Source organism: Phaseolus vulgaris, chromosome 5 (genome assembly GCF_051622355.1).
Source record: "Phaseolus vulgaris cultivar YP4 chromosome 5, ASM5162235v1, whole genome shotgun sequence".
In the NCBI taxonomy this organism is placed as follows: Eukaryota; Viridiplantae; Streptophyta; class Magnoliopsida; order Fabales; family Fabaceae; genus Phaseolus; species Phaseolus vulgaris.
The window spans coordinates 16,451,812-16,595,990 of record NC_143502.1 but is presented as its reverse complement, the minus strand read 5'-3'; the positions used below and the strand labels follow the sequence as shown (position 1 = coordinate 16,595,990).

At 37.1% G+C, this 144,179-nt stretch overlaps 3 protein-coding genes and 1 long non-coding RNA gene across 13 annotated transcripts; 2 read left to right on the top strand and 2 right to left on the bottom strand.

Moving 5' to 3' along the window:
• Positions 1–39,301: 39,301 nt before the first annotated feature.
• On the top strand, positions 39,302–41,235 carry LOC137835241 (protein trichome birefringence-like 42). The gene is made up of 5 exons (XM_068643644.2): positions 39,302–39,582; positions 39,855–40,029; positions 40,133–40,311; positions 40,390–40,548; positions 40,871–41,235. Exons 1-5 carry the CDS (start codon positions 39,338–39,340, stop codon positions 41,136–41,138), a joined length of 1,026 nt encoding a protein of 341 aa, XP_068499745.1. The 5' UTR covers positions 39,302–39,337; the 3' UTR covers positions 41,139–41,235.
• An 8,721-nt stretch (positions 41,236–49,956) lies between these two features.
• LOC137834075 (uncharacterized) lies at positions 49,957–51,453 on the top strand. Its single transcript, XM_068642141.1, has one exon. It carries the CDS (start codon positions 49,957–49,959, stop codon positions 51,451–51,453), a length of 1,497 nt encoding a protein of 498 aa, XP_068498242.1.
• Positions 51,454–73,722: 22,269 nt separating this feature from the next.
• On the bottom strand, positions 73,723–92,553 carry LOC137835240 (cuscuta receptor 1). The gene is made up of 8 exons (XM_068643643.2): positions 92,151–92,553; positions 85,035–85,184; positions 84,869–84,949; positions 84,261–84,416; positions 84,086–84,160; positions 76,639–76,800; positions 76,429–76,503; positions 73,723–75,733 (listed from the first exon to the last, which is right to left on the bottom strand). Exons 1-8 carry the CDS (start codon positions 92,551–92,553, stop codon positions 73,758–73,760), a joined length of 3,078 nt encoding a protein of 1,025 aa, XP_068499744.2. The 3' UTR covers positions 73,723–73,757.
• A 16,564-nt stretch (positions 92,554–109,117) lies between these two features.
• On the bottom strand, positions 109,118–115,419 carry LOC137835238 (uncharacterized). 10 transcript variants are annotated; one of them, XR_011085052.2, is made up of 6 exons: positions 114,929–115,393; positions 114,399–114,667; positions 114,048–114,298; positions 113,497–113,626; positions 112,638–112,736; positions 112,063–112,494 (listed from the first exon to the last, which is right to left on the bottom strand). It is a non-coding gene; the product is annotated as an uncharacterized LOC137835238 (long non-coding RNA). The 10 variants fall into 10 exon arrangements; XR_011085049.2 differs by having other exon boundaries at positions 112,063–112,473; XR_016520996.1 differs by lacking the exons at positions 112,063–112,494; positions 114,399–114,667 and adding an exon at positions 109,118–110,014 and having other exon boundaries at positions 114,929–115,419.
• Positions 115,420–144,179: the final 28,760 nt, after the last annotated feature.

Genomic DNA, 144,179 nt, shown 5'->3' with positions numbered 1-144,179 from the left:
GATGAAATCCATAGATATATCTCCCCAAGGCATTGAAGGGATAGGAAGAGGAGTATATAGACCATGGGGATGCATTTTAGACTTAGCTTTGCGGCAAGCTATGCATTTATCACACAAACTATGAACATGTTTATGCATATGAGGCCAAAAGAAATGTTCATGCAACACATCCAAAGTTTTAGCAACCCCAAAATGTCCCATTAAACCCCCCTCATGAGCTTCTCTAACAAGAGATAATCTAATAGAGCATTGAGGAACACAAAGACGTTTTCCTTTAAAAAGAAAGCCATCTTGTATAAAAAAGTCTGTGTGTCCTCCCTTAAGACACTCTTGATAGATGAGAGAAAAATCAAGGTCATCATGATAAAGTTCCTTAATGTGATCAAAACCAAGATATTGAGAGCTTAAAAGATTTAGCAAAGTGTATCTTCTAGAAAGAGCATCCGCCACAATATTTACTTTGCCTTGCTTGTGTTTGATCACATAAGGAAATTGCTCAATGAATTCCACCCACTTAGCATGCCTCTTGTTAAGTTTGTTTTGGCTTTTCAAATATTTAAGAGATTCATGATCACTATGCATCACAAACTCTTTGGGAAAAAGATAGTGTTGCCAAGTAAACAAAGCCCTAACAAGTGCATATAATTCCTTATCATAGGTGGAATAATTGAGATGACTTTCTTTCAATTTCTCACTAAAATAGGCCATGGGGTGGCCCTCTTGAAGGAGAACAACCCCAATACCTATGCTTGAAGCATCACACTCAATCTCAAATGTCTTAGTGAAATTAGGAAGGGCCAAGATGGGAGCATTAGTCAATTTTTCTTTCAAAGTGTCAAAAGCATTTTGTTGTGCTTCTCCCCATTGAAAGACCACATCCTTTTTCACTATGTCATTGAGTGGTGCGGCAATGGTACCAAATTTTGGGACAAATCTTCTATAGAAAGAAGCAAGTCCATGAAAACTTCGGACCTCATTCAAAGATTTCGGTGTAGGCCAATTTTGAATTGCCATCACCTTTGTTTTGTCCACATGGACCCCTTTGCAACTCACAACAAACCCTAGGAATTCTATATGATCAAGAGCAAACATACATTTAGCAAGATTAGCATACAAATGTTCCTTCCTAAGGGTTTCTAAAACTTGCCTAACATGCAACCTATGGTCATTCAAAGATAAGCTATAAATGAGAATGTCATCAAAGTAAACAACAACAAACTTACCAATGAAAGGTCTAAGAACATGATGCATGAGGCGCATGAAAGTACTTGGTGCATTAGTTAGACCAAAAGGCATAACTAACCACTCATATAAACCAAAGTTGGTCTTAAAAGCCGTCTTCCATTCATCACCCGGTTTGATACGGATTTGATTGTAGCCGCTTTTAAGATCAATCTTTGAAAAGATTTTTGAACCATGTAATTCATCCAACAAATCATCTAGTCTAGGTATGGGATGCCTATACTTAATTGTTATGTTATTGATGGCCCTACAATCCGAACACATTAGCCATGTGCCATCCTTTTTTGGCACTAAGATGATAGGCATAGCACAAGGACTCATGCTATCTTGTACCCAACCTTTCTCAATCAAAGCCTCAACTTGTTGGCGAATTTCCTTGGTTTCACTTGGATTGGTCCTATATGCTGGACGGTTTGGTAAAGAAGAGCCCGGTATCAAATCAATTTGGTGCTCAATCCCTCTCAAAGGTGGAAGTCCATTTGGAGGATCTTGAAACACATCTTGAAACTCTTCTACCAAATTTTCCAAGCAATGAGGACTATCTACAAGTGATTCTACTATGAGAGTTCTAGGGATGGCTAAGAAAAGAGGATGATGAGCCACTATTTCCCTTTCAATGTCACGCCTAGACACAAGGAGTGTAGGCTTAGAACTCTTATCTTTTTTATCTTTTTCACTCTCCCTCTTTTTCTTCATGATAACTTGGTCCTCATGGACTTCTCTTGGAGAGAGAGATTTTAAAGTAACCTTGTGACCATGGAATTCAAAAGATAGTTTGTTGGTGATGTGATTCCACTAGCCACATAGAGAAAGGTTCTTGACCTTCTTAGGAATCACCTTGAGTTGGACATTATAGAGGCACTTTTCTTAGAGTTGGATCATTGTTCTAAGACAAGAACTCACCAAAAACTAGTACCAAATCCCAAACTCATTTGGATGAACCAATTTTAGTCAAATTGAACCGAACAAAAGAGTAAGAAAAGCAAAGGAACAAGATGAATGGACTGAAATATAAAACTGCCGAACCAAAACTCATAAAAAAACAGCAAGAACACCAAACCAAAACTCAAGAACACAAGCTAACAAAAACAATAGAAAGAGAAGAAAGGAAGGAGAAGAGAAATGCTCATGAAGATGGAAGGAGGATGGATGATCTCGCCACTAGAAGTGTGGAATGCTCCTAGATGAGAGTGATGCCGCCACTTGAGGACTCCATCGATCCATCAAGATAAGACTAGAGAAGAAGGCTCAAAGCTCTCCAAAGTTCACTCAAAATTTGAGTAGAGTTTTCTTAGATTAATTCCAATCTGAATTTTACAAAGAGAGCACCTCTATTTATAGCCTAAGGTGCTGAAAATGCAAGCTAAAACAATTCAAATTTCCCCCCTAAATTCAAATGCAAGTGGCGCCTAAACCAAGACATGAGGAAGGTGTGATCCCTTCTCTCACTTTGGCACCTCCTTATTTACTCCTACACCTATCTACTAACACACCCCCCCTAAGACTCCTAACTAAAGACTAAAAGATGCTTTAACAATAGAGGTTTCTAATGTTTCCCTCTAAGCACCTTTCTAAACAATATTTATTTAAAACTTGGCCTTGCCCTTCATGGGATGGTCTTTGGGCTTTTGTGGGCTTTGGCCTTCTTGGGCTTGGGCTTGGGCTTTATCTTTTGCAAAGATTAACAAGAAAAAATTTAAATGTGAAGGCGAATGATCTTGTTCTTCATTATAAAAAGCCACCTTTAGTTGATTCTCATCATACTCCCCGAGTTGGAGAGAATTCGCCCACGAATTCTGAATCCCTACATATAACAAAGTCAGTTTACTTTTACAATCAAAAGTGTAAGAAAAAGGAATACATGACTTAGCAGATGGAACCAAAGGGATTGCAGAAAAGGAGGTCCTACAAATCGACCAAGTTGGAAAAATGTGTTTGGGAATGATGATATTTTTGGGAAAAAGACCTCTTAAATGGTTAAACCCATTAGGAGGTATGAAAAAATCATCCCTAACATATTTTAACCAAGGTGGTGTTGAAATAGGAACCTTGGGTAATGAAAAAGATAAAGAAGAAGAAGACCTTGGAGGGTCCATTTGAGGTATAGCACGAGTCAACATGATGGATTTAGAGGAGAAAATGGTGTGACTCGGTGTAGTACTTACTTCTTTTTCTTTCTCATTCTCTCTTTTAGTTTTCATTTTTATTTGGTCCTCATGAACCTCTTTGGGAGAGAGGGGTTTTAATATAACCTTGCGCCCTAGGAAGGAAAAAGACATTGTATTGGATAGGCCATCATGTAAAACATGTCTATCATATTGCCAAGGCCTTCCTAAAAGAAGATGAGAAGCTTCTATGGGCACAACATCACATAAAACCTCATCTTTATACTTTCCTACTGCAAAGTTAATGAGGACTTGTTTATTCACCATGATTTCACCTACTTCACTAAGCCATTGTAATTTGTAGGGCTTGGTATGAGAGATAGTGGGTAAGGCTAACTTCTCCACAACTCTTGTACTAGCCACATTAGTGCAACTTCCCCCATCAATAATCAAGGAACATAACTTGTTGTTGATAAGACATCGGGTGTGAAAAATATTTTCTCTTTGAGTATCATTCAAAGATTTTGGAATTGTGCCCAACATACGTCTTACCATCAATAAATCACCTTCACAAGGACTTTCACTCTCATTTTCACTTGATGGTCTAGAAGGTGAAGAATGCCTAGGTGAATTGGAATCATGCTCACTAACTACAATGCCTTCATGCATGTACATACTTCGTTTAGAAGGGCAATTAGCAGCAATGTGACCATATCCCAAACATTTAAAACACTTTTGACTAGACGATTTAATTGGGGATTTAGGCCTAGAAGTAGATGGCGTAGGATCCTTGGGTTTGATTTTGGAAGGAAATTTTGAAAAAGACTTTTTGTTCTTCCAAGAATTGTTGTAGTAATCATCTTTGGGAATATTTTTAAAAATATTTTTCTATGCAAGTTGGGCTTCCACCTTCATTGCAAGATGAACTACAGAGCCCAATGATGAATACTCTTGTAACTCAACAATGTCTTGAATATCCTTCCTAAGACCACTCACAAACCTAGCAATCATAGCTTCCTCACTTTCTTCTAATTCAATTTTAAGCACAAGCGTCTCTAGCTCCTTATAATATTCATCCACATTTAGCGTGCCTTGTTGAAACCGTTGGAGTCTCAACATGAGGTCTTTCCTAAAATGTGGGGGCACAAACCTAGCGCGCATATGATCCTTTAAAGAGTTCCAAGAGTCCACGGGAGGACCCTTGTGATAGATAATGTCCTTTACAATTCCATGCCACCATTTCATGGCATAATCACTAAACTCTAGGGAGGCTAGCTTGAGCTTATGCTCATCTTGGATCTCATGGATCTCAAAAATTTGTTCACACTTAGCCTCCCAATCTAAATACACATTTGGATCACTAGAACCATTAAAACAAGGTAGCTTGACCGAAGGAAGCTTGGACTTTGCATCATGGTAGAAGCCATTGCCGTAGTGAATTTTTTCCCCTTGGTGATGATGTCTTTGTCCATGGACTTGGGGTGGAGGTCTCCTTCTCCTATGCTCATCTCCACAGCCAACATCATTTGAAGAAACTCTTGAAGATGGTCTATGAGAATGATGTCCATCATGGATAGAAGGAGATGGTCTAGCTTGTTGGACCTCCATCTTTAGCATTTTCTCCTCCAACTGTCTAATTGTTCTTTGAGCTTCATGTAATTCACCAAGGATTGAAGCTTTGGAAGGAGAATTCTTCTTGTAGGATGCATCACTTGAAAATCCAGCCATTTGTAATTAAAAACAGCAAACACACAAAACAACAAACAAGTTAAAAAATTAGCAAAAACAGTGAGCTTTTGGCAATGAAACTGCCGAAGTGAACTAAGGCTGAAAAGATATCACTCTCAAAGAAATAATGTTCTTGCACAAATCTGATCTTGAGGCCTTGGAATCCTCAAATGAAATATGTCAAAGCAAGCACACCAATCTTAAGAGCAAACCACCACAAAACCAAAGAAACAATAAAGACAAACAAGAAAAGGTATAAGCAAGGAAAGGTAATTGCAAAAGGAATACGATATGTAAGACAAACTCAAAGAGTAAGAATGAAAGACAATCAAGAAAATAAAGAACTCAATGAGAAAAGTAGGCACACAAAAGAATACCTAAGGAAAAGCACTAGAGTAGATGAAGAAAACAAAAAAATTTAGCTACTGGAATTTTTTTTTTTAAATCCAGAGGAATCCTAATAGGAATAAAAAACAGGATGATGAACTAGCAAAGACATAATAGAAAATGATGTATTGGAACTTGTATAGGTCTAGAATACAAGTATGAATTCAATTCTAAAAAGAAAATGCACAAAGGATCAACATCAATTCAGAAAATTATATGACACCAAAGCAAGAAACAATCAAAACAATAAAAGTACTACTAGAAGTAATGATATATATGGAATAACATGACTAAGACAAAACTTGACATGATTCAAAAATTAAAAGACACATCACAAATTGTAACAAGTGAAAGGAAGCTTAAGGTAAACTCTAGGAAGGATAATGCCATTCCAAAAGAGCAACCATACTCATAAGAAGAATGAGTGCCATAAACCTTTTCACAAACACTTGGTGTAAAAGAAAAACAGCAAGAATACTCAAGTAAAATTCTAAAACAGAAACTTAAATTGCAAGAAAAATTAAAAGAGCTCTTGAAATAAAGTGCACACAACTCAACAATTAAACAAGAATGAACCTAAGACTCATGATACCACATGATGTGATTCCAATAGCCACATAGAACAAGATTCTTGACATTCTTAGGAATCACCTTGAGTTGGACATTATAGAGACACTTTTCTTAGAGTTGGATCATTGTTCTAAGACAAGAACTCACCAAAAACTAGTACCAAATCCCAAACTCATTTGGATGAACCAATTTTAGTCAAATTGAACCGAACAAAAGAGTAAGAAAAGCAAAGGAACAAGATGAATGGACTGAAATATAAAACTGCCGAACCAAAACTCATAAAAAAACAGCAAGAACACCAAACCAAAACTCAAGAACACAAGCTAACAAAAACAATAGAAAGAGAAGAAAGGAAGGAGAAGAGAAATGCTCATGAAGATGGAAGGAGGATGGATGATCTCGCCACTAGAAGTGTGGAATGCTCCTAGATGAGAGTGATGCCGCCACTTGAGGACTCCATCGATCCATCAAGATAAGACTAGAGAAGAAGGCTCAAAGCTCTCCAAAGTTCACTCAAAATTTGAGTATAGTTTTCTTAGATTAATTCCAATCTGAATTTTACAAAGAGAGCACCTCTATTTATAGCCTAAGGTGCTGAAAATGCAAGCTAAAACAATTCAAATTTCCCCCCTAAATTCAAATGCAAGTGGCGCCTAAACCAAGACATGAGGAAGGTGTGATCCCTTCTCTCACTTTGGCACCTCCTTATTTACTCCTACACCTATCTACTAACACACCCCCCCTAAGACTCCTAACTAAAGACTAAAAGATGCTTTAACAATAGAGGTTTCTAATGTTTCCCTCTAAGCACCTTTCTAAACAATATTTATTTAAAACTTGGCCTTGCCCTTCATGGGATGGTCTTTGGGCTTTTGTGGGCTTTGGCCTTCTTGGGCTTGGGCTTGGGCTTTATCTTTTGCAAAGATTAACAAGAAAAAATTTAAATGTGAAGGCGAATGATCTTGTTCTTCATTATAAAAAGCCACCTTTAGTTGATTCTCATCAGTTGGTAAAGCCATCATGTAAAACTTTTCTATCAAATTGCCAAGGCCTTCCCAAAAGAACATGAGTGGCTTCCATGGGCACAACATCACATAATACCTCATCTTTGTATTTTCCAATGGAGAAATGGATGAGGACTTGTTTATTGATAATTATTTCTCCTACCTCACTAAGCCATTGTAATTTGTAGGGCTTTGTATGAGAGATAGTAGGCAATCCAAGCTTATCTACTACTCTTGTACTAGCCACATTTGCACAACTACCCCCATCCACTATCAAAGAACAAATGTTATTTTGAATAAGACATCTTGTATGGAAAATATTTTCCCTTTGACTTTCATCAAAAGGTTGTGAAACTTGTCCAAGAAGTCTTCTCACAACTAACAAGTCCCCTTCAAGTGGACATTCACTCTCTTCCTCACTAGATGCATGAGAATGCAATGAATGCTTTGGAGAATCCGAATCATGCTAACTAACTACAATGCCCTCATGCATGTACATACTTTGTTTTGAAGGACAATTTACAGCTATATGACCATAACCCATACATTTAAAGCATTTAGTATTAGACGTTCTAGTGGGAGATTTAGGTCTAGAAGTAGATGGCTTAGTTTCCTTGGGTTTGAAAGAAGAATCTTTGGAAGGATGTTTAGAAAAAGAATTTTTGTTTCTCCAAGACTTGGAGTAGTATCCATCATTGGAAGCCTTTTTGAAAGAGTTTTTCTTAGCAAGTTGGGCTTCCACCTTCATTGCAAGATGAACTAAAGAGCCCAATGATTAATACTCTTGTAACTCAACAATGTCTTGAATATCCTTCCTAAGACCACTCACAAACCTAGCAATCATAGCTTCCTCACTTTCTTCTAATTCAATTATAAGCACAAGCGTCTCTAGCTCCTTATAATACTCATCCACATTTAGCGTGCCTTGTTGAAACCGTTGGAGTCTCAACATGAGGTCTTTCCTAAAATGTGGGGGCACAAACCTAGCGCGCATATGATCCTTTAAAGAGTTCCAAGAGTCCATGGGAGGACCCTTGTGATAGATAATGTCCTTTACAATTCCATGCCACCATTTCATGGCATAATCACTAAACTCTAGGGTGGCTAGCTTAAGCTTATGATCATCTTGGATCTCATGGATCTCAAATATTTGTTCACACTTAGCCTCCCAATCTAAATATACATTAGGATCACTAGAGCCATTAAAACAAGGAAGCTTGACCGAAGGAAGCCTAGACTTTGCATCTTGATAGAAGCCATTGCCGTAGTGTTGTCTTTCCCCTTGGTGATGATTTCTTTGTCCATGGACTTTGGGGTAGAGTTCTCCTTCTCCTATGCTCATCTTCACCGCCAAAATCATTGGAAGAAGCTCTTGTTGAAGGTCTATGATGCTCATCATGGATTGAAGGAGATGGTCTAGCTTGTTGCACCTCCATCTTTTGCAATTTCTCCTCCAAGCGTCTAATGGTTCTTTGAGCTTCATGTAATTCACCAAGGATTGAAGCTTTGGAAGGAGAATTCTGCTTGTATGATGCATCACTTGAAAATCCAGCCATTTGGAATTAAAAACAGCAAACACACAAAAACAGCAAACAAGTTAAGAAACAAAAAAATTAGCAAAAATAGTGAGTGTGTCCAGCAAAAATGCCGAAGTGAAATGAGGCAGAAAAAGAGGTCACTCTCAAAGAAATAATGTCCTTGCACCAATCTGATCTTGAGGTCTTGGAATCCTCAAATGAAAGATGTGAAAGCAAGCACACCAATCTCAAAAGCAACCACCACAAAACCAAAGAAACAATAAAGACAAACAAAAAAAGGTATAAGCAAAGAAAGGTAATTGCAAAAGGAAAACTATATGTAAGACAAACTCAAAGAGTAAGGAATGAAAGACAATCAAGAAAATAAAGAACTCAATGAGAAAGTAGGCACACAAAAGAATACTTAAGGAAAAGCACTAGAGTAGATGAAGAAAACAAAAAAATTTAGCTACTGGAAATGTTTTTTTTTTTATGCAAACTGTGCTTGATTTTTTTGATTTAACTGGAATGATGTAGAGCGAACTGGATTATGAAATTTAAACCACAGAAACTTCAAGATGTTAACTCAATAATGGCACCGGAATTAATTAAAAACAGTAAGCCAATTAATTGAGATAAATATTTCAAAATTGCTGCCAGATTACCGTATTCTTTTCGGCAGAATTGTACACTTTTTTTATTTTATTTATCATTTTTTGTGTACTTTGAATTTTTGAGTAATTCTTTTTTCTACCTTTTTCTAACACATTGAATATCACAAATCCAGAATTTCAGAATTTTCCAGTGAGTAAATCAATTGCAATAAGGAAAAACAGCAAGCACGTTTTCAGAAACAGAGGAATCCTAATAGGAATGAAAAACATAATTATGAACTAGCAAAGACATAATAGAAAAAGATGTATAGGAACTTGTATAGGTCTAGAATACAAGCATGAACTCAAACTAAAACATAAAATGCTCAAAGGATCAATATCACATTCAGAAAAATTATATGACACTAAAGCAAGAAACAATAAAATCAACAAAAGTACTACTAGAAGTGATGACAATTATGGAAAAACAAGACTAAGACAAAACTTGTAAAGATTCAAAAAGGAAAATACTCAAACATATGATAGGCAAAAGAATTAAAACAGCAAGCAAACTCAAAATAAGCCTAAAACAGAAACTTAAATTGCAAGAAATTAAAAGAGCTCTTGAAATAAAGTGCTACACAACTCAACAATTAAACAAGAACACACCTAAACTCTTGATACCACATGATGTGATTCCACTAGCACAATTAGAATGATTCTTGACATTCTTAGGAATCATCTTGAGTTTGTTATGAGATAGGCACTTTATCATAGAATTGGATCAAGGTTCTATGAACAAGAACTCACCAAAACTAGTGCCAAAACAAAAACTCATATGGAAGTTCCAATTATAGTCAAATTGAACCGAACAAAAAGGAACAAAAGCTAAGCAAACTGAAATAGAATGCTGGAAATTAAAATGTACCGAACCAAAAGCTGGAAAATGAAGAAGAAAGATGAAGAACATCAAGGAACACAAAGGAACCGAAGCAACACAATTAAAATCTGAAAAATGCCGAACCAAAAACAACAAGGAAACAAGCTAAGACAAGGAAATAACAAAAGAAGAAAGGAAGAAGAGAATGCTCATGAAGATGGATGTATGGTTGGATGATCACGCCACTAGAAGGATGGTTGCTCCTAGATGAGTGTGCTGCCGCCACTTGAGGACACCATGGATCCTTCAAGATAAGACTAGAGAAGAAGGCTCAAAAGCTCTCCAATTGCTCACTCAAAATTTGAGTATAGTTTCTTGACTCTAAATTCCAATCTGAATTTTACAAAGGGAGCACCTCTATTTATAGCCTAAGGTGCTGAAATGCAAGCTACAAAAATTCAAATTTCCCTCCTAAACATGTTCTAGAACAGGCGCCAATTACAAGGCATGAGGAAGGTGTGACCTCTTCCTTCACTTTGGCACCTCCTATTCTACTCCTACACCTATCTACTAACGCACCCCCCCTCCTAAAGCTCCTAATTAAATCCTACAAGATGCTATAACAAAAGAGGTTTCTAATGTTTCACTCTAAGCACCTTCAACCAAAGAAATTACAAAAAGAGAAAATAATTGTCCCCTAGCTCCTAAAGCTTTGAACATGCTTCTTGTAAGCATTTGAGGTGGGCTTTGACCTCCATGGGCGTCCTCTATTTGTGCCTCTACCTCTTCTTGATCTTGTTGATTGGCCTCCATGTCCACTTGAGCTTGATCTCCACCACTTCCAGTCCTTATAAGATTGCTGGAAGATCGAGAGGATGAACCTCCCAGCAATTCCACTGAGGCTTACCCACAGGCGATCCCCTGGGTTTTTGGCCTCGAACAGAAATAAGAACACATCTACGGAGGCTGGATGGCCTAGGTGGGCACAGACAATTTGGTATGCTCTGATGAACGCCCAGTCGTTGGGGTGCAGCTGGGCAGGGGCAATATCAAGCTCGGTTAGGAGCTCCCTCTCGAAACGAGTGAAAGGGAACCTGAGCCTAATCTTCTTGAATACAGTTGCATAGATGAAGCAGAAAGGGTGGCCGTCATTACCATCATTGTCGTCATGCTCCTTATGAAAGGTAAGATGGGTCTTATCTCTCAAACGGTGAATGGCGGCCTCAGTATTGATCGAGGAAGTCTCACTCAACAAGGCTGGAGGAGCCCATGGGTACAACAGTTTATAGTCAGGAATGGGGCGTACAGTGGCATTGGCTTGTGGGGAGGTTGATTGCAGTTGGTTAGGTTGAGAGGGCGCAGGCCTCTGAGCCCGGTTTGAAAGGACAGCGGGATCTCTAGGTAGGTTGCGAGATGTGGAGGGGTTTCCTGAAGTAGGTTGTTTACGTGACTTTGGAGGAGGGTTTCGAGAGAGGGCAGGGTTGTTTGGTGTGGCCCCCGCATGAGCCATCGAGAAACTGCAGGGAAGACGACAAGAAAATAGAGGGTTGATAAACAGAATGACTCGATTGAAGGACGAAAAAGGAAAACAGCATGAACAAAGGAGGTCGCAGAGAGGGAAAGGAAGACCTAAAACGCAGGAAAATGCAAGACAGGAAACGAACAACCCACAACGTATGCTCCAAGCAGTTAATAGATGATGCAAGCCGATTCAAATGCGGTAAGCACTAGCGAGAGTAATAAAAAGGTCACCTTTTGATGATCGAAGGAGCGCACGGAGAAACGATGATTGGGGAGTCAAAGCGTTCACCAGAGCGTATAGAAAGTCTGAAAGTGAAGAAGAAAGATAATGAAACAGTGTAGTGGCGCGAGAATTTTTAGAGTTTCGAATGTTACGGGAAGCGCAAACGACACAAGATAATGACCATCGATGAGTCCACGTGTCAGTTGATGGGGGGGGTTGGTGAAGTGTCAAATCAGTTACCAGTGTGGGCATTAGCGCGCGAAGCCACGTAGATCGCCGGGGTTTAACTTATCCCCCTCGCCAGAAGAATCGCAGCCCGCGTATCAGTCGAGTCATCAAGGGCGATGACATAATCGAGAACTGCGTATGATCGCCGGTCGTGTAGGGGGCGGTCTGCCATGTGTGCGATCGCCGCCAGATAAAAGACCAGGCGGTCTGATGGCGCTACAAGCAGCACATCACCAACTATCCCAATAAGCTCGGGATAAGCTCGAGGCGAAAACACCAAAGGTTCAAGTGAGAAAGCTCAGACGAGCAGGCGTCCCTCACAAAAACGAAGGCCGGGCAGGGCCATGAGTAAGATATTTAAGAAATAAGGAAACAAGTAAATGCTATCTAAGGATTTCACACCGAGCATAACGAAGGGACATCGGGAGTAACGCGCGCGGCATGGCAAGGAACGTAAACATGCAAGTATAAGTCGAACAACATTCAACGTAATGAAAAATGTAAAGTCAGCGTTAGGGTTACAGACGGAGATTATAACAGGTGCAAGATGAAAATATAGTCCTACACACATCCTAATGTCTGCACAGGAAGCAAGAACATATCACTCATCAGTGGCCCCCGGAGTTTGAGCAATACGACGAAGAAGCCTTGTCTCCGAACCTCAAAGCCTGAGTCAGCAACGCTCTCTGATGATCGTTTATCTTCGAACCTACGTAAAAAAAAAAAGAGAAAAGAAAAGGAGTAAAATGGACAGACGTGAAACAAGGTATTTCCGAGCAAAATCGTACAAAAATCCAGCAAGAACAGAAAAAAGGAGAGTCATAAGGAAAGCCTCACACACATATGTACTTCCCCAAGAGCTCGGCATTATACTCTAAACTTATCAAGGCAGCCGCGTCGAGACCTCCAGCACCCGCCAGGATCTTGCAAGCCTCCTGATCCCTTGGGGACAGCTTCTTGAGAGGCTTAACTTTCAAGGCTCGGGCGTCAATTGTCCAATACAAAGGAAAGCCATCTAGAGCAGAAGGCACAAGGCTGGAACAACACACCTTGAAGAATCTACCTTTCCATTCTCTGAAGGTTTGTTGGAAAGGGGTCAAAAGAATCCTGCCAGAAATGTTGCTAAGAGTTACCCATAGGTTGTTTCTCTGCCTCTTCACCTCGAAGAAGTGAAGGAAAATATCTACGGAGGGTGCACATCCAAGAAAGCCAAACAGGATGTCAAAGGCCTTCACGAAGGCCCAACTGTTAGGATACAGTTGGGCTGGGGCGGTGTTCATCTCCGTTAACAGCTCCCTCTCGAACCGGGAAAAGGGAAGGCGTACGCTGACGCACTTAAAGACTACTTGGTAAAAATAGAAAAAAGAGACCCCGTTATTGGATCGTTCATCACCGCACACCGGCTCCCCTATGGAACAAGGGAGCACGACGATGTCATCATCGTGCCTCTTTGCGAAGGCACGACGGTTATAGGAACACACTTCCCCCACGTGTTCTCTCAGGGCCCTAGTAGAAAGTAAGCAAGAATACTCGTCAAGGAGTTCACTCGAAGCCCAAGGGTAAAGATCTTTATGAGCCACTCTGAAAGAAGCAGGGTTGGCAGGCATTTTAGAACGTGCTATCGGTGAAGGAGCTAAAGACCAAAGAGGAAGGGCTCAGCAGTAGAGTAGGGGAAGAAGAAGGCAAAGAAAGAACACAGGGAAAGTTCTTGAGAAAAAGATGAATAGTGCAAGAAAGATACAAAAGAGGTAAAGACAGTGAGTTAAGGTACGGGGTTTCCAAGATCCGAGCGCTACAATTAAATCAAACGTCCTACGACTGGGCCACGTGTCACGAAGTTAAGGTGCGAACTGAAGTGTCACTTTTCTCGCTCAGAGAATATCACATCGTCAGAGTCCTTGAGGGTACGCTGCGCCAGCGACGCAGAGAATGTCACGTCAAACGGTCAGGAGGCGACACATCATCAGGACGCCGCGGGGGCAGCAGGGCGAGGCCTTAGTCTTTTTGCTGAAAACAAGTTATCAGCTTAAGACTGGGGGGCTTGTGTACCGACCAGGTCATCAGGTGTGATGACATGGACAAAAGAAAAGTAGGTGGTCCAGAAGTCAACATAGTCGCCGTATGTAGAAGCGGCGTTCTGCAGTATACATAACTGGTTACCGCCAAGATGAGTCATCGCCCAAGAGAAGGACATCGCCTAAGCAAGACGTCGCCCAAACGAGACGTCGCCCGAAGAGTCAACCCGCGTGACAGAAGCATTTCGCAGAGAAGAGGGCCCACACGATGGAATAACCCTAAGTTGGGTGGCGGCGCTGTGGGACCCTCTGCACAGATTAAACGATCAAGTCAAAGGGGGCACGTGACAATGCCCACGTGCTCGTTAAAGACCTCCAAGGAAGGCTGCATGCATGACACGTGCTTAATTAGGGCACTCAAACAGTATGATGGCGCGAGAAATACAGTACCTAAGTTAGAGCTCAAGGGGCCGCAAGGTTAATCATTGCACTCCAGATAAGGAAAGTCCATGGGCCAGATACGCCAAGATCCTAAGGATAGCGGCGCAAGGACCTTCTCCAAGGAACCCTAGATAATAGCAGCAACACAAAGGTAAACCCTAGTTTTCACCTATATAAAGGGCACGAAGAACCCTAGTAAGGTACGTTTTTTTACAGTTGACAAGCTTTAATCTAGTTCTCATAAAGTTACTCAGAACATTAGACCCTAGTTGTTCTTGACGGCGCACCCAGCTGTGAGCACAAGGCAATTAGGGCAACACAATTTAGCCACACAGTTCTAGTTATTGAGATAATCATACAATTTTCAGTCACTTTGGTGTTTCTCGCTAGCTGATTTGAGCGTCGGAGTGCAAACGGCCGCGAGGGCGCCCCTTTGTTCTTCTTTTTCAGGTACTCATATACAAGAGAGAACGAAGGTGCTCTAGCTCATGATTATAAGCCACTCGTAATGACGACCCAGGTCAACCGGCCGGAACAATTATAAATAAATTTTATTTATCCACATTTTCATATCTTAAAACAAAATTATATAAAAACAAACAATATTCACTTAATAATTTAATCAATTATTTCATTAATATGTGACAATAAATTTTATTTTAACTTAATAAATTTTAATAAATTGTTCTCGTCGGCTAACCTTGGTCGAACTTGGAAATGAGTTCCAGGTTGAACCCACTTTGCTGGGGTGTTGAACCGAGCTGAAGACGCTTTGTGGCGAAGGGGGGCTCCACCTATTGACCACACTCCGACGATCAAGTCACTGAGAGCATTCAAACTATAAATCCGTATCGGTCCAGGGTTCAGAAAAGCTTACCTTTACTCGAGGTCTTAAACCCCTTTTGTAGATATTCTTTCAACGATATTCATCAACCAGAATATTGTTTCAACAACAATAATATAATCTTAACAATAAGAATATAATCTCAACAATAGTAAGAACATTCTTGTATTTAAAAGATATATACACTTTTACTAATTCAACTACTCCTTTTGTTATTTGTACTTTAATTATCTTTTTCGTATAGACTACCCAACACTTGAGCCGACCTCGTATTCTGTCATTAGGCCCAAACCTTCCCCAAGCCGAGCTGGGTATTTCGCACATAACCTGTCCAACCGAGCTTACTACGCTTAAGTGTTTGGGTTGAGGACTCGAGCACGTCCGACCAGTACACAAACCCCCTAGGCTCGAACCGAGCTTGTCAAGGCGAAAAGGCTTTCTAGTGTTGGCGACTAACATGACATTTTCTCAGGGGGTAGCTGAGGCACGATTACCAAAGCGCCTCGTGACAAGATGTCTCACCTTACTAAATGTGGAGTGTACACATGAGATGTGAGTTGATTTTTAGATGCTTCCATTTTATGGTGACACTTTACTTAGAGTTGAGATTTTAGCAATTTATGGTGAAATCTAATGAAGATTCCCACTAGACACGAACTTAACGAAATTCTTATGTAAGTGTGAAGGTGCACTTCACAAAGGCAAAGATGAAAAATCAATATAAAGTGATAGATGGGATGCAATGTGGAATGGAAATGGCAATAAGGTAAGCATCAATGGTGGTCATGGCCGAACCAAATGAACCATAAGCATATAACAAAAGCAAAACTAAGAGCAAGAATTCAAGACAAAGACAAATATGAAATGGAAATGAATTGAAAAGAGTGGAAGAAGAGTAGCTTATGGAGTGGTTGTGAGAGTGGTTCAGGCCACTTGGGGTGTGGTAGCCACCAAGAGGAGTGAAGGGCTGCCACTTGAGAGTCTCACACTACTCATGATAAGACCTAGCCAAGAGGACTCAAACCTCACAAACTTCTCATACAATTTGTGCAGAGTAACTTTTCTATTCCAAAATTAACATGTAAATACATGGAGTAAGGCACCCTATTTATAGGAGATGGTGCCTTGGTGAACAAGAAGCAAGGGTATGATGGGAAACACTAAAAAAGAGGCAGTCTTAGGGTTTGACTAAGTCAAAACCGCACCCTAGGTTTGTCCTTCTAGAAATTAGGTCAAATTTGCTTCCTAAAGGGCTAAGAACAAGCTAAAATGATAACTACATCCCCTATTATGCTAAAGGCACCTTATTCTAGCCTATCTTGCTATTTGGACCCCTAAATTGAGTCCAAATTATTTACAACATGTTTTATTTTTAAGAAGACTAGAAGAAAGAACATTTGATGTTCTGATCTTTGCCCATTTCTTCTTCTGGTGAGGTCTGCTAGATCCTTGGTGGGATCTTCATTTGAAAGTTGAGATGACTTCTTATAGTGTGAATGGTCATATGAGTCCTTGGTCATCTCCTTGTTCGCTTGTATTGTATCAACGTGGCACCTGTATCAACAGTGGGAGAACACTGTCACTTCATCTTCCTCTTTGAATATACTTCCTCTCTTCTTTCATTTTCATCACATTGTTTCCAGACGTCTCTTCTTCCATCAAATTTTTTTCTTTCACCTTCGCGCAACCACACCTCACAGTCTCACCAGAAAACCAGGTATTCCTTTCCCACTTAACTCCACTAATGATCATCATTTAGTTTATTGATTGCATTACGAGAAATGTACCTTTAGTTTACGTCGATTCGATTCATTCCGCCTGTCCTGAATTGTATTCGTATTCTGCTTTTGTTTATGCTTTAGTTGCTTTCGATGATGGATTATAGTTCTTCATACCCTCGGGCTAAAAAGGAACTCCTAAAAGAGACCTCCTACTATACCACCTATTTACGAATTAGAGAGTAAACGGAAGTTGGGTGTTGCTGAGTAAAAAAATGAGGGTTTTGTAAAAGTAGTAGAGTGTAAGGAAGGGGAATCGATATGCTGTGATGAGTCCTCGGACTCTGATGGTCCCTTTTGTTTCTTTTATGCTACTTTCTTCAAGAAGGTCCTTCTTCGTTTACCCCTGTCTATTTTTGAAAAGGAACTGTTGACCGAGCTAAACCTAGTTCCTACCCAGCTACATCCAAATAGTTGGGCATTTATCTGAGATTTTGTTATTCTGTGTTCACAGCTCGACATTTCGCCAATTATGGAAGTCTTCTCATACTTTTTTTAGGCCAATCACTCAGGTCGCCAATTTTGGGTTTGATGCAAACCTACAAAGACCCCAAAACCAAGTCCACAAGAAGATGACCAAGGATGTCAACTATGAAGGGTCATCTCAACAATCAAAGGAAGACCTCATCAGTAGGAGGAATGGACAAGGTCCAGAGCACTTGAAGTTCTTCCTAATAGTCTTCTTAAATATTTAGAAAAATGTTGTAAATAAGTTGGACTCATTTGTAGGGGTCCAAATAGTAGAAATAAGCTAGAATAAAGTGCCTTTAGCATAGTAGAGAGTGTGGGTAGCATTCTAGCTTGTTCCTAGCCCATTTGAAGGCATTTTGACCTAGTTTCTAGAAGGATAAGCCTAGAATACGGGATTGACTTAGTCAAACCCTATGGCTGCCCACTTTTTCCCTTTTCCCATTCTACCCTATTTTATTCTACCTCATGTATTCATATGTTGAATGAAGAGTAAAGTTATTATACACAAATTGTGTTAGAGTTTTGTGAGCATTATCTCTCTAAACTTTGGTCTTATCTTGTGAGTGTTGTGAGATCTCAAGTGACGGCATCTACATTTATCTTGGATTCAATTCACCATCCAAGTGGCGTGCTCACTCACAATTCCACCACTCCTAAGTTTCCTTTCACTCATCTGTTTTCCATTCCATTTCCATTCCTAATTTCAATTCCAAAATATGTCTTCTTGTTTTTGTATTCTTGTTTCAATTCGGTCCATATGAGTTGCTCACCCTATGTTTGCTTAAATTCCACACCTAATTGTCATTCATTCTTCACCATTAAATGTGTTTTTCCTTTGGCCTTATGGAAATGAACCTTCACATCTACTTAACACTTGTTAAGTTAATGTACAGTGGGAATTTTCCTTAGGCTTCTCACCTATATTTGTTCTAAAATCTAAATCTAAGTAAAATGTCACTAATCAATTGAACAATCCTAAAATCAACTCACATCAGGGTTTCCCTAAATGGTGCCCCTGGGAGTGGTTTACTTACTCTCTTCCAGTCGCCCTACGAAAATTTTAAAGGCCAATTCCTCAAGATTCGAGCTTCAGCAGGAGATTCGTCTTTACTGGACGAATTTCCCTTGTATTGGACGCCCAACCCTAGATTCCAGAGTGCTCGATGCTTGGAAGATTTGTCTCCAAAGGACCAAGGGATTTGCGAATTTTTGACAAGTTTGATAGTCATCTTTGATACCTCAACGTTGTTGACTGAAGAATGTATTCCTAGTGCTTTCAAAGCTTATACTGGTACTCCTCTTTTCCTACCTTTGACGAAGAAATTATATCATAGCCACTAATCCTTTTTTCGTTTTTACAGATAACATGCTCTCCAACATCAACAAGGCTGAGCTGGCCGAGCTCACTAGGAAGATGAGGGCAGTTGCAAGCCTGCCCAAGGAGTCTTTGGCACAAAAAAGGAAACCTCCAGCTGTGGTCACCCAGTCTCTAAATGACCCAGACGAGCAGAATACTTCAGGGCTCGTCTTCAAAAGGAAAACCGCTCCCCCTACCGAGCATTCACATTCAGATGGTCGAGCTCCACATCAAGAGGTCATCATAATTCAGGAGTGCGAGGCTGAGAGCTCGTGGGGAAAAAGCCTATGGGACCTAATTTTGATGTCCCAACTCAAGGTTAATCCTTCTTCTTGCCCAGCAAGGATAGAGTTAGGCTAATGGTTCATGAAGCATATCACCTTCGTCATGATACCTTGAAGCTACTTGGATAGGCATTTGCCATGGCTTGCCTGGTCGACGTTTAGGCTAAAGATCGCAAAACAGTCGAGGACCAAAAGATCAAGGAGAACATGGAGCTCCACAAAGAGGTAGGGCGTATCCAGGCTGAGATTAATCGCTTGAGTGGTTTGCATCAGGAAGTCGAATGAATTCGAGCAGAGAAGACCCAAGAGGCCTCAAGCTTGGCTAAAGAGAAAGGCAAGCTTTTAACCGAAATTGAAGAGCTAAAAGAAGGAGGTGACCCGCAAAGGGGAAGACCTTATCAAAGCCATCAATTCCTTAAAGCAAGATGCTACTCAATCCTACCTCGTAGGATTTGAGGCCGCCCTGAAGTAAGAATCGAGCGTTCATCCCACCATGGATCTTTCAGAACTTCACCCGGGTAAAACCGTGGTTGATGGCTGACTAATGGAGGACTAATTCAAACTTTTTATGGACTGTAATATTTACATGACCTTCGAACTTGTTTAACACTTTAAACTCTTTGGTTATATTTATTCAGTACTTTTACATCACTACAAATGAACGCACAAACGCTTGGCCAATTAAACTAACTCACCCTTTCCAACCCAAATGACATGAGTTCAATTCAGCATAGAAACTTTTCAGAACATAAGAACAACAATATGTGTAAAGAATGAAGACAAATAAGAGCTGAAAACAACACCAAAAAAAATTAGAATTAGTGGAGGAACTTAAGGAAGCATCATTGGAGGACATAGCCTTCCAAAAGATGAACCAAACTCAAGGTTGATTGCCTTCCACATTGATCCGAACAACACAAGGAAATTAAACACAATTCACTGAACCAAATGGAACTACAATTGCAGAAATGAAAGGAGAACAAAAGAGGAACAAGAATAAATGGTGGAAATTGAAGAACAAAGCAAAGGAAACTAAACTACCGACTGAAAATTGCTAGAACATGGAAATGGAGATGAACGGAAAATGAACTTAATTGGATAAAGATCGGATGAGATGGATTTGGAGAGGAACACGCCACTTAGTGGTGAAAGCTCCAAGATGAGTCTGTGATTGCCGCCACTTGTAGCCCTCCAAAAGCACACAAGATAAGACTAGGAAGGAGATCAAATATCACAAAGCTCTCTATCAATTTGAGTAGAGTTTCTTTACTTAAAATTCAACTTTCAACTTATGTTTACAATGACCAAGCACCTCTATTTATAGCATTAGAGGTGCTGAAATGAAAGCTAAACAATTTCAGAATTCCCTCCAAATGTAATTCAAATTCGGCGCCTAGCTAGATATGAGGAAGCTGTGACCAATTTCCTATTTTCGGCACCTCCTAAAGTACTTCTACACCATCCCCCTAAGTCACATGGACAATGTGACTTTATTTTGTATATTCATACTCTTTATTTAATATCCACACCTCCTAAAACTATCCAAGAGTGATTACAAGAAGAGTCATCAAATGATGCTCTTCACCCAATGCTCTAGCCATGCTCCTAGTGAGTCTTTAGGCTTGGGCCCCCTCTTGGGCTTGGGCCTCAGATGCCTTCTCTACTTGGTTTCCATCACCTGAGCATAGAATAATTAACACAACAGGGTCTTGCTAACTTAGGTGAAACTAAGTGTAGAGAGTAATAAAATATTTCTCTTAATAGAAAGTCTAACCTTTGATGAACGACATCCTCATGGTTAGGACAACCTTTCACCTCAACTTGATTCCACGAGCAACCATGGCCTCCATGTTGTGTTGTCTTACAATGTGAATATTGCATCTATTCCATGATGTCTTACCTCGTAGGGCGCCTACTCAGATAGTTGCACCTACTCCGAGCTCGGTAGTCTTATCATGCGCTATCTCAAATGATTCACATGTTTAACTAATACTTATTGCAGGGCGCCTATACTTGAGTAGTCGCGCTTACATGAGCTAGGTCGTCTTACATGGGGCCACATCAAATAACTCATCAAATAAACTCATCTAACCAAGGCACCTATACTCGAGTAGTCGTACTTACACCGAACTAGGTCGTCTTACCATACGCCAATTCAAATAATCCATCAAATTAATTCACCTCACAGGGCGCCTATACTCGGATGACTCTATTCATTCCGAGTTAGGTCACCTTACCATGTACCAAATCAAATTAAGTCATCTCGTAGGGTGCCTATACTCAAGTATTCGTACTTACACCGAGGTAGGTCGTCTTACCATCCGCCAATTCAAATAATTCATCAAATTAATTCACCTCATAGGGCGCATATACTCGGATGACTCTATTCATTCCGAGTTAGGTCATCTTACCATGTACCAAATCAAATTAAGTCATCTCATAAGGCACCTATGTTGGGTTTAATAGTGCCAAAGTTCAAGAGGGGGGGGTGAATTGACCTTTTAAAACTTTCTCGCAGAAACAGTGTTTAACACAGTTTTACAGAAAATAAGTCGATTTATGTGAAAATGAACAGATTTATTTCAGCACTGTTTTTGTTTGAAAAGCTTTTAATTCAGCAAGGTTAATCACAAGATTATGCAGTGAGAATTTCCAGCAGCACACACACAAATATCAGATTTGAAAAACAGTGAAACACAAAACAGCAAGCTTCAATTTCAAGCAAGTGATTAAGGTTCAATTGATAGCATGCTAATTAATTGAGTGACCTTTGCAAACAAGCTGTTCCAGTGGCTTTTAACAGACTATGAGTGTTCTTCTTGATGTCAAGCAATTTTGCAGAAATTAAGAACAATGAATCACAGAACAGCAGGCTTCAACTTTAAGCAATTGTTTAAGGTTCAATTAATGGCTTTGACAGTTTCTTGAGCAACCTATCACAGTCAATCTGTTCCAATGGCTTTTAGCAGATTTTATATGTTCTTATCAGATTAAAACAACTTTTTCAGAAACCAAGAACAGTATGCACAGTGCCCAAAAAGAACAGATTTATTTTCAATTGAACAGATTTATTTCTTTGCTGTTTTATCAGTTATGCAGAAAACGAAATTGCAGAGAGAGAGAGAGAATGAACACAAGCAATTATACTGGTTCACTCAACCTGAGCTACATCCAGTCTTCACCAACAACAGGTGGAAATCACTAACACACAATACAACCAAGTACAATTCCCACTGTTCTTGAAACCTACAAGAACTTAGGTACTCTTGCTGAAAAAACCTATTTCAGCATACACACACACCCACTCTTCAAGAACACCTATCAAGAAGAGTGTTCAACCAAACTATTACAAGAAAGAGATGTGAAACGACTACACCTGATTGAGGATACACAGATCTGCCTTAAACCAGTAGGCAAGATTGCTAGAACAGTAGCTGCACCTCAAACCAAGCTTTTGGAACCAAACCAAGAACAAGCACTTTGTGATTTTTGAAATCTTTGAAGAACAAATGCTAATCCTTGAAAACACTTAACTCTCTGCTGTCAAAACTTGTTTTTTGCAAATGTATGAACTGTTTTTAATCGTTTTTTTAAACTCAGAAAACAAGTTTGCATTTTATAGAAAGTCAGCTTATAACAGAATTTTGAAAAACAGTTAAAGCTGTTATAAAATGAACAGATTGAAAACAAAATGAACTGATTTATTTTCAAAAGCAGTTAGAGAATTTGTTAAGTGAGGAGACTTAGTCAACCATTCTGGTGCTGAGATAAAACTGAAAAACGTTTAAGCTTGACATGGCACCAGAGGCAAAAAGAATCTATTCATTTACAGATGAACAGATTTATTTTTCAAAACGAAAACAGAGAAAGTTTAACAATTTAAAACTCAGTCGTTTTGAAAAGAGGAGGACTTAGTCAAAATACCTGATGCACAAAATCAAATTTTTACAAGACTTTAGCCAAGGCATCAGTGAAAAAAAGAATCTGTTTATTTAGAAAAGAACAGATTTATTTTTATGCAGTAAACGTGTTTTTGTGTAAAACATGTGAAAAACAGTTTAAGAAAACTTATGCTTGTTCTTATCACATGGCCAGTGGTTATGAGGTGAGTTACTCAGCAAAAAGCTCACTCTTAGACAACCTCTAAGCACTAACTAAGACATACTTAAAGCAAAGCAAAATTACATGAAAAGTACATATAAGACTTCATGAAACACTACATATAGGTCTTCATCAAACACAATCTTGAAGGGGCAGCAACCATCTTCAACAACCTAGACTCAAGTAATTGTACTTACATCGAGCTAGGTCGTCTTACCATGTACCAAATCAAATAACTTATCAAATTATTTCATCTCACAGGGCACCTATACTTGAGTAGTCGTACTTACACCGAGCTAGGTCCTCTTACCATGTGTCATCTATGCTATTCAATTTGAGTTGACTTATTTCATACATCATCTACAAATTTATTACTTGGTGACCTCGTTAAAAAATCCCCTTTGAGGGAAAAAGAGTGTCACCTTAAACAACATAATGTTCAAAGGAAAAGAATGAAAATCTAGGTTTCTTAACTGAAATAAAACTTGAGGTTTGCCACGTTCCACGTTCGTGGGATGGCTCCTCCCTCCAAGGTTTCCAGCTTATATGCGTCGTTTCCTAGTACAACGACTACGCGGAACGGGTCAGTCCACTTTGGAGACAACTTGTTCTCAATCTAGTAGGGGTGGGCCTTCCGCATCACCAGGTCGATAACCTTGAACTGTCGAGGTTTCGTCTTGGTCTTGTGCTTTAGTTTCACCCTTCTCTTCAAGGCTTCCGAGTTTATACGGGCGTGATCACGTACCTCATCCAACAGTCTAGATTCACTTCTCTTCCTTCGTTAGATTCTTCAACAACAAAACTTTGGAACCTAGGAGAATTCTCTTGCACCTCCACCGGTATCATGGCATTTGACCAATATACCAAACTGAATGGCGTCTCCTTTGTTTTTGATTTCGGGATGGTGTGATAAGACCACAAAATTCTTGGAATTTCTTATAACCAATTTCCCTTTTCCTTCTCCAGTCCTTTCATCATGACCATGTTGGCCGACTTGGCCTGCCCATTAATTTTTGGGTGTTCTACCGAGGTGAATATTTGCTTTACTCAAAGCTCTGTACATAGTTTCCCCAATTGTGGGCTAGCAAATTGGGTTCCATTTTCGGATACCAAGTGCCTCGAAATCCCAAATTGGAACACAATATTTTTCCATACGAAATGTTGGACTTTGTGAACAGTTATTTGTGTTGAAGATGGGAAGCTTTGATGTGCCAAATCCAATTGAAGCCTGAAGCTATGTGTTGTTTTAGATTTAGGTTTTGGTTTGGGGTTTAGAATCTTTGTAAGATCAGTTTTTAATCTCAGACAAAGCTCATTTCAATCAGTTTTAAAGATTAAAGTGTTTTTCCATGCAAAGGAAAAAACAACCGATTAAAATCTCGAGATAATCGGTTGTTTGTAACTTAGCTGGCAAAGAAGGTTTTAAATCTATTTCATAACTGACAAGAGCATTCAACTGGTTAATTTGTGGTTTTAACCGATTAAGTGTGTGTCCTTGTAACAACTTTTTGAAAATCTGTTTTAACTTATTTGATTGTTTAGATTTGCTTTAACATTAGCATTTAAAGGTTTATCAATATGTTTTTGATTCAAACTTTAAAAGATTGATGAAATAGAAACTTTTAATACTCTGAGCTGAGATTGATTTGAGTGATTACCAAAACTGTTTGTGAAAAGGTTTTTCATCAAGTTTTAGCAAGATTGCCTTGTGCTTTGCTGTCTTTCAAAGAACTGATCAATAGGGTGCTAGTGTATTGTGTTTTACCAGGTGTTTTCTATTCCTGTTCAGGTTCTTGTAATTGTTCATATAACATTCTTTATGACTGTGTAAAATCCTGTAAAGTTAGTGGGATTCTGGCTTGAGGTGGTTGTTGTGTGCAAGGAGGGTGAGTAGGCCTTGTGGGATTCAAAGTCACCTCTTTGTGTGTGTTGTTTGTGTAATTTGTGATTGATTGCATAGTGAAAACTCAGTGGTTTGACTGAGGATTGGATGTAGCTCTGTGATAGAGTGAACCAGTATAATCTCTCTGTGTGATTCTCTCTATCCCTTCTCTCTATATCTATTTGTATTTTCCGCAGTCATAAACAACCGGTTAAACCGCAATTTTAACCGATTAATTTTCTGCTTCTATTTCTGTTTGGTAATTTGCTTAGCTTTCTGAATTGCTTTTCTGAGTTGATTGAAAAAGTTTTATTCTAAGCCAAGTATTTGTGAAAACAGTTTGAAAACAATCCACCCCCTCTTGTTGTAGCCATCAAATCCAACAATTGACATCAAGAGCAGGTTCTTGAAAGTTATTCAAGTTTTTTTTATTTCTGGTTTTTGAAAATCTTGATGACTGATAAAAGTTTTTTTGGGGAAGGTGCCTCTTTGAACAAACCACCTTTGTTCTGTGGTCAAAACTATCCTATTTGGTGCATAAGAATGAAATTCTTTATCCAATCCTTAGATAAGAATATTTGGAATGCTATTTCAAATAATACCTATGTGCTTATGCCTGATATTAATGAATCTTCTAAAGAACATCTTGATTGTATGACACAACATATTATTGTGTCTGCTCTTGACTCTGATGTACTGCTCAAGGTTTCAGAATGCACTACAGCTAAAGGAATGTGGGACAGACTTGAGGAATTGCACAAGAATCCAAGGAATGACTTGGTAGATAAAGAAGAGTTATCTGCTGGCTCAATCTCTTCTAAAAAACAAAGTGGAAGTCTGCTTAATGACCAAGGGAGAATCATAATCAAGTCAAGTAAAACCTCTTCTAATAAGTGTTAAAGTTATTTTCAAATGCTTGATGCTTTCCAAGAAATACATGAAGAAACTAAGATATTGATTTTTTCAAATAACCGATTGAAGTGTGAAAACAACAGGTTGAAAATGAAAATCACAGTTTTGGAAAAGACTTGAATCAATCAAAAACTAATTTAGAAAATTATGGTTTGATGCATGAAAAATCCTCTTGCAAATGTGATTCAAATTTTTGCAAAAATGTGAGTCTCTTCAAGAGAAAGTCTTATGTCTTGTGAAAACAATTGATGTTATTTCGAAAGGAAAATCAAATTTTGAAAATGTGTTGGCATGCCAAACATGTGTTTTTGGAAAATCTGGCTTGGGTTTTAACCCCCAAAGCAAACAAAGTGGGTTCACAAAACCTTTTTCAAACTTCACTAAAAAATAATCGGTTAAAGCATCGAAGCAACCGGCTGTTTGTTGTTTCTATTGCATGAAAAAGGGACATTCTGTTTGGTTCTGCAGAATCAGAAAGTTTTTTGTACCTAAGGGTATTCTGAAATGGGTTCCTAAAGAGCCTAATGTTTCTTGGAAACACATTAACACTTATGGACCCAAATTCACAAGGGGACCAGATTTGGCAACTTGATTTTGTTTCTTTTGTAGGGTTGTGTGGAAAGAAAACAACACCTATGGTATCTAGATAGTGGCTGTTCAAAACATATGACAGGTGATGCATCCAGGTTCATCAACATTTCTCTCAAACCAGATGGCCATGTAACCTACGGTGACAATAACAAGGGAAGAATTCTCGGCAAAGGTACAATAGGTAACGAAAGTAGTTTGCTTATTCATGATGTACTCTATGTTGAAGGTTTGAAGCACAACTTGCTTAGCATCAGTCAGCTTTGTGATAGAGGTTATCAAGTGACCTTTAGGACCAACTCATGTGAAATTCGCTTACCTAATTCAAATGATGTTCTTCTCATTGGTAAGAGATCTAGCAACATTTATCTACTTGATATATCTAGTCATGCATCATTAGATTGTCTTCTGTCAAAGCATGAAGAATCTTGGTTGTGGCATAGAAGGTTTGCTCATATTCATATGAATCATCTAAACAAGCTTGTATCAAATGAACTGGTTTATGGCTTACCCAAACTCAAATTTGAAAAAGACCATGTGTGTGAAGCATGTCAAAGGGGGAAACAAACTAGAAAATCTTTTCCTTTGAAAAACTGTGTTTCAACTTCAAAACCCCTTGAACTTTTGCACATGGATCTTTTCGGTCCTTTTAGGACTATGAGTCTTGGAGGAAATCTATATGGTCTTGTTGTTGTAGATGACTATTTCAGGTACACTTGGACACTCTTTCTACATACAAAGAAGGATGCATATTCAGAGTTTAAGAAGCTTGCAAGGAAACTTCAGAATACATGCTGCAACAACATAGGAGCTATAAGAAGTGATCATGGAGGGGAGTTTCAAAACGAAAAGTTCATTAGCTTCTGCAACAAATTGGAGATTTCTCATAACTTCTCTGCACCAAGAACACCCCAACAGAATGGTGTGGTGAAGAGGAAGAACAGGTATGTAGAGGAGCTTGCAAGGACAATCTTAAATGAGTCTGGTCTACCAAAATGCTTTTGGGCTGCTCTGAGCATTGCATGCTACGTGATGAATCATGTGTTGATTCGATCTATATTGAAGAAAACACCTTATGAGTTGCTGAATGGGAGAAAGCCAAATGTGAGCCACCTAAAAGTCTTTGGTTGTAAGTGCTATGTGCTTAACAATGGCAAAGAAAGCTTAGGTAAGTTTGATGCTAAATCAGATAAAGGTATATTTCTGGGTTACTCTCTTAATAACCATGCTTATAGAGTCTTCAATAAAAAGCTTATGACTGTGGAAGAATCCATTCATGTTATTTTTTATGAGACTAACAATTGTGAACAAGCTGCAACTAAGATTAATACAGAGGAAGATGATCAAAACATCTTTTTAAAGAATCTTGACAGCAACACAGAAATTCAATCGATTGAATCCTCGATTCAGCTGATTGAAACTCTGCAGCGGGAAGATCTGCTAAAAGATTGGAAGGTTCCTAAGGATTTGTCCATTGACAACATCATAGGTCAAATTCATAGAGGAGTTTCAACCAGAAGGCATGTAGCAGAGTTCTGCAATCACTCTGCTTTTGTTTCAAAGATTGAACCTCAATCAGTGTGTGAAGCTTTGAAGGATGAATTCTGGACAGCAGATATGCAAGAAGAGTTAAATCAATTTGTAAGGAATGAAGTTTGGACTCTTGTTCCGAGAACCAATCAAATGAATGTGATAGGTACCAATTGGGTTTTCAGAAACAAATCTGATGACTCGGGCATCATTTCAAGAAACAAAGCGAGACTAGTGGCCAAAGGATACAATCAAGTTGAAGGCATCAATTATGATGAAACCTTCGCACCTGTTGCAAGGTTGGAAGCGGTAAGGTTGTTATTAGCTTTTGCTTGTATGAGTGGCTCTAAATTGTTTCAGATGGATGTGAAGAGTGCATTTCTCAATGGGTTCGTGAATGAGGAGATATATGTCTCACAACCACCTGGCTTTGAAGATCACAAACATCTAGAGTGTGTGTACAAGCTCAAGAAGGCATTGTATGGCCTCAAACAAGCTCCACGTCAATGGTATGAGAGACTAAGTCTTTTTCTTTTATCTCATGAGTATGAAAGAGGTAAAGTAGAAAAGACTTTGTTTATTAAAAAGGCTGGAACTGATATTATTTTGGTACAAATATACGTAGATGATATTGTATTTGTCTCATCTAATGTGAAACTTTTTTAGGAATTTGTCAAAGCTATGCAGGGGGAGTTCGAAATGTCAATGATGGGAGAACTCTCATTCTTTCTCGGCCTACAAGTTAAGCACTCCAAAGAAGGAATCTTCATATACCAACCAAAGTATTGCAAAGAAATCCTTAAGAAGTTCGAGATGGAAGCTTGCAAAGCAGCAACAACTCCAATGTCAACTAACTGCTACTTAGAAGCTGATGAAGTTGGACCAGAGGTTAATCAAACCATGTACAAGGGTTTAATAGGTTCACTTCTTTATCTAACTGCAAACAGGCCATACATCATGTTTGTTGTGTGTCTATGTGCTAGATTTCAGTCTTGCCCCAAGGAACCACATCTCAAGGCTGCAAAGAGGATCCTGAAATATCTGAAAGGCACAATATCCATGGGCTTATGGTATCCCTATCTTTCTCCTATACATTTAGTAGGTTATTCTGATTCGAATTTTGTAGGTTGCAAATTAGACAGGAAGAGTACAACTGGAACATGCCACTTGCTTGGTTCAAGTCTCATTTCATGGCATAGTAAGAAACAAGCGTGTGTAGCCTTATCCACTGCTAAACCTGAATACATAGCAGCTGGTAGCTGTTGTGCGCAGATTCTATGGATCAAACAACAACTTGAGGATTTTGGAGTAAAGATGAGGAAAGTTCTTCTTCTATGTGACAATACAAGTGTCATTAACCTGACAAAGAATCATATTCAACACTTGAGGACCAATCACATTGAAATAAGACACCATTTCATTCGTGATCATATAGCGAATGGAGACTGTGAGATCAAGTTTGTTTCCACAGAAAGACAACTGACTGATATCTTTACCAAGCCTTTATCCAAGGATAGGTTCTACTCTTTACGAAATGAATTGGGAATTCTTGATATGCATGCTTTATCCTTGTTATATTCTATTGAGTTTTGTCTATTTGATGAGACAAATAGGGGGAGAAGAGTTGAGAAGGGCTGCTGGAGCTGCTGTAATGTTCTTCTGCTATTGTTTTCTGGTTTTCAGCAGAATTTCAACCGGTTATCCCTGTATTATAACCGATTGTTCTTATGCAGTTTTTTCTTATTTTGAAATTTGACATATAGTGCATATATGTTTGGACTAGTCTATTCTGTGTTTGTTCAGTGTTTGCAGGTTTTAACAGATTCTAAACAAAGAATATTCCTAAAAGCTCTCAGGGATTTGTCTCCATAAATAGAGGGAGATTGTTGAAGATGGGAAACTTTGATGTGCCAAATCCAAGTGAAGCCTGAAGCTCTGTGTTGTTTTAGGTTTAGGTTTTGGTTTGGGGTTTAGAATCTTTGTAAGATCAATTTTGAATCTCAAACAAAGCTCATTTCAATCAGTTTTAAGGATTAAAGTGTTTTTCCATGCAAAGGAAAAAACAACCGATTAAAATGTTAAGATAATCGGTTGTTTGTAACTTAACTGACAAAGAAGGTTTTAAAACTATTTTATAACTGACAAGAGCATTCAACCGGTTAATTCGTGGTTTTAACCGATTAAATGTGTGTCCTTGTAACAACTTTTTGAAAATCTGTTTTAACTGATTTGATTGTTTAGATTTTCTTTAACGTTAGCATTTCAAGGTTTATAAATATGTTTTTGATTCAAACGTTAAAAGATTGATTGAAACATAAACTTTTAATACTCTGAGCTGAGATTGATTTGAGTGATTACCAAAACTATTTGTGAAAAGGTTTTTCATCAAGTTTTAGCAAGATTGTCTTGTGCTTTGCTATCTTTCAAAGAACTAATCAATAGGGTGCTGGTGTATTGTGTTTTACCAGGTGTTTTCTAATCCTGTTCAGCTTCTTGTAATTGTTCATATAACATTCTGTATAACTGTGTAAAATCCTGTAAAGTCAGTGAGATTCTGGCTTGAGGTGGTTGTTGTGTGCAAGGAGGGTGAGTAGGCTTTGTGGGATTCAAAGTCACCTCTTTGTGTGTGGTGTTTGTGTAATCTGTTATTGATTGCATAGTGAAAACTCAGTGGTTTGACTGAGGACTGGATGTAGCTCTGTGATAGAGTGAACCAGTATAATTTCTGTGTGTAATTCTCTCTATCCCTTCTCTCTATATCTGTTTGTATTTTCTGCTGTCATAAACAACCGGTTAAACCGCTATTTTAACCAATTAATTTTCTGCTTCTATTTTTGTTTGGTAATTTGATTAGCTTTCTGAATTGCTTTTGAGTTGATTGAAAAAGTTTTATTCTAAGCCAAGTATTTGTGAAAATAGTTTGAAAACAATCCACCCCCTTCTTGTTGTAGCCATCAAATCCAACAATTTGTGCAACCGACTCAAATTCAATTCATTTGGTAAAGTATTCAATGGCAACAATGAGGTACTCATCTAACGTATGGCCAGAGGGAAAGGGCCCAAAATATCTATTCCCTATATATGGAAAGGCTATGGGCTGTAGATCGATTTTAGTTCTTCGGTTGGTGTATGGTGCCAGTCGGCGTTCCTGTGACACTGCTCACATCGTTGGACATGCTTCCTGCAATCTTCCATCATCGTCGGCCAATAATACCTTGCTCGAATGACTTTCAACGAGAGAGATCGCCCACCAAATGTGACTACCACCAACACCCTCATGAAGCTCGACCATTATCCAGGTGCATTGGTGTTTGCTTACACAGGTGAGAAGTGGGTGAGTATAACCATGACGAAATAGGTTCCCGTCTATCAGGGTATACCGACCTGAGTTCCTTTTGAAAATCTTTGCCTCAGCGGGCTCGGTAGGAAGTAATCCATCGGTAAGATAATGCTTATAAGGTGTTACCAAAGTATCTATCGTGCTAATTTGCAAGACCTCAAAAGATTCATCTTCAGGTACCTTGATATGAGTTGATTTTAAGACTGTTCATTTAGGTGACACTTTAGATTTATGATTGAGATTTTAAAACAATTAAGGAGTGAAAACCTAAGGAAAATCCCCACTGGACATTAACTCAACCAAGTGGTTAAGTAGATGTGAAGGTTCATTTCACAAAGGCAAAAGAAAAACACAATTATGAGATGAATGATGACAAGATATGGAGCAAAATTTAAGCATAAAAAACAATAACAAAAGACAATGACCGAATGTAATCATGACAAAAAAATAAGAACATATTTATGAATTGAAATGGAATGACAATGGAATAGAAAAGATGAAGGAAAATGAAGCTTATGAGAAATGGAATTGAGAATGGTTGCACGCCACTTGGATGGTGAAATGACTCCAAGATAAGTGTAGGATGCCGCCACTTGAGAGCTCTCAAAACTCACAAGATAAAGACTAAAACTAAGAGGACAAGCCTCACCAATCATTCACACACAAAAATGTGCAGAGTAACTTTTCTCTATTTCATTCAACTTCTCAAATACACTAGGTAAGCCTCCTATTTATAGGTGAAGGAGCCTTGGAGAACAAGCTAAAGGGGTAGGATGGGAAAATGGGAAAAATGGGCAGCCTTAGGGTTTGACTAAGTCAATCCCGCATCCTAGGCTTGTCCTTCTAGAAACTAGGTTAAAATGCCTTCCAAAAGGGCTAAGAACAAGCTAAAATGCTACCCACACCTCCTATTATGCTAATGGCACCTTATTCTAGCCTATCTTTGCTATTTGGACACCTAAAGTGAGCCCCACTTATTTACAACATTTTTCTAATCATTAAGAAGACCAGCAAGAAGAACTTTAGATGCTCTGGTCTATGTCCAATTCTCCCTCTGGTGAGCTCTCCATTTTGAGATGACTTCTCATTGTGTAAATTAGCATCCTTGGGTATCTCCTTGTTGACTTGATTTGCCTCATACCTGATGAATGGTTATACTTGGGACTTTCATGGTTTCTTGAATCATCGATCGATGCTTTCTCCCTTTATCTAGGCTGATCTTTAAGACTTCCATATGGTCAACCTCAGACAACCCTTTTGCAGCTGTCCTGGGTGATTTCAAAGTCTCTTGGATTACCGACCTTTGCCGACCTCTTTTCCCCGAGCTAGCTAACTTAGACAATAGGTTTTGTTCTCTAGGAAAATGAACAAGACCAGACACAAAGAAAGCTGCTCTTAAGATCCTCACATACCTGAGGTATAAGGCTAGCTACGGGTCCTTGGCCTGATACTGGCCTGTGACTTGCTCGATTACGAGCAGTGAGTCACTTTTCACCAACAACCGTTGAGCTCTCAATTCCTTTGCCAACAACATTCTAGCTATCAAGCTCTCATACTCAACTTGATCGTTGCTCGTCTTGAATGCAAACTTGAGGGCTTGTTTGATTAAGAGCCCATTTCTTCCTTCTAGAATGACTCCAGCTCCGCTCCCTTGTTTGTTGGAGGACCAATCAACCGAAATGACACATTGAAAATTGTTAGGATCGAGCTGGGAGTCCTTGGATGAAAGCTCTACCATAATGTTTGTGTATACTTGGTCTTTAACTGACCCTCGTGGTTCATACTGTATGTCGAACTTGGACAACTCAACCGCCCAACGGACCATCCAACCTACAATATCGGGCGTTTGGAAGACCTTACAGATGGGCAAGTTGGTCATTGCAACCACAATGAAGCTTTAAAAATAATGCTGCAGTCGCCGAGCTGTGAACACCACAGCTAGAGCAACTTTCTCAAAAGCTTGATACCAAGTCTCTGGTCCCTGCATCACTTGCTTATGAAATAAATTGGCATACAGATCTTTTCCTGATCTAGAAACGAGACAGGGCGACCATGCGCCCAGTTAGCTGTTGCACTTCTTTCACATTACCTGGGCTTTTCATCTTTATAATTGTTGCGCATTTGTCGAGGTTCGCCTCTATACCTCTTTCGGTTAGCAGGAATCCAAGAAATTCCTCAGCTTCTACTCCAAACGTGCATTTATTAGGATTAAGCTTTAGATTGTACCTTGCTATAGCGACAAATAATTCTTCTCGGTCGACAACATGCTGGTCTTCCCTTTCTGACGTGACGACCATGTCATCCAGATATGCTTGAACGTTGCGTCCGAGCATAGGTGAAAAGATCTGGTCCATGAGCCTTTGATAGGTCGCTCCAGCATTTTTTAGGTCAAAGGGCATGACCTTGTAGCAGTAACTAGCGACCTCAACCATAAAATTTGTCTTACTCTCGTCCTTCGGGTGCATACGAATCTGATTGTACCCCGACAATGCATCTAAAAAACTTAACAGACGATCTTCTGAGACGCTGTTTGCCAAGGAGTCTATGCCCGGTAGAGGGTAAGAATCCTTAAGACAAGCCTTATTTAAATCGGTGAAGTCAACACACATCCTCCACTTCCCATTTTCCTTCTTCACCAATACGACATTCGCCAACCACTCAGGGTATTGGATCTCCCTTATGTGGCCAACAACGAAAAGTTTCTGAGTTTCTTCTCGGATGACGAGACATTTTTCTTCATTGAATTTCTTTTGTCTCTGGACCACGGGCTTGACCTTTTCATCCATGGTAAGCCGGTGGCATAAAAAATCTGGATCTATTCCAGGCATGTTTGCAGACGACCATGCGAAAGCGTTCATATTCTTCGAGATGACGTCGACTATTTTATCCTCTAACTCTTTGCCCAACGAGGTGCCGAGCTTGAATTTCTTCCCCTTTATCTCCCTCTCCTGAACCTCTCCAGCAGGCCCAGGTCGTCTGTCATAGCGGATGTCTGCCTCTACTATCCATCATGGCTATCCTTCTTGGATGGTGACTATGTAGGTTCCCCTACGATTTTTCAAACCGCTCTCGTAGCACTTTCATGCCATCTTTTGATCGGCCTTTATCGTAATCACCTTCCCTTCAACCAAAGGCAACTTCATCTTCATGTGGGTGGTTGAGGCCACTGCACCTAACCTATTAGGAAGGTCGGCCCAGGAGCAGGTTGTATGTAGAAAACACGTTGACGCGTATCCTCGCACCTCCACCTGGTCGCTTGGGAAACGAACTAGACAACCATCATATGGCCTTAATTGGTTAGGGGATATCTGTAAACTGGTAAAAAAATCCCTAGAACATTACATCTGCTAAGCTCCCTTGATCAGTTAGGACTTTGTGCTCCTTACGTCCTACAGTGATAATAGATATCACCACTGGATTGTCTTCATGGGGAAACATATCCTCCAAGTTGGCCCTTATGAAACAAAGGGAAAGCTCGGTGGATTATTCGAGCTCCCTTGTACCGAGAGACATTACCGCTCGAGCATAACGTTTACGCTTAAAGACTGAGCTACCCCCTCCAGAGAATCCTCCTGCGATGGTGCTTAACTCTCCAATGACTGGAGCTTTGTGCTTTTGCTCCAATGATGTGGTTTCCGCCTTTGACCCTTCTTAGCCGACCTCGAGATATTCTGTCAAGAAACCCTCTTTGACTAAGTTTGCCAACTGGTAACTTAGGGCGATGCATCGCTCAATTCCATGTCCACAAGATCGGTGAAAATCACACCAAATATCCCTTTGTGACCCTAAAAATCAGTTTTTCTTTTGGTGATGTGAGTTGATTTTAAGAGTTTTTATTTAGGTGACACTTTACTTTTAGAATTGATATTTTTAGGCAATTATGAGTGAAACTTAAGGAAAATCCCCACTGGATATTAACTTAACCAAGTGGTTAAGTAGATGTGAAGGTTCATTTCCAAAGGCAAAAGGAAAAAGACAATTATAAAGTGACAATGATGCCAAGATAAGGTGTGGAATTAAGCATGGAAAGCAATTACAAAGACAATAATCGAATGACAAAAGGAAACCAAAAGAAGAACATATTTATGAATTAAATGGAATGACAATGGAAGGAAAAGATGAAGGAATAAGGAAGCTTATGAGAATGGACTTGAGATGATGAGCACACCACTTGGAGGATGAATTTACTCCAAGATAAGTGTTGGAAGCCGCCACTTGAGAGGTCTCAAATTCTCACAAGATAAGACTAAAGACTAAGAGGAACAAGCCTCACTTGCATCACACACAAATTGTGCAGAGTAACTTTTCTTCTATTCAATTCAACTTGTAAATACAATGAGGGAGACCTCCTATTTATAAGAAGAGGAGCCTTGGAGAATAAGAAGGGAGAGGGCTAGGAATGTCCATGAAAGGGGGCGGCCTAGGGTTGGACTTTTGGTCAATGTCGCCCCTTCCTTAGCCTTTTAAAAGCTAGGGTTTCCTTCCTTCCCTAATGGACTTCTCATAGGCCCAATTTTATAACTTCACCTCATATTTATGCTATATGGACCTACTCTTGCTTATTCTACTATTTATACTCCTCAAGTGAGCCAAAATTATGTATAACATATTCTAATCATTAAGAAGACCAGCAGGAAGAACTTTAGATGCTCTGGTCTTTGTCCAATTCTCCCTCTGGTGAGGTCTCCACTTTGAGATGATTTCTCATTGTGTAAATTAGCATCCTTGGGTATCTCCTTGTTGGCTTGGTTTCCATCATTTGGCGAAACTTCAATTTGTCCGACACCTTGGGCATGCCTACGAGTTCATTGCAAGATACCCGAAATTTAGGTCTGATTGTTGTCTCTTCCTTGGCCTTTGCCTTAGGTTCATCCTTTTTGGCGACATACAGGACATACCTCTGGTTCGCTCTTTTCTCGATGGATACTTCAACACTCCTGATAGAACGATCTCGGCTATTCTCCTTGTACTTAGGTTGTTTCAAACATGAGTTGTCGTTTTTCCTGAGCACGACTTCCTCGGCCTCGATATGGGTTGTAGCTCGTTCACGCACCTCGACTAATGTCTCTGCAGGATTCCTGATTACTGAATCACTGAACGCGCTTGCTATCATCCCTTGCATGAAAGCAGCGACCACCATCTCTTCATCCTGAGTTTGAAGTCTTATTGAGACAATGCAGAATCTATTCAAGTATTCTTTAAGAAACTCCCCTTCCCTCTGTTTGACATTGAAAAGATCATACAATTGTGGAGGGTTAACCTTATTAGCCGAGAATTGTTCCTTTAACATTCTAGAGAACTGAGGGAAAGAGGTAATGTGACCATCCGGGATTCCACTAAACCATTGCAGAGCTGTTCCCGTGAAGGTACCCATGAGCATCTTACATCGGATTGTGTCCTACCCCCTAGAGATGATCTTTTGAGACCTAAACGCCTTTAGATGGTTCTCAGGGTCTTCCACCCTAGAGAAAAAAGCGATCTTGGGTATGATATAATGGGGCGGCACAGGCTCTTCCATGATTTGCTGAGAGAATGGCTTAGGGCCATCTCTTGATGACAAGTCTGGGGAACGTTCCCGGGTGGGACGTCGACCCTATTGGTGCAAGCTCCTCTGTAGCTCCTCGTTGGTCTTGCGCAATTCCTCAATGGCTTGCGCGTGCTCCTCCATAGTTATTCGAGATGCCTCACTGCCATAAGGTGAGCTTGACTCAACCGCGTTTCCTCTCGAAGGCGCTCTTGGTCAGCTCGAGCCTCTGCTTGTAGTCGTTCTTACTCGACCTTGGCTTTTCCCGAATTCACTCATGCTCACGTCGATATTCTTCGTTTGCCTCCTAGAGAGCCCTCATGGTCTCCATAATTTGCTGCAAGGCGGGGGTCGTGCTTCTTTAAGATCCCAACGGTCCTTGACTCGTGTTTCTCATTACGTGGAATGCTCAGTCGTGGGTTGGATCAGGTTTTATCGGGCCTCATGATGGGCGCCAAATGTTCTCATCGGCTGACCTCGGTTGAACATGGAAATGAGCTCCAGGCTGAAGCGGTTTTTCTTGGGTGTTGAACCGAGCTAAACACGCTTTATGACGAAGGGGGCTCCACCTGTTGATCACACTTCGACGATCAAGTCAGTGAGAGAATTCAAACTATAAATCCTTATCAGTCTAGGGTTCAGAAAAGCTTACCTTTACTCGGGATCTTAATCCCCTTTTATAAACATTCTTTCAACGATTTTCATCAACCAGAATATTGTTTCAATAACAAGAATATAATCTCAACACCAAGAATATAATTTCAACAGTAAGAACATTCTGTTAACGGGCACCTTTATTTTCGGGTGCAATGCCACATCATTCCTAGCAGCTTTTATTTGTATTTAAAATATATATACACTTTTACTAATTCAGCTACTCCTTCTGTTATTTTTACTCTAATTATCTTTTTCGTGTAGATTACCCCAAGCCGAACTGTGTATTTCGCACATAACATGTCCAACCGAGCTAGCTTACTACTTTGAAGTGCTTAGGTCGAGGACCCAAACACGTCCGATTAGTACACAAATAATTTATATTTTGCACTTTTTACATTATTTGAAATTTAATTATAAATAAACACGTATTAATATTATATTTTTTTAATTCAATGTAATACTATATAAGTACTTCTAAATATATTCAATTTTCTAAAAAGAAATACTTTTTCAACATTTTTATTCTTCCAATTATTTAATTCAATATAATACTATATAAGTACTTCTAAATATATTCAATTTTCTAAAAAGAAATACTTTTTCAACATTTTTATTCTTCCAATTATTTAATTCAATATAATACTATATAAGAACTTCTAAATATATTCAATTTTCTAAAAAGAAATACTTTTTCAACATTTTTATTCTTCCAATTAATTATTCTTAAAATAATTACTTTTATAAATTATTAATTTTTATATTAATTCTAAATTAATTTTTTTACTAAATTTCCTTTTATAAATTGTTGTTCTTTAATTTATTTTTCTCTCTAAAATATTCTATCATTACTTAATATCATTACCTTTCTCAATTTTAATTACCTTTCTCAATTAAATTTTTTTATACTCTACACTTTTATTTAAAATATTTATTTATCAAATTATTTAATTTTAAAACTATCATTGTTTCTTTTCCTTTATTAATTTTTCCTCTTCTTTTACTTTTAAATCTAAAAGGAAATAAAAATAAAAATTTGATTTTCAGAAAACCGAATTGTAATTGATTTTTCTACCAATTCTTCCTTCTTTTCACGTCCAAAATTGGAGTATCCGATGACCCAATTTTGAACTTTCATAATATTTGTGTATATAAAACACACGGTATGGTATTTAAACAAAAAAACGGCACTGTGCTATTTCTCTGAAAAAAAAATGAACTACTGTTATAAAGACAGAGAGTTAATAACGAAGAGGTGATTCGACAGATTATTAAATTTAGCAATTATGATTAACCCAGATTTGGGAAACCGAAACTTTCCACACAGATAATAATAATAATAATATAGAACTTTGACATTGATAAATAAACGAGTACTTTCAACAATAAGTAGCACCCTTTTCTTTAGAGAAATTAAACGTAAATCACATCACGTGATCAAATTAAAGGCCAACATTAACTTTTATTTGATGCAGCAACTATATACAGAAATAGTTTGTCTCTGCATTACTTTCATTAAAGCTACGCCTAGATATGCCCATAGGACCAACCCCACATGTTTTTATTTTATTTATATATTAACATTCACGCGCTCTCAACACATTGTGTGCAATTTGAAATGGTGTTCTCATTGTGGTTGTGTCCTCTGGTACTAGCCTCAGCTTTTGTATGGGCAGTACCATACCAAGGATGTGATTTTTCAGAGGGAAAATGGGTCATTGATGAACCCTCTTTCCACCCTCTCTATGATGCTTCAAGGGACTGTCCTTTCATTGGCCAAGGATTTGATTGCTTAAGAAATGGCAGAACAGATGAGGAGTATCTCAAGTATAGATGGAAGCCCTCTGGTTGTGACCTTCCAAGGTAATGTGATGCTTAACTCTACCTTTGTTTTATATCAATTTGTTTTAGTTTTGTTAGTAGTTTGGGGTTCTCATTCATCAAATTGTTTTAGTTTAATTTGTAGTTGTGAGTTCAAACTTTTTAATGTTGAGTTGCATTAAACATTTAATGTCCAAAGTTTACCATACATTTTGAATGGCAGCATTTTTTCTTTCTGACTTGCAAGCTGGCATCTTGAAGTTCAAAATTTGAATTTTTTTCTTCCCTCCCCAAATGGTGTCATTGGTGAACAGGTTTGATGGTAAGAAGTTCTTGGAGAAAAACACAGGAAAGAAGATAATGTTTGTGGGGGACTCCATAAGTAACAACATGTGGCAGTCACTCACTTGTTTGCTTCACATTGCAGTCCCAAACTCAACCTACACTTCAACAAGTCAAACACAGCAACTTTCTGTGTTTTCATTTCCGGTAGTGCTCTTTTTTCTGTATACATTTTCACTACAGGAAAGTGTTGAACCTTTGTAGTTGTTTGATTGGGTAATAATTTGGTTCAATTTTTGGGGCATTGTAGGAATATAAAGCCTCAATCATGTGGTTGAAAAATGGGTTCCTCGTGGATTTGGTTATTGATAAAGAAAAAGGCAGGATTTTGAAGTTGGACACCATTAGCTCTGGGGACCAGTGGAAAGGAGTTGATGTTTTGATTTTCAATTCTTACCATTGGTGGACTCACACAGGACACTCTCAAGCGTAATAAAACCTTTGATTTGAGCTACCTTTTTGGTGTTTTGTGAGAGGAGCTAATGACTTCACTTTAATGTTTTGTAGGTGGGATTACTTTCAAGTAGGGAGTGAACTAATCAAGGACATGGATCACATGGAAGCTTTCAAGATTGGGCTAACAACTTGGGCTAAATGGGTTGATTCTAACATTGACCCTTCAAAGACTAGAGTTTTGTTTCAGGGCATTGCTGCTTCCCATGTTGAGTAAGTTTCTTGAGTGGTGATTTCACTTGTATAACTTTGAATTTAAGCTTGGCTTAACTCAATCTCTGCCATTACTAGCTTATCAAGTGAAAATTGTCCAATCCTTTATCAATTTTACTTCGACTCTACCAATAGATCAATCCATAACTTGACCAAAAATCTAGTTAAGAAAATAAGTGCTAGCAAAATTTTCATGCATGCCATTCTTCTAACTATTGTGGACATCTTTTAAATGAGTATGAAATCTCTACCCCAAATGTAATTTTGATTAGTAGTAACTATAAATTTGTATTCATGCACTTACTCATTTGGATCATCACAGCAAAAAGGGTTGCCTGAGGCAAACTCAACCAGAGGAAGGATCAATGGCAGCATATCCTGGTGTGGACATTGTGAAGACAGTTATAAGTAACATGGAAAAGGCTGTAGAATTGCTAGACATCACTATGCTCACACAACTGCGAAGGGATGGTCACCCCTCTATCTACACAGGGCGTGGCACTTCTTTTGATGACTGCAGTCATTGGTGTTTGGCTGGTGTTCCTGATTCTTGGAATGAAATTTTGTATGCTCTTCTACTTGGAAATTAGTACCTTCTTCCTATTTCTCCTTGATTCATCTTACTCTTGATTATTTATTGCCATGGAAGAAATAGGGCTCCCTTAAATTTGAAAGAGTCTTGCATTATTATTGCCCTTGAGGAAGTAGGCCTCCCATAGCTTATTGAGAAACTGTAGATGTCATCAGTTTTGTTATAACTTGGGCTAATCCAAAACAGTAATTGAAGGAAACAAAACTTGAAAAATCAAGTGTCACTAGTTGATTTTTGTTGGATATCAAAGTACCAAGATAACATGTAAAATCTAAAATTATAAATAAGAAAATAAAATTTGATACACAATAGTTTTGCGTGGAAAATCCGAAAAGGGAAAAATTGCAAAAACAAATTCAAAAAAATATTTTCATTAAGTGAAATTGAAATTACAATATCTCTCTAAATATACAGAGAAAGTAATTGCACTTTATCTCTTATAATACGAGAATACACTCGCCTAGAATATATATATATATATATATATATATATATATATATATATTATTTTTTTTTTATTTCTCTCCGATGAAAAGTTACAATTTGAGATACATGAAGTTCATAAAATGAATGGTCTAACATGGTTATAGTGAAAGGACGACTAGTTATAGTCAAAGGAATGAACGTGGTTATTAAATGTAAGGTAGAAAATTTAGACCTTTTGAACCAATTCACTACACAGGAATAAGCATAGGTATATCCAATAAATAATAATTAAATTTAAAAATAAAAATAATTAGTTACTATATTAATTAAATTAAATATTATTTTAGAGATTAAAAAATTATTTATATATAAATTATTTATATTATTAATAAAAATTTATAAAATAATTTTTAAATTGGTATATTAGATACCAAAATTTTAGCTACTAATATTTTATATTTTAAATTGATCTCAATTAATCTTTTAATCTTAGTAGCTAATTGTTATATATTAATTTAAAAATCATTTTACAAATTGTTATTAATAATAAAAACTACTTTTTATATCAATAATTTTTTTAGTCTCAAATGATTTTTAATTTAGTCCAATAATAACTACCATTTTTTGTCTCTATAATTAGTTGTAATTTGATGATTTTCTTATAGTGATATATATTTTTTTTCAATTATTCACATCTTACTTTTATGACACAAAATTGGTTTTACTCAGTTTCATAATTTTATTATTATTATTTTTATTATTTTAAATCCAAATGTACAATAGAAATATATTATATTAATAAAACTATTAATTAAAGGATTGAAATTTAATATAAATATTTTGAATTGGTTCCTTTTTACGCCTAACATTTTCAATAGCCTTTGTAATAATAGACCTTAATGCATGAATCTATATGTTTTTCCTTAAATTTTGTTGACCAAAGCTAATTTTTTTTAATAAGAATGTACAATAATAGTTACAGGTTAAAATATTTATATTTATGACCTATCAAAGTGTTAACAATAAAACAAAGGATGAGCACATAAAAAGAAAAATAAATAAGATTTCCAATATTAACTTAAGTAGAGAGTCTAAAAATACAAGAGATAATAAAAATGTAAATGTATAAACATGACAAAGCATAAAGACTAAACTGCTTTAAAATAAAATATATATATATATATATATTTAACATTTTCCTCACACTCACTATGCATAACACAAAGCATGAGTTTGTCAATAATAAAATAAATCGCTTAATAGAGCAAGATTTTGTAATCACTAGTACAAAAATAAGAAAAGAACGCTCCTTATTTAATGCGGTTCAGCGAAACGCATTCGTAAAAAACGCGGTGGCATTTTTGAAATTATTTTGATTTACAAATGCGGTTATTTAAATAACCGCATTTGTAAATCAAGAGCTTCCATTTACAAATGCGGTTATTTGAATAACCGCATTTGTAAATCAAAAAGTTTGATTTACAAATGCGGTTTTTAAGTTTAGCCGCATTTGTAAATGGTTTTTACCCTAAAAATTTTAGGCCCTCAACAGTTTCGTTCATTCTTCGTTTGCGCTCATATCTGTTCTTCGTTTTCTCTGGTTGCGAAGTTCTTCATTTTCGAAGGTACGTAACTGCATTGCCCCTTATTTTCTTGTTTCCATTGCTCCTAACAACTGCATTGAACTCCAATGGCTTTCGCTTTCCATATTGCTTTCGTTTTTAATGGGTTTCGCTCTGCATTTTGAAGGTGTACTCTTCCATGGCTTCCGCCGCTGTCGCATTTCGCTCTCGCCGCTCCGCCGCCGCACTCGCCGCAGTTGCCGTGTTTCCTCTTCTCCCCTTCCACTCTTCACCAACAACGTGCCCCTAAAACCCCAGCTCATTCAGAAGAATATACAAATGCGAGCTCATTCAAAAGAATATACAAATGCGGTTATTTCAAATAACCGCATTCGTAAATCGCATTTACAAATGCGGCTCTATAGCCGCATTTGTATTTCTCTGATTTACAACTGCGTGCTGATCAAATGCGGCTCTATAACCGCATTTGTAAATGTAAAATAACCGCATTTGATTAGCATTTCTGCGCTAGTGAATAAATCAAATAATTTGCCTAACCAAAGATGAAATGTAATGTAATGCGTCCAAGTCCAAGTTGAAGATGACAACAAGTGAAATGACATGCAATTTCAATATGCTTCAAACACTCATCAAATTATGAGAAATTTGAATAGTATTCTTGTTGTTACAATACATTGGAGTTAGTCTAAAAAGAGAAACACCAATGTCACAAAGAAACCAACACAACCAAACTACCTCAACAATGATTAAAGAGTCATGACACAATATTCAACTTTAGTAGAGCAATGAAATAATATTTTATTTCTTGCTCTTCTAAGAGATAAGAGAGTCTCCTAGAAAAATGCAAAAAACATGTAGTAGAGTTATGAACAGTAAGGTCACTAGCCCAATTGACATCATAATAAGCTCACACCTCTAAGGAAGATCACGAGGGAAAGAGAAGACCCTGAAACTGAGTACCACGAAGGTAACGAAGAATGTGAAGAACAACTGCCTAATGCACTATAGTAGGCTTTGCTCAACGAAATTATGTTAAGAGAGCTTTAAAAGTATTTTTTTTTGCATAATTTTGCTCATCCATTTCCTAATTATCTCAACCATTTTCAATCTACTAAGCGCATGCCAACTTAGCTAAACCATTTTCAATCTACTCAGTGCATGCCAACTTAGCTGAACCATTTTTCAGTTTGGTTCAACCATTTTTTCAACAATGCACCAAATTTACCTTGCAAATTCCCTCAGCGCATAGAGGTTACACTCAGCGAAATTTTCCCGAATGAATACCTTTTTTCCAACCTTGATCTCAGAAGTGAATTCGCTCAGCGCACAGCGGCTGCTCCCAGTGGATTTAAGGCAGTGGTTGTAGGTACAGTTGGCTCTAGAAAAGAGGGGGTGTGAATCACTACAAGAAAAACGCAAATTATATACGGATTATTACATACAGATCAAAATCCATATGTAAAATCAACATTACATACGGATTCTATTCCGTATGTAATTTTGGCGTCATGAAGCGGGAATTAAATTTCGTATGTAAACAGGTATTACATACGAACTTTTTCCGCCCAGATTCCTTCAGTGACCAAGGAAAATTTAACCACTACAACAGAAAAATTCTTTAGTATTATTATGATTTTTATTATACTTATTATTATTAATAATACTAATAATATTAATAATACTAATAATATTAATAATACTAATAATATTAATAATAGTAATAATATTAATAATACTAATAATACTAATAATATTAATAATATGAATATAATATTAATAATATTAACAATATTATTAATATTATTAATAATATGAATAAATATTAATAATATGAATAATGTTAATAATATGAATATAATATTAATAATATGAATATAATTTATATTATTATTATTATTAACATAATTTATATTATTATTATTATTAATGTAATTTATATTATTATTATTATTAATATAATAATAATTATTATTATTAATATGTATAAATTATATTTATAATAATATTACAAATTATATTAATAATAATACGTATAAATTATATTATTAATAATAAGTATAAATTATATTAATAATAATATTATAAATTATATTAATAATAATAACTATAAATTATATTAATAACAATAAGTACAATAAAATTGGTAATATGACCAAAGAATAAGTCTCTAAAAGGACTTGGGTTCTAGTCCTGCCTGCTGCAGTTTGCTTCCAATATTAATTAGGGACCTGGTTCGAGTCCAATCCAGTGCAGTTTGCTTCCAACATTAATAATAATAAATAATAATCGAAAATAATTAAAAAGGGTAAAAATAATAATGAAAAAATTAAATTTTTTTCTGGATCCGTATGTAACGCTTACCTACGACAGTTTTACATATAGATTTTTGCCCGTATGTAATCCGTATGTAAACCTGTCTTACATATGGATTTTGGTTGTATGTAATTCCAATTTTTCTTGTATAGAGCCTTAGTTATGCAAGTTGATTCTTGCATGATTTGGTCCAACTTGTATCGTGAGAAGTTGTGTGGATTGGCAGCGAAAATGGAGTGAAGAAGTGTGTATCGGTTGGAATTGTGAAGGAATGAGGAAAATATGGTGAGGTGCTAAGGTTCAAGGAAGAGGTTAGTCCAATTCCTTTGAGAGCTCTTCACTAGGTTCTATAGAACTCCAGCAAAGAAGAGATTGGGAGAGAATGAGTTATTATTCAGAAAATTCATTCATTAATCATCCAAATCTGAATACAAATGAGTGTGACCACCTATTTATAGGCTAAGGTAGCGTGTGGAGTAAGCTACCAAACCTTAACTTGCATGACATATTTGGGTTAGGGTTTAGGAAACCCTAGTCACCTCTTGAATGTCTTCTAAGAACCCTTGCTTGAATTTTTAAGTGAGGGTTTCTAGAAGTCCTTTAGGTTATTTCTATTCTATTCTAAAAATGACACAAAAATACGAGGCGTAAGAGAAATCCTATTTTACATTTTTATACAGATTTTAAAGTTTAAAAGCTATGATGTCTTTTGTAAAGCCTGGAAGTTGCCTATGCTCTTAGCTGTATGCTTGGTGGTTGGAAGAGTGAGGATGGTCCTCCATCATTGATGTGAGTTGATTTTAGGATTGATCATTAGGTGACACTTTTATATTTATGATTGAGATTTTAGGACAAATAAATAGTGAAAACCTACGAAAAATCCCCACTAGACATTAACTTAACCAAGTGGTTAAGTAGACGTGAAAGTTCATTTCACAAAGGCAAAAGGAAAACACAATTATATGGTGAATATGATGACAATTATGGTGCGAAAATGAACAAGCAACAAAGGAACCAAAAGATAAGACCGAATTGATTCAAAGAAGCATAACTAAGAACATGTTTATGAAAGAATGGAATGGAAATGGATTAATGGAAGAGATGATGAAAGAAGAACTTATGGATGGTGAAACAAGGATGAATCACGCCACTTGATGGGGTGGAATCACCAAGATGAGTGAAAGGAGGCCGCCACTTGAGAGCTTCATATCTCACAAGATAAGACCAATTTAGGAGGAGACTCACTCACTCACAACTCACACAAAAATTGTGCATAATTTCTTTACTATAATTTCAACTTGTAAAATACACTAGGTAGGCCTCCTATTTATAGGTGAATGAGCCTTGGAGAACAAGATAAAGGGGTAGCATGGGAAAAGGGAAAAAAATGGGCAGCCTCAGGGTTTGACTAAGTCAATCCCGCATCCTAGGCTTGTCCTTCTAGAAACTAGGTCAAAATGCCTTCAAATGGGTTAGGAACAAGCTAAAATGCTACCCACACCCCCTATTATACTAAAGGTACCTTATTCTAGCCTATATTTGCTATTTGGACCCCCAAAGTGAGCCTAATTATTTACAACATATTTCTAAACATCTAAGAAGACTAGCAAGAAGAACTTTAGGTGCTCTGGTTTATAGCTTCTTCTTCTACTGATGTTTTCTCGAGGTTTATAGCTTCTTCTTCTGCTGATGTATACTGAGATGAATGACCCTTTTGAGAAGTTCTTGTTGTGTCCTTAGTCATTTGTCGGTTTGTATCAATCATGCCCCCTTCTTTAAAAGGATTTGAACTTAGATCCAGATTATGGTAAGGGATGCCACCTTATTTGTGAAAGGTGGTGATCACGTTCCTCCTAATCCATGAATCCACCTGTAAAAAACAACAAACATAAGAAATATGTATGGTGTATATAAGAGGGTGGTGGATGAGTAAAGGTAACATGTATGTGTGGAAATTTATTGTGTTTCTGGTTACCTAATGACGGTAACTGAGACACAAAAGAAGAATGAAGTGTGGAAGAAGTAGTATAACGAAAAAATGAAGTACATGTGTAAGATGACAAGGGCATATAAAGATATTTGGACGAGGTGTTCTCAGGCTTTTCTTCTATTCTATTTTGTTTTTCAATATTTAGGTTTTCATTATTATTTTTTTAATTAAATTTCATCCTCTCTTACTTGTTTGAGTGTAAGAGGGCATAAAATAAATTTATGGCCTTGAAAGAAGAAAGTAATTTGATTAGTGTGACCCTTATGAGATGTTCTATGATCATATTGCAAAGGTCTACTAAGGATAATGTGTTCTATTTTCATAGGAACAATGTCACACCTGATGTTTTCTCTATAGCTTAATATGGCAATGGGAACACTTAGTTGGTTTTGCACGAGAACACCACCATCATGACTAATCCAATCCAATTTAAAAGGTTGAGGATGGGGTAACTTTTTTAAGGCTGATTTGTCAACTAATATAGAACTATAACAGTTGCAACAAGAACCACTATCCACAATGATTGAACAATTTTTTTTAGAACTTTGACACACTTTCACACTAATGCACATATTACTATTACAAAGTTTATTGAGATTTCCTTTGGAGAATTTTTCCAAACGAATGGTAAACAATAAAAAAAGAAATAAAAGTAAACAAATTTACAGGATACCCAATGAATTTTGCATGTAAGGTGTTTGATGAAAGTCCTTTGATGTAGGCTTGTGTTTAGGCTTGCTTTGTGATCAAATGAATGAACTTCTAGTTTAAATTCTCTTTGTGCCTTCTCTCTTCTTTGGTAGAGCTCCATAAAAACAATGTTTAAGGCACCAAAAAGTAGAATTTTGGACCCTTTTCCACAAGAACCAAGTTAAATCCACAACACCAACAATTTGCACCAAAAGGAAGTCAAGAAAGTGAAAACAAGAAAAACTAAAATTTGAAAATGTTAAGCTCAAGAGGAATTAATGAGACAAAGAGAAAAGGAAAGCCAAGAATGACAATAAAAAATTAAAGATAAAATAAAAGGCTAGCACAACAAAATGAACCTAACAATAGCTCTAGAATAGACAAAGAAAACAAAAATCTAGAGTGACCCTGACACTAACTATTCCAAAATTTATAGTAATTTTCCAGAAGGAATTTGGTATTAAATTTTTATGGTAAGATAACAACTCAATATGCAATCAAAATCAATAAATTTGACATAAACCAGATGTGTATATTTTGAGAAACAAATCAGAGAATACAGGGAAAAACGCAAGCCGGATTAGTAGTGTGTAATACACAATTTCAACGCTAATAATGTTATTTGTAAAATTTATTACAAGTTTTGTATCGAGAATGAGTCTCAAATTTTAACCACAATGAGATAACAAAAAAGAAAACTCTAGAAAAAATTTCAGTACCAAATGGTCATGAAATAAAGCGCAACAAATTCCAAACTGAGAGCAATACAATACACTTAATCTCTTTTTTTACGAACACTGAACGACCAAGCTTTTACGATTTAATTCTTTTTCGGTATTTTGTTTTTTGACATGACTTTTTAACTGGATATTGAAAACGTATCAAAACTCACACACACAATTTTTCATGAATTTTTAACGTGAATAGAAGTCAGAATAAAATTGTGAATCTAGGTCACACAATTTGGAAACCTAAGAATCCAAGGAATTAAAGAACAATACAGCAAGACAACATAATATTTGAATTAGATTCTTAATATTGAACAAATAGCAAGTTAGAGACCTAAATATCATAAAGGGAAAAAGGTTCAAAGGCTTATACAAATGCAAAAAAATTCACAAACACTTGGTGTGCAATCTAAGAAGCAATTGATCAAACACTTTGTAAACTAAGCCGAAAACGAGAATAAATCAACAATTAGACAATGAACGTGACATTAGAAATTACATGCAAGATTCAAAACAAAAATTAACATCTATATGCACACTTTGACTGATTAAAATGAACAATTCAACAAAGAAACACAAATGTAGTTATCCATGGTTCGGCGGGTAGTGGGCTGTCAGACGGTGATAAGATGGAAGAAGCGGAGGAAGCACAGAGGTTTGAGGAGTCACCTATGAGGGTGAGCGGGAGGTCGTTCTCCCTTGAAGGGAAGGTGTTGGGATTGGTGGCGGATTTGGAGTATTGTGAGGAAGTTGGAGGTGAAGGAGGCTCTCCGAAGGGAAGGATGTCGATGTTAGTTGGAGAGAAAGTTAGAAAGCAGCTTACGGTGGTCCAAGTTTTTTTGGTTCATCAATCAGGCAGTGAGTCGAATTCCTTATTTGCTTCTGAAAGTGCAATTGAGAACTGCAATAGAATTTTCTGGGTGAAGACTGATAAGAAAGTGGCTTCCAGTGTTTGGGGAGTAGGGAAAGAAGCAGGGTTTTCGTTCCCAGGCCGAGAATAAATAGTTTTAAATAGTATTTGTTCGCTGTCTAATCAGGGTGGAGTAACTACGAGAAAGATGTGGAAGGAAAGGAGAAAGGTCGTCAATGAAGATAATTAGTCTGAATATTAGAGGGGTAGGAGGTGCCTTAAAAAGGAATTATATAAGGGATCTGATTAACAGGGAACAAGTGGATATGGTGTGTTTACAAGAGACAAAGTGTTCGGAGTTTAGTAGGGAGAAGGTGTGTTTACTTTGGGGAACCAATGAAGTAGAATGGGTGGAAAACAAAGCTTTAAATAACGCAGGGGGTGTGCTTACGATGTGGAGTAACAAGTCGTTCCAGTTATCCAAATTTGTAAATGGGAGAAACTATACTGTGGTAGAAGGGTTTTGGAAGAGAGAAAATGGAGCACATGTAACTATTGTGAATATCTATAGTTCTGGCTCTCTAAGGGAAAAGAAAGAGCTATGGAACGAGGTTGGTGGTTTCAGACAGGGTCAACTCTCAAAGGCGTGGTGTATCATTGGGGATTTTAATTCCATAAGAAGGCAGGAGGAAAGGAAGAGCGTGATGTCGAATTCTAACTATTCTAGAGAAATAAAGGGTTTCAATGACTTTATTGAAAGTTCAAAATTGGTGGACATCCCTTTGGTGGGCAGGAAGTATACATGGTTCAAACCCAACAGTTTGGTAAAAAGCAGAATAGACAGGGTATTAGTTTCAAAAGAATGGTTGGATATTTGGCCTAACAGCCAACAGTTTGTTTTAAGTAGATCGATCTCGGATCATTGTGCAGTTATCCTGAAGGAAGTCTCAGTGGATTGGGGTCCGAAACCTTTTAGGTGTTTGGATGTGTGGCAGAGAGATAACGGATTTAAAGAGTTCGTGAGATCGAGTTGGTCTTCTTACAAGGTGGTAGGAAGAGAAATCTTTGTGTTTAAAGAAAAGTTGAAAAAGTTAAAAGCAGATTTAAAGGTGTGGAACAAGGAAGTCTTCGGTGATGTGAATCAGACTAGTAAGGTAATTCAACAGAGGTTAGATGAATTAGACTTGTATGATGACGAAGACGGGTTAGATGAGTCAGAAAGGGAAGAAAGAAAGTCTCTCTTTGCTAAGCTTTCAGTTTCCAAGTCTAAACAAGAGGCGATTTTATTTCAGAAAGCAAGACAAAGTTGGATTAAGCAGGGGGATCTAAATACAAAATTCTTCCATTCTTCGGTAAAATGGAGGAGGGCAAGGAATCAATTGCACGGGATTTTTGTTAATAACAAATGGAGTGACAATAAGGAGGAGGTGAAGAATAAGGTATGTGAGCTTTTTGAAGAAAGGTTCGCTAGGAATGACGCCTACCAGGCCAGACTGGATAAGGTTGAATTTAATTCCATTTCAGAAGTCGACAATAAGATGCTAATTGGCGATTTTTCGGAAGAAGAGGTGAAAGCAGCGATTTGGGGGTGTGATAGTTCAAAGAGTCCCGACCTTGATGGTTTTAACTTTGGTTTTATAAAATCTTGTTGGGACATCTTAAAGAAGGACGTGGTGTCGGAAGTAAAGGATTTTGCAGGTTACGGCAGTTGGCCAAGAGGTTCGAATGCGTAATTTCTTTATTTGATACCAAAAGTAGAAAATCCTTAACAGCTAGGGGAGTTTAGACCTATTTCATTAGTAGGCTGCTTGTACAAGATCATCTCTAAAGCGCTTTCCTTGCGTTTGAAAAAGGTGATTGGAAAAATTATAAACGCTAGACAATCGACTTTTCTTGAAGGAAGAGGTTTATCGGACAGTGTGCTAGTTGCGAATGAGGTTCTGGAAGAGTACAAGAGAAAAAGGTCGATTATGAGAAGGCTTACGACTCGGTGAATTGGGATTTTCTATATTATATGCTAAGGAGGTTGGGATTCTGCGACCGATGGATTCGGTGGATAAAAGATTGTTTAGAGTTAGCTTCGGTTTCCGTCCTTGTAAATGGGAGCCCAACTAGGGAGTTCTTCCCTAGAAAAGGTCTTCGCCAGGGAGATCCGCTTGCTCTGTTTCTATTCCTCATTGTGGTAGAAAGGTTAGTTGGGGTGATAAGAGTAGCAGAAGAAAAGAAGTGGATTGACAGTTTGGAGGTTGGAAAGGATAAAGTAAAGGTAAATATGTTACAATACGCAGACGATACTTTGTTCTTCTGCGAAGCAAATGCCAAAAGTGTTTTTAACATTAAGGCGATTTTGCAATGTTTTGAGCTCCCCTCCGGGTTAAGGGTAAATTTCGGGAAGAGTAGGATTGGGGGGATGGGGATGGACCAGGTCGTGCTCCAGTGGTTCGCATCTATTCTTAACTGTGATACGATGGGTGTTCCTTTTATCTACTTGGGTATGCTTGTCGGCGGGAGTCATAAAAGAGGCAACTTTTGAAATGGGGTGATTGAGAAAGTACAGGCTAGATTAAGCAAATGGAAGGGAAAATGTTTGACGATGGCTGGGAGGATCTGTCTGATTAAGTCTGTGCTCTCTTCTATCCCTCTATTCTATATGTCATTATTCAAGCTGCCTTCGGGGGTGGCAGGAAAGCTGATTAGGATACAAAGAAATTTCCTCTGGGGGTGGGGTGCAGAAGGAAGGAAGATTGCTTGGGCTTCTTGGAGACTGGTCTGTAAGCCTCGTGAGTTAGGGGAGCTTGGGATTATTGATTTAAAATTGTTCAACTTGGCTTTATTGGGGAAGTGGATTTGGAGGTTGGGTTCGGTTGAGGGCGGCCTTTGGAAGGAGATTCTCCTTTCTAAATACGGAGGGTGGAGAAGTTTGGGAGAGGAAGGAAAAGGTAGGAGGTGCTCTCTTTGGTAGAAAGATTTGAAACAGGTGTGGTCTTCGGAGGGTTGGGGGAGAAATTTCGCAGATGGTTTCAAGTGGAAAACCAGTGACGGGAAGGATATATATTTCTGGAAGGATAGTTGGTTGAATGGCGAGTCGTTGAAGAATTCCTTCCCAAGATTGTTTTCTATTAGTTCTACCAAAGATGCAAAGCTTTCGGAGCATGGTTTTTAGTCGAACGGAGTTTGGGATTAGCAGTTATCTTGGAGAAGACCTTTTTTTGAGTGGGAGAAGCCGATGGCAGATCAGTTGAGCCAGCTTTTGCTTGAGGCTCGGGTTGTCCCAGGAGAGGTGGATGGTTGGATTTGGAAGGAAGGGGGTTTCCAAACTTTTACAGTTAATTCTGCCTACAATTGTGTTAGGAAGGATAAAGAGACGATTTCTTCGCTGATTTTTTGTAAACTGTGGAGGTGCAAAGCAGTACCCTCTGCAGTGCTTATGGCTTGGAGGTTGCTGGAAAACAAGCTCGCTACTAGGGTAAATCTGAGTAGAATAGGGGTACAGGTGGATAGCTCGATGTGTAGTTTGTGTGGGATGGAAGAAGAATCTTGTAGGCATTTGTTCTTCGACTGCAAATTTGCTAGGCGAGTTTGGAGTTTACGTCATAGATGGCTTGGGGTTCTGGTCGTGTTACACATTGAGCCAAAGAGTAACTTTGATCAATTTAGGATGAGCCTTGCTTCAGAGACGGTTAATATTGTGTGGAACACAATTTGGGTCGGGGTGGTTAGCGAATTTTGGAATCACAGGAATAACTTAATTTTCAAAAGAGGAGTGGCGGGTGCGTCTGAAGTTTTCTCTTTGGTACAAGTAAAGGTCTGGTTGTGGGTCTCTTTAAATTTTAGGTCAGCTTTGTTTTCCTTTTCTGACTGGTGTTTAGAACCTTTGGTATGCATGAGGTTATTCTCTTGAGTTTGTAAGATGTAGCAAAGGCAAGGTATGTTTTAGTTAGTTCTGGAGGTTTTAGGTAGGTACGTGTATAAGGGTTGAACCACCCCTGAAGTGGTTCCTATTTATTTAATTTTTATTGCCGATAAAAAAAACAAACAAAGAAACACAAAATTACTACGGAAAACAGTAAGAACAACACAAAAACATGCAATAACATAGAGAAAATAAGATACAAATATTTGGAACTGTTTTGACCAATTAAAATACTATTAAAACCAATCAAAATCTATGGAATGAAGATTAAACGATTTAAAAATGAAATAAAACTATTAAAACAAGGTGAAACTTTGATTTAAACGGTCCAATTGAGTAAAATAGTGATGAACAACACAAACGATAGAAATTGGTTTTAAATGGTAGAAATCAAGTTTAAACTATGGAAATTACAAACTTTGAAATTGAAGAACAATAGAAGAACAAATCAATACAACATGGATCAAGCAAGAAAAAAAATTACCGAATGAACTTAGCTGGAACAAGTTGTAGTAGTCGTGAATCACTTGTGCTCTTATTACCACATGATGCAAGTTGATTCTTGCATGATTTAGTTTAGCTTGCACCATGCGAACTTGTGTGGATTGGCAGTGGAAATGGAATGAAGAAGTGTGCACTGGTTGGAGTTGTGACGGAATGAGGAAAATATGGTGAGGTGCTAAGGTTTAAGGAAGAGGTTAGGTCAACTCCTTTGAGAGCTCCTCACTAGGTTCTATGGAACTCTAGGATAGAAGAGATAGGAAGAAAATGAGTTATTGTTTAGAAAATTCATTCATTAAGCATCCAAATTTGAATACAAATGAGTGTGGATACATATTTATAGGCTAAGGTAGCATGTGGAGTAACCTACCAAACCCTAACTTGCATGGCACGTTATGGTAACGGTTTAGGAAACTCTAATCACTTATTGAGTGTCTTCTAAGAACCCTTACTTTAATTTTCAAGTGGGGGTTTCTAGAATTTCTCTAGGTTATTTCTATTCTATTATAGAAATGGCCCAAAAATACAAGTCCTAACAGAAATCCTATTTTACATTTGTAGAATTTTACAGTCTAAGAGCTATGATATCTTCTGTAAAGCTTAGAAGTTTCCCCTTCTCTTAGCTGTATTCTTGGTGGCTAGAAGAGTGAGGATGGTCCTCCATCACTTAGACTCTTTTTGCAGTGGAAAATGTTAGATTGCCCAATAAACCATGTAATAAGAATAAATTAGTTTGTCTAGCATAATCGTCTAGTTAAACCAACTAATTGATCTTCTAACTAGAAGAATAGAATAAATAACAAAATATGAGTAATAACAAGAGTAAAGAGAGATTAACACAAAAGAGTTTATTCGGATTTACCCAAACCTGGGGTACATCCAACCCCTTAAGCATGTACTTAAGAGCTTCAACTAGCCAACTTTTTACATGAGTATTCTCACCTCTCCAAGTTACAACGAGTATCCTCCCCTTTCTAGGTTACAATGAGTATTCACACCTCTCTAGGTTACACCTTCTTAACCTCCCATTGAGATTAAGAACTCTCAATAGAAATAAAAAAACACTTTTAGATAGAGGACAAAGAAATCTTACATGGTTATAACTTTACAAAGTGAAGAATTACAATGGTTTCAGGCTCAATTCAGAAGACTAAATGCTGTAAAGACTAGACTTTCATTGCAACTCTCAATATTTTTAACAAGATCACAATATATATATATATATATATATATATATTGCCTTAGTTTTTCTTCCCTCCTTCAATCTCCTTATATATGCATTTGGGCACCTGAAATAGTTAAGTTTGGATATTTTAGCTTCTTCATATCTTCATCATTTTCGTGCTAGACGCTTAAAATAAAAAGCCTAGATTTACAATGTTTCAATTTGTTTTTGCTTCAAATTTATTTAAGAAACTAATTCAAAACTATTTTCAATAAAGGTTGGTACAAACAAATCAAAATATAATTAGAGAATAATTTCATTTAAAATAACACATGATAGATAAAGGGTACTTGAGATTTTATAATTAATTGTAGGATTTATAATTAATATTATTTTAGTTATCTATACCTATATATAAAGAAGATTTCTCTTTAAACTATTTGGTAATCGCAATTTTGATGTACACAATTTTTTTCCCATTTTATCCATTTAATATATCTCATTTAAAATTATCAAAATAATCATTTAGTCATTATTCTTCCCATGGAACAATTATTATTCTTGTTACTTGTAACTATTGTAACAGTTTTCAAATTGATTTAAGAAACAGTTTTTTTTATTCCTCTATTCCTCTTTACTTGCTTCTATTAGATCTAATCCTCTCCACTAGGCATAAACATCAATCCTCTTCACACCACTATCTCTAACACTAACATATAATGGATTAATAACTTCTTTTTTTTCTTAAAATTATCATTTTAAATAATGTACCCTACTTCCCACTTTCTTTTCACTTTTCTTTGCTCTTTCATGCAAAAACATATATTTTCTTTTTTCAGTCTAATTCATTCCGCAATTCAAATTTAATATTGTAGTTCTTATTATTTAAGAAAAAAATAAAAATATAAAAAAACTCATCAATTAAATTAAAACTGAAAATAATTAAAAAATAACAATATAAGCAAATTAAACAACTGAAAGCAAAAAATAAAAAAAATAAGCAAATTAAATAAAAAAAATAAACAACTGAAAAAATAACTAGAAAGATAAAAAATTTAAATAACTGAAAAGAAAAGAAAACTAGAAAGATAAAACCATGTTTTTGTTCTTTATGATCATTCTTTTCTTCCTAGGAATTCATCCAGCTCTGTATTAAAGTGCTCATCTACAAATGTAGATGGTCCTGCTTCATCTGTTGGATCTACCCCTGAGTAATAGAACTTTTTCCTAGGCCAAGGTACATAAGCTCTAAATTGATCTGGAAGCATATAGGGGTTAAGTTGCCCTGAATTTCGTACTTTTGGATCCTCACACTCACTCAAACTTGTTGTATATTATCCATAGAGCATCCCTATTAAAATTCCTAATTCGCCTAAGCGAGCTATATCACGTCTGGACGAGTTTCCCAGCATAAAAAATCTTGAATTTACGCAAAAATGTGGATTTATTAACAAAAATATCAAAACAGAAATTTAAAAACAAATCACAATAATAAAAATAAAAAATGAAAAATAAAAAAATATGTATAGTGGGTTGCCTCCCAGAAAACGCTTGTTTGATGTCATATGGTTGATGCTTGTTTCTTTCAAGGTGGATGACCCCTTTGTTGCAACAATTTCCCGATTACAACTTTAGTTCTTCTTGAGTATGGGCTTTCAAGTTCAATAGTTCCATCAGTCTTGATTTCTTTTACAAACCATAATCTTGACCCTTTCGTTTTCAACCATCTAGGTTGAAATTTTAACTTAGAACTGTTAGAATATATGGCCTTAAACGAAAGGGGGGTGAATTGTTTAAGGGAGGTTTTTGAAATCTTTTTAAAGTTTAACAAAATTCTTTGTATGAATCTAGAACATAAATCAGGTTAGCCAAAAACAAGAGCAATAAAACAGTAAAGCATCAGAAAAACAATCGATTGTTTATACAGTAAAACTAAAAACATAATTTAAATGAGTTTAAGGGTAAGAGAAAGATACACCAAGAGTTTATACTGGTTCACTCTTCAATTAAGAGCTACATCTAGTCCCCAGAAAACCACTGGGTAATCCACTAAGTAATCAAACCAGATTACAACACACAATCCACCAAAGCAGTGACCTTGAACCCTTCAAGAAACACACTCACTTTGGCAAATCACACACCAAGAGTATTGATCTTGACCACCTCAAGAGCACACAACACTCCTTGGTAACACAACACCAGAAATACAGAAGGTTGAGAAGAGATTACACTTATTTACAGAACAATCTGAAATCAATACAAATGCAATCACATTCCACTCTCTTAAAAAACCCAAAGCTTTGATGTGAATGTTCAAATCTTGAATCAACTCTTTCACAACTGAAAAAATCAAATTTGTTTCTCTTTCTTGTTTGAAAACATAAACAAACTATTTATATTTTCCAAAGAATGGTCAAAGCATTTAATGAAGGAGCGTATTCAGTTGGAAATCATTTAAAGCACATTCAACCACCAAAACAAAATTTTGTTAGGATTTTCAAAGAAACAATCGGTTGAAACCACGAAACAACTGATTGTTTGGTTTGGCAGTTAAGTCAACCAAACTTAAACAGTTTTCAACCTTTTCAAAAACTCCTAAGAGTAAAACAACTGGTTGATTTGACAAAACACCAGGTTGTTTTTCACTTAGTTGGAAAAACACTTTATTTCAAAAAGGATTTAAAACACATTAACTTTAGATTCAACAAAGGAGTGGATTACAAATAAAACTACCCAGATCCCTCCCAAAACACAGCAGCAACTTAGCCTTGCATCAAACACATAGGATTTGGATTCTTTAAAGCACAATTTGAATTCTTCAAAGCACTTGATCACTCTTGATCAACAATCTCCCCCTATTTGATGAAGACAAATCCCTGGTTGCTTGTGTTGGTCTTTGTTTGAATCTGAAGCAGCACCTGCAAAGCAAAACTTATGCAAACCAGAGCATCTTTAATAGCAGGTTAGAATAGCACATTAACTGGTTTTCTACATAAACCTTAGAGTAGAAAAGCCAGCCAAAAACCAAGTTATAAACAACAACAGTAGCAACCGAATTTAAAACAACATTCAAATAGATCAGAGTCTGGCAACACCAAACAAAATATTCTCCCCCTATTTGTCTTCACAAATAGACTTTAGGAAGAGATAAAACAAAATAGTTCAGAAAAAGGAAATACAAAGATAGTAAACAATAAAGCCTTGACAAACTAGCTTAACAATCGGTTGTTTCGAAAGATCAACCAATTGTTTTTCTTCAATCTTCCTTTCCATACTACAACTCAAAAATTTGATTCTGAACAGCTTCAATATGTTCATCAAGCGTTTGAAACCTTGTATCCATGCTTTGGAATCTATTATCAAAGTTCTGAAAGTTTGAAACAAAAAGATCATGAAGATTCCTTTGATTTTCCGCAAAGCCATCTAGCCTATTCACCATGTAGTTCTCAAAGGAAGTCATTGAAGGAGTCCCATCTCCTTGATGTCCAACACTTGTCCCACCACCAAAATCAGTTGCAGGTTGTTCTACATCTGGAATCTCCATATCAGCACCTTCAACATCCACTTGATCTTCTTCACCATGTTCAGCATGAAGACCACTTGAGGATCCACCTTGTCCATCATCCTTACTTACCCATTTTCCATTGATCTTGGTAAAACCCATCTTGCTTAATGATCCATTGTTTGTTGGGTTTAATAGTGCCAAAGTTCAAGAGGGGGGTGAATTGACCTTTTAAAACTTTCTCGCAGAAACAGTGTTTAACACAGTTTTACAGAAAATAAGTCGATTTATGTGAAAATGAACAGATTTATTTCAGCACTGTTTTTGTTTGAAAAGCTTTTAATTCAGCAAGGTTAATCACAAGATTATGCAGTGAGAATTTCCAGCAGCACACACACAAATATCAGATTTGAAAAACAGTGAAACACAAAACAGCAAGCTTCAATTTCAAGCAAGTGATTAAGGTTCAATTGATAGCATGCTAATTAATTGAGTGACCTTTGCAAACAAGCTGTTCCAGTGGCTTTTAACAGACTATGAGTGTTCTTCTTGATGTCAAGCAATTTTCCAGAAATTAAGAACAATGAATCACAGAACAGCAGGCTTCAACTTTAAGCAATTGTTTAAGGTTCAATTAATGGCTTTGACAGTTTCTTGAGCAACCTATCACAGTCAATCTGTTCCAATGGCTTTTAGCAGATTTTATATGTTCTTATCAGATTAAAACAACTTTTTCAGAAACCAAGAACAGTATGCACAGTGCCCAAAAAGAACAGATTTATTTTCAATTGAACAGATTTATTTCTTTGCTGTTTTATCAGTTATGCAGAAAACGAAATTGCAGAGAGAGAGAGAGAATGAACACAAGCAATTATACTGGTTCACTCAACCTGAGCTACATCCAGTCTTCACCAACAACAGGTGGAAATCACTAACACACAGTACAACCAAGTACAATTCCCACTGTTCTTGAAACCTACAAGAACTTAGGTACTCTTGCTGAAAAAACCTATTTCAGCATACACACACACCCACTCTTCAAGAACACCTATCAAGAAGAGTGTTCAACCAAACTATTACAAGAAAGAGATGTGAAACGACTACACCTGATTGAGGATACACAGATCTGCCTTAAACCAGTAGGCAAGATTGCTAGAACAGTAGCTGCACCTCACACCAAGCTTTTGGAACCAAACCAAGAACAAGCACTTTGTGATTTTTGAAATCTTTGAAGAACAAATGCTAATCCTTGAAAACACTTAACTCTCTGCTGTCAAAACTTGTTTTTTGCAAAGGTATGAACTGTTTTTAATCGTTTTTAAACTCAGAAAACAAGTTTGCATTTTATAGAAAGTCAGCTTATAACAGAATTTTGAAAAACAGTTAAAGCTGTTATAAAATGAACAGATTGAAAACAAAATGAACTGATTTATTTTCAAAAGCAGTTAGAGAATTTGTTAAGTGAGGAGACTTAGTCAACCATTCTGGTGCTGAGATAAAACTGAAAAACGTTTAAGCTTGACATGGCACCAGAGGCAAAAAGAATCTATTCATTTACAGATGAACAGATTTATTTTTCAAAACGAAAACAGAGAAAGTTTAACAATTTAAAACTCAGTCGTTTTGAAAAGAGGAGGACTTAGTCAAAATACCTGATGCACAAAATCAAATTTTTACAAGACTTTAGCCAAGGGATCAGTGAAAAAAAGAATCTGTTTATTTAGAAAAGAACAGATTTATTTTTATGCAGTAAACGTGTTTTTGTGTAAAACATGTGAAAAACAGTTTAAGAAAACTTATGCTTGTTCTTATCACATGGCCAGTGGTTGTGAGGTGAGTTACTCAGCAAAAAGCCCACTCTTAGACAACCTCTAAGCACTAACTAAGACATACTTAAAGCAAAGCAAAATTACATGAAAAGTACATATAAGACTTCATCAAACACTACATATAGGTCTTCATCAAACACAATCTTGAAGGGGCAGCAACCATCTTCAACATTGTTCACTTCAAATGTTGACTTCACCAACTCAGATGTTTCACCCTCAAGATTTACTTTAAAATAGTGTAAGAATTTAGAAATCAAGATAGCATAAGGGTAATGATAATCACTTAACCTCATAGACTTTTGCATATGCTCCTTGATGATATGAATCCAATTAATCTTGACTTTGTTCATAATGCAGTAGATGTAGACAAGATCTTCCTCATTTAGAAGAGAATGATTGCTTCCTCTTGGTGTTAGAATCCAAGTGACAAAGAGAGCCAACAACCTTTCATCTAATTTCAGCCCTCCAATCGAACAACTCCTTACTTGTGCATGTGGATTCTTCAAACAACTTTTGTAATATTGAATCTTGTTGAAGTCTTCCACCACACCAATGTTTCCTTTGTAGATTCTCAACCCCACATACTTTAGGCCAGCCACAACAGCCCACACCTCATGAGTGATCTCCATATCCACACCCTTGACATGAGAAACAAGATTGTTACCTTCAAATTTCAAGTTGGTGTAGAAACCTGAATAAGATCTGGATAGATGTTTCCTTTCATCTCCAAGAACCTCTTCAACAACTGTCTTTGAGAAGCCTCCTCACATTGTCCAGCCTTTTGCTTTTCAACCAATCAAAGGAGACAACTTTTGGGTTGTTTATCACTTTTCTACTTGTTTCAAAGCGATACTTCTCAATCAATTCATTATCTCCTGAAAACCAGCCCTCAAGATGTCCTCCTGATCTCACAACCCTGGTTTTAATCCTTTTTTATGTAGGAGGAGTGGAATCCATGAAAACAAAATGAGAAAAAGGCACACACACAAGGAGAGAAACAAATGTAGCAAGAGATGAGCCAATGGGTTGTTTTTGTGTAGGAAAAAAGTTGCAGAGGGTTTTATAGCAAAACAGAATCCCTCTTTGAACCTTTGGTTGAAGTGGGTTTCAGTCTTCAAGGAAGAAATTTGGTCCAGCTTTTGCACAGAAAAAGATGTCAGCTTAGAGCAGAAAAACACATGGTCAACACATGTGACTTTGACTAGACATAAAGGCACTTGAATTTCCAAGATATGGAATATATTCCTTTATGACAAGATGTAACTTCCTTCAGAACCAAATCAGCATTTCATGACTGCTTTATTGACTTAAAGAATCATCAAGATTTGAATCCGCAAAAGATAAAATGCATAAAGAAATTAAATCTATTTATGGAGTGCTGACATTGTTTCGAAGAAACAATCGGTTGTTTCGAAGAAACAATCGGTTGTTTTTTTGCAGCAATAACAGAGTTTGAATTTTTAAAAAAAAACTAAGAAGAGTTTAAAACAGATGCAATTTCTCTTATGTAGATGAAGAATTTGATATGAATTTATAATTGAAAAGCAAAGATAGGGAAGGTCTTATCCTTTTGTTATGAAGTTCCTTCATTGAGTCATTGCTTGTGATCAAGAATGCTTCTTTTGCCTTTCAAGATATCTTGGACTGGTACATACCCTTAATTCAGTTCCAGTCATACTTCTTTTCTTCTAAGGACTTGATCAGATAACTCAGGACTTCATGTTTCTCTAGTATCCCTGTATCATAATGATTTCAAGCAACAAGATTTGGTCCCCTTACCAATGTGGGTCCTTTTGATTTATCTTTATCATTTGAAACCTCACAACCTTTGGGAATCCATTGTAAAATACCTTTAGGAACAAAATATTTCCTAATTTTACAGAATCTAACTGAGTGCCGTCTTTTCATGCAATAAAAGCATGTAACAATCAGTTGTTTCGATCTTTCAATCGGTTGTTTTTCTGGCACTTTTGAAAAAGGCTTTGAAATCCCATTTTTCTTGTTTTGAGGATAAAACCCCAAACCAGATTTTACAAAAACACATTTTTGGGATGCTAAGACAGTTTCAAAGTTGGATTTACCCTTTGAAAGTTTATCCACAGTTTTTACAAGGTAGTGGACTTTACTCTCAAGAGTTTTACAATTTTCACAAACTTTAGAGTTACACAAATGACAAGAGCTTTTGCAATGCATTTCAAGATTTTCAAAATCATTTTTTGACTTTTCCAATTCTTCTTCAAGTGTCTTGACTCTATTTTCAAGCCAGTTATTCAACCCTTTCAATCAGTTGTTTGAGAGAGCCAATCGGTTAGCTTCTTCATGAGTTTCTTTAAAAGCTTGAAGTAGTTGGGTATAATTCTCAGCACTTACGGAAGCACAAAAACTTACACTGCTTGAGCTGCTTGAATATGTTAGAATACATGGCCTTAAACAAGAGGGGGGGGGGGTGAATTGTTTAAGAGGGGTTTTTGAAAAAAAATTCAGCTAGAACAAAATCCTTTGTATGAAACTCAATCAGAAATTCAGTTAGCCAAGATATAAAGCACAAAACAGCAAAGCACCAGAAAAACAATTAGTTGTTTCTTCGAAACAATCGGTTGTTTATACCAGCAAAGCAATAACAACTGAATTTAAATGAGTTTTAAGGGAAGAAAGAGATACACAAAAAGTTTATACTGGTTTACTCTTAAACCAAGAGCTACATCTAGTCCCCAGAAGCCACTGGCAATCCCCTAAGCAATCAAAACAGATTACACACAAACCACCAAAGAAGTGACCTTGAACCCTTCAAGAAACACACTCTCTTTGGCACAACACACACCAAGAATGTTGATCTTGACCACCTCAAGAACACACAACATCCTTGGCAACAGCACCAGAATTTATAGAAAAATCAGAACAAATTACACTTGTTTACAGAACAATCTGAAATCAATACAAATGTAATCCTATTCCACTCTCTCTTGAGAAAACCCAAAGCTTGATGTGAATGTTCAAAACTTGAAAGCAATCTTTCACAACTGAAAAACTCAAATCTGTTTTTCTTTTTTTTTTGTTATAAAACATAAACAAACTATTTATATCTTTCAAAGATTGGTCAAAGCATTTAATAAAGGAGTGTATTCAGTTGGAAATCATTTAAAGCACACTCAACTAACAAAACAAAATTCTGTTAGGATTTTCAAAGAAACAATCGATTGAAATCACAAAACATCGATTGTTTTGGTGTGACAGCAAGTCAACCAACCAAAACAGTTTTCAACCTTTTCAAAAACACCTAAGAGTAAAACAATCGGTTGTTTCGAAAAAACAACAGGTTGTTTTTCACTTAGTTTGAAAAATACTTTAAACTTAAAAAGGCTTTAAAACACATTAGCTTTAGATTCAACAAAGAGTGGATTACACAAATAAACTTCCCAGATCCTATCCTAAACACAGCAGCAACTCCAGCCTTGCATCAAACACTTGGATTTGGATTCTTCAAAGCCTTTGATCACTCTTGATCAACAGAATCATCATCTCCTTTCTGCCATTAAACAAAGATTGGATTTTTCATCTTCACTTGATGAGGAGACTTCGTTTTCATCCCAAGCAATATATGCTCTTTTTTATTTCCCTCTCTTTTCCTTATTGCTTGACTTCTATTCATTGTCTTCTTTATTTGGGCAATCAACTTTTATATGCCCTTGTTCACCACAACCAAAGCAAGTATAATTGTTAGAATTGAAATCACTAGTTTTCTTGTTTCCATACCTTTCTTTGTTGGATTCTTTCTTCCGATTTCTCTTTAAGAATTTGCTGAACTTTTTGGACAGCAAGCTTAGATTTTCTTCCTCACTTTCATCACTTGAATCTTGCTTCTTCTTGTGCTTGGCAGCTTTCAAGGAAATGTTCCTTACATGCTTGTCCTCACTTTCTTGAACATTGAGTCTATTCATCTCCAACTCATGTTCTCTAAGCTTACCAAACAAGGAAGCCGTAGTCAAGGATGTTAAGTCCTTTGATTCAGAGATTGTCGTTACCTTAGGTTGCCAAGATCTATCAAGACACTTGAGAATCTTGATGTTTAGCTCCTCTTTATCAAAGGTTTTTCCAAGGCTCATTAAATGGTTGATGATGTGAGTGAATCTCTTTTGTACTTCAGCAATTGATTCTCCCTTGAGCATTCTAAACATCTCATACTCTTGTATTAGAGTATGTTTCCTAGCTCTCTTCACATCATTTGTTCTTTCATGGATGACTTCTAGAGTATCCCACATTTCCTTAGTCGATGCACATTGTGAGATCCTGAAAATTTCATCCGAATTCAAAGTAGAGGTTATGATATTCTTGGCAATGCAATCAAACTTGGCCTTTTTATTTTCAGCATCATGATTGTAATAACAACTACAGGCCTCAGGACTAGACGGAGAGCTAGGGTGATGAACATTGGCCCTGGTGAATCCCTGTGGTGACTACGAGAGTGATGCGACTTATGGTCACGAGCAATAACAAGTTGATGAAGCAGAGTTTTAATTTCCTGTAATTGAGCATCATGATTCTGAAGAGTAGTCGTGTGATGTGAGTTGATTTTAGGATTGTTCATTTGTATGGTGACACTTTACTTAGATTTGGATTTTAAGACAATTATAGGTGAAAGCCTAAGGAAAATTCCCATTGGACATTAAGTTAACAAGTGTTAAGTAGATGTGAAGGTTCATTTCCATAAGGCCAAAGCAAAAACACAAATTAAAGATGAAGATGAATGCCAAATATGGTGCAGAATTTTAACAACACACAAGGTGAGCAAGAATATGCACCGAATGGAATTAAAAGGAGCAAAAACAAGAACAAGACATATTTTGGAATTGAAAATTAGAATGGAAATGGAATGGAAAAAGATGAGTGAAAGGAAACTTAGAAGATGAGCTTGAGAAGGTGAAACACGCCACTTGGATTGGTGATTTGCTTCAAGATAAGTGTGAATGCCGCCACTTGAGAGCTCTCAATTTCTCACAAGATAAGACAAAAGTTTATGGAGATAATGGTCACATACTCTAACACAAATTGTGTATAGTAACTTTACTCTTAATTCAACTTATCAATACATGAGGTAGGCCTCACTATGTATAGATTTAGGAGCTTTGGAGAGCAGGCTTAAAGGATAGAAAGGTAAAAGAAAATGTGGTGCGGTTTTAGGTCTTGACTTTGGTCAAAGCCGCACCATCACACACATTCTAGAAACTAGGTTTCTTTTCTACCGTAATGGACTTCTTATGGGCCCATCTTTATGTCTTCACCTCCTAATTATGCTATTTAAACCTACTTCATGCTTATTCTACTGTTTGGACCCCTCATGTGAGCCCAACTTATTTACAACATTTTTCTAAATATTTAAGAAGACTAGTAGGAAGAACTTCAAGTGCTCTGAACCTTGTTCATTCCTCCTACGGATGAAGTTTTCCCTTGTTTCTTGAGATGACCCTTCATAGTATCCTTGGTCATCTTCTTGTGGTCTTGGGTCGTATCACAGTGATATCAATGGAAGAAAGAGACTGTACATGGCCATGCACATTGGAACGATGAGATGGATCACTCATGTTGATACAAAAATAAAACTAAAAAGAAAAGGGTTAGAAAACATTTAAAGAAAATATCGTAATAGAAAAAGGGAAAGTAATCAACAAATTATAAAGAATAAGTGATCGCCCAAGAAAGTAAAAATAGGACTGAAACTTGCATAGGTAAAGCTTACCACACGAACAAGGCACAAAGATGTCCAAAATTCCAAAAGGCAAACCAAAACAAAAGAAAACTGATATATGTATGCAAATGCTCTTAGAACCCCCCAAAAAAAAGGGTGAGGCTAAATGCAAAAAGACAACACCTAATGTATCACAGAGACATAAAAGGTAAGAAAAGAAAACAAGAGTGAAAGAAGACAAATAGCAAAGAATGCCTTAGCATGCTATATGACAACTGACAGTAATAACTGCAAAGAATGCTTGGAATGATCGTATCACTTGCAACTAGCAAATTCGTAAAACTATAGAGAAAAGAAAAACAAAACCCAAAAGTTTGTGATAAAGAGAAAGGCACATGGATATGAAACAATAAAAAAAGTGTTTGGGATTTGAGGCTTGTGAAATGAAGGAAACTAAATTATCTCTTCTTATTTGGTTGTCTCCGCTTGAGATTAAGTCCAGATAGCCATGTAAACCCACTGGAAGGGGGCAACACGTCACTTCTTAAGGCACCCTTCAAACACCACCAAAATCCAACACAACAGAGGAAAACAAAGAATAAAGCAAGAAAAGCGCAATGTCAACAAAATTAGCTAAACCAAAGAGGAATAAAGATGACAAAACAAAATAGAAATCCAACAAAGACAATAAAAAAATTAAAGCAACCAAGAAAAGGAAGCACAAGCAAAAGGACCTAAGAAGAGCTCTAGAAAATATTTCAAAAACCAAAAATCTAGAGTAATTGGCATTGGTTGTTCCAGAATTTATACAAAACGATTTGCAAAACAGATAATTCTAAAATTTTTATGTTAAAAACTACACTCAAAGACGAAGAATATGGCACAAATATGATGCTAAAAGGCGCAGTAAGCATGGAGAAATAAAAGGTACAAAATGCGCTCAACGTCAGCCACAAGGATTAAAACTAGAAAACTAGGTTTAGCGCAGAGCACCAAACGTGTAAGAATTAAGGTATTTTGTAAACAACGAATTTTATGCTAAATTTTTTTATGGTATATGATAAAATCAATTATGTAAAAAATGCCATGGAATTGAGGGCAAAAAGAGTTGTATACATCGAGAAACAAATCAACCAAACTTGTAAACAACACAAATAGTTTAGTAGCATAGGAAAAACTGGTTTTAGAACTGGCAGATTGGATTGTACAAGTTATGGTAAATTTTCTATAGCGAATTTTAAGCTAAAAATTTAACCAGGTCAAGGTAACACATGACACAAGAGGTGATTTTCAGCCAAAAACACCAAGGGAAATAGGTGCAACAAAATTAAAATCGAGAGCAATCTGGCACTAAAACAATTTAGCACATTGAAAAATGTCCTGACTTTTGAAATTTATAACTTTTTTTGTAGTTAGAACTAGGACGTGCCTCTTTTACTGAGGTTTAGTAACATGTAAATGGTGTTACACAAAATTTTCAGAAACTTTAGATACAAATTTTGGTAAAAATAAATTTTGCAAAGCAGATAGCAAGTATGAAATTCTGGAAAACTGGCAGAAAACTCCTAAAGGAAGCAAAGGATGTCAAAACCACAATGAAACAGTATAAATGACGAAAGAAACGCACCAAAGAATGAAGAGTAAGTGATGATACTCAGGCTAGGATACACAAAGCAAATCACATCGAAACAGAAACAAAACAGCACCAAGATTTGAATCAAACAGGTTGTGTGCATGTATAGAGAAACTCACACAGTGATCATACAACAACATAGAAGGAATGATGACAAGATTAAGCGAAAATGTAATGTGACAATTGACATGCAAAGATTGGAAAACTTAAACAACACCTAGACGAAGACAAATACAAGATTAAACACATGAAACAACAAGGAACCCAAGCAGAATCAAGAAAGCAACAAGAAATTACAGCAACAGCGAAAACAGAGAGGCTTGGCAATGGAAAATGTTTAATGAATGTTCCAAGGCAAGTATTCCATTTAAATTGTATAGAAACGATATTAAATGGTGAAACATCCAAGAAAACACATAATTCACTGATTAAAATGAAGAAAACAACAAGCACAAGTGAAAAACAGAAAAGAAAAACAGAGGTTGTGCAACGAAGTACAAGAAAATTTGTTTGATGAATATGAGAACGAAAAAGAAACGGTGGAAACTGAATATAATCGGTGGAAAACAAGAATAAGCGGTGAAAAACAAGATTTAATCGGTGGAAATACAAGAAAAAGATATAATCAAGCAAGAACAAGTATGAACCGTGAAGAACACACTTGATAGAAGAAAAAAAATTAGAGAATTTACTTAGCTTGGCCAAAGGATCTTAGATGCTCTGATCTACCTGATGTGAATCATGGTTCATACTTGTGGAAGTGAGGAATAAGAGGCAGAGGAAGATATGATTGAAGTGTGAAGGAAACTGAAAAGATGAACAAGTGTTGGCAATTGTGTATGCGTGAAGAGGAAGTTGGTGAGGCCAACCTTCCAAGAGTTCACTAGGCCTTTTAGGCTTGCAAACAAGAGGAGATTTGAGAGAAAATGATTTATGTATTCAGAAAGCTTCATTCACAATTATGTCAAATCTAAGCAAAGTGTTTAAGCAAGGTATTTATAGGAAAGGAAGTAGATTGCTCCTCAAGCTAGTCTAACCCTAGGTAAGCTAGCTTAACCATGGTAGGGTTGGTGGCTTAAGAAGTGGCTAGTATCCTTTTAAGACGCTCTAGAGATCCTTGTTTGTGTGACAAGTGCAGATCTCCTAGAGTGTCTTTTAATATCTCTTACAACATGCCTTTTCAAAAGAATATCTACAAATACAACTTCTATTTCAATTATATTCTACTTTATTTATTCAAATAGTGCTTTAGTTCCTTATTTAGTGTGTATGATGGCTTTGAATGGTACTCCATCAGAGGGTTACCTCTCCAAATCCAGGTATGAAGCGTCACAAGAGGATGAAAGGGAGAGAAAAATAGAAAAGTCTTTTTCTGGAGTTGAGCCAAATATTGATAACATTTTCCCTTCAATTACAAAACCTTGTGAGGAGGTGCTTGAAGAAAAATTTATGTTTGTAGCTGAACCAGATATAGAAATAAACTCTTCCTCCACAAAAAAAAAACAAATGCAGGTTTGATTGAAAAGGAAGAAGAAGAGGAAACCAACAAAGAAGAAGACTATTTTAAGACACCCTTTGCAAACATAGCCAAGAAAGAATACTTAAAGGGGGATTTCAATACTTTCAACTATTCTTTTAAACTATATAATGTTAATTCTTCTTCACAAAAATCTAAAAAACAACACTTTGTGATGTTGTTGCCTAGTTTAGGCAAAGAACAAAACAAAGAGAACAAAAATATATTTGAAAAGGATTGTATTTTTCAAACCTTTTATAAAAATAAAGGACCTTGGCTAAGAAGATTGAAACCAGAAAAAGGAGCTCAAGAGACTATCATCTCAGGGAGAATTAATTGTTGTCTGTTTTGAAGATGGTTGCTGCCCCTTCAAGAAATGTGTTTGATGAAGCCATTTAAATTTCATTTGTATTTGCTTTTGCTTTAAGAATGTCTTAGGTATTGTTTAGAGGTTGTTTTGAGTAGGCTTTTTGCTAGGTAACTCACCTCTTAACCCCATACCATGTGATAAGAGCAAGCAAAGTTTTATGAAACTGTTTTTCACATATTTTGCAAAAATATCCTTACTGCATAAAAAAAATGAATCTGTTCTTTTCTAAATGAATAGATTATTTTTCTTAAGCTGATGCTTTGATTAAGTGTTTTTGAAAATCATGGTTTGTGCATCAAGTATTTTAACTAAATATTCAATCTATCAAAACAACTGTGTTTTACTTGTTAAGAAGTTTCTGTTATCGTTTTGAAATTAAATTTGTTCATCTGTAAATGAATGGATTCTTTTTAGTCTGGTGCCAAGTTTACCTTAAAAGGCTTTTTACATTTTATCCTTGCACCAGTGTGTTTGACTAAGTCTCCTTCACATAACAGATTCTCTAACTATTTTTGAAAATAAATATGTTCATTTTATTTTCAATCTGTTATTTTTATAACAGCTTTAACTGTTTTTTGAAAATCTGTTATAAGTTGCTTTTCTATAAAAGGAGAGCTCGTTTCTGTGTTTAAAGTTTAATCATACAATTGAGAAAACAAGTTTTACAACAAAGAACTAAGGATTTTTAGAGAATTAACATGTGTTTTTGAAAGATTTTCCAAATCAAAAAGTGTGCTTGTTCTTGGTTGGCTCTAAGGCTTGGTTAGAGGTGTTGCTACTGTGTGAGCAATCTGTTCTACTGGTCTAAGGCAGATTTCTGCATCCTCTATTAGGTGTATTCGTTTCATATTTCATTCCTTGTAAAAGTGTGGTTGTAAACTCTTCTTGATAGGGTTTCTTGAAGTGTTGTGTGTGCTGGAATAGTGTTTTTCAGCAAAGGTTTGTCATGTTCTTGTAGGGTTCAAGAACAGTGGTGTTTGTAATTGTTTGAATTGTGATTTAGTGAATTTCACCTTGGATTAGGTGAAGACTGAATGTAGCTCATTGGAGTGAACCAGTATAATTGCTTTGTGTTCATTCTCTCCTAATCTCTGCACTCAATAACTGCTGAATAAACTAAACTGTCAAGAAATAAATCTGTTCAATTATAATTGAATTTGTTCTTTCTGGGCACGTATATACTGTTCTTGATTTTCTAAAGAACTTCTGCATAAATCCATATGTGGTGAAACATCAGTGAATTTCATGCTCTGTGAAGGTTAATACAATCTGTCAAGTGTTTTGAAAAACCAAACATTAGCTTTGTATTCAAAGGTTGTGATTAACTGCTGAAGCTCACTGTTTTAATTCTGCAAAAATCAATTTGAACTTTGCATGCAGATCATCTAACTCAATCTTAAAATCAAAGATTATTCAACTGGGATAAATGCCTTTAAGTACATAAACAGTATAAAAATAAATTTGTTCATTGCTAAATAAATCGATTTATTTTTTGTGTACTGTGACAATATCTGATTCTGTGCGAATGTTTTAAAAGGTCAATTCACCCCCCCTCTTGAACTTTGACACTATTGAACCCAACAGTCTACTCCTCCATTTTTTCTCTAGTTTTATAAACATTGTATAAAGTTGTGTAGGTTTTATTTTGGGCTTGTATTTGGGTCATTTCATTGGGCTATGTTTTGGGCCAAATTTCATGGGACATGTATTGGCCAATTAGAGTAGGGTGTAAATAGATAAAGAAAGAGTCTAACTAGAGTTACAATTGGGCCTCCTTGGACCCAATGCAACTCTAGAACATCTAGGGTGCACAAATAAGTTACTAGAGTCCAAATAGAAAGCATAGAGTGACAAGGAAGGCATGAAGGTCCACATGTCATCCCCTTAATGTAGAGGATTCCTACCAATGCCAAAAGGAAATTTGTCTTCATGGGAATGGAGAGGATTCTCTCTAATTAGAGGATGACACTTGTCAACCTCTAATTTGAGAGGATTTGCACCAATTAGAGAGAGTCATTTGTCCTTCTATGAGTGAAGAGTTTTTAGGGTTAAATTGCGCCTTGGCTGGTCATGGCACTATAAATACAAGTGCTACCCCCTTGTAAATTAGCTTTGAATAGACTATTGAATTGTTGGTAAAGTTTTAACCTCAACTAGTCTCTTTATTTCTAAGTGTTTTAGCAAGGAACCTCTTGGGAGTTGGCCTAACCTCTCTTAGGCTTCATTATCATTCTCCATACACAATTTATTTTACTCATTTTAGCCGTCCAATCCCATCAAATTTCGCACCCTAAAATACAAAACAAAAGACTCATAGCAATGCAAGCTAGGATTGCATCAGTCATCCTTGTAGGTAGTATTTCAACATCTCCAATTTTCTTCAACATAGATAGAGGCATGAGATTAATACTTACTCCAAGAACTAATAATGCTTTTTCCACTGTAAAATTTCCTAGTTTGACTAGAAAAGTAAAACTCCCTGGATCTGTAGATTTCTCTGGCAAAGATTTATGAATCATTTCACTACAACCCGCTTCTAATTCCACAGTCTCTTGCTCCTTTAATCTTCTATTTTTTGTCAACAGATTCTTCATAAATTTGGCATAAGTGGGCATCTGTTCCAAAGCTTTAGTAAAAGGGATATTGATCTCTATTACTTAAGAATTTCACAAAATCTAATAAGGTGTCATACTATATTTTTTCTTGAGGGAGCATGTGGGTAAGATAAATCTAGAATTGAAGCACTCTTCTTTACATTCTCTATTTACTTTTTCTCTTTTTTCTTTTCTATATGTACACTCTCTTTTTCTTTTTTTCTCTTTTTCTTCCCCTTCACACTCAAATTTTATTTCTTCATCTTTTTTCTCCTCACAAACAATCAAATTGTCTCCAATCCCCTCTTCTATAACTATTTCACTTCTAGTAGTAATTGACTCACATTGCTCCTTGGGCTTTATGTGTGTGTTGGCTATAGATTGAGCATTCTGAGATTCCTTCAGCTATTGTGCAATCTGTCCCATTTGTGTCTCCAAACTTTGAATAACAACGTTGTTGGACAGTGATGCTTGCATAAATTTCTCCAAGGCATCATCCAATTTTCCTGTTCTCTCTTGGGATGAAGGATATAGTGGTTGTTGTTGTTGAAAGGGGCCTTCCTCACCTTGTCTTCCTTGATTTCCAATATAATGAGCCTTTTCTTCTGATGAATTATTTTGAAAAGAACAGTGACCATTGGGATGATCACCTCCACAAAAATCACACTTCATTGATTAAATTTGACTTGTAGTTGTTGTGGTAGACTAAATATCTGTTTCGTCAATGCTTCTATCTTGATGTGAGTTGATTTTAGGATTTGACATGTTATGGTGGCACTTTGTTTATGAGTTTTTGTTTTAAGCAGAAAATAGTAGAAGATTCCCACTGGACACACGCACACGCACACGCACACGCACACGTGCGCGCACGCGCACTTGTTTACAAAGCTTCGTTATCCTACAAAGATTAATAAATTCTTATAAATTTTACCAACTATAATGTGTCACATTTATTTGTAATATTAAGAATTTACATTTTCTAAGTATAAAACACCTGATCCTGTGATTGTACCATAACCCCTAAAAGATGTAAAGACGTATCCTTATTTGACAATGGCTTTCTTTTGTTTTAATAATATTGAAATGTGAGGAACTTAATGAAAAGTCCCAAACTTAATATAAGTGGGTTCTTCTAAAAAAAAGGTGCAAATTCTCACAAGAATATTATATTGTTGATGTATTGTATAAAAACAACCACATGAAAACTCATAATATACATTACCAGAATTTGAGAAACTTAATGAAATGTCACAAACAAACTACAATCTTCTCATACGGTATCATACAATCCACCATTTATTATTAAAAGTAACATATCTAACATGAGCCATTTATTTCTCTACTTTCTGTAAACCATGAAGAAATTGACCAAAACATTGATGAAGGCACACTTGGACAAAATAAAACCACACTCTCCGCCAATGAGGATTGATCCAAAGGACTGTCACCAACGCTACGAGTACCATGACATAACATGTAGCAAAACCCAAACAGAAGACATTGAAATCAATTTCAGAGTCGTCTTCTTCTTCATCATCATCACCCAATAGAGTTGGTAGTAGTGGTGGCTTTAAACTGTCACTTTTACAGCTAGGCCAAGTAAGATATGGATTTCCTTTGTAACTACTCCAATCAAAGGTACAAAACTGTCCCTTATCAAGTGCATTGCCTGATAAATTGTTGTAGGAAACATTGAAGACAGCCAAAAAGTGCAAGTCCTGTAATTGAAGAGGGATTTGTCCACTCAGGTTGTTATTTGAAATATCTAAACTCTCAATGGTTTCTAGCTTGTGGAAGCTCTCTGGGATCAGACCATTTAGATGGTTATGAGATAAGTTGAGAGAACGAAGGCCATGTAGATCTCCTATTTGGTGTGGAATCTCTCCTGTCAATTGATTGCATGACAAATCTAATTCTGACAAGAATTCAAATATATAAACTCCATAGGAAAGACACAAATTTTTTGTTGTGAGTTGCACTACTGTAAAATAAGGCCTAGGGCCAAATGGTTGAGCCCTATCAGTACTATAAAAGGGAGGGATAACATTTCCAAATGACATATTACTGAAGCAAGCAGGTATGGACCCACTGAAATTATTTTGAGAAAGGTCTAAGATATTGATTAGTTTTAATTGGCATATTTGACTGGAAATTTGGCCTTGCAAGTTATTACCTGCCAATAAAAGAAGTCTTAAAGACCTAAGCTTGTATACACTATCAGGAATTGTTCCAGTAAACTTGTTGTCACTAAAATCAATGACTGTTGCAGGAGAGTGGTTGCTCATGAATAATTCAGGTATCGAGCCACTAAAATTGTTTCCCCGCAGGAACAAGTATGCTGCCATTTTGAAGCAAGAGGGCAGGGAACCAGAGAATTTATTGTGAGATATGTCTAATGTAAGGAACTCATGTTGGCACCATTCATCTGTTATTTCTCCTTCAATGTTGTTCCCTGATGCAGTTAAGAAGGTAAGCCTAAGCATTCTGATCATACTCAATAGTGTTCCATTGAACTGGTTATTGTCCATCGTCAATGTTTGTAATGAGAAGCATCTGTTAAGAATGCGCTCAGGTACATTGCCAGAAAAGTTATTGTTCCCTAGAAACAATCCCATTAAGTTTGACATCTCACCAATTGAAGCTGGAATAGGACCATCAAGCGAATTGTTTGAGACATCCAAAGTCACTAAACGTGGGAAGAAGAATCCAACGCTGTTGGGGAGCTTCCCTTGCAATTTGTTGTTTGATATGGCTAACACTTTCATTTGATGCATGTGATGATTTTGATCAAAGGGTAGTTCAATAGGTCCAGTGAAAGAATTATCAAATAAGTAGACCTCTTCTAAATTTGGGTTGTTCATGAGCAACCAGCTAGGAAACTTACCAACTAAGTTATTTCCTGATAAATCAAGAACTCTCAAGCTACTTTGATTTGAAATGAAAGTTGGAATTTTTGTTGGTGACTTCAACTCACAATCGGCAATTGAAAGTTGTTCCAACTGAAATGATGGAACCCAAGGCGGATTTTCTGTTTCCACTGTCATATCGGCAATTAGCAATTCCTTAAGCTTCGAATGGTTGGCAAAAATGCTGAATGAGAATATACCATCAAATTTATTGAATGCAATGGAAAGATACTCGATAGATGTTATATGAGCAACGAAAGATGTCGCATTCCCACTTAAGTAGTTGAAGGAGAAATCAAGATAGCGAAGTGATGTCAAATTCTCAAAGCATTTATCCAAAGTTCCTCTCAGATTATTGAATGACAAATCTAGCTTCTGAAGTTTCTTCATTTTACATAAACCTACATTCAAAATAGTGACAAGTTATGGTATTGAAAATGAGAAAAACAAGTATGCATTGTAAATTTATTTATTTTTACCAAAACTTCCTTAAATTCATGAGTGATTTTTGATTGATAATGCAACAAATATAGTTACTAAACTTATTTAAAATAATAATGCCCTTAAAGAGTATATGCTACCTAATATGTACATATATTTAATATTCCATATTTCTTTTAATAGGATAAAAAATATATTAAATGTGAATACTCCAAATATTTTAACTATTTTATAACTTAAAAATTATATAAGAAGTATATAAGAAGTAATGATAGGTTGACAACTCTACATCAATTTACAATTAGAAAAAGAATTAACTTCTGATTGAAATTGTATGATGCCACGGTATAATTATAAATTGATATATTTTATTTTGCACTTGTCAAAACAATATTCTCTCTGAATAATGATACATTGACACTCTATATTTTTTATTTAATCACATTACAAATCTCAATATTATTAATTTAATATTTTTTTCATATCATTTAATTATAAATATTTATTTTTCGATGTATCACATGAAAAATTATATATAACTCTTTAAGAATTATCACATCATCATTTTCCTAAAAACTAATCCATTATACATCTACAATAATGACATAATCACATATCATAGAGAGATAATATAAAATATCTCGTACTTGCTCACCTTGGTTTGGAAAAGTTCCACTGATATCTGCGCTTCTTAGTTCAAGAACTTCCAGTATGCTTAGATCAGACAAAACTTCAGAAAAGAATAAAAGAGATTATTTAGCAACGTTATTAGCTTATATATACTCTTAATTCAGACTTCAAAAATTCAGAGCAATCAAAGTTAAGGAATGAAATATCATAGGACAACCAAGTAGACTGCACTTACCTTTATCAAGATCCCCTTTGATTGGATTATAACCTAGGTTCAAAGATTTAAGATTGGGGAAAGCAACTAATAAGGACTTGAGTATTCCCTTGTCAAAATTATTGCCAGCTAATTTCAGTGTCTTCAACTTCTTTAATACATAGGACTCAGTGCTATGCGCATCTGAAATATTGTGTTAGTTTATTATAATAAGAAAAAAAGTATACATTGGCGACTCATCATGAAATTTTGATATGACAATTTTAACAAAAAATAAATATATAATAAAAAAATTATAATTAAATTACAAGACTATTGCAGCTAGAAAAAAAATGCAGAAATTTGTGTGTCCATAAAGCAAAAGTTATTGATATTTCTCCATACTTTTCATATATTTTTCCACTCTTATGACAACTTTTTGGAAGTTCATATAAAATTCCTTTAATTTTTTTTCTATAATGTATATGAATTAGCAATATGTCTCTATAGGATTGCAAATTAATGGATCACCCTATAAAAGAAACGGTAAGCAGATAAAATTATAATTAAATTGTAGTTTGTAAATATATTTATAACTGACTTAGCGTTTCTATGGTACAAACCTTTAGTTTTGATTGCTAAATCTATGTAACTTTTCTGTACCTTTTTTTTTATCGTAGGAGTTAATTTTATTTTAGCATTATAAACAAACCTTCAAAGATGTCGATAATTCTTTAGGGATGTTTATTTGATTAGGTTACTCAATCATCTAACTCGATTTGATAAACTTAATTGGATTGAGTTGAGTTTCATTTATGATTGGATTAAACTTGACTCAATCTAAGCTAACTCACTCTAATACGGATTAGATGATGCACTACAAGAAAATCATTAAATAAAAATTAATTTTAGAAACAAAAAATAATTAGTTATTATTGACTAGATTAGGTACTATTGTAGAGACTAAAAATTATTGGTATTTAAAGTTGTTTCTATTATTAATAAATAGTTTCCAAATTGGTATCTAATTAGCTACCAAGGTTTTTGTGGAATCAAATAGTGGAATCATAGGAATGGAGTGGTGTTCAATAGGAAGGTGGATGCAAAAGAAATATTTAGTCTTGCACAATTACAAAGTTTGGTCGTGGATGAGGAGAAAAATAATAAACTATAATTTTTCTTACTCTTATTGGTGTTGTACCCCTTAAATTGTTTACATTAAGTTAATAAAGCTCAAATAAGTGTTGCTTAAGGTATTGTTGTGATGCAGATTTGAAGTAATGGAGAAGTATGAATGCATGTTGTGGTGGCAAGTAAAGAGAAGAGATTTTCTGGAACCCAATAAAAGGAAGGATGCAGGTATGGGTTTTTTTTTCGAAAGGTGCCCAAGCTGGAAAGTGTAAGGAAGATAAGACAAAAAAAGAAAGAGAGTGCAATGAAGGAAGCATGTATAGACTGGTGCAAGAAATTGCAGAATTCAGACAAAGCAGAGCGAAAGAAAAGAAGAATGGTTTGGTGTACTTAGGCAATGCACCTAGTGTAAAGATCGACCTGATAAATTTATGAATGAGGAATACTGCACAATAACTAAATCTGCACTTTTGTTTGCTGCAATTTGGGTTAATCTTTTGATTGTGTTTTGATTTTGTTTTGTCCTAAGGATTTAGGCTTCATACAGCTAATGTCTGTGATAATATTGAGCAGTTTAGATTTTTGTTTCTTGTGCTTATTTTGTTGAAAGGCTTAGCTGGAAAAGCCTAAATTTCAGTAGGTGAAATGTTTCTGATAAAGCAAGGACGTTGCCTAGTTTTGTATAAGGGTTGGAGCATCCCTAAAATGCTCAGTTTTATTTATTTAATTCTTTGCTGATAAAAATAATCTACCAAGGGTTTAGCTACCAACTTTAGAATCTAAATAAATCAAAGTCAAAGTTTTCTTTTAGAGTGTTTAATGGGAAAATGAAGGAGCTATAGTTCGAGATTTGCCTAGACTGTGAGAAAAGAAAAACTAAGCTTCAATGATTAAAGATATACAAATATAAGAAGATTCAGAAGTTCAAAAAATAATCAACATGTTTTGAAACCTTCAAATCAAATATGAGAAAGATGAAAGAGAAATACAAGATTTATGGGAAGTTTAAATGCAGAAGTTTCAAACTTCAACATTCAAATTATCTACAAGTAAAGAAACATTTCAAGGTCCAAATGTGGGTGATATTCATTGGTTAAGGCGCACAAGAGATCATCAAAGCAGAAGTTTCTTTCTAGAGCATCTAATGACACAAAGGAAAAGCAACAATGTGTATAATACTTGTCCCTGGAGAGGTGTAGAATACTTTTCCTAGAGAGGTATTCAAACTCCTTAGTGAAAAGCTTAAGTGGTCTACTTAAGGGGACTAGACGTAGGCCAAGTGGTAGGGTCAGTATAAATATGTGTCTCTTTTTTCTCTTCTATTTTTTGTTAGATGTTGTTTTCTTTTTGTCTTTATATTAGTGATTTGAGTTCAAACTCCATTCAACCCCCACCCTTTTGGAGTCAATTGTCCCTATAAGTGTCGACCTAGTTGATGCTAATCTTCTTTATTTTTTGTATTTATATTAAGTTAGTGCTGGCTAGGTCAACATTAATTTTATTTATTTAAGTTAATATCAATTAGGCAAATACTAATATAACATATTTTAATATTTTTTAGTGTCGGTTTTATCTACGATGATTTTATTTATATGTTAGGAATACATGTGTCCTTATGAGATAGAATATGAAGTGTAGATTATTCTTAATCCAAAAACTCATTTAATCAATCAAAACACATCATTTCTCTCACTTTTCTATATAAATCTTCTCACATTCATTCCCTTCATCCACACTCCTCTCCTCCCATTCATCCTTGTCACCCACACTCATCACCTCACAATCATCTCCTTCACTCACCATCATCTCCTTCATCCAACTTATATTTTCACCCAGACTCATCTTTTTGTCCTCCACACTCATCTCACATTCATCTTTTTCTTTCAATTCAATTCATTGCCTTTTTTTGTCTATTTTCTTTTTATAAGCTTTGTTTTTTGTTGAAGATGAGAATAAAGGCATTGTAGGAGAAATATTTTTTTAAATTGTTGTCATTACCATGGGCTACACCTGTACAAATTAAATTAACATTAAAAATGTGTTTCAATTAGCATCATCTTACCAATGCTAAATTAAATAAATTTTAATATAAGAATGCATTAGCATCAGCTTAGTTGACGATAACCTGCTTTAATTAATAATCAATTTAAAAATTAGTGATGAATTAACCTCGACTTAGTTGATATTATTTAGAGTTGACTTAATTAACACTACAGTTGACCTTCAAAAGCCAATACTAATGAATTAGAATCCATGGTTTTAGAATTAGTTGTATATGCAATGCAAATCTAACACTATTAAATAAATATTAAAATGCTAGACGATCCAGTAATTTCTAAATGGATTATCACCCATTAAACAATCTCGTGATACGATAGTCTATTAGTTTTGATGATAACAAACATTATAAGATGTGTTATGAATTTTAACGAAGCTCACTCATGTGCATAACATTGCAAAGACACGTCAGGCGATTATTGGGGGCGGATTTAAAATCCTTTTCCTGGCAAGCGGAGCAAGTCAATTGTAAACAACTGAGGGTTATCGTATCCACAGGGAATTGAAGTTTACCAAACATAGTAATAACTCTCAAAATGAAGTGAGACAAGGATAAAAGCTGGTTCATATATTTTTGTAAATAACAATAATAATCCTAATATAATATTAAGGATGAAACTTTGACAAACTAATGAAATAGAAGGATAACAATACAACACAGGTGTTGGTATTGAAATAATTTTGTGAATCTCTTTTTTTATTGTCACTTATAAATGCTATGTTTGTTCAAGTTCCTTATTCCTTAATTATGGTCAAAACCAAATGAATTCCTTGCACGAGGTTATTTAGAACCATAAACTAGCATAATCAATTTCTAGCATCATAATAATTTATTTTTGCATTAAGATGGAATAGTTCAAGTCATATACACAACTCCACTCTTGGTAGTTGACATATATGGTTGATTTGAAAGGGTTCAGATACATGAAATCTCCTTCAGGCCTCATTCATACTCCAAAGGCATCAATGGTTGTTCCTCACCATTAAACATTAAGTTTATTATCAAACCAATAGAACTTGAATCTCCAATAAAAAACATGCATTGATAAATAACGATAAGTTAAGAAATATCTCATGGTTTTTCAATCCCATAAATCTTACAATGAAGCACAAGAATGAGAAGCTAAGAACAACAAACATAACTCCCTGAATGTTGTTGGCCAACTTAGGATTTGATCATTTACTACAAAGTTTGTCTCTGTTCCAACCTTAGGGCTTTGGTCTTATGACATGATATGACATTGTAATTCAACCTCTATTAAGCCTTGATGCTTTGAACTTTTTATTCAAAACTTTGTTTACCTGAACCCTCGATGCTTAGAATGAGGCACAAATGCCTCTATTTATTGAGTTTAGTGAGGGTCTTCAACAAATTCAACTTCCTCTCAACACATACCAATCTGCTCAGCGAATAAGCTTTCTGTGTTAAACAAATCCTTTTGGCTTCAAACCCCTTCCTAGGATTCATCAGATTCAAATATTTAGAGATTTGGAAGGGATTCACTCTCAGTTAAGCCCAGTACAATCATTCCTTAACTGTGAAGTTTTCTTATGTTTGGGATTTTCTTCAAGCCAAACCTTAGCAAATATAAATCCTCATCTCTTTCATTCAGGTTGGCTCTAAGCCTTTGTTGCGCGAATCTAAGATTTCTTCACAGTGGATGACTCTTTTTCCTCAGCCCATTTGAAATTCACTCAGCCTTCTTGATTCATCTAGCCTCAATATGCTCAGCGCATGTCTTCAGCACGAAGTGATTAGGAAGTTCATTAATGATTGCTCTCTGGCAACAATCCTCTTAGCCTTTCTTCATGCGCTGGGCAAATTGGTCTTTCTGATATTTTTGTTTGTTTATGTTTTTCCTCTTTTTCTGCATGATTTTTGTAATTTCTTCTTCTTCTCTTCTCCTTTTGAGTCAAGTCTTGCTTTATGAGGTTTTGCATGTTTTTTAGGTTGTTTTTCTATACATTTTACACATTATGCATGTCTAGCTTACTATGATTTTTACAATAGTTTAACCCTTATCAACTATCTATAAAGGTGAAACTTGTTAGACGATCCTGTATTTTTAAAATTGATAGACTTTCTCTCAGTGTTAAGCTCAGTAGACAATCTCTATGTTTATGAAATAATAGCAAAAGTAGAAAATGTTGACCATTTAGATAGTGCAACTATGAATAGATGTGATAGAAGGTTTATAGTGCAAGGACATGCTAAACATTGTCTTCAAATGGTTTGTAACGCACAACAAGTCAGACGAATCCAAAGCAAGAGAAAAGCTTAACAATGCAGTGCTCATGGGCAAACTAGACAGACACTAAAGCTTGTTGATAAATTTCATACTTTAGTAATATTTCATACAAAAAGATAGACACTTATGGATTTTAATTGATAAAATAGTTATAATTGAAACTCTAATTTAGGAATTTTAACCTTTTAACATATTTTTAGATTATGAGATGAATAAGAATGATTTATTCCCAATTTTGTGTTATTTTCAGGAATTTAAGAAAAGATGAAACATATGCATATATTATGAATAAAGATATCACTTAGCACAAGTCCAATTAGGTTAAATAGAAGGCATAACTCTAGACATCATTAGAAGGAACCAAAGGAAGGAAACCCTAAATGTTTCTTTTCTTGTTGTCCATGTTTGTAATAGCCATCATGAGTTGCTAATTCTTTTTCTTTGGGATTGAGAGTAATATATTCAAAATCTTATGTATTGAGATGATATTTATCTATAATATTCAATTATTGATTGATGATTGGTATTATAATTTTATTTTCAAAGCTTGAAACTATTCATGATTTTGATCCTTAGATTTGACTGGAAAGTACTTCTAAGCATCTGACCTAAATGATAATGCTTAACATATTTGAATGCTAGGAATAGATTTGAAATTTAAATTAATTTCTTTATGACATTTTTTCGTAATAATAAGAAGTTTTAATAAATATGTGAGACATCGATATTTAGGGGCCTCTCTTAATAATTTTATATGCGATGAATCAATATGAATGATTTTTATATGTGCATGTCAATCAAGATGGAATGTTAGATGTTTAAAACTACATACGAGTGAGAAGATAAATCCCATCCCCATTTTTCTTAATTGAAATCTTTTACTCATTTACTTTGCTTTTATTTAATTTTCATGAAAACTATTGTCAATATTAAATCAAATCAAATTATTATACATATTCTTATACTCCGTGAATGCTACTATTAGGATTTTAAATAATTTTTCCTTGTGGATTCGATGTTCGTTCTTAGAGACAAATTATTACTTCTGACTCGGTACATTTGCCGTAAAACAGAGTCATCAAGTTTTTGGCATGGTTGATGATGAACAATTTTGTTTAAAATTTGAAAGTATAAATTGTTTTTTAAAGTTTTTTATTTATTTAGATGTGAATATTTTTAAAGTTTTTGTTTTATTTATGTGAATATTTTTTTAAATTCTTTTTGTAATTTTTTTGGTTAGTGTATTTATTTAGTAGAGGGCCTAGTAAGTTGGGTATCGAGTCAAACTTCATTCTGTGATGAATATCTTGTGAGCTTTTATTGTTCTCTTTATAAAGAGTGTTTTCTTATATCTTTGAGAGATTTTAATCTCAAAGGGAGATTAAGACGGTGTGTCTAGAGAGGTGTTGAATACTCGTTCCTGAAGAGGTGTTAAACTCGGTATAATTGAAAAGGTGTAAGAATACTTGTACTAAAGAGATGTTAAAACTCGTTTAGTGAAAGACTCTTAAGTTGTTTGCTTAAGGGAACTAAACGTGGTCCAAGTTGTCGGGTGAACTAATATATATCTTGTGACTACTTATCTCTAGCTTTTACTTATTAGATGTTATATTTGTTTTATTTTTCAATTACACAAACTGAGTTTAGACTCCATTCAAACTCATTAATGAAAATCAGTTGTTCCTATACTAAATAATGGTCGATGCTAATGTCCATTTTCTTATAATGCAAATAGACAATATAAAAAGATTTAAAAAATGAGAGAATATCAAAACATTCAATTTTTTTTTTTCAAAAAAATAGAGATAGTTTTCTTCGCTAGAAAGATCTATGAAATGAGCTCTGAATGTAAATGCTATATAACTTTCATTTATCATCATTCATTTGTTACACATTAGTGTAATACTATATAAATGGTCTTTGCTATCAGTTTTTTTTAAGAGAAAAGAAATATTAAGTTTAACTTGTAAAACTTGAAAATGGCTCATCAAACAATGATCAAAAGTCTGAACTACAAATAATACCCTTAGCAGCGACACGCACGTACATACCTTGGGTTGGAACGTGGCTAACAAAACGATTCCCACTCAAATCCAACATTTCCAAGTTTGGTAAAAGTGTCAATTCTTGGAAGAAGAAAAAATAAAACAAATCAGAATGTTCAGAAGGTCTCCAAAATGTTAAACATGCAATAATTAATAATTGCTTACGTCTTGTGTTTCATACCTTTCATAGGAAAGGGTCCACCAATTTGATTATTAGTCATAGTCAAATTCTTGATGGATGGAAGAGCACCAACCAGTTCCATTATGCTCTCATTCAGTGAATTGAAACTCAGATCTAATGTCCCCAACTTTTTCAATCTTGATTTGCTTTGATAATCTGAAAGATTTTAAAATTCACTTCAATGATTGATAAGTAATAAAAAAAAAATACTAATATATTATATCCTTTTAAATTAGTTTCAATTTCATCCTCATCTCCGCAACCTCTTCTAAGAACATATATAAATATAAACACAATCTTCTTAATTAAATTATTGCGTATAGACTTAGATAATAGTTTAATCTTTTCATATTTATAATTAAGCACTTCTTTTAAGTTTTTTTATTTTGAAAATAAAACAAGAAACATCATTCATATCAATAGAAAAGTTTAGTAAAGCAGTTTAAATCCAAGATTTGAACACTTCTCTAACCTAGTTTCTTAATCACCTCAAATAATAATTTCTGTTTTTGGTAGAAGTCTTACTTCTCATGTGTTCATCACTTCGTTAACCACTGGTTTCACACAATGAAATGATACCAAAAGCAATGCAACACACACACATGTACCTTGAGATGCAAGAAAGCTTCCATGGCCAATAAAATTCATGCTCAAGTTCAGCACTTCCAAGTTTGGTAAATGTGATAATTCTTTGAAGAAAAAAATAAAGCAAATTAGAACGTTCATGATTTCCAAGTGTGAAACATATAAGTACTTACATAGTCGCATTCATACCTTTCATAAAGGGTCCACGAATAAAATTAGCAGAAAGATTTAAATTCTTGATAGATGGAAGAGCACCCACAAATTCCAGTATGCTCTCATTGAGATTATTGAAACTCAGATCTAATGTCTCTAACTTCTTTAACATTGACTTGCTATCATCTGAAAGATATATCACTTCGTCATCATTCACTATAACCATTCACTGTATTACTTCATCTTTGTGTTAAATAGGCTTAACTAATTAAGGGTAAGTTTTATTATGTGTTTGTTATAAACTTACTTTTTAGTTTTTGTTTTAACCCTTTTAAAGTTCAAAACATTGACATATATCTTAGGTGGGTCACTGACTTACTATGTTAATGCTGGGACTTAATTAAGAAAAATAAAAGGAGGTGATTTTCTTTATGGAATAACAACCCATTATGCAATTAAAAGAATGTATTTTTTTATCAAGATTTTTGTAGGAATATAAAATGATAGAGATTTTGAGTGTTATAAGAAAAGAAAAGAAGTCATACTAGTCTAGAAAATTTACATGTCCTATACACACTGGTTAAGTGCCAAATGTTGTCCATTAAGACGTGGTGGCCATTTTTAAACTAAAACGAACATATTGATGACGATTCATGGTACTCTCCATATAATTCAATGACTGCACTCAAATGGCGGTTCTTGGTAGGAACCACCTTATATGAGCATCATATAGGTTTTAATAAAACTGCTGTCTATGTTTGCAAATTTAGTCATAGACGATGTTTATGAGTAAGAATTATCGTCTATGAGCTTTTTATTTACCCTAATTTTGAGCCCGCCATACTTACGCTTCAACTTTCATTCACTTTTGTGTTATGCACTCTTCCTTGCCCTCTTTGCTTCCCACTCTCGCGTTGCACTCTTCGTCTTCCTTGCACTTGTTCTTCGCCAACGTAAGTTCTTCCACCATTGGTTATTGTTCCTCCACACTCATTGCTTCTTTTCCTAATTTTTTTGGTTTTTTTTAAGGTTCTCATCATTCTGTTTTCCCTTCATTGCTTTTCCGCCACGCATTTTGCTCGTCGTTATTGTGTTTTATCGTCATCTCCGTTTCATCGTTTTTTTGCCCCCATCGTCTCGACAATTGTTTACCGTTTGAGAGACCCTTAGTTTCTCGTTTGAGATATAATACATGTATTTGTCTACTCCTCCTCCAATTGTAAATTTCTTTTAAACATTTTTTAAAAACAGAGGAGGTTGTAGTGACAATAATTGTATCGAGTCTTGAATTTTCCAGGTGGACAGTTTGAGAAAAGTAATCACTTTTTATTAGTTCATTAGTACGTAACTTAATTAACATGTCATATATTTTACGTAATTTTGGTTCATAATATTTCGTGTTGTTCTTCACGTGCATATTTGATTGTGGAGATTTCATGTACCATTTTCATTTCGTGTTACCTGAAAACAATGCAAAGTGTTGTCGAGATTTTGTTAAATATAAGGAATGTTGATTAAAGTGTATGTACTATTGAGTTATAATAAAAGTGAATCTTCTCGAATGGGATAGGTTCATACCCATAATAAAAATGTGAGTTTTCACACGCATTAGTGAACACCTCAATGACCATTACAAAACATACATATGGATCGAGATTTGATCAACTCAATTCGCATAAGTGATGAGTACGAAAGAGGAGTAGAAGAATTTATACAATTTGTGCAACGTAACTCCAACAATAGTGGTCATGATGGAGTAAAGTTTAGGTATCCGTGCGTTAATTATTTGGATGGGAGGAGATTGGATGTTAACAAAATCATGGTTTTTATGATCTTATACAACTTGGACATGGCATGGTGAATTATTAAATTTACCAAGAGTGTTCGTATCCCAAGAATATGTCCAATCCACCATGGATGATGCAGTAAATGATGAAGTACATGATGATCGATTGGAGGACATGATTCGTGATGTTGGAGCTGAGTCTTTTGCGGAAGCACATGGATATGGAAGTATGTCAACCGATGCGGAGACTCCATTGTATCTTGGATCAACTAACTTTACACAGTTGTCAGCGGTGTTAAGATTGATAAATTTGAAGGCAATAAATGGATGAACTGGTAAAAGCTTCACGACATTGCTTGAGTTATTGAAGGAGATGTTTCGAGAGGGAAATACATTACCTAATTGTAATTATGAGGCCAAAAAGATTCTTTTTCCGATGGGTATGGAGTATAAAAAGATACATGCATGTCTTAATGATTTTATATTATATAGAAAGGATTTTAAATTGTTGAAAAATTGTTCGAGGTACGGGTTATCACGTTATAAGTTGAATCAAAAAGACGATAATATTATTGAACAGACCAAAATGAATAGACCCCTAATGAAAGTTGTGTGGTATCTTACCATCATTCCAATGATGAAGCGTTTGTTTGCAAACCCAAATGATGTTAAGAATCTTAGATGACATGTAGATGAGGGAAAATGTGATGGCATGTACCACCATTCAGCTGATTCTATTCAATGGAAGAAATTTGATGATGAGTTTCCTAAGTTCGGCAAAGAGTCAAGAAATATCCGACTTAATTTAGCTACAGACAGAATGAATTTGTTTGGTAATATGAGTATGAATCATAATTCATGGCCTGTTTTACTAGTTATTTACAATTTACCTCCTGGTTGTGCATGAAGCGAAAATACATGATGTTCTCTATGATGATATTCGGTCCAAGACAGTCAGGAAATGACATAGGTGTTTATCTAAGTCACCTAATTGATGTTAAAAGTCATATTTTATTGATGTAATGCATGTTGAGAAGAATGTGTGTGATAGTTTAATTGGCACACTTCTTAACATTAACGGGAAGATGAAGGATGATATAAATGCTCTTTTAGATTTGATTGAAATGAACGTATGAGGTGAGTTGGCTCTAATACAGGTGGATAAGTGTACATATTTGCCCCCAGCCTGTTACACCATGTCAAAAGATGAAAAAAAATACATTTTTGCCAATGTCTAAAGAGTGTGAAAGTGCCACAAGGACATTCATCAAATGTGAAGAGCCTAGTATCAATGCAAGATTTGAAGCTAATTGGGTTGAAGTCTCCTGATTGTCACATCTTGATGCAACAGTTGTTGCCGATAGCTATTCCCGAGATTTTACCAAAAAATGTTGGACATACCATAATTCATTTGTGCTCATTCTTCTCATCCATCTGTTGTAAAGTCATTGATCCAGAAAAGTTAGATGAACTTGAAGATGAAATTGTTGTTATCTTGTGTGAATTGGAGATGTTTTTCCTCCATCTTTTTTTTACATCATGGCTCATTTAGTTGTGCATCTGGTAAAGAGAGGTTAAATTGTGTGGACAATTGTACTTAAGATGGATGTATCATGTTGAACGGTATATGAAATTTTTGAAATGGTATGTCAAAAAACATTTGTCCAGATGCTTCGATGATTGAAAGGTACATAACTGAATTGAATTTTGTTTAGAGTACGTGTGAAACGCAAATCCAATAGGTCTTCCAACCAACTCATGGCACCACATGCGTTTATAAGTAAATGTTTACATAGTGTACATGTGGTAAGCAAATCTCTATCAGAAGTCTTGTAATCACATTTATATATATTAAAACACTGAGGAAGTTATACCTTCCATATATGCTCACAAAACCATTGTAAAGGAAAATAACCCAAGACAACCAAAGAAATGGGTCTTGATGGAACATAATACAACTTCCATGCCTTGGTTTAAAGATGAGGTGTTAAAGGATTCAACGAAATCGAAGACCTTGACCTAGTTGGTTGTTGGATTGAAGTTTGATGCCATTTCTTGTACAATTTACAAAGTGAACAATCGTCTTGAAGCCGATTCAATGCAATTTTCCACATACAAATCTTGTAGTTGGATCAATGGCATACCATGATGTTATATAAGAGATACGAGAAGTTGATTATACTAAGTTTTTTTATCGATGGATCGGGATTCACATTAGTGGACTTTCGAAAGATAGGTTATCGGGATGAGCCATTTATAATGGTTCAACAACACTAGTGCAAAATGTATAAACAAGTACGGTTTATTTAGTGCGGCTTTGCGCTCAAACGCTTTCGTTAAAAATGCGGTGACAGTTTTGTAATTAAGTTCATTTACAAGTGCGGCTATTAGTAAAGCCACACTTGTAAATCAAGCGTTTGGATTTACAAGGGCGACTATTTGTACAGCCGCCCTTGTAAATCAAAACTCTTGATTTACGATTGTGGCTTTACAAGTAGCCGCCTTCTTGATACTCTCCTTTCGCTCGCGCTTCGTTTCTTTTATATGCTTCCTCCATTAACTGTGTTTCCTCTTTTTTTCCTCTCTTCTAAGCATTGTGTTCGTGCCATTGGTAAGCATTGTCTTCCTCTCTTCTTCTTCACCATTGATTTTTGTATGTTTTGCGTTTCTCTTATGTTTTGTCTTATGCCATTGCTAAGGTCATGCTTCATTCGGAAGGTTTTTGTTTGCTTTCTGCTGTCCCTTCCTCGTCGTTGTTGCCACCTTGCTTTGTCATATATTTGCGTTTCATTGAGGAATTTTTATTTGCGTTTTTTGGAATTCCATTGGGATGAGAGACGAAGAGGTATGATATGGATGCACCAAGAGATAAAAAAATGCTAAAATAATGACCATATTCTTTGGAAAATATCAAAGTTGAGAACTTTGATTAGAAACCTAATCAACAGCGAAAAAGAAAAGAAAACCCTAAACGCCTATCGTAAATGCGATTTATAAATGAGGCTATGTAAATAGCCACATTTATAAATTGAATTTACAAATGCGGCTATATAGCCGCCTTCTTATCTCTTCGATTTACAAATGTGTGCTCATCAAATGCGGTTATATAACCACCCTTATAAATGTAAAATAGCCGCACTCGTTTTGCTTTTCTGCACCAGTGCAAGCATCTCCGGTTTTCTATGTCAAAGATCCTACTTCAGAACATTTGTATGTTGTTTTACACGGGAAAAAACAAAGGGAGACTATTGATGATGACTTATCTAATATTGAAAATGGTGACGCTTGTTCTTTCACACCAATGTAATGGATAAAGATGACGATGTGGTTGATGATGTACATGCAACCCGTAAAGACCACAATGAGAAAATATACATATGAACATTAAACCCACTATGCAATTTAGTAATATTTGTGGTAATATTTTATGCATTTGTTTTATATGAACTTCTTCGATGCAATTTAACTGATGTTTGTTACCTATTTTTTTAACATAGATATGACTGACGATCAGACTATGATTTCTTTTGACCACCCTTTCGGCAGATCCACCAAAGTACCTACTAGACTTAGGTGTCTCTCATATAGACGTGCTAGTGGCGACAAGAGATCAATAACCATTGACGTAAGCACCGGGGTGGCTTTTGGTCCTAATGCTGATATGTTCAACAACTATCCTGGAGTCGGTGCTCGTTAGAGGATCTCCATATTGATACCTTTGTGAGATCATGTGCCTGAGGTCGACCGGACCATGATCTGGGAGGATATCGTGGTAATGTATACATTATTATTGTTATCATATATTTCTTTTTAATATTAATTGATCAATTTTAAGTTCATGGAATTTTTTTGCAGACACATTTTGATATCCCTAACGTGGAGAGTATGAGATCGAAGGTTCTATCTTCGGTCACCATTAAATTTCGTTAGTTTAAGTCACAACTAACGTCAAAATATGTTTTTGGACCTTATAAAGGCCAAAATCCTGTTTAAGGTACTTTAATATTGATGAGGAGACGTGGCGTAATTTCATTAAAAGCTGTGAAGTTGAGCAGTGGATGGTAAGTGAAATTACTTAATTATTTTATTCAGTGATCATAGTACTAATTATTTAATATTATTTGGTTTACTTTGTTTATTCCATTTCTCATAGGGTGTTAGGGAAAAACCTCAAAACATAGCATCCAATAATGTGACCCCGCACCTACTGTCTTGTGTGGGGTATCGTAAGCTTGAACAATCTTTGGTAAATAAGAAGGAGAAATCAAGATAGACAATTACTTCTGAAAATGATACCCAATGAACCTCCATCTCCACCTACCCGCCGCCAAAAATGGAAGATGGTCCAGAAGAAAAAATTGGATACGTATAGTTTTGAGCAATCACGGATAGTCTAAAAAAATTGTAAGTTATTTTCACTACTTTTGCATCTATTTTAAAGTATTAATTATATGAAAAACTTATATAATTTTGGATTCTTGCAGGATTCATTGGTTGAGCAAAGCACCCAAGGTAATTTTATACCTCATGGTCGTCAAGATATTTTATAAACTAGTTTTTAGATTGGTATACAATTAGCTAATTGATTAGATACCAATTTAAAAATTATTTTATAAATTTTTAATAAAAACTACTTTAGATACCAGTAATTTTTCTAAGTTTCTAAAATAATATCTAATTTTGTTAATATAATAAGTAATTAGTTTTTGTCTCTAGAATTAGTCTCTATTTAATGATTTTCTTCTAGTGATAATAACTAATTACTTTTTGTCTCTAACATTAGTTTGTATTTAATGATTTTCTTGTAGCATATATTAGTGTATTTTTGACAAATTTGTAGAGAGAAACTAGCTTGAAGAAAAAGTTTTATGTCAATTATCACATATACTTGGTTCTCTATATTGTCTAACTAGATACTATTTTCTTGTATTGTTATCTAGCTTGTTGGTGAAAAGAGTATTTTATGTGGATAATTGAATATTTCTAAGAGAATTTGTAGTTTATCCATTAATTATTATTACTCGAAGTTTTTACTAGATTAAGTCTACTAGATTTTTTCCTTACTAGAGATATTTTCACATTAAAATTTCGGTGTATGCTGATTTCTCTGTTTCCCATTTGGTTCAAATATTGCTTTGTCTATTATTTATACTATTATTTGTATAAAAAAATTGATCTGAAGTTTACTTCCACATGCCATTTTTAGATGTAAGGTCAGAACTTTCTATATATGTCACTAAATGCATATCTCCTAAATTATATATATACCCAATCTTTCCATATATCCAGTTAAGAAACCTTATAACAATTGCTAAAAATAAAGAATATAAAAGTAAATAACGAGAGAATATTAGGACAGATTGTACCTGCATTCCAAATGATTTCCAGAAAACAATAATTGGACAAACCAAGACTTCTTAATTCCCTCAAGGGAAGGAAGAATGACCAGTTTAAGCTACGTGTGGGATTTAAACAAATGGGCCCGATTACCGTTTCAGTAATTTCATTAATTCTATGAAGATTCCCAAGTGCCAGATGAATGATGTGGCCAGAAGAGGAATTGCATGTGACTCTTTCCCAGGCACAACAATTGCTCTTTGGGTCATTCAACCACGAAGGTAGCAAATGTGACTCATTGCCATAACTAGCTTTGAAATCTAACAGTGCCCTCTTCTCTTCTTGGAAACAACCATTTGTGCACAACACATCACCAAAAACTATTGCACTCAACAACAACACCAACCACCATTTCTTCCTATAAAGCTCCATATGGAAGACTAAGTTGAACATTACTGCCTTACAATTTGTGTGGTTATATATATCTCACCCTCTTAGCATTTTCTGCAAATTGGAATCCGATTGGATACATAAGATTTCTATTGAACTATTGACTAAAATTAGCCAGATAAACCCTAGAAAGATTCATGAGTGGAAGGAAATCTTCTGCATGTCCCAAAAATTTGTCCGAATCCCACCGATAAAACCGTGTCATTACGCTATACTATGAAAGATAAGTCTTTGACCTTAAAGTTGTTTGCTCTTCACGATATTGTTACGTTTCAATACCCATACCTCACGTCATGACAAAAATATCAAATTAGGTTCTAAATTGATGGACTTGTGTGAACATATCAATGTCGCTGCTGAGGTCGACCAGGTCTCCACAGGGTTCATCCTCTGAAGTCTGTAGCATTAGCTGTTATTAGGTCATTAAATATCTATCATTTCACTTAATCTTTATTATAACTGTTTTCAATAAAAAATATTAGAATTTTATTCAACTAAAAACAAATACAAACTATGGATTCTTTTTGCTTCAATTAATAACATCTTAAGATTTTTAATTTGAGAAAAATAAAAAATCTAAAACAACCTAGACTTGCATAAAGGAATAAATTAATTTCAACGGAACAACTTGATTATGTTCATGAAAACTATACAAATGAAATTCAAGCATAAAATGATTCAAAAGTTGAAACTAAAATGGGTATATAAAAGTGTTGCAGTGATGAAACTAAAATAAAGTATCTATTAAAGAGTTCAAATAAAACTATGCTAGACTATTAAGCAACGTATGAGTGTAAAATTCTATTAAAGCAACCTAAGTTCAAAACAAAATTGATTTTACTAACTTTTTCTAAAGTTCAGACTTTCTATCAACCATAGTTTAACAGATCATTTGTCTCATTTGTTCTTGTTATAACAATGAAAGTATAAATATCTAATTAGAAACAAAAACCTAAGAATGCAAGAACCATACACTATACCATTTTGTATTTATAGTAACATTTATTTAAAATGTTACAATATATCAATTTTAAATATATCAATTTTAATTACTATAGTAACATTTTTTTACATAAATGTCACTATAAATAAAATAAACATAAATTTTAATTACTATAGTAACAATTTTTATATAAATATCACTATAAACAAAATAAACAATAATATTTTATAAATAAATATTATAATTAGTAAATTTAAACTAGTATTATCTTTTAAATTTTTCAACTTAATAAAAATTTTAAATATTATACATAATCTTAATTTATAAAAATTATTCTTTCAATTTCAACTCATTCTCTCACACTCGTTTTTTCCTTTCTCAATCTCAATCTTGTTTGTTCTAAGTTAATGTCGTTATCTTGTTTTCTTTTAAGTCACTGACTCTCTCTGTTGCGCTCTGATTCCTCACTCTGTCAATCTCAATCTCTCACGTTCCTCTTCTTCACTCTCTCAATCTCAATCTCTCACGTTCCTCTTCCTCACTCTCTCAGTGTCGTTCCTCTTCCTCACGTCGTTCCTCTTCCTCACGTTTCACTCTCTTCTCTGTGTTTTGTCTCCGTCTTGCTCGTTCGCTCGATCAAACGGTTATTGCTACATGCGTGTGTGACTGTCATTGCCATTGCTATTTGCACGTGTGTCTCATTTTTAGCTCAAATAATTCTTCTTTATTCCAAATCTTCAATATTCCTTAGAAACTTGCAATTAACACCAAATTTGGAAATAAAATGCTCTTATTCAAATAAAGATCACAAAAATGTAAAAAAGTAAAAATTCATAACTTAAGAATTATTATATATGTAAATTAGTAATAAATCCTCCTAAGTGCCTATATTTAATATGAAATATTACTGAAATTAGGTACTTATCAGGCACCTCTTCCTCCGGTCCTCCTTTAGTGTCATCTTTTTTGGCTACATAAGGCTGTGAGTTGCCATTCTTCACTACTATGGCCTCCTCTACTTCTATATGGGCGATTGGTTGTTCTCTGACCTCGGCCATGGACTCGGCTCTATATCGAATGAGTGAGTCACTAAAAAGACTTGCCCATATACCTTTTACGAACGTGATAACAACCATCTCCTCGTTGGGCGTTGGGAGCCTGAACGAGAATGCGCAATAGCGATTTACATAATCTTTCAATGATTCTCTCTCCTTCTATCTGACATCAAAAAGGCCAGGAAGGCGAGGAGGGTCAACCTTGTTGGCTGAGAATTGCTCCTTGAAGATTTTGGACAACTGTTGGAATGATGGTATATGCCTATCTGAGATTATGCTAAACCAATGAAGGGTCGTTCTCGTTAACGTTCCCCTGAGCATTTTGCAGCGAATAACATCCGATTTAGCTGAGATGATCATCTGGGCCCTAAACCCCTTTAGGTGACTCTCACGGTCCTCCACTCCTTAGAAAGGAGTTATCTTTGGGGTGAGAAAATGCAGTGGGATGGGCTCATCCATGATTTTTCGAGAGAAAGGCTGAGGGTTGTCCCTTGAGGACAGATCCTGGGAAAGAACCCGGATGGTACGCTGTTGTTGTCTGTACATGGTTCTGCGCATCTCTTCATTAGTTTTTTGTAACTCATCATTTATCCGTGTAGCCTCTTCCATCCTTTGCGAGAAGCTTCTACTTCCCTCAGGAGGTGCTCTTGGTGGGCTCGGGCTTTCTCTCTTTGTCGTTCCTGCTCGGCTCGAGCTTCTTCCCTCAACTGTGTCTGTTTGGCTCGATCTTTGTACAGGCCAGACCTCGGTCATCGGTCTGAGAGAAAGACACCGAACATTGGTGGTCTGATAGTAATGAGGCACCACGTAAGCTGGGTCCCAAAAACAGTATGAGTTAACATAATGTTAATAGCCAGATACCATAATAAGACTTAAGTCACGAGAGAATCATGCATGGGGTGTGTATGGTGTTAGAATATATGACCTTAAACAAGAGGGTGTGAATTGTTTAAGAGGGGTTTTTGAAAAGTTTTTCAGGTTTAATGAAATTCTTTGTATAAATCCAGAACAGGAATCAAGTTAGCCAAGAACTCAAGCAGTTATACAGCAATACACAGAAAAACAATCAGTTATTTCTTCGAAACAATCGGTTGTTTATATCAGTTAAGCTTAAAACAAAATTTAAAAGAGTTCAGGGTAAGAGAGAAATACACAAACAGTTTATACTGGTTCACTCTTAAGCCAAGAGCTACATCCAGTCCCCAAAAAACCACTGGGTAATCCACTAAGCAATTAAACTAGATTACAAAACACAAACCACCAAAGTAGTGACCTTGAACCCTTCAAGAAACACACTACCTTTGGCAAACCACACCAAGAGTATTGATCTTGAACACCTCAAGAACACACAACACTCCTTGGCAACACAACACCAGAAATACAGTAGGTTTAGAAAGGATTACACCTGATCACAATACAGTTTGAATTGAATACAATTGCAATCCTATTCCACTCTCTCTTGAAAATCCAAAGCTTGATGTGAATCTTGAAATCTTAGAATCAAATCTGTCAAATTGAATTTCTCAAAACTGTTTCTTACATATTTGAAAACATAAACAAACCATTTATATTTTCCAAAGATTGGTCAAAGCAATTAATGAAGGAGCGTATTCAGTTAGAAAGCATTTAAAACAGATTCACCATTCAAAATTGAATTCTGTTAGGATTTTCAAAGAAACAATCGGTTGAAACCACGAAACAACCTTTACCAAACCAAAACAGTTTTCAACCTTTATCAAAACTCCTAAAAGCAAAACAACCGGTTGATTCGACAAAACAAGGGGTTGTTTTTCACTTAGTCGGAAAAACACTTGATTTCAAAAAGGTTTTAAATCACATGAGTTTTAGATTCAACAAAAGAGTGGATAACACTTTACTCTACCCAGATCCCACCCAAACACAGCAGCAACACCAGCCTTTCATCAAACACCTTGGATTTGGATTCTTTCACAACACATGATCACTCTTGATCAACATATGGTACATTCGGGTACGACACAAGCAAGTGTTCCTTGGAGGCGCTAAGGCCCGTTAGGGTTAGGGTTTCCAGGGAATGACTGCATGCATGGCACATGAATACTTAGGGCACTTATAAAATAGATGATGCCGCAGCGCTGGTACGTGAGTAGGTACCTTGGCGGCTACACTGTTAGGTCTATGCACTCCAGAAAAGGGAAGTCCTATGTGCCAGATTACGCTAAGATTGTGTAATAGCGGGACAAGGACATTCTCTCTGGAACCCTAAGCCCACTAAGAGACGTGGGAGGATCACAGAAGTAACCCTAGATACAACCTATAAAGAGGGTGGTAAGAACCCTAACAAGGTACGTCGTTTCTAAGACTGAAACTGCTTTACACACATTACTGTTTCTTTAGCCCTAATTGACTTGAGCGTCGGAGTGAAAACGGCCGTAAGGGCGCCCTTTTGTCTTTACAGGAAAGTGTTCTTCGACCCAAGGAAGTTCGACTGAAGGAGGAGATAGGTAGGGCCTGAAGCTGCCGTTCGAGTCAACCGACAATCAAGTCAACTGGCGAGAACAATCTTCCACTCAAAGTTGATCATGTTCGGCTCGGGCCTCTTCTTGGAGACACTCTTGCTCAGTTCGGGCTTCTTCCCGAAGGCGATCTTGTTGCCGCAGATGATCCGCATTAGCTTGTTGGAGGGCTCTCATCGTCTCCATAATTTTTTGCAAGATGGGAACCTCGTCTCCGTCAGGAACCTGAGCTCCTTGCCTCGTTTTTCTCATCTCGTGTGTTGGCTTTGAGGATCTTGAGTTAGTAGTTAGTGGGATCGGTTTTACCGGGTCCCACAGTGATGAGAATAAAAAAGATGCTATTAATAGGAGGAATGGTCAAGGACCAAAATACTTGAAGTTCTTCTTATTAGTATTCTTAATATGGAGGCCCAAGCCCAAAGCCCAAGCCCAAGAAGGCCAAGCCCAAAAAGCTCAAGTCCAACCCATGAGGGGCAAGGCCAAGCATTAAATAAATGAGCATCATTGGATGTCTTTATTTGTAATTACTCTTGTATAGTTTTAGGGAGGTGTGGATATTAAATAAAGACTATTAATGTACAAAATAAAGTCACATTGTCCATGTGACTTAAGGAGATGGTGTAGGAGTAGTTAAGGAGGTGCCAAAAATAGAAAATTGGTCACACCTTCCTCATGTCTAGCTAGGTGCCGAATTTGAATTACATTTGGGAGGGAATTCTGAATTTTTTTCACTTTCATTTCAGCCCTCTAAAGCTATAAATAGAGGTGCTTGGTCTTTGTAAATACAAGTTGAATTTTGAAGTAAAGAAACTATGCTCAAATTGTGAGTGTTTAGTGTGAGATTTGTTCTCCTCTTCTTGGTCTCATCTTGTGATGCATTGGGAGCATTCAAGTGGCGGCTTACCAACACTTATCTTGGAGCTTCACCATCCAAGTGGCATTTTCATTCCCAAACCAAGCTACAACCACATAAGTTTCATCTTCTTTCATCTTCCATAGTCATTTCAATCGGTAGCTTTTGTTTTTCTTCAATTATGTTCGGTCAATTGTGTTTGTCTTTGAATTCTGTTCGGTAATTGTTGTTCTAATTGTTGTTCACAAAGAGATAACACTCTTATTGAGTTTGGTTCATCATTTTGGAAGGCTTTGTCTCCATTGATGATTCCTTATTTGAATAAGAGCATTTTATTTCCAAATTTGGTGTTAATTGCAAGTTTCTAAGGAATATTGAAGATTTGGAATAAAGAAGAATTATTTGAGCTAAAAAGATAAAGTTTGGCAATCCCAAAATAGAGAAAAACGCTGAAAAGCCAATTTTGCAACAGAATTATCTCGCTCAAGCGAGATATTCTCGGTTGAGCGAGATATTCTCGGTTGAGCGATAATGCTTCAGGACTATTTTAAAAAATCGACGCCTTTCTCGCTCAAGCAAGAGAATCATTGCCATTACGAGAATGCGTTAGACATATTGGTCTTTTTTTATGTTATATCACTTAGTCCATTAGTGCGACGCAGGAAGTCACCTAACCCTAGTAAATTAGGTTAAATAGGGGGCTAGAGGCACAACCGTAGTGTGCAAGATTGAGTGGAAAACACCATTGAGTGAATTGTAACCCAATTGGGAGAATGGAAGGTGCTAGAAGTATGCGTGGCTAATTCTACCCTTTGGGATTAAGAGTAATCTGCTCAAACTCTTATGAGTTGAGGTGATATTTAATATGTTATAATATTATGTTCTTGATTGATTATTGGTATTGTTGTTTTATTTCTAAATTTTTGTGACAAATTGGGCATCTTAAATCTGATCGACAGGTATTTTTAGGGTTTTTACCTAAACAACAATACATAAGATATTTGAGTGCTAGAGATAGACTTGAAATGTTAATTCCCATTAACATTTAAGTGTGATTCTATGTTGTTTTTATAAGTATTTGAGAGATCGATATAAATGAATTTTCTATAGGCATCAATTTCAATCAAAGAACTTAATATTAACATGCTAATCAAAATACATAGGAGTGAGGAAGATGAAACCTAATCCCTATTTTTTGAACTTGAAGCAACCAATTCTTTGTTTGTTTTCTTATTAATCAATGCCAACACAATCACCATCAACACCCTTTTTATTGTGTTGTTTATATTTAACAAACATTTTACTTGATAATTCGTTGTTCCTTGTGAGATCGATATCCGTCCGTAGGGAAAAATTATTACTTCTGACAACACGGTGCACTTGCCATAGACAGTGCCCAATCCCAAGTTCTAAGTCTTGTACAAATCGTTCATCACCAAAGAAAATGTGGAGAAAATATTGTGTTTCCCGAAGAAGACAAACCGAATATTGGGTGGGCGAAAAGATGACTGGTATGAATTCCATCGCCTTCGAGCCCATGATACTAAGCAGTGCCTCACATTATCCTACCAGTTGACAAAGTTGATAAGCGAGGGATTCCTGACTAGGTATATCGTCGAGGAAAGGGAAAAAGAAAAGAAAAGGGGCGTGGTGGAAGATAAAAATCACGAGGTGCCAATCCTGTGAGATTTCAATATGATTGTCGGTGGATTCTTTGGAGGAGGGACCTCAGCATCTAGCTGAAAACGTTACACCCGAGTTGTAATGACCCTAGAAACTAGGAAGCCCGAGCTAAGCCTGACCCCTCCTTTCTGTTTCGCAACCTCATACTTTGAGGACGTGTTCCCCCACGAGGACGGTCCTATACTCATATCAGTCATCACCATGGGCCGAACTGTGCCCAGAGTCCTCGTGGATCAGGGAAGCTTAGGAGACGTGTTGTTTTGGGAGAAATTTTTGGAATTGCGAGTCCCTTTAGACCAGCTAAGACCTTATGAGGGTTCTCTACATAGCAGTTAATGCACCCTCTGCGTATAACCTGCTTTAGAGGCCACCATCTTTGAACAGGTTGAAAGCGGTGCCCTCATCCAACCATATGAAGGTAAAGCTACCTTCTCCAGAAGGAAAGGTCATCACCATGAGTGTGGATAAAAAGATAGCCCAAAAATGCTATGAATATAGCTTAAGAAGCATGAGAGGCACCTACATGGTAGCTACATGGATAGGCGACCTAGGCCAGTTCGGGTGGTCAGGGAAATAGAGATCAACGGGAAGAAGTTCAAACTCGAAGCTTCATTATACAAAGAATTGCGGAAAAATTATATAAGTGATTTCAAGGAACATTAGTGCTTTCGCGTGGTCCTCGGCTGACATGCCTGGTGATACAAACCAAGCCCACACAAAGATGACCAAGGATATAAATGACCATTCACATTATAAGAAGTCATCTCAACATGCAAGTGAAGACCTCACCAGAAATGGACAAAGACCAGAGCACCTACTGGTATTTCTGCTAGTTTTCTTAAAGATTAGAATATGTTATAAATAATTGGGCTCACTTTTGGGGTCCAAATAGCAAATATAGGCTAGAATAAGTTACCTTTAGCATAATAGGGGATGTGGTTAGCATTTTAGCTTGTTCCTAGCCCATTTGAAGGCATTTTGACCTAGTTTCTAGAAGGACAAACCTAGGATGCGGGATTGACTTAGTCAAACCCTAAGGCTGCCCATTTTTTTTCCTTTTCCCATCCTACCCCTTTAGCTTGTTCTCCAAGACTCCTTCACCTATAAATAGGAGGCCTGCCTAGCTAGTGTATTTTACAAGTTGAATGAAATAGAGAAAAGTTACTCTGCACATTTTGTGTGAGATGCTAATGAGGTTTGTTCCTCTTAGTCTTTAGTCTTATCTTGTGAGAATTTAAGAGCTCTCAAGTGGCGGCTTCCAACACTTATCTTAGAGTCATTTTATCATCCAAGTGGCATGCTCATCATCTCAAACTCCATTTCTCATAAGCTTCCTTGTCCTTCATCTTTTCCTTCGATTGTCATTCCATTCAATTCATAAATATGTTCTTCTTTTGGTTTCCTTTATTTCATTTGGTCATTCTCTTTATAATCACTATCCATGCTTAATTCTGCACCATATTTTCTCATCATCATCACCTGATGCAAACCAAGTGTTGATCAAGAGTGATCTAGTGCTTTGTAGAATCCAAATCCAAGATGTTTGATGGAAGTTTGGTGTTGTTGTTGTGTTTGGGTGGGATCTGGGTAGAATAAAGTCTGATGCACTCCCTTGTTGAATCTAAAACTAATGTGAATTAAAACCTTTTTTAAATTAAGTGTTTTTCCAACTAAGTGAAAAAAAACCTGTTATTTTATCGAATCAACCGGTTGTTTAACTCTTAGGAGTTTTTGAAAAAGGTTGGAAGTTGTTTGGTTTGGTTGATTTAAGAGTCAAACCAAAACAATGGGTTGTTTCGTGATTTCAACTGATTGTTTCTTGAAAATCCTAACATAATTTAGTTTTGAATGGTGAATCTGTTTTAAATGATTTCTAACTGAATACACTCCTTCATTAAATGCTTTGACCAATATTTGGAAAATATAAATGGTTTGTTTATGTTTTCAAACATGTAAGAAACAACTTTAAGAAATTAAGTTTGACAGATTTGTTTTTGAGATTTCAAGATTCGCATCAAGCTTTGGATTTTCAAGTGAGAGTTTGCAATTGTATTCAATTCATATTGTACTGTTACCAGGTGTAATCCTTTATAAACCTTCTGTATTTCTGGTGTTGTGTTGCCAAGGAGTGTTGTGTGTTCTTGAAGTGTTCAAGATCAATACTCTTGATATAGTTTGCCAAAGGTAATGTGTTTCTTGAGGGGTTCAAGGTCACTACTTTGGTGTGTTGTGTTTTTGTAATTTGGTTTGATTACATAGTGGTTTACCTAGTGGTTTCTGGGGACTGGATGTAGCTCTTGGCTTAAGAGTGAACTAGTATAAACTGTTTGTGTGATTCTCTCTTACTCTGAACTCCTTTAAAATCTGTTTTAAGCTGTTTGATTTTTTAACTGATATAAACAACCGATTGTTTTTCTGTTGCTTTGCTGTATAATTGTTGATGTTCTAAGCCAACTTGATTCCTGTTCTGGATTTATACATATAATTTCATTAAACCTGAAAAAGCATTCAGAAACCTCCTTTAAACAATTCACCCCCTCTTTTTAAGGCCATATATTCTAACAATTGGCATCAAGAGCTAAGTTCTTGAAAGTTATTCAAGTTTTGCTCCTAAACCTTTTTTTATGGCTGAAAAATTACCCTTTGGGGAGGCTGCTTCAATTAACAGGCCACCTTTGTTTTGTGGTTTGAACTATCAGTTTTGGAAGGTTAGGATGAAAATCTTTGTTGAATCTCTTGATAAAGGAATTTGGGATGCAATTGAAAATGACCCTTTTATTCCTAAATTTGAAAAGGATGGAGCTTCTATTGAAAAACCTTGGTCACAATGGATTGATGCTGAAAATAAAAAAGCCATGTTTTATTGCATTGCCAAGAACATCATAACCTCTGCTTTGAACTCTGATGAATTTTTCAGGATCTCACAATGTGCATCTGCTAAGTAAATGTGGGATACTCTAAAGGTCACCCATGAAGGAACAAATGATGTGAAGAGAGCAAGGAAACATACTCTAATACAAGAGTATGAGATGTTCAGAATGCTCAAAGGAGAATCAATTGTTGAAGTACAAAAGAGATTCACTCACATTGTCAATCATCTAATGAGTCTTGGAAAAATCTTAGACAAAGAGGAGTTGAACATCAAGATTCTCAAGTGTCTTGATAGATCTTGGCAACCTAAAGTCGTGGCTATCTCAGAATCAAAGGACTTGACATCTTTGACTACAACCTCCTTGTTGGAAAGCTTAGAGAACATGAGTTGGAGATGAATAGACTCATTGTTCAAGAAAGTGAAGACAAGCATGTAAGGAACATTGCCTTGAAAGCTGCTAAGCACAAGAATAAGAAAGACTCAAGTGATGAAGAAACTCTTAGTTTTTTGTCTAAAAAGTTTAGCAAATTCTTGAAGAAAAACCGCAACAAGGAACCTAACAAAGAAAGGTATGGAAACAAGAAAACTAGTGATTTTAATCCTAACAATTACACTTGATTTGGTTGTGGATAACAGGAGCATGCAAAAGTTGATTGCCCAAATATAGAAGGCAAAGAAAAGAAGTCAAGCAATAAAGAAAAGAAAGGGAAATCAAAAAGAGCCTACATTGTTCGGGATGAAAATGAAGTCTCTTCATCAAGCTCCTCATCAAGTGAAGATGAAAAACCCAATCTGTGTTTGATGGCTAAAGGAGATGATGATTCAAGAAGTTCAAGCAGTGTAAGTTCTTCTGCTTCTTTAAACGCTGAAAACTATAGTCAATTGCTTCAAGCTTTTAAAGAAACTCATGAAGAAGCTAACCGATTGACTCTCTTGAACAACCGGTTGAAAGAGTTAAATAACTGGTTTGAAAACAGAGTCAAGCCACTTGAAGAAGAATTGGAAAATTCAAAAATTGATTTTTGAAAATCTTGAAATGCATTGCAAAAAGTCTTCTTGTTTGTGTCACTCAAAACCTTGTGAAAACTGTAAAACTCTTGAGTGTAAAGTCCACTATCTTGTAAGAACTATGAATAAACTTTCAAAGGGTAAATCCAACTTTGAAACTGTCTTGACATCCCAAAAATGTGTTTTTGGAAAATTTGGTTTGGGGTTTAATCCTCAAAACAAGAAAATGGGATTTCAAAGCCTTTTTCGAAAGTGCCAGAAAAACAACCGATTGAAAGATCGAAACAACCGGTTGTTACATGTTTATACTGTATGAAGAAAGGCCACTCAGTTAGATTCTAGAAAATTTGGAAATATTTGTTAGAATAGATGGGTAAAACAAGAGGGGGGTGAATTGTTTTTGAAACCTTTTCACAAATATACGATTAAGAATGAAACTTTAACAATTAATTCAGATAAGCAATTTAGAGAGTCAATTAAACAAAGATTCAGAAAACAGTTTCAGTATTTTAATCGTTTAAAAACACGATATAATCGGTTGTTTATGTTACAGATACAAAAGCAGTTTGTAAGGCAGGAATATTAACCGCTTGAAAATACGAAATAACTTATTGTTTATGACAACATATCAAACAGTTATGAAGAGAAGAGATAGAGAGATTTACACAAACAGATTATACTGGTTCACTAAATCCAGAGCTACATCCAGTCCTCAGTTAAACCACTGAGTATTTCACTATGTAATCAATCACAGATTACAACAATACACACCACAAAGAGGTGACTTTGAATCCCACAAAGCCTACTCACCCTCTTTGCACACGGCCAACACCTCAAGCTAGAATCACACTGACTTTACAGGATTTTACAACAACGTTTACAAAATGTAATTTGAACAATTACAAGAAACTAAGAAAAGGGTAGAAAACACCTGGATTACAAAAGACCAGAAACCCTATGATTAGTTCTTGAAACACAGCAAAGCTCAAAGGAAATCTTGCTAAACTTGGAAAACTTCTTTTCTCAAACAGTTGGTAATCTCTCAAATCAGAGTATACAACTTCTCTCTTTTTCATCATTCAAACATTTGAAGGAAGGTTGTATTTATAACCTTTGAAAAACTATCGTTAAAGACAGATTTGAACAACTGAATCAGTTAAAAAGGTTTTCAAAATACTGTTATGAAAACTCACATTTAATCAGTTAAAACTGCGATTTAACCGGTTGAATGGTTTTGACAGTTATACAACTGATTCAAAAAACAGTTTCAAAAACTCCTTTGTCAGCTAAGTGACAAACAACCGATTGTCTCGAAACTTTAATCGGTTGTTTTTCCCTTTGCATGGAAAAACACTTTAATCTTTAAAACAGATTAAAACAGTCTTTGCTTGAGAATCAAGACTGATCTTACATAAATTCTAAACACTCTATACTACACTCAAACCAAAAGCAGCAAGGCTTCAAGCTTCATCTTGAATTTGAAACATCAACGCTCCTATCTTCAACAATATTTTGTTCCTAAAGGTATTATGAGATGGATTCCCCAAGGTTCTGAAGTTTCCAGTGATAAAGTTAAATCAAAAGGACCCGCATTTGTAAGGGGACCAAATCTTGTTGCTTGAATTTGTTGTGTTGCAGGGATACTAAAAGAAGCATGGTCTCTTGAGTTATCAGATCAAGCTTTTGGAAGAAAAGGATTTTGTCTGGAATTGAATTAAGGTTTTGTACCAACTTAAGTCCTCTTGAAAGCCAAAATAAGCTTTCTTGATCATGAATAATGACTCATTGAAGGGACTCCATGACAAAAGGATAAGACTTTCTTTGTCTTTGTTTTTCTGTTATTAATCCAAATAAGTGAAAAACAACCTGTTGTTTTGTCAAATCAACCAGTTATTTTACTCTTAGGAGTTTTTGAAAAAGGTTGAAAGTTGTTTGGTTTGGTTGACTTAACTGTCAAACCAAAACAATCGATTGTTTCGTGATTTCAACCGATTGTTTCTTTGAAAATCCTAACAGAATTCAATTTTGAATGGTGAATCTAGTTTAAATGATTTCTAACTGAATACGCTCCTTCATTAAATGCTTTGACCAATATTTGGAAAATATAAATGGTTTGTTTATGTTTTCAAACATGTAAGAAACAACTTTAAGAAATTAAGTTTGACAGATTTGTTTTTGAGATTTCAAGATTCACATCAAGCTTTGGATTTTCAAGTGAGAGTTTGCAATTGTATTCAATTCATATTGTACTGTGATCAGGTGTAATCCTTTCTAAACCTTTTGTATTTCAGGTGTTGTGTTGCCAAGGAGTGTTATGTGTTCTTGAGGTGTTCGAGATCAATACTCTTGGTATAGTTTGCCAAAGGTAATGTGTTTCTTGAGGGGTTCAAGGTCACTACTTTGGTGTGTTGTGTTTTTGTAATTTGGTGTGATTACATAGTGGTTTACCTAGTGATTTCTGGGGACTGGATGTAGCTCTTGGCTTAAGAGTGAACTAGTATAAACTGTTTGTGTGATTCTCTCTTACTCTGAACTCCTTTAAAATCTGTTTTAAGCTGTTTAATTTTTTAACTGATATATCAACCGATCGTTTATGTTCTAAGCCAACTTGATTCATGTTTTGGATTTATATGTAGAATTTAATTAAACCTGAAAAAGCTTTCAAAAACCTCCTTTAAACAATTCACCACCCCCCCCCCCCCACCCCCTCTCTTGTTTAAGGTCATATATTCTAGCACCAAGCCCACGAGAAGATGACCAAGGATGTTAAAACACACAAACAAAAGTCATCTCAAAGTAGAGACCTCACCAGAGGGAGCATTGGACAAGGACCAGAGCACTTAAAGTTCTTCCTGCTAGTCTTTTTAATATTTAGAAAAATGTTGTAAATAAGTTGGGCTCACATGAGGGGTCCAAATAGTAGAATAAACAAGAGTAGGTTTATATAGCATAAGTAGGAGGTGAAGATATAAAGATGGGCCCATAAGAAGTCCATTAGGGTAGAAAGGAAACCCTAGTTTCTAGAATGTGTAGGATGGTGCGGTTTTGACCAAATTCAAGACCTAAAACCGCACCACTTCTTCATTTCCCATTCTACCCTCTTTTCTTCTTTTCCAAGGCTCCTAAATCTATAAATAGGGAGGCCTACCTCATGTATTGACAAGTTGAAATTAGAGTAAAGAAATTCTGCACATTTTTTGTGTGATTTGTGAGTGAGTGAACCTCATCCTAAATTGGTCTTATCTTATGAGAAATGAGCTCCCAAGTGCCGGCCTCCCATGCACTCCTCTTTTTTATTCCATCCCATCAAGTGGCGTGTTTCATCATAACTTCACTTCCATAAGTTCTTCTTTCGTATTCTCTTCCATTAATCCATTCCATTTTGATTGTGTCAATTCGGTTTTCTACTCTTGTTAATTGTTTTGTTTCCTTGCTTACAACTTGGTCCATATTCTTGCTCATCTAGTGTTTGTTAAATTGTCGTACCATATTTGTCATCATTCTCACCATTGAATTGTGTTTTTCCTTTACCTTATGGAAATGAACCTTCACATCTACTTAACCACTTGGTTAAGTTAATATCCAGTGGGGATTTTCCTTAGGTTCTCACCTATAATTGTCTTATAATCTAAGTAAAGTGTCATCATGCAAATGAACAATCCTAAAATCAACTCACATCATCACCTTATAATTTTCTTTTTCCTTTTTCCTTTGTGAAATGAACCTTCACATCTACTTAACTACATGGTTAAGTTAATGTCCATTGGAGATTTTCCTTAGGTTTTCACTATTAATTGTTTAAAAATCTCAATCATAAATCTAAAGTGTCACCTAAATGAACAATCCTAAAATCAACTCACATCACCTGGAATCGGTCCAGATTTCCTATGTCATCACCTCACTATCAACGAGAAGGCAAATCCGTCATCTAGAAAAGAAGGAAGTGTTAGAATGGATGGCTTTAAACTAGAGGCGGGGTGAATTGTTTAAAGAGGGTTTTCGCAAACTTTTAAGTCAAGAATGAAATTACTTCAAGAAACAATTGATAAGGAATCCAGTTTGCCAAAACAATAAACAAAAACAACAACACCAGAAAAACAATCGGTTGTTTCGCAGAAACAATCGGTTGTTTCGCAGAAACAATCGGTTGTTTATACCAGTTTGCCAATATCAAAACTGAATTTAAAGAGTTTAAGGATAGAGAGAATGCACACAGATGTTTATACTGGTTCACTCTAAACCCAGAGCTACATCCAGTCTTCTCAGAAACCATTGAGGAATTTCACTAAGCAATCAAACCTAGATCACTTACAACACAACCAAGAAAGTGACCTTGAACCCCTCAAGACACACACTTCTCTTGGCCAACACACCCAACACTAAGAATGTTGATCTTGATCCCCTCAAGAACACACAACACTTCTCAGCAAACACAAACAAACTTGTTCAACAGAATACAAGGATTACACTTGTTACAGAAGCAAATCTCAAATCAATACAAGCAGAAATCCTATCTCACTTTTTGATCAATCACAAACTCTAAGCAATCTCAACTCTTTGAAAAAATCAAAAACTTGTATTCAAAAGCTTGTTACTCAAATCTGTTTTTCTGAATTTATTCAAAGATATAGTTTGTTATCAAATCTTAACAAACTTATTTATTGCATTTAATGATTGGTCAAAGCATTTAAAGACTGGAGCGTATAAACAATGCGGGTCGATCAAAGGGCAAGTATAAACAAATTTCCTCATTGACCTCTCCCCTAAGAGCTCTGAACCCGATCCCGATGACTCCTTATGGGTCCTCTCTGTCGATGGTTTCTCAAACTTGCAGGGAAGTGGGGCCGGATTCATTCTGGAGGGACCAAACGGGGTTCTCATTAGGTAGTTTCTTCAGTTCACGTTCAAAGCGCAATAATCAGACCGAGTATGAGGCCCTTATAGCAGGCATGTTGTTGGCGAAGGATTTGAGAACTCACTGTTTGCTAGCAATGAGTGATTCAATGCTCATAACAAGACAGGTGTCGGGAGAATATCAAGCCAAAGACCCGCACTTGGCCTCCTATCTCAGGTACGTGAAAATGTTGAAGGAAGTTTTTTCCACTTTTAACCTCATCCATGTACCTAGGGAGCAAAATTCTCACATGGACTTACTATCCAAGCTCTTAAGCTTGGGCAAAGGGGGAAGGCACCGATTTGTCATCCAGGAAACGTTGAAAGTACCAAGAGTAAGTGTCCGAAGAGAGCAACTTCGAGGTAATGTAGGTCGCCTCTGCACATAACTAGATGACACCGTATATCCGATATTTTGCAGATGGGTTACTCCCCTCAAACCCCATAAAAGCAAAAATAGTAAAAAAAATGCAAGTCGGTATACTATGGTGGACGACCACCTCCTTGTAAGAATTAATGGCCTTAACAAGAGGGGGGTGAATTATTTAAGGGGCATTTTTTGCAAATATATGTTAAGAATGAAGATTGATATTGATTTACAAATAAACGAATCAGATCAACCAAGAAAACAGAACTGCTAAACCAGCTATCAGAAAAAAAACTGGTTGAAATTACGTTTTAACAAATTGTTTATGGCAGCAATGTTAAAATCACAATTCGATCATATTTTAAATGAGTGGGGGGAAGAAAAGATCACACAATATATTATACTGGTTCACTCCTTACCAGAGCTACATCCTGTTCCCAGAAAACCATTGGGTATTCACTAAGTAACCACCAACAGATTACAATCACACAACACTACAAAGAGGTGATCTAGATCCCACAAGAACACTCACCCTCTTTTCCTTTTCACACAATCACAATCAGAACAACCTCTAACCTTATATATTCAATGTTTTACAAGAATACAAAATGAAAAACAATTACAGGAATATAAGGAACAAATTACACCTGGAGTACAGGAAATCACAGAGCTTCTAATTCACTTATTGAACCACTTGCACAACCTTAGGAAATCTTAGCAAAGCTCTGAATTAAATCTCCCTCAAAGATCTTCCTTATCTCACTTTCTGTGTATTTTCAAATATGGAGGGTAACCAGTTTTATAGCTCTTCAATCTAGCCGTTTTAGGCAGTTAATCACGAGCTAAAACAATATCAAATCAACTGGAAACAGATTTAACAAGATTTTGAAAAACTGTTAAGAAATTCAAAAATCAACTGGTTGAATTGGTTTTGACAGTTAGTCAACCAAAAAACAATTTGAAAAAAAACCCTCCAATCAACCTGAGTGTAAAACAATCGACTAAACCGTGAAATCAATCGGTTGTTTTTCCCATGACTTAGAAAAACATTTTTCTTTTGCAAAACAGATTGATTCAGCTGTGCATTGGTTTAAGAATGAACTTTACAAATTCTAAACAACCTAGAACTAAACCCCAAATACAGCAGCACAGACATCAAGCTTTCTTCATAGATTTGGAGGCATCAAAGCTTCATTTTTCTACATTCTCCCCCTATTTGATGAAGAAAAATCTTTGGCATGCTTTGGAATGTTCTGTTTAGAATTTGGCACAACCTGCAATCACAAACAGATGCAAGAACATAGGATAATCTATTCCAGATTAATCAAACACCACAAACCAGTTTCCACTAGGTGATTTCCAACGAAAAACATCAACCAAATCAGTGTGAAAACCAACAACGCATGCATAAGTGCAACAACAGAAAAACAATCGGTTAAATCATAGGATTAACCAGTTAAAATTCAGAGTTATAGCAATAGCTTAAAAACAGTTAAGGCAATGTTCAAGCAAATGTCCAAGCAAAATAGGTGCAAAAATAAGAACATTACAACCAAACCATTTCTCCCCCTATTTGTCTTCACAAAAAGAATGTGATCCTGCCGATTGACCTAGCGTAAGAGCGTTGCCTCGTCACGAACCTCCTCACCAGCTTGACTCCACGTGGCTCTCAAGTTCGCACCACAGAAAACCTCTCTGAGAACCTGAAAACGCAAGGTGGCGCCTCTGCGGCCGGTGGCGCTCCGACGCTCAAGTCAGTAATAAGAACACCCAAAACTCAGAGAAAATATGCTCTGTAGAACCGTACTAAAGGCACACAACCCTAGCAATGAGCCGTAATGAAAACGTACCTCTGCAAATTCTGTTAAGTTTACCTTTATAGCTAGGTTTCTTCCCTCTCCAGGCCGTTATGCTTTTGGACGCGTGGCTCGCATCCAGCCTTGCACGTGTCGTCATCTGGGCTGAGATAGCAGGTAGTGCCCAGCCCTACACGTGTCATCATCTGAGCTAGGATAGCTTGAGCGTCATTTCTCTATTGCATCCAACCCTACACGTGTCATCATCTGGGTTGGAATAACAGGTAGCATCCAACCCTACACGTGTCGTCATCTAGGTTGAGGCAACTTGAGCGTCATTTCTGTGTAGTAACCAGTCGCGCGGCTAAGTCCTCTACTCAAGGAGTAAGTTAGCACGCGACATGCTCTAGAACACCACCCGACAAGGCGAGTATCGGGTGCAGCAAAGTGCACCATCTCTGTGATATCGCTTGTTGCTAATGGCACCCTCCTTATCACCGCGCCATGCATGTTCTGGCTGAGGAAACCTTGCCATCAACGAATGTCCACTCTGGGAATCTTGTCGCTGACAGGCAAGTTGTTCCCTTCAACGCACGCGCCCTTCACGCCTTATGCTGGCACAACAATCATCTTACTGAAATTATACGCTTGAACTTACTCTTTTGAGCCTTCAGTAGCTTCAACTGAGTTTACTGGGAAATCCGGCGATGTGCTCCTCGTGGCGTCAGACCACCTGATCTCCCATTGCCAAACACGTCGATGACAGATAAACCCGGCGACAACCGACCATGTTCACTACAGAACGCCAGTTTCATGAACCGGCGACTATGCTCACCTCTGAACCGTTCATCCTTCTCTTGCCCACGTGTTCTGCTGAGCACGCCCCACATAGTCACGTGCTAGACACGTCATCACACCCGATGACCTGGTCGGTACACAAGCCCCCAGTCTCGAGCTGCAACTTGTTCAGCGAGGAGACTAAAGAGGTTTAAATCTGGCGGCTCACGTGGCTTTGCGCGTTGGCGCTCATACTGTTCACTGACTTGACATTTCACCAACACTAGTACAAAATACTATATTAACGAAGGTTAAAAATGACATATAAAGACGGTTATTAAATCGTCGTTATTGTGAGTGTCGTTATAAATCAGGCATTTTTAACGACGGTTTGTCAACCGACGTTATAAATATGTTATAACGACGGTTCATTTAACCGACGTTATAAATACTACTAAATAATTAATTTATTTAAAAAATATATATTTTTAAAGACGTTCCTTTGGGAACCGTCGTTATAACTATGTATGATTTTTAAAGACGGTTCCACGTGGAACCGTCGTTATATGTGCTTTTTTTGAAAAAAAATATATTTATTTTTAATACACTTCAAACCTATATAAAATATCCAATTTTCAAAAAATCAAAATATTTAAAATCATAATTTAAATATGTGAAAGTTTATCAAATATATATGCTCAATTATTATCTTCAATGTTATATTAGTCAAAAATAATTGAAAAGAGTCATTAAAGAAAACAATTTTATCATTTAGAATAGTTCTTCTAAGTATACAGAGTTTCATGTTCAACTCATACTAACTCATTTACATTTTTATTCAATAATGCTCTTAAACATTGAAGAATATTTTCCAATAAACCTCCTCTCGAAAGAACTCCTCTCATAATAAGTATAGGCTCTAATCACCCAGACATGTCAACTATTTCCTATATGAAAGTGTTACAAGTTGGCTTCTCAGTTCTAACAAAACTGTTCTGGACTAAGAAGAATTGAACAAAATTTGGTTTTATCCATTCCTTACTAGCTAATTCATATTCACAATCATACAAGCCCCTTATGGGAAGAAAATTTACGGCTCCCTCTCGCGTCGGGATCTTTGAACAAGGTAAATACGCCCATAAACCCATTAAATCTGATTGCTGCATAAATAATAACATCACCTGTCATGCAAAGAGCAAAATACTAGCAACTCTTGTTTACATTGTCAAGTTTCTATTTTCTCTACTAAAAAAATGAAAATTAAATCGCAATCTAGTTTTACAAACTGTCTTATGCAAGAAGTAAAAAGAACATATTTTATTACCTCAGCTTTGGTATGAAATCCTAATAAGCATTTACACACATGACAATCTGCTCTATGAGGTGAGTTGTTACCCTTGTCCGTTCTCACAAATGCAAGTACCTTAAAGAAAATGAATTCAATACCGTGAGAATGATTCAAGTGAAGTATGAACATTAAATAGTGCTTCTCTAGCTGGATAAATAGGAGCACTCAATCGAGCAATGAGATGGGAAAAGAAATCTCCACTATCTCTATCCTTAGATCATATTATATCGTTAATTATATTTTTATATTCTTTTCTTTGAAATATCAGTTACCTTGCATTGCTGATAAAAAAAAATCAGTTACGTATAAATAGTTTTTCAATTAGAAAACTTTAAGAATTTTTTTCTTTCAAAACTATATACAAAACTAGATTAATGTAGTTAAGTTAATAAGAATTTATAAATAACTATATGTAATCCTAATAGGTTATACAGTCAAATTAAAAAACATGTATTTCTTTAGAAACATGTTTTAATTTGCACGTCAGGAAATATTATCTATTTTTAATTTTAAAAATCTAATTAAACTGAATGTGTAGAGAGAGTATAACTATATTTACGGTCATTTAACAATAAATTAATCTATAATAATATATACATTTTTCCGTGGACACAAGTTGTTTTTTTATATTACTTTTAATAGCATTTTAAAGTTATTATACAAAATTCACAAGAAAAAGTACTAATAAAAAAATAAAAAACAAATTAAAATATAATGAAAAAGAAGAAGAAAACTGACCAACAATGGGAAAAGAGTCGCAAATAAATCTAACAAGAAATAACTGGTAAAAGTGAAGGGAAAAAAAGGAAACTAACAACAGTGAGAAGGGAGATACCTGCTTTGCCAAGTCACCTACCACATTACTAACATTCAACACTCTGCCCACATCAACTATCCAACGCCACTTGCCACATCGCCATAATTCAATTTGATGGTTGATCACAGACTTCTACATTTACCTACTCCTGGTTGAATTGATCAAGGAGCCATTACATGAGTTTAAACAAACAGAAGTTTAAGCAATTAAGCTCTTCCTTTTGTTTATTTCCTATTTCTTTTTCAGTTCTTGTTTGGTGGTGTTCTCCATCCCAGTACAAATATATAATCAAATATTTCCTACACTTTTTTTTAATAGCAAAGAAATAATAAATTTATGAAAGAGGCACTCCTATAGTAAAAGACCACCAGATAGCATATACAATGCTCACAGAGACCTGCTAGCACAGTGCAATATAACCTATAGCACTCCTAAGCTCGAAACCATACTTCCCAACAAAATAAAACTAGACAAACCCTTTACCAACCCGCTAAACAAAAAAGTTGGCTTTTCACTATATGTATGCAGCAGAAAAGTTTATTACAGGCACTGTAACAACTACAACATACCACTCCAGTAGATGGTTAATAAAGTAGTTATGTTGAGGAAGCATCCACTCTTCATGAATCAAGAAGCAATACACCAATGCTTTGGCTCTGCACGCAAAAATCAGATTTAATGGCGGGCCCCTATAGCTACATCACAAGTTACCACAAACAAACACAAATAGCTATTGGCTGGAGAACATAGCCTAAAAAGTGCTTAGCTTTTTCAGTGTATGGCATCTGGGAAGTGGCACCCACAACACGATACTTGCAACCTGTTAAAACAATAAAAACCTGCATTGCATCACCACAACACCAGCAACAAAAATCACAACCGGGGTTCTCTAGACCCAAAAAACCAGGTTTTATACCCACTTCTACGTTACCAACTCTGCATAGTGACGTCTAAAAAAAGGTTAAAAGCCTTTCCTTCAGCAGCAGCAAACCAGCAAACAAAATCATAACAACAAACCAGTGCCAGTTTCAAAAAAAATTAGAAAAATTAGAAGCCCCCAATATTTCCAACACCTTAAAATTTTCAATATTAATAATCAGCAATTTCCAATTTTTTTTGACTTAGAAGCTCTATCTCTATAAATCCTGGTGTTGTGTTGATGAGAAACCAGGACGACACCTGTTGCTTGCTACAAGAATAGTAGAGAAAACAATACCAGTTACACTATTGCCATAAAACAATAAAAAGATTAAGTATGTGCTTTCTGTTTTATAGGTTGAGAGCAGGAATTGTGATTTTCAATTATAGGGACCGCTACAACATGCTTCAAAAGACAGAAGGTACAACATATTATACAACACAAGGCTTCCCAATCAGTATAATTTCAAGAAAATAGCAAAGGATAAGTGAAAATGAGAATGAAAAATGGTGAATTGAAAATACGTGTGACCTGAGACTAAAGATATTCTAGGATTTCTTTGGTGGTGGTGTGAAGAGGGCCAACGTATATGCAGGATGGCGCACGAGGAGGGTCGTCGCAGTGGCGATGGACACAGTGGAGCACGACGCCGTGACGCAAATCGTGGTGGCGCTCGCGATGACGAAGCTTGCTCGCGGTGGCTCCCGACACAGTGTCGCAGCTCTGCTGGCTCGCGGAGAAGAAGCTGGTGCGACAGCGTGTTGGATGGAGGCGAGATCTGTGACGGCGGTGAGTGAAGAGGGCGGCACAAACTCGATGGCTGTGGGTGAGGAGGCGCGGTTGTGGGTGAGGGGAATAGTGAGAGGGAAAGTGCAGCGGTGATGAGTGAGTGAAAATAGAAAATAAGAGTGAAATGTGAGTGAGGGAAAGAGAGGGTGCTAGTTAGGGCACGAGAATTTGATATACTAAACCTAACATACAAGGACGGTTCCAACCGTCTTTGTAAACACACACACCATACATATAAAGACGGTTCTAAAGAGAACCATCGTGATATGTGTTGAAAATTTGAAAAAAATAACGAAAATTGTCACCACCTCACTTATAACGACTGTTTTTTACGAACCGCCTTTATAAGGAGTCGTCAATTATGTATTTTGTACTAGTGCAACTTCTTCGATCATTCGACACGTGGACTCATCAACGGCCACTATTCACTGTCGTTTGCGCTTCTCGCAACGTTTGAAACTCTTCGAAACTCTTAAACACTTCGCGCCATTTCACTGTTTCATTATCTTCTACCTCTCTTCAAACTCTCGAAACCCTCCAGCGAACGCTCCGATTCCCCCAACCACCATCTTTCTGAATACTCTTCTGATCATCTAAAGGTAACTTTTTTTATCACTTCTACTAATATTTGCTGCATTTTAATCGGTTTGCATCATCCATTACCTGTCTGGAGCATACGTTGTGGGATGTTTTCTCTGCTTTGTTTTCTCTTTTCTGCGTTTAGGGTTTCTGAACCTTTCTCTGCGAGCCCCTCTTGTTCTTCCCTCTCCTCTTCTTCTGTCGAGTCTTTCTCTTTACGAACTCTCATACCTTTTCGTCTTCTTGCAGCTTCCTCGATGACAAGTTCAAAAATCACACCAAACCCTCCTCCATCTCCTCGCAACCCTCCGACGAAAAACCGTAGGGCAAACCCTTCTTCTTCCTGCGACCCCCCAAGGGGTCCCAACGTCCCTTCCGACCGAGTCGCGAGACCCGCGTCCTCTCACCCTAGCCAACCACAACCAAACCCACCACAAACCAGCGCGATGGTGAAGCCTCTTCCAGATTACAAACGACTATACCCGTGGGCCTCCGCAACCTTGCTGGGTGAGACTTCATCCGTCAACTTTGATCGCGACATCCTTCGCCTCAAGAAAGGTGATAAGGAACACCTCTCTTTCAGTAAAGAGCACGATGACAAAGTAGTTGTGCGGCCTTGTCCTCCCGGTGAGCCAATCTGCATCGACGATCAGGGGAGCGACGACGCCCCCTTCTGCTTCGTTTACACTACTATGTTCAAGAAGGTCAAGCTCCGGTTTCCCTTCACACGCTTTGAGAGGGAGCTCCTGACCGAGCTCGACATAGCCCCCGCCCAGCTCCATCCCAACAGCTGGGCGTTCGTACGGGCTTACCAAATCATCTGCGCACACTTGGGACACCCGGCCTCGGTGGATGTGTTCCTTTACTTGTTCGAAGCGAAGAACCCGGTCGATCGTCTATGGGTCAGCCTAAATGGGGTCGCTGGGAGGTCTATTCTCTCCATCTTCCAGCAATCCTATAAGGATTGGAAGGGGAAGTTCGTGCGTGTATGCTGCAGCGATCAAGACCCTTCCCTTCTCGACGGATTCCCCTTGTATTGGGTGAACAAGGGGAAGAAGGAGTCAAGCTTCAGGAAGGCCAGGGGGGCAGAAAAAATGGGAGAGCTTGACAAGGACTTGTGCGGTTTCTGGAAAAGAGTCGCCTCTTCCAACGTGGTTCTGCCCACTTCCTTCATCATCGCCTACGAGTTTCTGGAAGGCCAACTAGACGTCCATATAGGTTCGTCCTTAAGTCCTTGAGTTCCCTTAGCTTATACTTGCGTCGCCCTGCCTTTGTTTTGATGTTGCTGTTCTGACTTGTGTGCAATTTTAACTTTCCCCATGCCTTGTCTTACATTGCTTATGTTTCTGTGCATTGTTAACTGTCAAAATTTTGTGCTGATTGGTAACTGTGGGCCACTAATGCAGATATGATGCTGGGGAAGGATAGGATGGCTGAGCTACGCGCCATAGCCAAGTCCCATAAACTTGTGGCGGGCTCCCAAACGATCCCGAACTCTGTTGCGGAGATCGCCGCCGCCCAGGGCCAATCTCCACCAGCTGGCCCACCCGCAGCTGCCGCTCTTCCAGCCGCCCAACGCAAGAAACTACCCCTCAAGAAGGCTAAGAGGAAAGCTCCCAGGGTAGTGTCAGATGAAGAGGCGGACGAAAGCACCGACGACGGGCTAGTCTGCAAAAGGAAAAGGATGGTTGTGATCGAGCCCCCAGCAATTGAGAGGGTCGCCCCAAACTTCTTCGAGAACCCCCCCAGCGCCTCCACACCATTCGAGTCCGCTGGGGATGTTCTCGTTTCAAACGCCTCAGTTGCTGAAGCCGCTCCTGAGCAACTTGCTGATACGCAAGCCTCCTCCCAAGCCGCCGAAAGAGTCCCTGCCTCACCACCACGCCTCGAAGCTCCCCCCGCCATCCAACCTTGTGAGGGTGGTGGTGAGCACCAACCTCCACCTCCTCCAGCAAGCTCAAGCCTCCCAGCCCCTCTTCAAGAAGCCTTGAAGTCCTTCACCGTGCGCTTAAGTGCCATGGTTGACGATTGTCTTCCCCAAATCGTCGGCGAAGGGCTAAGGGACTACTTGGAGAAGTTCGAACTTGATAACCGGATCAATCAGGAGGTGGCAAGCACCGCGAAAGCCGAAGCTGAGAAGACCAAATGCGACATGCTGATGCAAGGCCTCGAGTTTTCGCGGGTCGAAAACTCCCTCAAGGACGAGCTCCAAAGCGTGCGCAAAGACAACAAAGAACTGCGCAAGAAACTTCATGACAAACTCCAAGACGCCGTCGAGCTGGAGAATAGGATCGTCCCTCTGAGGGAGAAGATTGCCACGCTGGAGGAGGCAAAGAAAACTGATGCCCAAAAGATGGCCAACTTGGAGAAGAGGTCAATCGAGAGGGAGACTCTTCTGGGAAAGGTTGAGCAAGATCGGGATAAGGCTTCCCAGGAATTAAGTGAAACCGCTGCTGAGCTTGCCCGAGTTCGCGAAGAGAACAGCGGGCTCAAGAAGAAGGCCGACGAGCTCGAGCTTGAAGTCACCCGAGTTCGTGAAGAGAACAGTGGGTTCAAGACGAAGATCGACGAGCTTCAGCTTGAGGCTGCCCAGTTTCTCACTTCCGGCATTGGCGCTGCTTTGGAGCAGTTTGCTTGCAAATACCCCGACCTTGATCTCTCCGAGTTCTCGGTATACAACGAGGTGGCAGACGGCAGGATCGTACCCCCAATTGATTTATCGCCTTGAAAACTCTTATGTTTCACCTTGGTCTGTATGTAATAATTTTCATTCTGTTCGAACTGTTCGATACTCATGTGCACACACACACACACACACACACACACACACACATATATATATATATATATATATATATATATAATCTTCTAATTTATCTGTTGCGCAATCAACTGGTTTAACTGGATGGTTTTTTCTCAACTCAACGTACTTTGCACCAACCGGTACTTAACTTTCTGCAAACCACCTTAACTTAAACAAACGGTTAATTCGAAACAATAATGTTTAATACGAAATCACTTACTTAGCATCTGAAACTTCTCTCGCCCGATTTGCCAAGGGCCAAAGGCATCTCTACATCCTCGCTCAGAACTTCGCTGACGTGGCCTCCGCCGTGCGATTCTCTTTCTACTTCAATCCCAAACCATGGGCTTCTGGCGACGTCATCTTCCCTTTTACTGAAAACGTCCCTTGCGGGACCACCTTCTGATTTCATCTTTGCTCACCTGGGAGAAGAGCTGTCTTTCGGATCGCTCTCTACCTTCCCCGAGCCTTTACCCTAAGATAACTTACACCATTGTTCCCTCATCTGGGGGTAGAGCCTCCTTTCGGATCCTTCTCTACCTCCCTGAGTTTCAGAACAATGATTTGGGTGGTGGGGTGTCCTCTGCGAACCTTCCCCAACCACCCTTCGCCTCCGATTTAACTGGTCTTACTAGGTCAATATTGGTGTCTCTCTCAAGGGGAAAAGAGTCCTTCTCCAACCCTCCTTTCCCATACTTGAGATCGTTAACACCCCTGACTTTTCAGTTTCATCTTGCCTTAACTCACTCGAGGGTGAGAAGGACTTTTCCTGATGCCTCAACTTGCCCAGGGGTTACATCTCCTCCTCCCCCGGATGCACTGAGGGCTTTCAACTTGCCTCAATTCGCTCACGCAAAGAGGTATTGTGATCTGTACTTGCCTACGCTCGCTCAGGGCGAGGAGAACTTTAAAATCTCTTTCTCGCCTACGCTCGCTTAAGGCGAGGAGGTCTTTTAAATCTTTTTCTCGCCTGCACTCGCTCAAGGCGAGAAGGTCTTTTAAATCTCTTTCTCGCCTGCACTCACTCAAGGCGAGGAGGTCTTTTAAATCTCTTCCTCGCCGGGAGGAAATCTAATACTTGTGCCTCCGATCGCCGGGAGGCGGTGAGGACTTAAAAAACTTTATTCTTGTGCCTCCGATCGCCATATGGCGATGAGGACTTAGAAAACTTTGTTCATGTGCCTCCGATCGCTATATGGCGATGAGGACTTAAAAAACTTTATTCCTGTGCCTCCGATCGCCATATGGCGATGAGGACTTAAAAGACTTTATTCCTGTGCCTCCGATCGCCATATGGCGATGAGGACTTAAAAAACTTTATGTTTCGAAAATTTTGTACTGGATGCATGCAGTTCGGATTTTCCATTTTTCTTTAAAACTACACAAGGGCGATAGGGTCTCTCCCCACAAACTTGGCAAACAGAAAACATGCAAACTTAATAGCTGGGAAACTTTGATAAACTTCGAAACCTTCTTTACTGGGTGGCCTCATTAAAACCCTCCTTAGGGAAAAAGAGTGCCCCCTTGAAAAATTTGTTTAAACTGATACATCTTAAATTGTTCGAGTTAATTGCTACTTACAAGGGCTTAACTGTAGTAAAACTTGAGATGGGTGGCGTTCCAAGTGCGAGGAATCGCCCCTCCCTCCAGCGTCTCCAAGCGGTAGGCGCCGTTCCCGAGTGCTTCAGTTATTCTGAACGGTCCTGTCCACTTGGGTGACAATTTGTTTTCCATCTCGTACTGGTGGGCCTTCCTCATCACCAGGTCACCATCTCTGAGATGCCTTGGCTTTATCTTGGAGTTGTACTTACGCTCAACTCTTCACATTACTGCCTCAGCCTTCACCCGCGCTTCCTCCCTGACCTCGTCCAGCAAATCCAAGTTCATTCTCCTTTCTTTGTTCGAGTCTTCTGCCACGAAGTTCTAGAACCTCGGCGAGCTTTCCTGGATTTCAACTGGAATCATCGCGTCGCATCCATACACTAAGCTAAACGGGGTTTCGTGGGTTCCCGATTGCTCAGTGGTATGATATGCCCACACTATGCGGGGGACTTCCTCAGCCCAAGACCCTTTGGCCTTTTCCAACCTCCTCTTCAATCCTCTCAGCCGAACCCGGTTAGCGGACTCCACCTGCCCATTCGTTTGCGGGTGTTCCACGGAAGCAAACACCTGTTGTGTCCCGATGTCCTTGCACAGCTTCTTCAACAGGTGGCTTGCGAACTGAGTCCCATTGTCTGATACAAGACGCTTGGGCACACCAAAACGACACACAATATTCTTCCACATGAAACTCTGGATTTGTGTGTACGGTGATCTGGGCTACTGGTTTTGCCTCGATCCATTTTGTGAAGTATTCGATCGCCACAACCAAATACTTCATTTGCCTGATCGCTAACGGGAAGGGCCCCAGAATGTCGATTCCCCACGTGTGGAACGGCCAGGGCTGTAGATCGACCTTAACTCTTCTGGGGGTGCCTTGTGCCAGTCGGCGTGCTGCAATCTTCGCTCATTGTGGGCATATCTCTTGCAATCTTCGCTCATTGTGGGCCAGTAATAACCTGCACGGACTGTTCTTGTCGCTAGAGATCAACCTCCAATGTGGCTCCCACAAATCCCTTCATGGAGTTCAGCCATAATTCTCGTGCACTTCTCTCCGTGTACACATACAAGGAGAGGGTTTGTAAATCCGAACCTGTAGAGCTCGCCATCAATGAGGGTAAACTTGCTGGAGCTTTTCTTCATCTTTCTGACTTCTGTTGAATCTATTGGGAGCACGCCATATGCCAAGTAGCGCTGGTATGGCGTTATCCACGTATCAGGCTCGTGGATAGCGCAAACTTGCGTCGTGCTTACCTCTTTCGCTGGGTGCGCCCTGACCGTTGGCGTCCTCAAGGTCTCCTGCATTAGAGATCTATGGCCCCTTGCTGTCCTTTCCGTCAATTTACAAACGTAAAGGACCTGGTGATCTGCGACAAAAGCCCGAGGAGTCTTCAAAGTTTCTTGAATAACGGTCCTCTACCTGGCCCCCTTGCCCGAACTGGCAAGCTTGGCTAGCAAGTCAGCTCGGGCATTCTGCTCTCTCGGCACGTGTACCACTTCAAACAAAGCGAAAGATCTCCTTAGCTCTTGCACGTACTCCAGGTAAGCTGCCATCTGCAGGTCCTTGGCTTGGAACTCGCCAGTTACTTGTCCAGTGACCAACAGCGAATCGCTCTTGGCCATCAGCACCTTCGCCATTCTTCCAGCTACATCCGGTTTCTTCAAAACCTTCTGGATGGGCAAGTCAGTCATTACCAACACCGTAAAGCTCTAGAAGTAATGGCACAGCCTTCTCGCCGAAAATACAACTGCTAACGCCGCCTTTTCTAAGGCCTGATACCTCACTTCTGGCCCTTGCAGCACCTTGCTAACAAAATAGATGGGTTTTTGGACCTGATCTTGATCCTGGACGAGCACTGCGCTTATTGCCCTCTCAGTTATGGCAAAATACAGCCTGAGTGGCGTTGCTGCTTGGGGTTTGCATAGAACTGGCGGGCTCGCCAAATATTCTTTGAGCTTTATGAAGGCCTCCTCACACTCCTTCGTCCAGACAAACCTGTTGTTCCTCTTCAAGCACTGGAAGTATGGGTGGCCCTTCTCCCCACTGGCCGATACAAATCGAGACAGGGCGGCCATTCGCCCCGTGAGCTGCTGCACCTCCTTCACAGTGGCGGGGCTCCTCATCGCCAAAATGGCGGCACATTTCTCGGGGTTGGCCTCGATTCCTCTCTCTGACAGGAGAAAACCCAAAAATTTCCCTGCCTCCACACCAAAGACGCACTTCTCAGGATTTAGTTTCAACTTGTACCTGGCGATGGTGACGAACAACTCTTCTAAATCGGCGACATGCTTGCTTTTTTCCAGGGACGTCACGACCATGTCATCAACGTATGCCTACACGTTCCTCCCGAGCATTGGCGCGAGCACCTTGTCCATGAGCCTTTGGTATGTGGCTCCCGCATTCTTCAGTCCGAAGGGCATCACCTTGTAGCAGTAGCATGACCTTTCCATCATGAAGACAATCTTCTCTTCGTCCATGGGGTGCATCTTGATCTGGTTGTACCTCGAGAAGGCATCCAGAAAACTGAGTAGCTTGCACCCTGATGCACTGTCTACTAGGGCGTCTATACTCGGCAAAGGATAAGAATCCTTTGGACAGGCCTTGTTTAGGTCTGTGAAGTCGACACACATCCGCCATTTTCTGCTACTCTTCTTGACCAGAACGACATTAGCGAGCCATTCGGGGTATTGGATCTCCCTGATGTGGCCTGCTGCAAGGAGTTTTTGCGTTTCATCTTTGATCGCCTGCCTTTTTTCCTCGTTGAACTTTCTCCTTCTTTGGCGGATGGGCCTGACTTGGGAATCCATTGCTAAGCGATGGCACAAGAAATCGGGGTCGATTCCCGGAATGTCCGAAGCAGACCACGCAAATGCATCCAGGTGTCTACTTATTACCTTGGCGATTTGGTCTTGCGTCTCGCTGTCCAAGGTTCTCCCTAAAATAAACGTCTTGCCGTTGATCTTCCTCTTGAGCCATTCCTCCACTGGCTGAGGCTTCTTTTCGCTGGTGATCAACGCCCTAGCAATACCTATTTCCCTGGCGGTCTCCGAGCAGCTTCTTTCTCCCTCCAACCGAGTGGTGCTCTCGGACCTCGCCTCTATATCCTCCATAGGCACATCGCCCTCGGCAGCCACCTCCAACACCGTATCTGAAACTCGCCGGGTTTCCTGCGCAGGCTCCGCGCCAGGGGCAGGCGTTGTGGTTACGTGGCACATAGACCTCTTGTTCTTGAGGCAGTTTTCGTAACACTTCTTCGCCTCCTTTTGGTCAGAGCAAATGGTGATGATCAAACCCTCCATAGACGGTAGTTTGACCTTCATGTGCCTTGTCGAAGGCACAGCTCCCGTTCTGTTAAGCGTTGGCCTTCCCAACAGTATGTTGTATGCCGACGGGGCGTTTACAACAAGATACCTGATCTTCTCCGTTCGTGAGGCCAAACCATCTGTGAAGGTCGTCCTCAACTCAATATACCCCCGTACCTCCACTTGATCGTCGGCGAAACCGTACAAGCAGCCCCCATATGGCCTCAGCTGATCGGGGGACAGTTGCAACTTTTCAAAAGTCGGCCATAACATTACGTCTGCCGAGCTTCCATGGTCGACCAGCACCCGGTGGACAGTCCTTCCCGCCGTGACAAGCGAGATCACAATAGGGTCGTTGTCGTGAGGTACAATGTCCCTAAGGTCTCCTTTGGTGAACGTGATGTCCACGTCGGGTGAGTGGTCCTCAAAAACTTCTACTGACATCACCGACCTCGCGTACTTCTTACGTCGAGATGCAGTGCACCCTCCACCCGAGAATCCACCAGCTATGGTGTGGATCTCGCCGTGGACGGGCACCTCGTGCTGCTGTCCTTCATTGCCCGCTGGTTGGGAGCCCGCCGATTGGCTCGCTTGCTTTTCCAATAAGTAATCTTTCAGGAATCCGCACTTGGTAACCCAAAGCCAAACACGAGTTGATGGAGTGGCCAAAGCTCTTGTGGAACTCACACCACGTGTCTGGTTTTGGACCCAAATCCTTTTTTGTCGTCTTCTCAGGCACTTTGAGCCTGGCAGCGATATTCGGGATGGCGATCAGATCAGCCAACCCCATCACGAACTCATACCTTGGTGGGCGATTAGTCTCTCTGGTCCGCTTTGGCCCCTTCCCCTTACTCTTCTTAGGGTCATAAGGATGGCGCATCCTCTGGTCCCTCTTCCCCGCTGCTGCCTCCATTACTCTTTGCGGTTGGACCCTCGTCTGGGCGCGCGATTTAGCTGGGGCCACGTTTCCCCTTTTCTCGGAGACTTCGCTTTCAGCGGCGATGTGAGCTACGGCACGTCGCCAGATTTCGACGAACGTGGCGGGGTGACTCCTGATAAGCGACTCACTAAAGGGCCCAGGTAACACACCCTTTTTGAAGGCGTGTACAAACATTTCTTCGTCTTTACCTGGTAAGCGGACTATCTGAGCTCCGAATCTATTCAGGAAATCCTTCAGGGACAACCCCTTGGTATTGCCTCACGTCAAACAGGTCGTAAGACACCAATGGTGGTGCCTTGTTCACTATATACTGCTCAACAAACATTTTGGAAAACTGTTGAAACGTGGTAATGTGGCCAGTAGGTATACTGAAGAACCAGTCTAACGCTGTTCCACTAAGAGTGCTCATGAACACCTTACAGTAAACCGCGTCCGAACCCACCCCCCCCCCCCCCCCCCCCCGAGAGCATCATCTGGGTGTGAAATGCCGTGAGATGAGCCTCAGGGTCCTCCACCCCGGTGAAAGACGCCTTCACCGCCACTGTATTGGCCGGGACCACCGAGTCCATGATCTTTTGAGAAAATGGCATGGGAAAGCTGCGCGGTGGGGATGGGGGTGCAGATCTGCTCCTCCCGCTCTTGAAGAGTCTTACGCAGCTCTTCGTTGACTCTGTTGAGCTCCTCATTTCTAGCTTGCGAGGCCACCAGCGCCTCGTGCATTCTTTCTTGTTCAGAACGTGATGCAGCCACGTTGTCCTTCAGCGTCCTCATCATGTCCATCACCTGTGTCATGGACACAGCATCCTCATCTGTCGACGGCGCGACTGAACTAGATCGCGTGGTCCTCATCCTTTCTCAGCAAACTCAGCAGCTCAAAGAAACTCGAAACGAACGGTGAAAACTCCAGAAACCGACTGCGACAGCGAGCAGTCGAACAAAAAGCACCAAAAACTCAACAAACACGAACTATGGTTGGGAATCACCTTTTATACGGCCCCACGATGGGCGCCAGATGATCCTGCCAGTTGACCTAGCGTAAGAGCGTTGCCTCGTCACGAACCTCCTCACCATCTTGACTCCACATGGCTCTCAAGTTCGCACCACAGAAAACCTCTCTGAGAACCTGAAAACACAAGGTGGCGCCTCTGCGGCCGGTGGCGCTTCGACGCTCAAGTCAGTAACAAGAACACCCAAAACTCAGAGAAAATATGCTCTGTAGAACCGTACTAAAGGCACACAACCCTAGCAATGAGCCGTAATGAAAACGTACCTCTGCAAATTCTGTTAAGTTTACCTTTATAGCTAGGTTTCTTCTCTCTCCAGGCCGTTATGCTTTTAGACGCGTGGCTCGCATCCAGCCTTGCACGTGTCGTCATCTGGGCTGAGATAGCAGATAGCGCCCAGCCCTACACGTGTCATCATCTGGGATAGGATAGCTTGAGCGTCATTTCTCTATTGCATCCAACCTTACTCGTGTCATCATCTAGGTTGGAATAACAGGTAGCAACCAACCCTACACTTGTCGTCATCTAGGTTGAGGCAACTTGAGTGTCATTTCTGTGTAGTAACCAGTCGCGCGGCTAAGTCCTCTACTCAAGGAGTAAGTGAGCACGCGACATGCTCTAGAACACCACCCGACAAGGCGAGTATCGGGTGCAGCAAAGTGCACCATCTCTGTGATATCGCTTGTCGCTAATGGCACCCTCCTTATCGTCGCGCCATGCATGTTCTGGCTGAGGAAACCTTGCCATCAACGAATGTCCACTCTGGGAATCCTGTCGCTGATAGGCAAGCTGTTCCCTTCAACCCACGCGCCATTCACGCCTTATGCTGGCGCAATAATCATCTTACTGAAATTATACGCTTGAACTTACTCTTCTGAGCCTTCAGTAGCTTCAACTGAGTTTACTGGGAAATCCGGCGATGTGCTCCTCGCGGCGGCGTCATACCACCTGATCTCCCATTGCCAAACACGTCGATGACAGATAAACCTGGCGACAACCGACCATGTTCACTACAGAACGCCAGTTTCATGAACCGGCGACTATGCTCACCTATGAACCGTTCATCCTTCTCTTGCCTACGTGTTCCGCTGAGCACGCCCCACATAGTCACGTGCTAGACACGTCATCACACCCGATGACCTGGTCGGTACAGAATGAAAGAAGGATAAAAATAGCATAGATAAAGGTAGAGCTTGTGAATCAATGATTCCTAACTCATTCCTTAATGAGAAAAACCTGTCCTTTGATAGAGGTTTGGTGAAGATGTCTGCAAGCTATTTGTCAGTGGCAATGAATTCTACCTCACAATCACCATTAGATATATGATCACTAATAAAGTGATGCCGAATCTCAATGTTTTTGGTTCTGGAGTGCTGAACTTGATTCTTTGTGAGGTTGATTGCACTTGTATTGTCACAAAATAAAGGAACCTTGTTGACTTTTAACCCAAAGTCTTCTAGCTGTTGCTTGATCCATAAAATCTCAAACTCCCCCTGCATTGCTGTCACAAACTCTTCACACAGTCTATCATTAGTTGATCCAAAAATAATATCATGAACATATATTTGTACTAAGATGACAGCAAAATTTGACTTTTTAATAAAAAGGGTTTTGTCAATCTTCCCTCTTTCATAGTTGTGAGACAGAAGAAAGTTACTTAACCTTTCGTACCACTGTCTAGGCACTTGCTTGAGACCATAATCATCTTTTTGCAATTTGTATACATGATTGGGATTTAGATGGTCTTCAAACACGAGTGGTTGGGATAAAGAGATTTCCTCATTTACAATCCCATTTAGGAAAACACTCTTTGTTAGAATATATGGTCTTTAAACAAGAGGGGGGTGAATTGTTTAAAAGATATTTTCGAAAACTTTTGAGGGTTTAATGAAAATCAGTGAAGAAATCCATAAAAGGAACCAAGTTAGCCAAGAATACAATTTGTTTTAAAGTGAAACACAAAAAAACAACCGGTTGTTTCTTCGATACAATCGATTGTTTATACCATCAAAATTTAAAACAACTTAAAAACAGAATTTAAAAGAGACAGAGAAAGAGAAATGCACACAAGTAGTTTATACTGGTTCACTCTTACACCAAGAGCTACATCCAGTCCCCAAAAACTTATGGGTTTCTACTATGCAATCAAACCATATTACAACACAAACCACCAAAAGAATGACCTTGAGCCCTTCAAGAAACACACTCCTTTTGGCACAACAATCCACAAAAATCAGAACACCCTCTAATTTTGCACTTACACCCAATTACAGAAATACAGTAATCAAGGAAGAAGAGAATAGAATACGCTTGGGTATTACAAAGCTTAAAGATCAGAAGTACACCCCAATCCTATTCCACACACTTGAAAATCCAAAGCTTGATGTGAATCTTGAAAACTTGAAATCAAATTTGCACTATGATTTCTCAAAACTGTTTTCTTACATTTCAAGAGCGTATGTCCAACTTTTTTTATTCTCCAAAGAATGATTAAAAATATTTAAAACAAGAGCGCATTGAGTTAGAAATCATTTAAGAGAGATTCACAAATCAAAACTGAATTCTGTTAGGATTTTCAAAGAAACAATCGGTTGAAAGCACGAATCAACCGGTTGATTTGGTTTGATAGTTAAGTCAACCAAGTCAAACAACTTTCAACCTTTTTCAAAACCTTCTAAAAACAAAAAACCGGTTGATTCAATAAAACAACAGGTTGTTGTTTTCTGCATAAACACAAGAGCAGGAAAACCAGCCATAAACAAACCAAAAACTCTAAAAGAACAACACATCAGCACCATGTCAGTCAAATGCAGCAGCAGAAATTAAAACATAGTTCAATCAGAGTTTTAGCAGTTTATAAGACAACACATAAACCATATTCTCCCCCTATTTGTCTTCACAAATAGACTTAGGAAGAGATAAAAAAAATGTCCAAAATAAAGCAAGACTAGCATAGAAATTTAACTAAACTTAGCTTCAATCTTCTTTTTTATATTGCAGTTCAAACAGCTGGTTTTGTACTGCTTCTATCTGCTCATCCAAGTTCTGAAAACGTGTATCCATGCTTTGAAATCTTTGGCCAAAGTCCTGAAAGTTTGTAGCACAAAAATCATGGAGATTCCTTTTATTCTCAACAAAACTGTCCAACCTATTGACCATAAATCTCTTAAAAGGGGACCTTGAGGGAATCCTATTTCCTTGGTTTCCAGCACTTGTTCCAGCACCTGTGCCAGCAACAGGTTGATCTTCATCTTGAGCATCAACTCCAACACCTTCAGCAACCTCTTGTTCTTCTTCATCCTGTTCAGCATGTGCACCACTTGAGGAACCACCTTGTTCTCCATCTTTGCTTACCCATCTTCCGCCAATCTTGGTAAAACCCATCTCACTTAGTGAACCATTGTTCACTTCATGTGTTGATTTCACCAATTTTGATGTTTCTTCCTCAAGGTCTACTTCAAAATAGTTCAAGAATTTTGAAATCAAGATAGCATTAGGATAATGGTAGTCACTTAACCTCATTGATTTCTTCATGTGTTCCTTGATGATATGGATCCAGTTCATCTTGACCTTGTTCATGATACTGTATATATAGACAAGATCTTCCTCAGTAAGAACAAAGTGATTGCTCCCTCTTGGTGTTAGAATCCAAGTTACAATGAGAGCCATTAACCATTCATTCAGCTTCAACCCACCCACTGAACATGTTCTCACTTGTGCTTGAGGATTCTTCAAACAACTTCTGTAATATTGAATCTTGTTGAAATCTTCCACCACACCAATGTTCCCTTTGTTGATTCACAGCCTAGCATACTTCAATCTAGTTAATGATATCCAGACTTCATGGGTAATCTCCATATCCACACCTTTGACATGGGAAACAAGGTTGTTGTCAACAAACTTCAAGTTGGTGTAGAAAACTTGAATAAGATCAGGATAAATGTTCCCTTTCATCTCCAAGAACCTCTTCAGTAGTAGTTCCATGAGAAGATTTCGCACATCATTCAACTTTTGACTTTTCAGCCAGCTAAAAGAGATAACTTTTGGGTTGTTTATCACTTTTCTACTTGTTTCAAAGCGGTATTTTTCAATCAGCTCATTGTCTCCTGAAAACCAGCCTTCAAGACACCTTCATCTTCTTATAGCCCTGGTTTTGATTCTTTTGTTATTATGGAGGAGTGGAATCCATGGTGGCAGTGATCAAAAACCAGAAACAAAGAGTAATAAATGGACAAATTTGAGATGCAGCAAGAGATGTGCCAATGGGTTGTTTTTGTGTAGAAAAACAACTGCATAGAGTTTTATAGCAGCACAGAAACCATTTTTAGTCTTTTTCTTGCAGTGGGTTTCGGTCTTCAAGAAGAGGAATCTGGTCCAAGTTTGCATAGAAAAACGTCAGCCCACACCAGAAAAATACATGGTCAGCACATGTGGATTTGACTAGTCATAAGAGCACTTGAATTTCCAAGATATGGAATATATATTCCTTTTATGACAATAAATAACCTCCTTCTGAACCAAATCAGACCCATAATGACTGCTTTTTTACTCATAACTCCTTAAGATAGAAATCTGCAAAAGATAGAATGCATAAATAAATTAAATCAATTTTATGCAGTGCTGTCAGAGGAGAAACAATCGGTTGTTTCGAGAAAACAATCGGTTTTTTTTTTCTATAACAACAACTACTTAGATTTTTTAAATGCAGAATTAACATGCAGAGAAGAATCAAAATGTAATTGCTTCACATATATCACAAATAGATGAAGATTAAAACTGATTAAGAAAAGAAAGAAAGTCTTATCCTTTTCTCATAGAGTCCCTACAATGAGTCATTATCCATGATCAAGAAAAATTCTTTTGGCTTTCAATTTCAGACAGAGTCTTTTCCTTCCAAATGCTGGATCTGATGACTCAAGAGTCCATGCTACTCTTAGCATTCCTGCAACACAACAAATTCAAGCAACAAGATTTGGTCCCCTTACAAAAGTGGGTCCTTAAGCATTATCTTTATCACTATGAACCTCAAAAACTTTGGGAATCCATCTCATAATACCTTTAGGGACAAAATATTTCCTAATTTTACAGAATCTAACAGAGTGGCTCTCTTCATGTAATAAAAGCATGTAACAACCGGTTGTTTCGATTTTTCATTAGGTTGTTTTTCTGGCCCTTTTGAAAAAGGCTTTGAAATCCCACTTTTCCTGCTTTATGGATTAAACCCTAAACTAGAATTTCCAAAAACACATTTTTGGGATACCAAGACAGTTTCAAAGTTAGATTTACCCTTTGAAAGTTTATCCACAATTTTAACAAGATAGTGGAATTTATTCTGAAGAGTTTCACAATTTTCACAAACTTTTTAGTCACACAAGCAAGAAGAATTCTTGTAAAGCAGTTCAAGATTTTCAAAATTAGTTTCTGAATTTTCCAATTCTTCTTTTAGTGTCTTGACTCTATTTTCAAGCCAGTTGTTCAACCCTTTCAACCGGTTGTTTAAGAGATCCAATCGGTTAGCTTCCTCATGAGTTTCTTTAAAACCTTGAAGCAATTGACTATAGTTTTCAGCATTTAAAGAGGCACAAGAACTTACACTACTTGTATCATCTTCTCCCTTTTCCATTAAACACATATTGGCTTCTTCATCTTCACTTGACGATGAGCTTGATGAGGAGACTTCATTTTCATTCCAAGCAATATAGGATCTTTTTTATTTCCCTTTCTTTTCCTTGCCTTCTTTATTTGGGCATTGGCTTTTATATGCCCCTGTTCTCCACAACCAAAACAAGTATAATTGTTAGGATTAAACTCACTAGATTTCTTGTTTCCATACCTGTCTTTGTTGGATTCCTTGTTGCGGTTTTTCTTCAAGAATTTGCTGAAATTTTTGGACAGCAAACTAAGAGTTTCTCCCTCACTTTCATCACTTGAGTCTTGCTTATTCTTGTGCTTGGCAGCTTTTAAGGCTATGTTCCTTACATGTTTGTCTTCACTTTCTTGAACATTGAGTCTATTTATTTGCAACTCATGTTCTCTAAGCTTTTCAAACAAGGAGGTTGTGGTTAAAGATGTCAAATCTTTAGACTCATAGATGGCAGTAACTTTTGGTTGCGAAGATCTATCAAGACACTTGAGAATCTTGATGTTCAACTTCTCTTTGTCAAATACTTTTCCAAGACTCATTAGATGATTGACTATGTGAGTGAATCTCTTTTGTACTTCAGCAATTGATTCTCCTTTGAGCATTCTAAACATCTCATACTCTAGTATTAGAGTATGTTTTCTTGCCCTTTTCACATCATTTGTCCCTTCATGGGTGACCTCTAGAGTATCCCACATTTCCTTAGTCGATGCACATTGTGAGATCCTGAAAAATTCATCAGAATTCAAAGCAGAGGTTATGATATTCTTGGAAATGCAATCAAACTTAGCCTTTTTATTTTCTGCATCAGCCCATTGAGACCTATGTTTTTCAATATATAGAAACACCTTCCTTCACAAATTTAGGAATAAAAGGGTCATTTTGAATTGCATCTCAAATCCCTTTATCAAGAGATTCAACAAAGATTTTAATTCTAACCTTCCAAAACTGATAGTTCAAACCACAAAAGTAAGGTGGCCTTTTAATTGAGGCACCCTCCCCAAAAGGTAGCTTTTCAGCCATAAAAAAATATTTAGGATCGAAAACTTGAGTAACTTTCAAGAACTTAGCGCTTGATGCCAATTGTTAGAATATATGGCCTTTAAACAAGAGGGGGGTGAATTGTTTAAAAGAGATTTTCGAAAACTTTTGAGGGTTTAATGAAACTCGGTGAAGAAATCCATAAAAGGAATCAAGTTAGGCAAGAATACAATTTGTTTTAAAGTGAAACACAAAGAAACAATCGGTTGTTTCTTCGATTCAATTGGTTGTTTATACCAGCAAAATTTAAAACAACTTAAAAATAGAATTTAAAAGAGATCAGAGCAAGAGAAATGCACACAAGCAATTTATACTGGTTCACTCTTACACCAAGAGCTACATCAAGTATCCAGAAACTTCTGGGTTTCTACTATGCAATCAAAACCAGATTACAACACAAACTACCAAAAGAGTGACCTTGAGCCCTTCAAGAAACACACTTATTTTGGCACAACAATCCATAGAAATCAAAACACCCTCTGATTCTGCACTTACACCAAATTACCAAAATACAGTAATCTAGGAAGAAGATAATACAATATACCTGGGTATTGCAAAGCTGAAAGATCAAAAGTACACCCCAATCCTATTCCACACACTTGAAAATCCAAAGCTTGATGTGAATCTTGAAAACTTGAAATTGAATTTGCACTATGATTTCTCAAAACAGTTTTCTTACATTTCAAGAGCGTATGTCCAACTTTTTTATTCTCCAAAGAACGATTAAAAACATTTAAATCAGGAGCGCATTCAGTTAGAAATCATTTAAGAGTGATTCACAAATCAAATTTGAATTTTGTTAGGATTTTCAAAGAAACAATCGGTTGAAAACACGAAACAACCGATTGATTTGGTTTGACAGTTAAGTCAACCAAGTCAAACAACTTTCAACCTTTTTCAAAACCTTCTAAAAACAAAACAACCGGTTGATTCGATAAAACAACAGGTTGTTTTTCACTTAGTTGAAAAACATTCCATTTTAAAAAGGTTTTCAAATCAAATCAATTCTGGATTTAAACAAGGAGTGGATTACATATGATTCTACCCAGATCACCACCCGCACACAGCAACAACTCCAGCCTTCCACCAAACACCTTGGATTTGGATTCTTCAAAGCTCTTGATCACTCTTGATCAACACTCTTCACGTCCATCTGGAATAGCTTGAAGCCATTCATGTAGGAAAAGGCCAGCAATAGTCTCACAGCCTCTAATCTTGCCACTGGTGCGAAAGTTTCGTCATAGTCTATTCCTTCTTCTTGGTTGTACCGTTTTGCAACAAGTCTTGCTTTGTTCCTTCTGACTTGTTTCTGAATACCCACACATCATTCCTTACAAATTGGTTGAGTTCCTCATGCATAGCAGCTATCCAATGTTTATCCTTGAGTGCTTCATTGATTGACTTGGGTTCAACATTGGAGACAAAAGTTGTATGGTTGCAAAAGTTTGCTACTATCCTCCTTGTAGATACACCTCTATTAATTTGCCCAATGATGTTTTCTACTGAGAGATCTCTAGGAATCCTCCACTCTTTAGGAAGCTCACATTGTTGCATATTTTCAATTAGTTGTTTCTCATAATCAACTAGTTGATTTTCTGAAGAGTATTCCAAATTCTTCAAAAAGATATTTTGTTCATCTTCTTCTGTACTAAGCTTCATTGGACCTTGTTCTACATTGTTAGTTTCATCAAAAACAATATGTACAGATTCTTCTACAGTCATGAGTCTCTTATTATAAACTCTATAGGCATGACTAGATAAGGAGTAACCAAGAAAAATACCATTATCAGCTTTTTCATCAAACTTACCAAAATTGTTTTTACCATTGCTCAAAATGTAGCATTTACACCCAAATACCTTTAGATGTTCTATGTGAGGCTTCCTTCCATTGAGTAGTTCATATGGATTCTTCTTCAGAATGGGCCTGATAAGAACACGGTTCATTACATAGAATGATGTACTTACTGCATCTGCCCAAAAGTACTTTGGTAAGGAGGACTCATTCAAGATTGTTCTTGTCAGCTCTTCAAGTGATTTGTTCTTCCTTTCTACCACACCATTCTGCTGAGGTGTCCTTGGTGCAGAGAAATTGTGAAAGATGCCCAGCTTATCACTGAAGGTGCTAAACTTCTCGTTTTGGAATTCTCCACCATGGTCACTCTACAGTCATGAGTCTCTTATTATAAACTCTATAGGCATGACTAGATAAGGAGTAACCAAGAAAAATACCATTATCAGCTTTTTCATCAAACTTACCAAAATTGTTTTTACCATTGCTCAAAATGTAGCATTTACACCCAAATACCTTTAGATGTTCTATGTGAGGCTTCCTTCCATTGAGTAGTTCATATGGATTCTTCTTCAGAATGGGCCTGATAAGAACACGGTTCATTACATAGAATGATGTACTTACTGCATCTGCCCAAAAGTACTTTGGTAAGGAGGACTCATTCAAGATTGTTCTTGTCAGCTCTTCAAGTGATTTGTTCTTCCTTTCTACCACACCATTCTGCTGAGGTGTCCTTGGTGCAGAGAAATTGTGAAAGATGCCCAGCTTATCACTGAAGGTGCTAAACTTCTCGTTTTGGAATTCTCCACCATGGTCACTCTACAGTCATGAGTCTCTTATTATAAACTCTATAGGCATGACTAGATAAGGAGTAACCAAGAAAAATACCATTATCAGCTTTTTCATCAAACTTACCAAAATTGTTTTTACCATTGCTCAAAATGTAGCATTTACACCCAAATACCTTTAGATGTTCTATGTGAGGCTTCCTTCCATTGAGTAGTTCATATGGATTCTTCTTCAGAATGGGCCTGATAAGAACACGGTTCATTACATAGAATGATGTACTTACTGCATCTGCCCAAAAGTACTTTGGTAAGGAGGACTCATTCAAGATTGTTCTTGTCAGCTCTTCAAGTGATTTGTTCTTCCTTTCTACCACACCATTCTGCTGAGGTGTCCTTGGTGCAGAGAAATTGTGAAAGATGCCCAGCTTATCACTGAAGGTGCTAAACTTCTCGTTTTGGAATTCTCCACCATGGTCACTCTAATGGCACCAATGTTGCTGCAGCAGGAGTTTTGTAGCCTCTTGGATAGCTTATTAAGTGCAGAGTAGGCCTCACTTTTTGAATGCAGAAACATTGTCCAAGTAAACCTGGAAAAGTCATTAACCATAATAAGAGCATAATAATTCCCTCCAAGGCTCATAGTTCTTGAAGGACCAAACAAATCCATATGTAGGAGCTCAAGGGGTTTTGAGGTGGAAACAATGTTTTTCAGTTTAAAAGAACATTTTGTTTGTTTCCCCTTTTGACAAGCTTCACACACATGATCCTTCTCGAACTTGAGTTTGTGTAAGCCAATAACAAGATCATTTGAAATTAATTTGTTCAGATGATGCATATGAATGTATGCAATTCTTCTGTGCCAAAGCCATGATTCTTCATGCTTTGTCAAAAGACAACCAATAGATGTAGAATTTGAAATATCAAGTAGATAAACATTATTTATTCTCTTAACGACCAGCAACACTTCCTTTCAGTTTGGTAGACGAATCTCACATGAGTTAGTTTTGAATGTGACTTGGTATCTTTTATGACAAAGATGACTTATGTTGAGAAGGATGTGCTTGAGGCCTTCCACATAGAAAACATCATGAATTAAAAAACTATTTAAGAAATTAAAAAATCAACCGAGTGAAATGTCATTTTAACCGGTTGAATTGGTTTTGACAGTTAGTCAACCAAAAAACAGTTTGAAAAAAACCCTCCAATCAAGCTGAGTGTAAAACAACCGACTAAACCGTGAAATCAACCGGTTGTTTTTCACTTGACTTAGAATAACATTTTTCTTTTCCAAAACAGATTGATTCAGCTGTGCATTGGTTTAAGAATGAACTTTACAAATTCTAAACAACCTAGAACTAAACCCCAAACACAACAACACAGGCATCAAGCTTTCTTCACATATTTGGAGGCATCAAAGCTTCATTTTCTACACTCCTCCGATATGGCTTCACGCTGATCACCTGTATAAACAGCAAACAATGCGCTCGAGTAATGTCCGAGCTCCATGAGGGCCTTTGTGAAAGCTACATCGGCGGATGAGCTCTATCATTGAAGGCAATTTGAGCAGGTTATTATTTGCTAACGATAAATGAGGATTGCATGAACTATGTGAGAAGATGCAACCAATGCCAGAAACATGCTGATTGGAGCCACTCACTCCTAGAAGAATTACATTCAATCTCTAGCCCATGGCCTTTCCATATCTGGGGGATTGACATCCTTGGACCTTTCCCCTTAGCCATACGCCAAATGAAGTACCTGGTTGTCGCCATCGAATACTTCACCAAGTGGATTGAAGTCAAACTAGTCGCCCAAATAACTGCCCAAAAAGTCCAACACTTTATGTGGAAAAATGTCGTGTTCTAATTTAGTGTACCCTAACATTTAGTATCAGATAATGGGACCCAATTCTCCAATCGCCATCTCGGAGGACTGTGTCAAGAATTAGATACTAAGCAAATATTCGCCTCTTTGGAACACCCCCAAACCAATGGTCAGGCTGAGTCAGCAAATAGAGTATTACTATGGGGTCTTAAAGGAAGACTCGACAAGACCAAAGGAGGATGGGCAAAAGAGATTCCTCGAATACTATGGTCGTATCAAACCACTTTGCAATCCAAAACTCGAGAAATTCCAATCAATCTGGTATATAGGACCGATGCCAATATACCTGATGATTTTCTACGACAAGTGCACCACGTTGTCAAAAGTAATAATGTGTCCCTCAGAACGGATATCGATCCTACAAGTAACAGTTGAATAATCAAGTAAAATGTTCGCTAAATATAAACAAAACAATAAAAAGCATGTTGAAAGTGGTTTTGTTGGCAATGATTAATCAGACAACAGTCAAAGAATTGGTTGCTTCGATTGGAAAAATTGGGATTGGGTTTCATCTGTCTCACTCTTTTGTAGTTAGATTAGCCTGATAATATTATGTCCTTTGATTGATATTGATGCTCGTATAAAAATCATTTATATTGATTCCTCGCATAAAAAATTCTTAAGATGCTTCCTAAATATCTATTCCTTGCATATTTATAAAAACAACTCAATATTAAGATCAGACGTTGATAAAAATTAACATTTCAAGTTTATTCCTACCACTCAAATATGTCAAGTATTATTCATTAGGTCAAAACCCTAAAATACTTTCTAGTCAGATTTAAGATTCTAGATCAAGAATTAGAAGCAAAATAATAATACCAATAATCAATCAAGAAAAAAATATTATGTTTAGATATCACCTCAATACATAAGAGTTTGAACATATTACTCCCAATCCAAAAAGGTAGAATTAGCCATGCATCTTCTAATACCTTCTACTCTCCTAATTGGATTACAATTCACTCAATGGTGTTTTCCTCTCAATCCTACACACTAGGGTCAAGCCTCAAGCCTCCTATTTAACCTAATTTGCTAGGGTTAGGTGACTTCTTGCGTCGCACTAATGGGCTTGTTGATTAAAACATAAAATGGCCCAATGATTCTGGAGCAATCTCGCTCAAGCGAGATTTTACTCGCTTGAGCGAGAAAGGCATTGATTTTTAACACTGCCACTAGAGCATTCTCGCTCAAGCGAGAATTGGCTCGCTTCAACGAGTTGCTCTGCTGCTGAGTTAGGATTTTTGTACTTTTGTGCGTTCCTGGGCCTAACTTATATTATTCCTTTTTAGCTCAATCATCGTCATTCTTCACTACAAACCTGAAATTAACACCGAATTTGGGAATAAAATTCTCTTATTCAAATAAAGATCACAAAATATGTAAAAAGGTATAAATTCATAAATTAGGGATTATTTTATATGTAATTTAGCAATTAATACTCATAAGTTTCTGTATTTTAATATGAAATATTACTGAAATTAGGCACTTCTAGTCCCCTTGAACAACTACTTAAGAGTTTTCCCTAACGAACTAGTTATTACAAGTATTCTCACCTCTCGAGGTTACACCTTTATAACCTCTCTCTTGAGATTCATAACTCTCAAAAGAAACAACGAACACTTTTAGAGAGAGCACAAAGAAAGCTGACACAGGTATAACTTCACAAAGTGAAGAATTACAATGGTTTGGTTTCGCATTGATAACTGTCTAATTTCAGTAATATTTCATATTAAAATATAGGCACTTGTGAGGATTTATTGCTAATTTACATATAAAATAATCCTTAATTTATGAATTTATACCTTTTTACATTTTTTATGATCTTTATTTAAATAAGAGCATTTTATTCCCAAATTTGGTGTTAGTTGTAGATTTCTAGGGAAGATTGGAGATTTGGATTAAAGAGGAATGATTTGAGCTAAAAAAGAGAAAGATGGAAAGTCCCAGAATGGAGAAAAGTGTCGAAAAGCCAATTTTTCAACAGAAGATTCTCGCTCAAGCGAGAATGCTCCAGGACAGTTTTCGAAAATCGAAGTCTTTCTCGCTTAAGCGAGAATTCCTCACTTGAGCGAGAATGCATCAGACAGATTAGGAAATTTTTATCTTTTATCACTTAGCCATTAGCGCGACACAGAAAGCGACCTAACCCTAGAAAATTAGGTTAAATAGGGGCTCAACCCTAGTGTGCCAGATTGAGAGGAAAACACCATTGAGAGAATTGTAACCCAATTGGGAGAATGGAAGGTTCTAGAAGTATGCATGGCTAATTCTACCCTTTGGGATTAGGAGTAATCTGCTCAAACTCTTATGTATTGAGGTGATATTTACATATTATAATATTCAATTCTTGATTGATTATTGGTATTGTTGTTTTATTTCTCATTAGTCGTGACAACTTGAGAATCTTAAATTTGACTGAAAGGTATTTTTAAGGTTCTGACCTAAACAACAATACTTAACATATTTGTGTGTTAGAAATATACTTGAAATGTTAATTGTCATTAATGGCTGAGTGTGATTCTAAGTTGTTTTTATAAATATGCGAGAAATTGATGTTTAGGAAACATTCTTAAGGATTTTATATGCGAGACATCAATATAAATGAATTTTCTACGGGCATCAATTTCAATCAAAGAACTTAATATTTATATGCTAATTAAAATAAATGAGAATGAGAGAGATGAAACCCAATCCCTATTTTTCCACTTGAAGCAATCAATTATTTGTCTATTTTCTTATTGATCAGTGCCAACACAGTCAATCCAACACTCTTTTTATTGTTTTGTTTTTAGTGATTATTGTACTTGATAATTCACTATTCCTTGTGAGATCGATATTCGTCCTTAGGAACAATTATTACTTTTGACAACACGATGCACTTGCCGTAGAAAGTCATCACGCATACAACCCATAAGACTAAATGGTCTAAAGACCATAGTACACACTCATTACAACTCTCAGTATTCTCAACAAGATCATATTGTATCTTTGTTTTGCTTGGCTTTTACTTTTGTTATCCACCTTAAATCTCCTTAAACTTGTACTTGGTCACCTGATTTGGTTAGGTTTGGATACTAAAGTATTTTCTTATCTTCATCTTTATCATGCTCAAAATAGAAAGTTCGGATTTGAAATCTTTCATTTATATTTTGCTTCGAATCTATATAAGAAACAAATTCGAAAGTATTTGCAATAAGGGTTGGTGAAAACAAATCAAAACATAGCAAAAAATGGTTTCATTTTAGATAATGTGTGATATGAAAACTGTTGGGTCTATTAGTGCCTAAGTTCAAAAGGGGATGGGTGAATTGAAGTTATAAAATTTTCGCACACACAAACTGGTTTACAATATTTCAAAAGAAAAAGAACAAATTCATTTTAAAAGGAACAAATTTAATTTTTTTAATACACTTTAACAAAACCAGAACTCGTTCCGACAAGGATTGAGATCAAACAAAGAAATTTTATAGAACCAGATTAGTTAATTTTCCAATAGCTCGAAGAACACAATTTATACCAAAAGATCAACCAAGATCTTTCACCTCAATTCTTCAAAGAAAATAAATCTTCAACAAAGATTCAATGAAGAAACTGTTTGTCCTTAAACCAATCAAAACACAGATTCAAAAGGCTTTGTTTATGATTAAAGAACTTTTCCAGATCAAGAAGAACAGTTTGAGTAAGCCGAGAAATAACAGGTTCAATTTTAAATTAACAGATTTCTTTCTTAACAGATTAACCAAAATATCATAAACAAGTGCAGGGATGAGAAGAATAATGCAAACACACTTTATACTAGTTCACTCATAATGAGCTACATCCAGTTTCACCTCACTCCAAGGTGTAATTCACTAAAAAACAGTTTCAATCAATTACAACATACAACAGTTCTTGAACTCTACAAGAACAATACAACCAAAGTTGAAAAACCCTATTTCAGCACACCTTGCACTCCAAGAAACCCTATCAAAGAGTGACTTACACTAACACCTTTTACAAGAATGAATAAGGAAGGATAACACTTGAAAGAAGATGCGAGAACTCAAAACCAGTAGCTCAATTGCAACAGAACCGCACCAGCACCTTCACCAAGATCAAGGCTCTCTTAGAACAAGCACACTTGAAGATCTTTTTGAAAATCCTTTCAAAACTCATTCCAATCCTTCTTCTCAGATAGAAAACGTTTAATCTTTGTTAAAACCGTGATTGCACAACAACCTTTTATGTGAGAAAAGCCTTTCTTTATATAGCAATAAGTTTCTAACAACTTTTCAAAAAACAGTTAGAAAGTTGTTATAAAAACAACAGGTTAATTTCAAAACAAAACAGATTGTTTTTCTGAAGGACTGCCAGCTCATCATAACTGAAATAAGAAACATAACTGAACTTTTGGGTGCCCTAACAGAACTTAAAAAAAAAACCCTTTCAGCAGATAAAAAATAAACCTATTGTTTTCCAAACAAACAGATTTATTTTAGTGCAGTAACTTGATTTTTGAAAAACCTTTAAAGAGCTTTTTGAAAAACAATGAAACACTTATTGTGTTTGATCTTACCACCTTGATTAGGCATATAGGATAGGTCATGAAGCAAAAGGCAACCATAAACTCACTCTAACCTATATACAAGATCACCTAAAAAACATTACAAACTTTAAAGCAAACTAACTATTTTCTTCATAAAAAAACACACGAAGACTTGGTAGAGAAGAAGCTTCATCCATCTTCAACAATCTCCCCCGTTTGATGGAGACAAATCCTCATTGCTTTGCATAGCTTTGAAAAAAAGATCATAGCCAATACCTGTTCTACACTAGATTCCAGGATATACACAGAAAACTGTTAAAGACAAAAAATAGAACATAACAGATTTGAGATGTGTTATACCTCCCTGCAGCTTAATACATGAACCAGATCAGAAACTTATATGGGTTATTCTTCAACTATCATAACTTGTATCAAGCTATTCTTCTCCCCCTTTGGATTCATCAAACAGAATGGGAGCATGGAATAAAAAGAAACACACCAGAGACATACATTACAGTTTAAAATAAAACACCATAAAGTGTTATTACAGTTCAGAAATTAAAACACAACTAGTGCGGAAAATTAGAAAAAAAAATTATTCAACAAGACATAAAAGAGAAAGATTTGAAAAGGATCACATGTGCTTGTAGTAAAGCTCAGCTAGCTGCTCTTGGACTCCTTCAATTTGATAGTCTAAGTGTTGAAACCTAGCTTGAGTAATTTCAAAATAGGTCTTTTGATCATCTGTGAGTGTGTCCAGCCTGTCCAGAACCTGTCTTTCGAACATTTATAAAGGTTCTCCTTTATATTCAAGTGCTTAATATGCAACCAGTGCATTGTAGTTTGTGGCAGCAAAATCTTCATGAATGAACTGGTGATTCCTCCATGTGTTCCATAGATGGTTGAGCTGGTGATTCCACCCTGTGTGATGATGAATGATGCATCCTATGGAATGATGCTTTTGAAGCCTGCACAGTTTCATCTTCCCTATGCATTCCAACATTCTCTTCTTCTACATCTCCATGATTAGAGGCTTCATGCTCAGCTCTATGAGCAACATTTCTACTGAAAACCCAGTTGTCTTCCTCCTTATGAAATTCCATTTTCATGAGAGTAGAATTGTCTATCTCACTTGCTGCTTTGATAGTATCATTTCTTTCATTTGTAGTATCCATTTCAAAATAGTCAATTAATTTGGAAACAAATATTGCATATGGAAAACGATAATCAGGAAGCCTTGTGGATTTGAGCATATGTTCCACAATAGTACTTACCCGATTTACCTTGAGTTGATTCATTATGCAGTAAAGCAGTATCAAGTCTTCCTCATGAAGAACAACATGATTTCTACCTCTATGAGTGAGTTGCCAAGCAATGATGTGAGCTAAGAGTCTTGGAATTAAAGTCAAATTAGTTGCATGGAATCTGGCCACTGGTTCAGTAGGATTCCTCACACAGCTCCTATAAAACTGCATCTTGTTGAACCCTTGAATCCCAGTAGTGTTCCCTTTGCTCACTTTCAGTCCTGAGTACTTGATTCCAGCAACATTGCTCCAGATTTCTCTAGTGATTTTCAGTTTTACTCTTTTCACAAAGGAGACAAGATTATTGCCATCTTGTACAAGGTTGCTATAGAATACCTTCACTAAGTCTGGATAGACATTTTCAGTCATTTCCAGAAAGTTTTTCAGTTTTCCAGCCATGAAAATTCCAGGACTTTAGGTACATTGATTTTCTTTTTGCTTGTCTCATGTATGAACCTTGTCATAGCTTCAGAATCTCCAGCAAACCAGTTTTCCAAAATACCTTGGCTATTGTTAGGCTGTTCTCTGAACTTCTTCTTTCTCTGTGAAGAGGATGTCATTTGCTCAATCTATTTTTATCTACACCTATTCACCAAGAGAGACAGTTCCAGTGAAGGAATGTTAGTGCAAGATTCATATAATGAACATTAAAAGAATGAGCTGATTTATATAAAAAAAATAGCAAATGTGAACCTGGACAGCTTGTAGCAAAGAAGGAAGAATGTGAACTATAATTGATTTAAACTATATTTATATAGAACCCATAACATACTTCAGGAATCACGGGTTTTCAAAGCAAGATCAAGAAAAAAGATGTAGTACAAATTTGATTCCATGTAGTACAGAAGTGTGCAGTTTTGAATGATGCAAGAATATATTGAAAACATGTTTCTGCTAACAAACCAAATCTATTGCACAATGAATGTATCAAATCAGTTAGGATTTCCACACATGAATGTCATAAACCTGCTGGTCAATAACCATAAAAGCAGTCAATGGTCAAGGAGAGAGAGAAAAGTAATTAGACTTGACCATGCCAAGAGATTAGACTTGTCCCAAGCATGTGACAAGTTCTAGTTGTGCTTTTCCTATCAACCTTGCAACCTGCAAAATCATAATCTGAAAAAACCAGTTAAGTTCAAGGAAACATTGTTTGGATACCGTAGTCCAACATCTTTAGTCCCTTGCAAGTATTTCAAAATTCTCTTAGTTGCATTGTAGTGTGATTCCTTTGGATCAGATTGATATCTAGCACATAAACACACAACAAACATAATGTTAGGCCTACTAGCAGTTAAGTATAGTAAAGAACCAATTAAATCCCTGTATTTTAATTGATCCACTGATTTTCCTGCATAATCCTGGTCCAGTTGGCAGCTAGTTGAGATTGGAGTGTTGATTGCTTTGCATTGGTCCATCTCAAACTTCTTAAGCAATTCCTTGCAGTACTTTGCTTGATTTATGAAAATTCCATCCTTGAGTTGTTTAACTTGCAGTCCAAGGAAGTAATTCATTTCTCCCAACATTGACATCTCAAATTCACTTTTCATTGTTTCTACAAAAGCTTCATACATTTCTTCATTTGTGGATCTAGAGATGATGTCATCCACATAGACTTGCACAAGTATAACGTCTTCTCTTTTCTTCTTTATGAACAAGGTTTTATCAGAGGTTTCACGGTCATAACCTTGAGAAAGCAGAAATTCACTTAGCCTCTACCATTGTCTAGATGTCTGCTTTAATCCATACAGTGCCTTCTTGAGCTTGTACACATGCTTTGGATTTTTGTA

Coding starts and splice junctions, on each gene's coding strand:
- LOC137835240 (XM_068643643.2), bottom strand. CDS start 92,553: ATGGAGCTTTATAGGAAGAAATGGTGGTTGGTGTTGTTGTTGAGTGCA. Junction 84,950..85,034: donor TCGTGGACCCTTTATGAAAG/GTATGAATGCGA, acceptor TTTTCTTCAAAG/AATTATCACATTTACCAAAC. Junction 75,734..76,428: donor TGGAACTTTTCCAAACCAAG/GTGAGCAAGTAC, acceptor TTTTGAATGTAG/GTTTATGTAAAATGAAGAAA.
- LOC137835241 (XM_068643644.2), top strand. CDS start 39,338: ATGGTGTTCTCATTGTGGTTGTGTCCTCTGGTACTAGCCTCAGCTTTT. Junction 39,583..39,854: donor TCTGGTTGTGACCTTCCAAG/GTAATGTGATGC, acceptor ATTGGTGAACAG/GTTTGATGGTAAGAAGTTCT. Junction 40,549..40,870: donor ATTGCTGCTTCCCATGTTGA/GTAAGTTTCTTG, acceptor GGATCATCACAG/CAAAAAGGGTTGCCTGAGGC.
- LOC137834075 (XM_068642141.1), top strand. CDS start 49,957: ATGAAGATAATTAGTCTGAATATTAGAGGGGTAGGAGGTGCCTTAAAA.